This window comes from Amphiprion ocellaris, chromosome 11 (genome assembly GCF_022539595.1).
Source record: "Amphiprion ocellaris isolate individual 3 ecotype Okinawa chromosome 11, ASM2253959v1, whole genome shotgun sequence".
NCBI classification, from domain to species: Eukaryota; Metazoa; Chordata; class Actinopteri; family Pomacentridae; genus Amphiprion; species Amphiprion ocellaris.
The window spans coordinates 28,809,447-28,953,625 of NC_072776.1; the positions used below are offsets into that span (position 1 = coordinate 28,809,447).

At 38.3% G+C, this 144,179-nt stretch overlaps 3 protein-coding genes across 8 annotated transcripts in view; 1 reads left to right on the plus strand and 2 right to left on the minus strand.

Moving 5' to 3' along the window:
- Positions 1-18,869: 18,869 nt before the first annotated feature.
- Positions 18,870-99,817, minus strand: satb2 (SATB homeobox 2). Of its 6 annotated transcripts, none has more exons than XM_055015356.1 (15): positions 99,706-99,817; positions 89,330-89,461; positions 70,931-71,146; positions 64,656-64,841; positions 51,801-51,927; positions 49,167-49,290; positions 48,524-48,626; positions 46,418-46,468; positions 45,290-45,888; positions 42,120-42,332; positions 41,920-42,006; positions 40,974-41,126; positions 36,867-37,061; positions 21,500-21,706; positions 18,870-21,156 (listed from the first exon to the last, which is right to left on the minus strand). In XM_055015356.1, exons 1-15 carry the CDS (start codon positions 99,713-99,715, stop codon positions 20,662-20,664), a joined length of 2,898 nt encoding a protein of 965 aa, XP_054871331.1. In that variant the 5' UTR covers positions 99,716-99,817; the 3' UTR covers positions 18,870-20,661. The 6 variants fall into 6 exon arrangements, with proteins under 6 accessions (XP_054871331.1, XP_054871332.1, XP_054871334.1 ...); XM_055015357.1 differs by having other exon boundaries at positions 21,500-21,685; positions 99,706-99,816; XM_055015359.1 differs by lacking the exon at positions 99,706-99,817 and adding an exon at positions 92,727-92,861.
- Positions 99,818-124,112: 24,295 nt separating this feature from the next.
- Positions 124,113-133,356, minus strand: dnajb11 (DnaJ heat shock protein family (Hsp40) member B11). The gene is made up of 10 exons (XM_023281038.3): positions 133,175-133,356; positions 132,668-132,824; positions 130,687-130,784; positions 129,880-130,012; positions 129,578-129,720; positions 128,896-128,978; positions 128,757-128,814; positions 128,539-128,650; positions 127,459-127,618; positions 124,113-125,194 (listed from the first exon to the last, which is right to left on the minus strand). Exons 1-10 carry the CDS (start codon positions 133,246-133,248, stop codon positions 125,130-125,132), a joined length of 1,083 nt encoding a protein of 360 aa, XP_023136806.1. The 5' UTR covers positions 133,249-133,356; the 3' UTR covers positions 124,113-125,129.
- A 102-nt stretch (positions 133,357-133,458) lies between these two features.
- tbccd1 (TBCC domain containing 1) overlaps positions 133,459-144,179 on the plus strand; it is an 11,962-nt gene continuing 1,241 nt past the window's right edge. The window contains exons 1-9 of the mRNA XM_023281037.3: positions 133,459-133,756; positions 135,971-136,035; positions 136,125-136,391; positions 136,597-136,755; positions 137,757-137,873; positions 138,923-139,172; positions 139,264-139,450; positions 140,388-140,918; positions 142,561-144,179. The exon at positions 142,561-144,179 is cut by the window's right edge and continues 1,241 nt beyond it. Coding sequence (XP_023136805.2) covers positions 135,973-136,035; positions 136,125-136,391; positions 136,597-136,755; positions 137,757-137,873; positions 138,923-139,172; positions 139,264-139,450; positions 140,388-140,918; positions 142,561-142,774 — 1,788 coding nt within the window. The 5' untranslated portion in view covers positions 133,459-133,756; positions 135,971-135,972 and the 3' untranslated portion in view covers positions 142,775-144,179. The remainder of the gene's footprint in view (positions 133,757-135,970; positions 136,036-136,124; positions 136,392-136,596; positions 136,756-137,756; positions 137,874-138,922; positions 139,173-139,263; positions 139,451-140,387; positions 140,919-142,560) is intronic.

Below are 144,179 nucleotides of genomic sequence, written 5' to 3' on the forward strand. Positions count from 1 at the left end.
TTTCCTCACTAAAGTTTCTCAGCATATTTTCAGTGTCACCAAATATATACCTGTTTTTTTTTAACGTTTTGGTGCTTATAAAATGACTGTTTCTGTGGAAGTAAATTTTACATTAGAATGCATTATTTCTCACTTTTTAAACAGTTTTTTGGTCACACAGTTGTCTGAACTTCAGTAGCTGAGTGTAGACCAGAGGATTCTCTGTTCCTGTAAATTCTAGCATCTACCAATAGTCTGCATGTGAGGCATTAAGGGGACATCTGTAAATTGTAGCTTCAGAAAAACATCCTGCGTTATGCTCTTCCCCTCTTAGGCTCTGCATGAACATCTGTCTTGCTGCACCACCACAAGGAAGTTCTCAGCCATTGGGAAACACAAATGATATGACAAAATAGCTAACATTACTCATTTATTGCAAACAGTGTGACCAAAGCATGACTGTGAATGGTGTTTTTGCTGTTTGGAAATTTTCCATCCTCTGGTTCTAGGGTCGAGGAAACCTAGGATCACGGAGGGGCTGGAGACTATCCCAGCAGACTTAGGGTGAGGGTAGGGGGCACCCTGGACAGGTTGCCAGCCTATCGCAGAGCCACATAGCGACAGAGAACCAAGCACACTCATATTCATACCTACAGACAATTTAGAATCACCAGTTAACCTCAGCATGTCTTTGGACTGTGGGAGGAAGCTGAAGAACACAGTGAGAACTCACACAGGCACAGGGAGAACATGCAAACTCCACACAGAGAGATCCCAAGATGGGTCGCAAACCACAAATCTTCTAGTTGAGAGGCGTCAGTGCTAGCCCTTTGGAAATTAAATGCTATAAAAGCACAGTGTCTACAAGGAACTTGTCCTGTGACATAGCAACATGGTCCTCCAGCATTTCAGCACCAGGCAGCAGCAAAACAAAGCAATGAGAAACATGTGAAAAGCTAGTCTGAAGTCTAATGTTCATAGTCTGCAGGTAATGACCTGTCACAACTTTGGCAATCCCCCGAATTTCCATTCAGCACCATAAAGTTTTCATGTCAGAAATTTTCACACGACTAAATGTGTGTCAAACTGATGATAACAACTGCTATGCTTTATCAAGACACACTGTACCTGACCTGTTTTTCACTTGTATCTCAGCCTCTTCTTATTTAGTCATTTACACAGTTTTAGACACATTGTATATCTGTGTGCGTGTGTGTGTGTGTTAACTACTGCTCTGTCAGCTGTTTAACCATTTTAACGGAAGGAGCCCATTATGTGACAGCTTGTGGTGATGAATATTGAATAGATTGTGTGCCCATGCTAATGTCTGCAGGGGTGTTTGTAAAATAAGAATCACGGTTCAGGAAAGAAAATACATGTGCTGCAGAAGTCGCATCCTGATTTCAGTCTATTAGTCTCACACACACATTTACCACATACACATTTACCACACTTATTACTTATTTTCACAGTAGTAAATATTTGAATGATTCCTGTTTACCTTTGCTCCGAGTGGATAGCTAGAAACCAGAGGAGTCCGAACCAAACGTTCTGGCAATCTGCAGAATGCTCGTTTGGGAGTATTAAGATAAACAAACAGAGAGAATCAGTGACAGATGCCCATTCAACCAGGACATGCTGCTCAATACGCTACTGATGCAGTTAATGCCTAATGAGAATTCACCACCAACGTTTGCAAATGCTGAAAAGAGCAGTTACTGACTGACAGCATGCTGCAACCTGCTATAGACACTTAATGTGAAGACATGAGAAGAAAATGTACGTGACATTAAGTCCCTTAGAACTGTACTGTCAAAGTCCTTGAAAAAAAAATCCAGAAAAACAAGCAAACAAAAAAATTAACGGTGGAATACTGTATTGTTCAAAAACTGTAAAAACAATCAAAATAATGGCAAATGTCTGTTTTAAAAAAATATCTGTACCTGATTTAAATTCATTAACATGGTCATTTTATAGTCATTGTAAAACAAATTACTTTTTGAAAAAAGTACCTTTTTTGCATGTAAAATTAATATTTTTTTACTGTGATTTTATTAGATATTACCTGTAATTTAGCTGAACACGGAAAATCTGTAAAATAAGAGTTTGAAAACGGTTTCAGTTTTCCATCCCTAATGTACAGACTTGTTCTTTCAAACGTATGTAAAATACCATTTTCTTGCTGAATTAAATACAGTAAAAAAAAAAAAAAATACACTCAAACATGAAAGAAATTTCCCATTTGTTAAAATACAGATCTTTGATGTGACATTTTAGCCTGTTTTTATGATAAACGTACAAATTAATGTATTTTTTCTTACTATTTACTGTCTGTTCTTTAATAAAACAGTGAAATATGTAAAATAACAGTAAACTGATCAAAAATTTACATTAATTACTGTTAATCTATTTTTTTACAGCGTAAATAAATGTGCAGTAGATCAGATTCTCAAAAGCCTGAAAGATACTTAGAATGGATGAAATGTCTGATAACCACAGTGATAAATTATAACATATGCTTACTATCCTGTTGATATTTATTCAAGTGTTAATCTCTCTGATCAGTTTGTTATTGATCGGTTATATGATGCTGTATATGCTGTCATGATAGACAGCTGCTCTGAATAACGTTTTTTGTGGAGGCAGCTGCAGACCTAAGTTCAGGAATATATATAGGAATGTGGAAGGATTGTTCTTTTTTTAACCATGTGATTTATTGTCATCTGTTTCAAACCACTAAGTGAGTTGTTCTGCAGTAAACTGTACTATTTCATTTTATTTCATGTAAAACCTCAGAGAATATATTCAGGGACAACCTTGAGTTTCACTAGTGCAAGGGGACGTGCAAAAATATGTTCAGAGAGTGAAAGTCTGGCAGCAAGTGCAATTTTTTGCTGATTATTTAAAATTGATGTAATTTTACTGACAAACATTGGAAAAGAACAAATTACTATTTATAAAAATCCAGTTTTGTTTTTTTTATGTTGACGTTATTTACAGTCGTGGCCTTTTTTTTATAGTTAAAATGTAAATTGATATTTTTCCTCTGTGATCGCTAATAAATCTGATGGCACAGTGACATCCTGCATCTAAAAGTGTAAGAATAAACTGACTGTTGGCCCATAAATAGCATCCCTGTAGTCCAATGCTGCAAGGAAACCTGCCTCAATAATACCTTTTCTTGTAAATGGAAGTTAACAAGATTTGTTGCTTTCAAAGTGAGCCTTCTTATCCATCTAAGCTTATATTTAGAGTGATCTGAGTGACCACTGCACTAAGTTTGCATTTTGAAGCTTTCAAGGTAATGCTAATGTTATGCTAGCTAGCTAAAAGCACCACAACCTGTCTATAGAACAGTGTTTCTCAAATAGTGGGGCGCGCCCCCCTGGGGGGGCGCAGAGGTATGTCAAGGGGGGCGCAGGAGACTGGGAGGAAAAGGTCCTTCAACACGGAACTAATTAGCTGAACTATTGTTTTAACGTCGGCCTGTTTGTCGCGGTGTACAACAATACTGAAATTGTGCTGGACCCATAGACTGTATATGCCATAGATATAAAAAATATTAATAATAATGATCTTCTATATATATCTATGGTATATGCACTGGCCGTTCAGACTCCGAAGTACAGACTCCTGAGAACGGGAGAACGCATCGTTAATGTGCAGTCGGAACACCAGCGTACTTGATCACGTCACGTAATCGGCTCATCTCCTCCGATTATTTTTACCAGCAATGTCAAACATACGGCCTGTGGGCCAAAACCGGCCCACCAGACGGTCCATTTCGGCCCGCGGGATGACTTTACAAATGATAAAAATTACAACAACATTAACTGTAAATTTGTAAAGCTGTAAATTTAAAATAATTTCTAGAACTTGACAAGTTGTTCTGATCATGAAGTAAAATACTAGATTGTTCAGTTGCAGATACCTGTGACTGAATGTTTTGTGTTTTTGTAGATAAACTGTTATCTGGCAGTTACAGTGTATGTGTAAATGATGAACTGAGGCATAATAGGCTACTGTTGAAACTGAACTTGTTTTCCTTAAGAAATTTCAGGTTCCTAATATTTTGTAAAAAGATAGTTCATTAAATGTGAATATTTTCAGAATGTACTTTTTTGAACTAAAACAAAGGGGAAAAGTTGGAGCTGTGGTTATTTATAGGTTATTATGCTGTGATTTTACTGGTGGGGCCCACTGGAGATCAGATTGGATTTATGTGGTCCCTGGACTAAAATGAGTTTGACACCTCTGATCTTTACTGTGAAAAACAACAAAATGGAATCAGATAAAATAACACAGCCCTGCATATTCATGTTTTCACAGTTTTTTTAAATATATATATATATATATATATATATATATATATATATATATACACATATATATACACACACACACACACACACACAGACACAAAGTTATTGAGGGGGCACGAAAGTTTTTTGTCCTCCAAAGGGGGGCCCGACAGAAAAAAATTTGAGAACCACTGCTGTAGAATAAGAAGTGGTTGACGTATAGCTTGCCACCTATACAGCTAGCACTTACTAATTGCTATCTTAAAATTGACATGTGTACCGCAAGCATTCACAAAATCTCCTATAATAAGGTTAGACATTTAGATTTATTTTATTTAATTAGTTTATTATCATTATTATTATTGTTATTACATTGGCAGGTTTATGAATATTTTGTTATTCAATGTGTTTGTCTGTTTTCTAATGAAAAAATGGGACAAGGTGAAGAAATTGGGCTTGGTGATGAATTGGCAGACATACTGACACCACATAAGTAAAGTAATAATTTATTTTCATTATGAAATTAAATATGTTAAGCAAAGTATTACTACTAGTTTAGCTTTATGTCACATCAACATCATGGTGCAGCAGCTGAGTGTCAGGTTTAGTGCAGAACTGCATTTTCTTTTACACCGGAGCACTGTAAAGGAAAATTCACCTGAGAAATTCATAAATCTGATTATTTTAAAGCAGAACCAGAGCATAAAGATGACAATGGACAAAATACATCCAATCCAAAGGGAAGTTCAGACTGATGATGAATCTCTTAAAGTTTCCTCAGCTGCCGTAAACCTGCCGCTATTAACACACAAGTAGTTTTCCAGGACACATTTCCACCCTGTGAAGCCAGAAGGTCTCACAAACTCTCCTGTAAAATGTCAGTCTTCAGCTGTAGAAAAAGAACGAGGAGCCATGATTTCCACAAACTGATGGATGATCTAAACATAATTAATTTGCCTAGAGTCAGAACTATTTCAGTGGAAAAACTCCCACACAAAACACTGGAGGTCTGTCCTCAACAGTGCAGCTGTGTGCCGTTATTATTGATTACTGTGGTGACTAATTTGGGTTTGAAAGGTGAGAGGCCAGGGAATCAAGGTGCTTAATACTGTTTAAAAAATGGTTTTGAGGGTTAACACATACGCTATAAAAAGAAAATTGTAGGACCAACTTCAAGTTATTGCTTCAGTTGGTAAGAAACAATGGAAATACGTTCATCTTAATTAAGTTAACAAGGTATAATAAAGTTACTGGTTTAAGTTAGATCTTTTTAAACATTTAATCCTTCTGAAATGTGCACTGTGACAACTTCATTTTAAGGAAAATCAACTTTATTTTTTTTTAGTTTTCCAAATTAGGAAAATTGTAAAATATGATTTTGTCTTTATTTACCTTTTATTTACTCGAAGAAAACCGCGGTTGAGTTGCAGCAGGAAAAATATGAAGAAACATGGATGTCAGACGAACAGTGCTAGTGTAATAGTAAACCTATTTTTTTTGCATTTTTGCTGAAAAATTTGAATACCAATATAAAGGCATAAAACGTAATTTCAAGTTGATAGAATCCACTAAAGTAAACTGCCTTCATAAAAGCAGAAAGATGAGTAAAGCTTATTCCAAACATTGCTTTAGATATACCTTTTTACAGTAATTCTGTGACGTAGTCCATTTTGGCGACTATATGCACGGCAACTTTACTGTGCAGATGAAGTCAGCAGCCTCCGCTCACCAGGACAGTTGGCCAGCAGTTTCTCTGTCAGGAAGCATCAGCGGCGGCTGAGGTGGAAGCTGTCACCCGGGGACGGCCTCAGGCTTCGCTGTCCGACACACACCTGCCTCTGCTCGCCAACCGCCATCACAGCAGCCTGGGGGAGGCCGAGCTTCACCCGGGGGAGACGTCAAATCCTCATCTCATGTTTTCTTGTGGATCTTCTGCCTGAACAGAACAATCAGATCCGTGCTGCAGGACACACCTCCCAGCAGCCTTGCATTGCCTTCTCCATGTTGGATGTAGACCTAACATCAACAAAATGCACGGTTCTTCCAAGTTTAATCAAGATCTGACCAGTGTTACAACCATTATGACCTTTTAATGGTGGATTTTTCATCATAATTAGCATCCTAATTATGGCAGAACATGGTGTTCAGTTCCTCTCAACTCCAATCATTAGCTGATGTGCCTGGTTTGTGTCTTACATAAGAAACTATTTTGTTTGTGGCATAATTCTCACTTGTGGTGTAACCCCAGGCAGTTTCTGGGTGTTTTTTGCAGTGCTCTTGCCACATTTTTCTTCACTGTGGGCTCATTTTTTACTGCAATGTAAAGTCCTGCACCTCTAAAGAAACGGAGTGCAGTGTAACACAGTTATAATACCATGTTATTTTTTAGAAAAAGAACAAAAAATTGGAAAGACTTTTGTACAACAATTGTGGCTCCACATGCTATAGACATTTCACTATTTACATTTTTACACATGCTACAAACTTATTTTCCACATTGCACACTACAAAGTAGTTTTTTTTGACTGTTTTTAGGAAATTTCTGGAATAATTTACTGTCTTTTTGAATGGATTTTCTTAATTTTGTTCATATATAGATAACTAGAAAAACACAAAAAAGTTTAAATGTTATTGTACAGGGCTAAAACTGAATCTGTCTACATCAAAAATCTATATTTTTTAAAAATAAGAATCCGTCCTATTACGTTTAACAGTGATTTTATTATATTTTTTCTATAATTGTGTCTATTTTTACTGTATTTAAACCAGCAAAAATATTATGTTACAGATATTTAACATTGTTTAAAAGGCATATTATGTATAGTAAGGATTGAAAAATAGTAAATAATTTTTTAAGTGTTATTTTACACATTTTCCTTGTTTTGTTCATTCTAGATAATATTTAGTAATACAAAAACACGGCATCTTGGTTTCACCAGGAAATTCTTTATTTTCCATAGAATCTAATGCTTATGGGTTTTTGGGTGGGAATTTCTATATTAGATATCTAAAACAAAGGGATTTTGATTAAATATGACAATTCTGTGCTTAAATTTGGTAAATTTTTCTGGCTACTACTTTAAGGACCCTTGAAAAGTTGAAAATCAGACAATTATTTCTGTTTTTACAGTTTTTGCCTCTGATAAATGTTTTATTTTTTGTGATTTTTTTGTAAAGATAACGTGCATTTTAAATTCATTGGCAGGCTTCAGTGTTCAGAGGGTTAATAAAGGAATCTTCATGCAGCCAAATTTAAGATCTGATCCACTTAAAAAGGATTATTTATGCAGGTAAAGACCTTATAACCACAGATTAACACTGAGTAGCTTCTTCCCAGGTGACTCCTTAAACTAATATTATCTTCATTATTGCTTAGCTGCTGCTGTGCTGGAACAATCCTCTCTCAGTGTGTATCCAGGACTTTGGTTTAAAGTGTTTAAGTAAATCCTTTGATGGATGAAATCATTACATTTGCCCTCATGTATATTTCATGTCCCAGTCCAGATTAGTTATTCCAGGGTTTAGAGAAATGCTGAGTGTGATTTATTTTTAATCACAGCAGCTGTTTGCCTTCTCGTATTGAAGATCTCGCCTGACAAAGACCCAGATTGGATGAGACAAATCTGACCCTGTGCGACCCACTGCCATTTTTAATTCACACGTTTGCCGTTTTACAGATGAAACGGGCATGTTTCGGTTTTCTGCAGACTCCTTCTGTGCCTCATACCAAGTTAATTCGCCCTCTCAAACACACATGTCCAGTCAAACAAACACAAGTTTCCAGTCGCACTCGCTCCGTCTCCCAAAGCAACATCTGAAAGTATTCCGATCAACTCGAAATGTCACAAACCATATTCGCCGAGGATCCGATGAAAGGCTCAGTCCTGACAAGTGGTTGTTAATCTCGCCGTAACATTTGCCTAATTGAATGTCTGCTGTTGTTTACTGTTTGTTTCCATGTTGCCCCTCAAGTGACTAGCGCCGCTGCCTTCTGTTTCTTCGGTGCATTAACGTTGATGTACAGCGCTGCCATGCCACGAGCCCACCAGCTGCCCCGTCGCTCTGTGAGGCTCCCAGCGGAGACTGTTCCATGCAAAGTCGCATCTTTCCCCTTTAACACATCTGCACGTCCTGCCTCCGTCGCTTATTCCAGCCCGCATTACTGAGTTATGTACGGTGAGCTGTGATATGGATTAAAAGCATGATGACAACATTTAGCATCACAGAATTTACTGCAGTCCTGTGATTTATAGGCGTATTATAGGTGAGCTGAATATCAGGTAATATGTATGTTCTTTCATGGGCTGTATCCGCACGTCTCTCCTGACCACAGCAGGAGGCCACAGGTGTGTGAGCCCCCTCGGATGCTGCATTGTGGATAATAATAGTTACCAGCAACAGCTGTGCCCCCTCTCCCCCTTTTCACCTCTAATGTTCTCTAATCATCCCTCTATCAGGCCTAATACCCTGCAGTGGTGCCCTCACAGCTGTCTGAGGGGCCCTGGGCATCCAGACACCTGTCAATCTCCCCACTTCATATTCACACACAAACAAACAGAAACATGCGCCAGAAAAACTAAAAATCTGAGCTGTTCTGCGACAGCTGGATTATACTCGAAGAGAAGAAATCACGGATCGACCCACATGGTGTTTTCAGGGCCGATAGAGATTATTGGTAATAAAGAAACGCCAATAACTGGTATTTGGAACTAAGATACAAAATTTGTTTGTATTGTTGTTAGGACTTTCTATGTTGAACATGTACAATGGCAATAGAGGTGATGACTTCAGAGCATCACGTATTCCTCCGTTTACTGTGAGATTGAATGATTGAGATTGAACAGTTTGTCTTCTGCAATTCTGTCTGTTCTTCTCTATTTTGTTATTCTTCCACTGTTTTATCACTTTTATTTCCCACTAAGGTCCATATATTAAGCTTTAATATGCTATTGTTTTCTAGATATTGTTTCAGGGTAATCTGTGGCCACCTCCTAACTTAGCCGCTAGCTGTTAGCGTAGCCTTAGCTACAGGGAACAAAGCAAATTTCCTGATTTGTGTCGATGGTTGTGCTTCTTGTTCAGTTTTTACAGGTTGTGTCTCTGCTGGAAAGACGTGTCTGTCTATTAGAGCCGAGTGTTTGTTCATTTTACTTTAGAAAGATGTTACCCTTGGTTCAAATACCTCTTATTAATAGCCTTTGCCTGTTATCATAAGTATTTGTCCCCGTCTGTACACAAAAGGTTTCCGTGTTGGTTGGCAAGTGACAAGTAACCAATCAGATATAGCTGTGGGTCGGACATTGATTGGCACCATAAAGTCAGGCCTATAATTAGTTGATCCCTAGAAGAAACAATTGAAGCATTCCACTTTGATATCAAGTTGAGACTGTAATTTAAGGCAAACATCAGGGGTTGGATGGTCATCACATCGCTGTTTTCATATGGAAGACCTGGCTGTTTAAACTGCAGAGATATTAAACATCCTTTGTTGAGATGACAGATTCGCCTGGTTCCTTCCCAGATTACTTTAGACATAATTTCATTTCATTTAAAAATATCACAGCCTATCTTAACTCAAGCTTATGGTTTATGTCTCTTTGTACACTAATAAAAGCTAGTTTATTAATTGAAAATGTCTTTTTATTAAACTAAGAAGTTTAAACAGCAGAACAGTTTCTCATCTTTTTGCACTCGCTGTTGGCTTTTTCAGACTTCTCTAAGTCAACTCAGTCACAATCTGAACAATAAATGTGTATAAAATAAATGAATCAGTAATAAAATAGAAGAGAACCACATAAGCATACAGGTCCAGCTAGAAAAAACTTTTCACATGGCCACCAACAGGAAAGGAGTGGCTTTGGTAACACCAAAGCAGCAGCATCAAAAGTCAGAAAGAGTTTTCTTCACGATAAATATAATTAAAAATTAAATCTCACATAAGTAATTAGAAAAAAAGATTTCAAAAGCTCTCAAAAACAAAAAAACAAGTAATGACGTCGTGTAAATACTGAACAATAAATATATAATTAAAATAGAATAAAATAAATATGTACACACAAGCCCAGCTAGAAATCAAACCATTCACATGGTGGAAAAGAGAAAAATGTTGGCATGATTAGATGCTTTGAGCTCTGTATGTAAGAGAAGTACCACAGAGTGGGAGATACAGTGATGCTCTTCCTTTTAATAAAATCCAATATTTGATTTATCCAAAAAGCCTTAGTTCTTACTCAACCGGCTCTACTCTCTCAGAGCTTGGAGAGTGAAGCAAAATCGTGCAGCAGGAAAACAATGAGCTGAAACACGTTATGAAGCTCTAACAATCAGTCACTTCACAACCCGAACACATTTTGCAATAATTTGATCCATTGTCAGTACAGAAATATGGATTATCAATGTTCACCACAGCAGTGTCAGATCAGAAACCGGGTTTATTTGCTTAGTATTGATTTGTAACGGACAAATGGTGTCCTGTTTATAAGCGTTTGTTGTTTGGAGGGCGATGACAAGCAGCTTTGTTTAGTGCCGAGGACTGATTGTTGCATGAGTTACTGTACCAGTCACCAAGATTTGTCCCAATCAGTTCTAAACAGCGGTAAAACTTTATTTCCACATGCATTAAAGTTAAGATGGGTTTACGGTCTGCAACAATTCAATTACAGATATCACATCTGCTCGTGGACAACAAAGGCCTGTGAGCTTCATTTGCCATCAAAATACAAAATAATCCTTTCAAAGGGAGTTTAAATTAGCAGCTCTGGTTTCCCCAGTGACTTCCCAGAAGTTATCACCGATGCGGATGCATAGCTCACAACAGCCAAGCACTCCCAGACTGCAGCTAGCATCTCTGACAACCACAGACCTCTGGGTGGTCTTGCCGCGTGCATTACTGTCTGTCTGTCTGTCTGCACGTCTGCCCCGACCGAGCAGTGCTGACTCCCGTCCAACTCCTAATGGACCCGCTGTTTAACACGATGGGCTGATATAACTGCAGCGACACCCCGCAGGCGCTTTATGACGCTGCATGTGTACGAGGAGGAGAGTTCAGGCCTGCTACCCCCCTGCTCCGCTCCGTCACAAATCCTGTCTGCTAATGACTACCAGCTCTATAGGACCTGAGGCAGGAGGGGTTAAAGCCCACCAATTGAGCGAATAATGAGTTGAATTAGGAGATTTAGGGATGAGGTGGAAGGAGAAGGGGACGGGTGGTATTGAATGAAAACCAGAGGTGCTTACCGCAAAGCTGTGGAGCAGAGGGGTTGTGTGTTGGAGTGTAACGGTGCTGCAGCAGGGCAGCGGCACCGAGGACGAGCGCCTCCTTCCCATAATGCTGCACATTTATAGCTGTAATATGCACTTTAGTAACTGTCATGAGAAGAAAGAAGCAGCAGTGACAGGCCCACAAATATTATTACTGGAACAAATGTCATCACTGAAAGGAAATAACGTCTTAATCAGAACATTCAGCTCTGTTTGCTGCCAAGCTATTGTGCGACTGAGAACGACATTTCCATTCAGATTCAGTTGTTGCCCCTTTTAAAGCCTTACTTTGCATAATGTTGGCAGATGCTGATGATTCTGGACCATTAAAAGGAAAATGTGCGTCTCAGTGTTTATCAGTTTTGGGGAATGGCAGGCGACAGTTTGATGAAGTTTATTTTTTAATTCCCCGGAACGTCCATTGAGGCATCCTTTAGTAATGCAATTTGAAGTCCAGCTTTCTTGCAGAAGAACTGGGAGGTCTGAATATCATTACCATTCATATTGGCCACTTATTAGCTTTTTTCGTGCATAGTATGCAGTCTTATTTAGTTTGAGGCTGATTAGTTTGGGCCGTTTCAGCAGATTGACTGTTACAAGTTGGCCCAATGATGACTTGTCAAAGTTCAGTTTTTAATTTTTTGGACTCCTCTTTAGTAATAGTGCTTTTAAAAGCATGTTCTTTTTACTGTGTAAACACAGGAAGCTGCATTGTCATCCACAATTTCCAGTAAATTCCGCCCAAAACAGCCTCTCGGGTAGTATTTTTTCCATTCCTGGTTTTCTTTGATTGTGTACATGTACAAATGAAGCAATATTTGGTTCCTGTGGCCACGTAGTTGACTCGGCCCAGCCTGCACCCCCCCTCCTCCCTGAAGCCAAGCCCTCTTGAAGTTTATACACAATGCACAACATTGTTCAAAAGACAAGGCACTGCGAAATAGTCTGGAGGCCTTTGAACATCATCAAAAGAGTCATTCCAAGGTTAAATTGGACAGCCAAACATAAACTTTCAGAGAGGAGTGATTCATGCTGAAATGGATGACAGGTTTCTATTTGCTGGATAATGAAAATATCAACTGTACCAATAAAATAAAGAGAAGTTGAACAGCTGCTCTGCTTTCTCTTTTCTTTCAGATAGCTTCGTCAGCTCAGTTCCAGCCTCCAGCGCCATCCAGCAGGAGACAAGCTATTTTCAGAGACGGTGTGGAGAGACGTTGGTGTATCACAGCAGGTATAATTATTCCACAGAGGCAGAGTCACAGCATGAACTGATTGTCTTCAGTCAGAGAAGACAAGCTGAGTAGAAATGCTGCTGCAGAAAGACCTCATCCCCCCAGCTCATCACCAACACTTAGGCTCTATTGTTTACTGACGGACACACACAGATACACACTAAATGCTTGACCCAACCCCTAGTGGCAGGTTAAACACCATGATCGTTCTGCCCTGCCACACCTCATCAGACCTGAAACTCATTAGGGAGGCAATCTGAAGGAAGTGTTTGTGCAGCTGATTGTCCTGAGGCAGCCAGTCAGATGAGCTATTTTCTTTTACACGTTTATTCAAGGTGATTTTCAGGATGATTCCTGACTGACGAGCAGCTGGTTTGTGGATCTGTCTTGTGTAAAATTTGAAACTTGGCCCAATCTAACTTACTCAGTTCTACTTAGTTTTCTTAAAGGCACCAATGAAAAGAAAAAAAACTTTGTTACCAAAAATTGCGATCAATCACTCCGACACCTCTGAAGTCAAAAGGCTGTTTTCCACTGCAGAAACTTGTTATTTAACTTGTTACATTTTAGACTAACTTGAACCTAATGCTCAACTGTTTGGGTTTTTTTTTGCACCAAACCAAATCTCAGTAACACAAGTTTTTGTCCACAGTTGTGGGCACAACACTGACATATCATGAGGGTTGTTAACAGCAGTCAACTATTTTCACTGAAACAACATTATACTTTATTTGGTGCTATATTTTTGGCCACCTGATAACCACTGTTTAATTTTGGTTTTGAGCAGCTCTTTGGGAAGATCTGTCTCTCTACCCTCTTGTAGCTCCATTATGGTCGTCTTCTTGTAAGCGGCAATGACAAGCTGCTCAAGATTTGCCATTTTTTCTGTCTTCTTGTTGTTCATTAGCAGTCTCCTCCTCTGTAACATCAACAATGTGAAATTCACCACTTGTGTAACATCACAAACATGTTTTGTTTTATTTCCTTTGTGCTCATACAACTGGAATTATGTTCTGTACCAACTATTTGTTGTGGTTTTTCAGCACTCTGAGTGAACGTCACAGTCGAAGCTGTCGGATCCTACTCAGCAATGGAAACACAAACTAATTCCTTTAGTAGAAAGCCACCTAAAATTACTGTATGTTGAGTGACTAAACTAACTAAAACCAGTGCTGGAGCTAAAGCCATGTGGGATAAGTGGGAGTGTTGACAATGACAATAGACATCACATCTGGGAAATGAAAATGTGAGTGAAATGTACCAGCAATGGACTCTTCATCAGTAAAAGTCAGAAAGTTGATTGATAGCTTTATTTAAATGCATCAGATGCAAACCACCATGAAAGCACATAACGAAAAGTTTGGTTGCATGAACAAATTTGTACAGTGTTCCCTCCTGAGATCATAAACACCCAATCATACTGTGATAATGGAGCCTCTTTGGCTCCTGTGCACATCTCCTGAGGCAAGGTAGTCCACAGCCACATGAACCTCTTGTCCTGCAATGTAATAGAGTAAGAATGAAATACATAAAATATTCTAAAATAAAACAATAAGTCCTAATGTAAAAGTAAAAAATAAAAATAAAGCTTGCTTAAATGGGAAACAGAGCCCTTGGATTTGTTAGGGTTTTTGTGTATTTTTGTAGGGTCACAACTTTAGTTCAAAATTAGTAAAGTTAATCTCCATAATTAACAATGCTGTAGGATCCTAACCTCCTATTCTGATTAGCAAGGGTAACTTCCATAATTGATAATACCATGGGGTCTTTGCAATGTTACTACATTAGTAAAGTTAATCTCAATTAGGGCTGCAGCTATCAATGATTTTAGTAATCAAGTATTCTATCGATTATTCTGGCGATTAATCGAGTAATCGGATTTCGCACTAGGCATGCGTGTTACAGCATCAAAAGTGGAAGTGAGCATGCTGTGCAACAGAAATATCCGTCCAGGACACATATAGGCTATAGTATAGTATAGGGGCATTGCACATATATAGTACAGGTCTATTGTACATATGTAGTCGGAAATTACACGACTGAGAAGCCTTGGCGGAATACTACGCTCTCTATGTGCCGGTATGGACTCAAATGCAGCTGGATCTCAACTATTTTCTAAGAACCGCCCCAACTCTACATCCCATTAGCTAGTGATATTAGTTTGGTTGAGAGCAAAAGCTGCTTTCCCCTCATTCCATTGGTAGATGAGCTCGATTGGCAATGTAGTCCTATCTTTTTTTTTTTTTTTTTTTTTGAGCCAAACGCTGGCACCACACACCGGAATTCTGGCACAGTGCCTGAATACTTACAGAAAACATACAGTGAAGGCACGTGTCCACTAGATGCGTTTTTCCCACATGTAATCGTGCTCCATCTGAAAATTGCACGCATGGTGGGCGGTCACTGGCGGGACACAACATTGTCACAGGACAGCGCTTGAGCTTCAGCGGGCTACTACGTGGTCACGTGACCGAGCTTTCAGCAGATAGTCCGGCAGATGTGTCGGATAAATATACTGGCTCGGCTGCAAACTTTCTCTTTTATTTCAAAGCACTTCAGGGAAAAGTATTTCTGAAAGCATTTGAGGCAAGAAATAGTCTGTGCAGTAGCTGAATCTGTCCTTGTTTTAGTTCACCGACGGCTAGTTTAGATGACTGTTTAGACCGTGGACTGGTTGGGCACTCCTGCCATAAACAATAGCAACGCTGCGCTGGTTAAAATAATGTCCCGTCAAATTTAAGGACCCGGTTTGTATCGAATGAAGTCTAGGTCTGGCCTCGGTCATTTTGTGACCTGGGGTCTAACATGCAGTTCAGTAAACTAAGCCTCGATTCAGAGAATATCGCCTTGAGGAATTTTAGTAATCGAATTACTCGAATAACTCGAAGAATCGTTTCAGCCCTAATCTCAATCATTAGTAGCACTGTAGAGTCTCAGCCTTAATATGAGTTATAGTCAGATAAAGTACTATTTTATATAATTTCCACAGGATTTTAATCCCCAATCTGTAAATGACTCATAAACACATCATGGTAGAGACCTCTCTACCCCTCTACCATGATGTGATTATGAGGGGTAGAGGGGTGGAAAGGTAGAGGGGTGGAGAGGGGTAGGGATGGGAGAAGAGGAGGGTGGGGAACAAGGAACATATAACACACAATTGGATACATGTATGATAAGATAGATGATACGTACAAAGTACAAGCTGACATTGATTCATAGTTTACTGTTATGGTGTACGGCTCTGGCATTAAATATACTACATATATAGCTGGTATCAAAATTCCAACAGTATGTAGAATGAGCATATCGGATACAGTGAGGGTGATGCAAAGTCGACTGGTGGAAATGGGCAGCTGGAAGCAGTGGGCTGGAGGAAGGTTAGCAGCAGCATCCCACAGTGGACATGATGGAGATTAGGCCAGTTGGTGGGACAGCAACCACAGATCTGAAGCATCCAGCTCTGGGACCAGGGACACTCGGAGAAAGGACACAGGGAGAAACAGAATGAGTGTAATGCAATAATGGTACATATATTAAATATAAAGGTAGATAGAGAAGGGCTCAGTACATCCAGAGAGGTCCCCCAGCAGTCTAGGCCTATAGCAGCAGAACTAGGGGTAGAACTAAGGGATAAAGGGGAAGTCAGTTGTGCAATGAAGACACCAGCTGACCCCCTCAGGTCACCCGAGTCAGCCCTGACTATATGATTTGTCAAAAAGGAAGGTTTTAAGCCTGGTCTTAAAAGTAGAGAGGGCGTCCGCCTCCCGAACCCAAACTGGGAGCTGGTTCCACAGGAGAGGAGCTGATAACTGAAGGCTCTGCCTCCCATTCTACTTTTAGAGATTCTAGGAACAAGTAAGTTTGCAGTCTGAGAGCGAAGAGTTCTGCTAGGATAATACGGTACTATCAGGTCTTTAAGATATGATGGGGATTGGTTGTTAAGAGCTTTATATGTCAGAAGAAGGGTTTTGAATTCTATTCTAGATTTAACAGGAACCCAATGAAGAGAAACCAATATAGGAGAAATATGATCTCTCTTGCTAACTCCCATCAGTACTCTGGCTGCAGCGTTTTGGATCAGCTGTAGATGTTTGAGAGAGAGCTATATTTCCAGCAGATCCCATGGATGCTCAATCTGATTGGGATCTGGGGAGTTTGAAGGCCACTTCAACACCTTTGTCCGGAGCTGTTTTTGTGATGATGTGGGGCCCATTGTCCTGCTGAGGGAGTGTTGTTGCCACTGGAGTGGTGTGCTTGATCTGCAGCAGTATTTAGGTTGGATGGTACATCCATCCATCCATCCATTATCTATACACCGCTTAATCCTCACTAGGGTCACGGGGGGGGCTGGAGTCTATCCCAGCTGACTCAGGTGAAGGCAGGGGACACCCTAGACAGGTCGCCAGTCTGTCACAGGGCTACATACAAAGACAAACAAGCACTCTCACATTCACACCTACGGGCAATTTAGAATGATCAATTAACCTCAGCATATTTTTGGACTGTGGGAGGAAGCCGGAGTACCCGGAGAAAACCCACGCATGCACAGGGAGAACATGCAAACTCCATGCAGAAAGATCCCGGGAAAGCCGGGACGCGAACCAGGGACCTTCTTGCTGCAAGGCGAAAGTGCTAACCACCACGCCACTGTGCAGCCCTGGATGGTACATGTCAAAGTAAATTCCACATGAATGTAGGACCGAAGGTTTCCCGTCAGAACGTTGCATTGTGATGAGATGACGATGTGATTTACTTCACCTGTTAGTGGTTTGAATGTTGTGTCTGATTGATGAATATTTAACCTAGACAGACCTCAGTTTTTATCCAGAAATATATAAAAGCTGTACTGTTGTACATGCTCCTTCATTACCACCACCCCATGTAGCAAATTATGGTTTAATCCTATATAAATGAAGAAAACATGACTACAGTCCCCAGCTACATAGTTTACTCCTGTTTGAGAATTATTTGCTAAAACCTACAGTGCCCAGCTATTTTAGAAAACTAGCAGTATGTGTTCTGGAGCTGCAATGATTAAGCAATGAGTTGTCAACAATTTTTATAGCCGAGGAATCTGTTTCGGATTAAATTTTCTGTTTTCCTTCCTCCTCTGTGACAAAAAATGAATAGTTTTGGGTTGTGGACAAAACAAGATATTTGTCATGTGGGCTTTAGGAAACACCGATCAACATTATTCTCCGTTGAAATTTTGTAGACTGAACATTTAATCAAAATTTAAAGGGAGATGCACATTATGAAGACACTGTTGGTCTTTTCATGACATATAGAATATCTAAAGGACTGCAGTTTTTTTCCTGCTCAGATGATGCCTATCAGAGGTGACTACGTACAACAGTAAGCATAAGTGGTACTCTGTGGTAACTTGACAGAAATCTGTGCATTTTCCCTGTTTTTGCTGACCTTTTGATAAACCAGAACATGTACTATGCTTGAGTGAATGAAATGAACAATGAACAAAAGTGGGATTTTTTATTGTAAATTGAGAATCAAATAAAAAATCTGTATTCTCAAAGGTTTAGCATTAGTGATTTTCTTTGGCGCTCCCTAAAACCACCATGGAAGGAGCCAAAGGTTCCTCCATGCAGGAAAAAACCTTCATTATTGCTTAAAAATAGCCCTAATTTGCCCAAAATACATCAGAATTAGAAAGATTTGTGAAACCACGAAACTCAGCAATCTATCTGAAAACGATATACAAACATACACTGTGTAATATTCTATTTTTTGTTTTCAGATATTGTCTTTCGAAATATTGAGAGTAAATATTAGTGACAGTCAGTGGGAGTCATTCTCAAGACAGGCTCATTGTTTTCTGTGTCTGCTGGGTAAAGTGGGAATCCGCAGCTTCCAGTAGCTCTAATCTTGTGGGACAGGCGAAAGAAAAGACTTTGTGAGAGCGCTGGTGGTCTAAATTACTGTCACTCCCCATGCACTTATTAGAAACCCCAGGCCCTGTGGCTTTACACGGACCTTTAATTGATTGGCTTCGAGGAAGGCTTGGCCCTGTTGCAATATCAGCACGTGAGTGTGCAAGCAACTGTGAGGATCACGTTGAAAAAAAACAGACGAATTTCTGAATTCACAAATTTTAATTCACTTCAACACTGGTTGATTTCATTTAACTGCATTTGAGTCTAAACCCTGATTCCTGTCATACAGAAAAGCACAATATCATCATATAGAGTGAAATTAAAAAGGCAGGTCGTCCGTTTGAGTGTAGCAGCCGATCAGGATAGCAGAACAAAGCGCCATCCGTGCTCAGATATTGTTTCCAACATACTGTATAGTTACACAACTGCACCAGACATCGAACAAAAGAGTTTGAATTCTTTTTAAATAGTGATTGAATTTGCCCGGCACAATAAAATGAACTGATTTCACTCTCCAAACTGGCTCAAACACTTGAAGTCACTCAAAAATAAAAGTATATCAATAACAATTTATCCCATTTGGGTATTTACAGACATTTAAAGTGAAGAACAGAGTCAAACCTGCCACTTTTCTTTAATGGCTCAAAAAGTAGATTGTCATCAACTGCAGCAAAAAAAGCACATTTCTCTTCTCAACAAATCTTATTTACTGTTTTTGGGAAACAGAACTATAAAAAAATGGCATAATACAACATGAAAGGACATTTTTTTCTTTACCCAATAACACTCAGTAACTGCTTCTTTTTATTTTCTTCCACTCTCCTTTTCTTCCTCTTCTTCCTTTAGGGCAGAGCACTTTTATTTTAACATCTCTTGTTATCCAAACAACCGCCCTGCTCTGAAAACCAATATTTAAAAACCATGGAAATAAAAACTAAAAATAGCACGCGATGACAGCAATTCTAACCATAATAACAACAATAATAACAATAATGATAATAATAATCATGGATAAAGATAGCAATAAATAGGGTTGGTGAAGTTTAAGTGCGGGTAGGTGTGGTGAAACACAAGACTGTGGGCACCAATTAGAGAGAGGAAAGGGTGATGGAGAGGAAGAGTGGAAGGGGTGGACTACCGCACATAAAGTGACTGATTGTTTGGTTGCTGAATCTCCACTCTGTCTTTGCTTTCTTGACTTTTTTTTTTTTTTCTCGGGTGGTGCCAGGACGGCCCGAGTGTCCCTCCACGCCACATCCTCTTGATCCTGCCAGACTGTCCACCTCACAGTTTTTAAAAGCCTCGAGAGGAGAGGCAGGCAGGCAGGCAGAGAACAAGGGAGGCAAGAGTACAGCACATCCACAAAGTATCAGTGTCTTAAGTGCTAGATAGGGCTGGTAGTGATTCTGGATGGTGAGGCGGGTGCAGGAGATGCACGGCGAGTCCCATCTACCCCCATTGTCAGGCAGGTAAAAGCATTAGCAACGTCAGTGTGTGTCCTGAGGGTTTGTAGGATTGCAGAGGTCTCTGAATGTCCCAGGGTCCAGTCAATATTTAGGGCAAATTCAGCCCGGCATGTAGGGAGTTATGTCCCGTGTGGCTGTGCTCAGAGTTTAGAGAGGAGGAGCATCTTTTCTGGCTGATTAGAGGAAAGTTGTGTGATTGTTTCAGTCGGCAGCAAGAGTCTAATGAGAATCTGAATTATTTAAACATTTCTGGGGAAACTTTCTTTCACATTTATACAACTACTGCTGTAACCTGCTGTCTTTTTACTGAGGTAATTTCACTCCACAAATCTGAGATTGTCACTGTGTCACAGTCTCGGCGATGTGCAGTATTTCAGCCTAATGGTTTCTTGGTTAATGTGCCTGCATAGACCTCTCACACAGTTTTCTATGCTGCCATCCTCATCAGTTCCTCGTTTCACGGACCATTTCCAGTTTCTTCTCCCTCTCTCTTTATCTCTGTCCTCTCCTCTCTGCTTGTCAGTCTCTACCTCTGGTAGTCGGCCTGCTCTCTGGGACTGGATGAGGAGCTCCCGGGGGCCAGAGGGCCACCGAGGCGGCCATGCCCCTTGTCCTTGCCCTCCTCCTGAGCCACGCTGGTCCCTGAGGACGACTGGCTGGAATTGGAGCTGGAGGAGGCTGGGGGCTGGCTCAGCCCCCCTGTGCTCCCACTGTTCCCCTCTGTGGTCTGGTAGATCTCCTCGGCTCCATCTTCACTCGACTCTGGGTCTTCTGAGCCTGAAAGAAGCTCCTCTTCTCTGTATTCGCTGACGTCGACGCCCCCACTGGCAGTGGCCCCCTCGCCCAGCTCCTTGAGGCGGCCGTGGTGCTTGACGTGGTAGCGCTGGTTCTGGAAGAACTTGATGATGGTGTGTTTGGGGAGGTCGAGCTGCGCTGATAAGGTGTGGATGGCCTCCTGGTCAGGGTACAGACCAACATCCTGGATGAAACTCTGTAGGATTCCCAAGGCCTCCAGTGAAATCTGGAATACACATAGTTAGGATTCAGGAAGGAAACATAGATGAAAATGTGAATAAACCCTTTATTTGCTCTTGTCACATTTTTCCTCATTGTGGGCTCATTTTACTCTGGAATATAAAATCCTATAGCTCTTTGCAAAAAGTACAACTATGGCCAGGAGAGAGAACTCAGACATCTCTTCTGTGTCGTATCATAGAATTGAATGTCACACAAAAAGTTTAATTTCATAGATTTTTTTTTTTTTTCAATTCAAAAATCTCCAACATTTTCCCACAGATATTACCAGCACTGGTAAAAATGGGGGCTCCACAGGCTTCCCACCTTATACATCATACAAACTCTACCTTAGTTCGAGATCGTGGCTTCTTGTTGCTCCCGGCACTGCCAACTGTACTGGGTGGACATCCACCTGGAGCTCCTGCTCCAACAGTCTGGGACCTCTCCTCATTCACTGGGGCAGATAACGGCTCCTCACGCATCGGGGACAGGTGGTGCTCCTTCATTGGGGCTGGGGGTGGCCTGTGAAGTGCCTGACGAGAAAGACAAAAGAGCTAATTAATGGGGCACAGTGACCCCTCATCAAGACTGTAGCTACGAATCCATTTATATACAACCTACATCGTGTGTAATGTCGCCATCTGAGTGGATCTGTGTTAAAATATGATGCTCTGTATATAATTTGCAGCTGACATTCACTTTGTGTGACGCAACACATCTAATAAAACAACCAGTACACAGTAGCCAGGGCTGCAGGGTGAACAGAGGGTGAGAACAAGTGTTTCTCAGTGTCACGGTCTATTAACCAGCTCCAAAGCTGGCACTTAAGCTGCTATGTGTCCAGTATACCTTTGCCCTAATGTGTGTAAGATTAGCTCTAGTAAAACGCCAACCACCTGTCTGCCAGGAAGTGTCTTATTTACAAACTTATGACACCCCAATCACTATTTAACCAGCCCATTCAAAACCCAACAGGGACAGAATGTAGACGGGAAAACGGGACAGAGAAATTGTCATTTGGGAGTAAATATGGTTCATAACACCTGTTGTAGAGAAATAAAATGCAAAATATAGATGAAAACTTCCACGGGTAAATCAAACCTATGTAAATCTAACAAGTGAACACTGTTGCAGGAGTTTCAGAAGTCCAAGTGCACACAAAGAAATGGGGCATGTCTATTTTTATATATAGTCTTCAAGAAAAGCAAAAGACAATAATGTTTATAAAAACATCTTAATGCTTATCTTACTGCGCAACTTTGTTTTAACTTCCTCTTAATCACTGATTTGTTTCCATATTTTGCTTGTCTCTGTGTGTCATAATAGAATAGGTTAAATTAAGTGGACTAAGTTATTAAAAAAACAGTAGCAGAAACATTGTCAGTGGATGGATTTAGAAGTATACGTCCAATCTGCACTTAATTTAGGAAAATCATGTCGCTCTGTTTGTCCTATAGTTAATGAGTATTGTCTGAATATTTATTAAGAAATACATTTAAATTTGAACAGAAAGAGCTCCAGGGTCGTTCTTTGGGGTACTTCACTTTCTGTTTTTACTTGGTTCTTATTGTATGTATTGTTATATACATTGTAAAACTATGAGTCATGAGTGCTGCCTTTGTCCTGCACATTTAAAGCAGATTCATCTTTGTAATAGTTACTTGCCTGAAGAAGCAAGACTCCTGACTGTCTGCCTGGCTATTGATTTCTCTTTAAATTCAATCTTTTTGACTGATCTTTCAGGTAAAGCAAAGGAGTGACTTATATGCAGCTTAAAGAATCAAACTTAGGGCAAAAATCACCAATTTTTTAGAACAATTTCTGCTCCACCATCTCTTATTTATCTGAAAATTTGTGATGAACATAACTTTCTTTTCATTTTTGTAATCAAGTATTTCACATTGAAACATCATCTATAGTTTTTGTTTGTATTTTTGTGACATGCCGCTACATATGGGTCAGAAAATATCGCTAAGAGACTTCTGCGTTGTAATTGTTTATGTGAATGGTAAAGTGGGATTTTTCATGATGACATTATTTGTTCTACTTGTCTGATATTGCAGATTTGGAATCACTGTCATGATGCGAAATAACTATCAATTTCATGCTTGTATTTTTAATTGCTTTTGAGATATTGACATTCAAACACTGTCAAATTTCAATGTGCAAAAAACAACAACATTAAATATCCATAGTTTAACATTACAAAAAGTTTCAAACAAGTCAGAGATGGTTGAGCAGAAGCTGTCTGACAATTTAATGTGAAGTAACCCTAGAGCTTGCGCTGTTTCTGCTGAAACGATTGGTACAAGTGTCTCCTGGTTTTATCAACTCAGATTATTCAGTAATCCAGGTTATGACACAAGGAGCTCAATGTTTAGCAGGTTTTCCATAAGATATATTCATGGGACCTCTTGGAACGTACGTGTAAAGAAGGGCTGGGAAGGTGTAAAGAGTAGAAATGTGTTGACGGAGGGATCCTCTGGCTCTGACAGCAGCGAGGACGACCGGACGAAGTGTTGGAAGGCAGAGTGGGGACTCTGGTTGTTTGTCAGAAGGTAGTGGCTGTTGTGAGAGCGTTGTGGTCGTGTCCCGCCCGCTCGCTTTAAGAGCTGGGAGGGGCCTCCCCACTGGAATGCCCAGCTATAAATCTGTGGCGCATTAAAATTAAAGGACCCACATAAAGATAATAGTCATTCGCTTTTCTCTCGCTCTCTTCAATAATAACAGGGTATTACTTAAATAATATTGAGGGCAGGCCAGACCATGAAATTGCTCCAGTTTCATTCGCAGGGGCTTTACTTTCAGGAGGGGGAATTTACAGGAATTCAGTAGGCGTTTCCTTTTTTGTTGTAATTTTTCTCTCAAATCATGTTTCTTTCACACAAAGTTTCAGATACTGGATGTAAGAGTGCAGAAAAACCAACAATGGAGAGAGAAAAAAAGACAAGTCTCTTCACAAATGAGGACCACACAGCCACAAACATCCCCCATACTAACGTACTGAGACACTTAATAGCTAAATTGAGGGTAAATCATGGAGGGATTGTGAAACCTACCGACTCCCCCTGACAGCCAGGGCTCTTGGATCAATGGCGCATGCATTAATGGTGAGGCCTGGTCTCCCTCATGCACTAATGATGATGTTGGAGAGCAGAGCCAAGCAAACTGGGCTGTTTGGTTCCTTCAGAGTTTATCTCTGAACACTTCTTGTCCTTTCCTTCATCCTTTCTCTTTTGTGCTCATACCATGAAGATCTTATATAGTGAAAATATGTTTTTATTGTGTTTCGTATGTTTTAGAAACTTGGAGATGTAACATAGAAGCTACCTTAGCCTCTACCCTCTCAACTAGATGGCCTCCCAGCTTTACAAGGTGGTAAAAATTTCAAGCTACGTATTAGCATACCTCCGCCTCCTTCACTGCGTCCAGGTGAACTATTCAGACTGAACAATTGTCTCACAGTCCACCAGGTTTTTTTTACTTCCTAGACATGCTTCTGCTAACTCTAAAATACTTTAGCCATTAGCAAAGCTCACCAAATGTTCTGCTGTTGGCTGCAAGAGTGAAAGCAAGAGTCTTAACGCTCTCCCAGCATCTGAGGAACTGACCATCCACTCAGTTACTTTAATTTGTTTTAACAATGTCCTCTGAAAATCCTTGTTGCTATTATTAACGTTAGCATAAACTCTAGCTCTCAGGGACATTTTGAGATGGTTCAAGCTTTAATTTAAACAAATGAAAAAGGACTGGGTGGGTTACTGTGTTCACATGCTGCCTGTTGTTCAGTTCAACCTAAACTCAGCTGCTGTTTTCATCTGTTATCTTCTCTCCTGCCCTCTGTGCTCACTTAAATACACTTTAATACAGCTGAATTCACAGTAAAGCTGTTCTCATTTACATTTTGTCTGTTTCTATTGTCAGACAGCAGAACAAGTATGAAATAACTGAAACGCAGTACATTCAAAATACAGGTTAACAAAAAGTCACTTCCGAGCAGCTCCTCTGCAACCAAAATACTGATTTTAAAACAGCAACGTTGTCTGACAAACTCACCAAACACGCAGCTTAAAAACAGCAGCTGTGCTGAGAATTCAGAGATATTTTCGTGTAAAATGATTAGTCAGAGAGAAAGTAACAAGAAAAGTCCTGGTCTCTCACACTTGTTCATATTTGTTAACTGATGTGGTCAGCTACAGCCACTGAAACAGCCTGAACAGAACTAAAACCTGGAGTTATACAGTCATGGTGGCATGAACCATCTTTGTGGTGTTTCAAGCTAAAAAAAAAAAAATTGAGACATGTTGTTGAAGCAGTGCACAGTATGGGACCTGTAAGTTTTCCTCCCTTCAGTGTCTTTTCTTTCTCTCCCACTACCAAACTACATTTCTCTCCCCTCTCACCTCCCCCACCGCCGTCTCTACTCACTTCTAATACATCAGGACACTAACGAAGTGGTCCGCTGCCAAGCCAACATGACTCCACGTCCAAATCAGCCCAGAAGTCGTAGATGCCAGCAGCCCCAACCTCCACCTCCCTCCGTCCATCCTCTTCTTCCTCCCCTCACCTCCAGGCCTACTCACTCCTGTCCCTCCCTATTTACACCGTTACTGTCGCATTTTGTTAAACGGTCAACTTCTACACAGCAGATTATCTTTGTTTTCAGTTAGAAAAACTCACAAGATTTAGTGAAAGTCTATTTGTAAGCGTCAACAATACACAATGTGGTAACTCTGGCACAATTTCTCTCTTCACTCTCTTTTACTGGAAGCATTTTCCGAGCGCTCGGCATTGTGAGATGACTGGTGTCTTCTTACGAAAGGCAACTTGAGGGTGTGTGAGAGCATAAAATCCAGGTGAAAATCATTAAAACCAATCTGCGGGTTTGGGTGAATATAATTAAAAACTGAAAAGCAGCGGTCATGTGTCATAGAGAGTTGACTTACACTTCTTTCTACCTAGAAATGTGGCCAAGTGTGGGGGTTGGAGGAGCAAACAAAACCTCCAGAAATGGTGGCCTTTCAAAGCTACCATTTTCTGATCCTATTGTCCCCATCAATTTATAATGCATTCAAAGGTGGCCTGCTGCTTCCATGGCGAATGTTTGGTTAAGTTTAGGGAGAGAAACTATTCTGTCAAGGTTTGGGAAAGGTCACAGTTTAAAATCCCACATAGTTAAAGGCAGGGAAAAAAATCACGGTCATGGCTCAAAAAGGAACTATATTCCTCAGTTAAGGTCAGGGAAAGATCGTGGTCATGACATTAAGAAAGAACATGGATGGTTCATTCTTTCTTTCCTGCTCGCTCCACACACACCCAATACCAGCTTTAATGCATTTAATAACTCACACAACCAGGAAGTTCTTCTATTGTAAAAATAGCCTACACAAATTATTCTTTTTTAATTTTTCTGCAGTGCAAGTTCGTATTTTAAGTAGAACTGCTGCAATAAGTCAACATAAATGATGATGCTGAAAATGACTTGATATCAATATTTGCAATTTGATAATTTGCAGTTAATGTGGCAATATATTTCTTTAATTCAAAGCTACTACCTAAGTCAAAGACCAGTTAAACAATAAGGAGAAAAACTGTTGCTTTACTTGCTCTTTGCTGTAAAATATTCGCCATATTGCATTTTGTTTATTATTCAGACTGAACTTTTCCACTTTGTTAATGGCTTTAGAACTTGGATTTCTTTTGGAGATGCACTACTGATTTAAATAGTAAACCTACTTTAAAAATGTCTGTATTATCATGTTGCTAGTTGAACTCCTCAGTTTTGCACTTTAAAGGACCCTTATTTTGCCTCTTTTTGGCAAATTAATCAAAGTCTCTACAGCACGTCTTTCGGTTTTTCAGTTCCAAATACTGCAAAGATGGTTAATTTCACCACAGCTTTGAAAGTCTTGGTTTCAAGGCTGTTTTAAACACACTGTTTTTGCTCTGAAAACCCTTGAGCTGCTGCTGTACCTGCCTCCTTCAGGAAGAAAACTTCTCTGATTGCTGAGCCGATTATTGGTTAGCTAGCTGTTAAAGCACTTGAGTCGAATTATTACTGGCTTGTAAACCTGGGATGATAATTGGAATTGCAAAAATAAACGTCTTCATATCTTAACCACTTTTATTTCACACTTCTAAGTTTATAACAACCACAACACACAGTAAAAATTGATTTTTTTTTTACTGTATAAGACCTTTAATGTGCAAACCTTTCCATTTTGTAATAAACTGTTTTATACAAAGACAGAACGTCAATTAAATGGTCTTTTTTTTCCTGAGATTTATCGGTAGAATAGTCAATACGTTAATTGAGGGAAAAAATGTTATTTGTCTTCACAGAAATAATCCCTGTCTGATGAGCTCTTGCATTGCCAGACGGTTTATTTTCCGTACAAGTATCTAATGTTATTTTCTCCAGTTTCACCTTCATCCCTCCTCTGCCTGCAGCTCTGACCATTACACTCAGGACGAGACTGCATGTCACTTCAGAGCAACACAGTACAACGCTGCTCTCCCAAAACCACAAACTCTGGAGCCCCTCGGCCAGATCGGCTCTTCTCGTGGCATGATTCAATGTTCCTAACCACCCCCACCCCCCACCCCCTCTCTCCCTTTCTCTCCTGGCAGCATCGCGAGTGTACTGCAGTAAAATGAAAAAGTTTTCTTTAAAACGTAAATCAAGGCAAATTACGACGCAGAACTATGAAAGAATTATAGAACATGAAATATTCATCTTCTCCTTAATGAGCTCTGGTCCTCCAGGACCCCTAACTCTCTCTCCCTGTTTCTTTCTGTGTGTTTTGGTTGTTGGGGAGGGGGAGTGTGTGACCACCAGAGACACCATTAACACAGAGATAAATATGTAATGAAGGAAAAATCACTTTTCTGTTAGTTTTTTGCATGACTTCACCTTTCCTGTTAATCAGTGTTTTTCTTCCTATTTTCTCTCTTTTCCTTCCATCCGTCTGTCTCTGTCCGTCTGTCTCTTCCACTCTTGTCTTTGAATAAGTGTGTGCGGTTGCGATTCATGAGGACTGGATGCAGGCTAATGGAGTCGATGAGTCACTGCACATTTGTAAAATAATGCTTCTTTGATGAAAAACTGTAATGTTATTGAGTGTGTGCTGTGGTCACGTGTGTGTGTGTTCGCATGCACGCACTCACATTGTTGAATCTTTTTTTTTTCATTCGAACTGTGTGTGGTATTCATTCCATTTATCTGCAATTAAACAATTAACTTAATTGTGGTTTGCCAAAAAGCCCAAACTCCACCCTGCGACAGTGAATAAGAGGCCACCAGGACGCAGAGAGACAGACACAGAGAGAATGAATAAAGACTGCACAGCTTTGACAATCTCTCTCTCAAATGTAAAAAACATACATGTTTGGAGAAACTGCACCAGTTCAGCTTTAATTAACCTTTTTCTAATGATAACTAATATGGCAGTTGAACCATTTGATGCAGCTAAAAACACCAACGGGTAAATAACTTTAGTTTTAATTTTTCATTTTAGGAAGAAAAAACATTAAATTTAAATGTAGTAAAATTGACTTGCAAGCAATTATAAGTACATTACAGCATTGTACTCATGTAAAATACGACTTTGAAGGAGAAAACAAATACTGTCATATATTAATAAATACAGTTTAATGAGTAAATTAATACACACTTCAAAATGTCCTCATAGCTGCTTGAAGTAGCATTGTAGTGTCCCATTATTAAATGTTTACAGAGTGCTTATATATGCAAATTGGTGTTGTTAAAATAAAATGTTGTTGTTCATTTGCTTTTAACAGTCATTTTTTATTTCCTCGTGTGTCTGATATATTCTATTTTCATTAGCAGTTGTATGAGAAATGATGTTAATATATGTTTTGGGTGATTCTTAATTGAATTGCCTTTAACATCTGACAGTGTTCTTTATTTTTCAAAAAATATGACCCATTGGCAAACAAACAAAAATTTGCTTGTCCATCTCAGTAAGTCTTCCCTATCCTGTCTGTGCCACTTATCCTAAGCTCATTGGTTCCTACTAAAGGTATAACTCTCCAGTACTGTTATTTTGCAGGTTGTGGGCAGAAAGGTTTGTGAACTTTTACCTTAATATACTTGGGCACTGTAGTTTCCAGTAAATGTTCCAAACTCAAATAATAAGCATGTTTGTTTGGTACTATTTTCAGCTACAGACTAGTACACATTAGTTTTTTTCTAATAGTTGAGGCAACAAGACGGTGTACGTTGGATTGATCTACAGGGCACGTGTTCTTTCTAATGAAATAATTGGCTCATTTATGTGTTTTTAATGGTTTCTGGGGAACAGATGTTTATTGGATGATATATCAGGCTTTTGAAATGCTGGCAAAACCTTCATCTTTCCAGGAGGTTTGAGGACATGTAAGGTGATTATAGAGTAAAATTAAGCGTTCTAGATATGAATTAGACTCTGGATCTACCCTGAAAGTGTGAAAGATGTTATGCTGGGGTCTTTGACAGGCAATTTTTGTTCTATTTTATGACTCAGGGACTGGTTTGAATCACTTGAACAATGAACAAATGGACCCTAACACATGCTAAAGCTAAGAGGCCTGTCATATAGCAGATATTTTGACTTGTCAGAGTTGGAAATATTACCGGTGGGTCTGTTCTCATTTCAGTAAGCTATAAAAATGAACCAACGTGCCTTGTCTCACCTCCTAAAACTAAGGCAAGGAAATTAGTCCCTTTATTATTTAGACCTGTGCTTTGCTAAAGATACAACTTCTACGAGGTGAGAGACTTTTACAGTCCGGAGTGGCGTTCTACTGTTTTTACTCATCATGGGAAGTGCTGCTCAGCTGGTGAAAACAGTTGTGTAATGGCTCTGGTGAGAACTTTCCTAGCTCTGAGAAAATAATGCCTGGTGATGTCATCTGGCTGTCGTTGGCGTTGGTTTGACCTTGTAGACTTTCCTACCAGAGAGCTTACAAATTAGGGTGTGGAGTTCAGAAGACATTTACCAGGCAGGGAGAGTCTAATGAAGATCGGCGTTTCATTAAAGAAAACGTAGGCTCCAATGTTTTTCAAATTTGACACAGTTGTTGAACCTGTTGTCAGTTTACATTTTCCTCTGCTGCATTAATTTTAACCACGGCTGTTATACATCTCATCTCAGGACCCCCAGTTTTATGGAAGTGTGGTAATAAATCACACCCTTTGGTGCCAACTAGGGAATGTATTCTATGTTTTTGTATAAATATATATTTTTTTAATAAATTCAAACGATGTCACAAAAATTTTTCATCAAAGAACATTAGCTACAGTTAGGAATAAGATATTAGTCACTGTCTTCACTTAGCACAGTCCAGTCTTTCAAAGAAATTTGGAATAGCTATGTTAGTCTACAGTGCAACATGTGTTGTTTGACTTTCAGGGTGTATTCGTGGAGCAGAATTTGGAGAAAACATTGTGTATTTTACTCGAAATCACAATCTTTTCCTACACTTAATCGTGTAATTTTGGTGTCTAAACTCATCCAAGTAGTTTTGTAGCATGAACAAAAGTAAATGCCGATGGAAAAACTACATAAAACAGTAACATAAATCAGCACAAACACAAGTAAACAACCAGAGACTGAAAAACACCGAGAAAATGACCAAAGATAAAAGCAAGCAGTCCCTGCTATTGTTTGAAAACAGCAACACATCATAGAAACCAAAAACAGCAACCTCTTCCTAAATGTAATGAAGTAGTTTTGTGGCGTAAACAAAAGCAAACAGCAACTAAAAACGACATAACACAATGACAAAACAACACCCGAAAACAAAAGCTAACAGCAGCTGAAAATGACTAATACAACTGCAGCATGAAATGACGAAAAACAAGGACACAGTGAAGGAAAATGACTACAACAACAAAACAGCGACTAAAAACAAAAGTGGGCAGTGACTGAAAACAACATAAATCAGTGTCTGAAAACAAAAGTAAACTGTGAAGGGAAAAGTCATGAAAACAGACAAGAAAACACCTACTGAAGAAGAAATCGAAAAGCATTTGAACATGTGGATTTTAAACCAATTATGTTTTTCCAAATGTAAGTAGTGTTAGTGTCCAAACCTAACAAAATAACACTGACTAAAACAATGGCTGGAAACAGATATGAATAGTGAAGAAAAATGACATAAGACAGCCACAAAGCAGTAGCTAAAAACAACAGAAGCAGAATAAAAGCTGCAAAATAGCTGCTGAAATTAACTGATGATAGTCACGTAAAACAGCAACTGGAAATGATGGAAAACAGCAACGACAAAGCTCTTGAAAATGACTTCTGATAGTGACATAAAACAGCAACTGAAAACGCAGAAAAGAGTGACAAAATAGCTATTGAAAATGACTTCTGATAATGACATTATACAGTGACTAAAAACGACTGATGGAGACAAAAAACATCAACTGAAAACAAAAATAAACGGCAAATGAAAAGCGTCTTTTCCAAAATGTAACAAAGCAGTTTTTACTTAATGAAGTAGGTTTATAGTGTAAGCAAAAGAAAACAGTAAAGAAAAGTAAACAGCGATATTAACATCACACGGGAATCAAACCTCAGTCTCCTCCAATCAAGCCTGTGTCTGAGTTATCTTAACTGACAAAAGTCTATGCATTTTTCTGTCATCTTTGACCATTTCATGAACAAAAATGCCTGTTATGCTTCAGTAAATGACACCCCGATTAACACATAATTATTCCTTTTATTCTACATTGTTATCATCAAACCCGGTGTTAGTACCATTTTGCAGATGTATAGAAGGCAGCCCTGTGTGACTCTAAAACAGACATATGAGTGTTTCGGTGTCGCGACTGGAACTATTTGTTGTTGGTTTGGCGATAAGTGCCTTCGATTGCGATGCCGGTGCAGCACCTTTGGCTTGAAGCGGGACATGAAAACGGGGTGGAGGAAGGGCGCGGCGGTTGTTACTTCATGTTCTAGTCCACCACTCCTGGGGTCTCAGCCACGGCGAGCGGTCACACGCACGCACAAACACCCCCAGACTCGCAGCAGAAATCAATTTAGCAAAAACAATAAAGAAATTATTTATAAGGGCAGACTCTGCCAAATTAGCTGTGGGACGCACTTAACTGCTCGAGCCGTATGAGCTGTGGAGCGAACACCGGGGCCATGTCAGTCATGAAGAAATGTGATGCTGCCGAGGTTACCAACGCACACGCACACGCACACGCACACACACACACAAACACAAACATGCATGCAGCACCTGCCGACTTAATAGACAAACTGTGACACAGTTTCCCAGAGCCCCCAACATGCAGACGTGGCTCACGCTACTGTACATACAGTCCGGTCCACTGTACTGCTCTGCCTCGGAGGGCATCCATTTTTCATGCTACGGTCGGTTGTTGCAGTTTTTTAGAGACCCTCTTATTGTCCAGACACAAAAGAGCGCTCACGACTATCAGTGTGAGATTTTGTGTATGTGTGGCAGATGGGACACATGTGTGGTCTGTGGTGGCAGGCTGGCTGGAGCCTGAGGTTGGAGAGGGGGTGGTGGTGGTGGGGGGGGGGGGGGGTCTGAAGACAGCAACATGAACACACACGTATTTATACCTCATTTCCCATTAATAAATCACCAGCGTTTCACCACAGTTCGTCTCCCTGTGTCTCTCGAGGTGGTGGGGGGGCTACAGCGTTATGAGGGTAAACTTTTATTTTTAGCCGGGAGGAGCAGAGGAATGTGTTAATGGTGCCACCACAGCTTCCTCCCCGTCTTCCCATCAGCCTTTAATACAGAGCTCTGAGGTGGGTGGAGCCGCCAAACAACCGGTACGAAAAGGGAAGTTGGAGCATTGGACTGTTTTTGATTTATGGCATATGGTATATACTATATGTGGGATATAACAGCTTTGCAGTAGGGGGGTGGGGGGTGGGATGGTGGTTAGACGAGTATCTTTACCCCAAGGAGCTGGGCTCGAGCCACACAGTGAGTTCAGTTTGTGTGCTGGATTGTCACCTTTAACCTTTTAGAGGTGTCAGAAGAGGTGACACTACTACTACTTTACTGTTGTTGTTGTTGTTGTTGTTGCTTTGGCCTCCAGCTGATTGATTTCAAGTGGTTTGAGTACAAAAGAGGGGACACTGGTAATCCATCTTTTTTTAAAAGACAACAAAACCTGCCTACAAGCACCTCTAAAGTTCACTAGTTAACACATTATATTTTGTTTATTTTGTCTTGTAATTTTTCATTTAGCTTTTTTGGCATTTATCAGTTACTTTTAGCTTTGTTTCAGCCATCACAGCTGTCATTTTTAGCTTTTTTAACATTTAATTTTAAGCTTTATCTCCATTTTAGGAGTTACATTCAGAACTTTTAACTTCAGATCACCTGTTACGTCGATAAATATCGGCTTTTCAGTATTTATCAGTAACTGCTAGCTGAGTTTTAGAAATCTGAGTCAGAAATACTTTATTGATTAAAGTAAAGTCATAACTTTTATCTTTTTAAACTTTGTCAGTTACTTTAAGCTTCTGTTACATCCCAAACTTTTAGCTTTTCCAGCATTCATTAATAATTGTTAGCTGCATTCAAGCTGTTACATCCATGATTTTTTGGGGGGGGGGTTTTACTTTTTCAGCATTTTATACTTGATTGTTAGCTGTGTTTCAGCTATTATAGCCATAATTTTTGGCTTTTTTAAAATTAATATTTATCAGTTACTTTTAGCTTCATTTTTAGCTGTTACATCCATAGCTTTTAGCTTTTTTCTTAGCATTTGTCAAAGGCTTTTAGCTTCATTTCAGCAGTTGCATCCATATGTCTTAGCTTTATCAACTTTAATCAGTTAATCAACTTTGTTTCAGCTGTTTCATCCATAACTAATAGCTTTGTAGCCAGTTTTCTGTTACTTATAGCTGTTTTTCAGCTTCTACATCCATAATTTTTTTAACTTTTTCATCATTTTATACATGACTGTTAGCTGTGTTTCAGCTACTATAGCCATCATTTTGAGCTTGTTTAACATTTATCAGTTACTTTAAGCTGTGTTTCAGCTGTTACATCCAGAACTTTGACCGTTTTCAATTTTTTTGTTGCATTTAGGTTAATTTCAACTGTTACATATATTTTTTAAAAATGTTTTTAGTTACTTTTTAGCTCCATTTTAGCTGTTGTATCTATAAGTTTTATAGCATTTTCCAATGGCTTTTATCTTCATTTTAGCAGTTACATCAGTTTTTCATAGCTTGTTCAACATTCATCAGTTACTTTTAGCTTTGTTTCAGCCATTACATTTACAACTCATAGCTTTGTAGCCATTTTCTGTTACTTAATGCTGTGTTTCAGCTGTTACATCTATTATTTTGAGCTTTTTCAACATTTTTCTTTTACTTCTAGCATCATTTCAGCTGTTGTATCAACAACTTTTAACTTTTTCACTATGTATCAGTTTCTTTTGACACTATTTCCACTGTTATACCGAGCTTCTAGCTCTTTCAGCACTTTTTAACCTTTACTTTTGGCCGTCTGTTTTCATTACTTCCCCTTAATTCATACTTTTAGATCCTAATTGAACCGTTTATCCGTGACATTTGCCTAAATATTTGAGAATGCATTACGATGAACTATACAAACACAGAGAGACGGGCAGAAAGATAGGCGGGCTGGCTCGGTTGTGTATCGGTGAGTGGGAGGGTTACAGTAATGAGAAGAGCCAGCACATCGCTGTGTTTCCTGCATCGATCTCTCTCAGCCCTCCTTCGGCCTCCCTCCTCAGAAACTAATGGGGCATTTCCTCCAGTGCCACACCACCCAGCAACAGTGTTTACTCTTCGTTCCACTGGGGCACGCAGGGACACACAAACACATGTGCACGCACAACCAGATCAAACGGCACTGTACATACTTAGACGAAATAGATATAATGAGTAAATAATAATGACAGATGCGGTCTCTGAGGGAAGACACGTTCAGTTCCGTCCTTTTTAGACGTATAAAGTGTGTGTTCACGCATGACACAGTGTGTTCAAGTAATAAAACTATCGTTTCTATTGCTGGTTTTAGTCTTTTGCATGTCCTTCTGTCTTGTGTGGGATTGCATTCATAAACAATGGGTATATTTGAAATGGGAAACACAATTATTCGCTTTTTAGCTCAGATTTACATGAGAAATCAATACCACTTTTGCTTCTGTGCTTTCAATGTAAATACAGACAACAGAGGGTTCACTTAGTTTATCAGAATGACTTAAAACAGTTGGAAGCAGCTAATCTGGCTCAGAATTAACTAAATCCACCTAAGGCTCATTAATCAGCCGTCTTGGCCTCAGAGAGTTTCTAGATGTTATTTTGCTCCTGTCACATTTTTAGTCACTATGGGCCCAGTTTTGACTGCTCTGTGAAGTCTTGCATCTCTATGGAAACGGTACAAACATGACTGGAAGGAGAGAGAACTAAAAAAAACAAAAGCCTTTTATGCTGGATAACATATTTATGATGCCATAAATCGTTGAAAAGGCAAAGGGAACTTTTTTTGATCAATAATTTTACCAAAATTGCAAATCAGTGTAACTCATGTACAACATGTTCCCAGGTGCCCACAGGTGCTATCAACACTGTAAAAAATGATTATTTACTATTTCCATTTTTGCATTCTTGCAAACTTTTTCATGCTACTCTGTACATCAACTCTAAAGAGGTAAAAAGATGTTTCACCATGCTGAATGTATCGTTTAACAACTTGCACATAACTTGCTCCTCTGTATACCGTTTTTTGAGTAATGCAGCATTTATTTTATCAATCCAGTATGTTTAATTTTCCTGTCAGTCTCTTGTGTCATCTCTTCTCTGCTCTGTGGAAACACTGCCTGCAGTTCAGCCAAATAGTTGCTGAATATTTGTCATGTGACTGTTGGTTGCAGCTGACTGAATCATAGCTGCTTGGTTGTACAGAAGAGTGCAGAATTTTTTGATTTTTATGTGATCTCTTTTGCTCAAACTATCTTTCTTTTAACCATCTACTTTTGGCTATTTTTTTAATGAAACATGTGGAGCATGTAGTTGGGATTGTCAGTTTTTCAGATGGAACCACATGTCATATATCGTTACTTCAACATCTCAAAGTTGAACATTCAATATTTACTTCTCCTTTTGCAGTTTCTGACTAAAAAATGGTGTAATTTGGATGCTTAGGGGCTCAGAAGATGTAGATTAAAATGCTGTATGTTGTTTGTTTTATTCCTAGAAATCCAATAGTGTAAAAGATGTCAAGCTTTGCTTTCACTTGGGGCTATGTGCTTGAGGAGACAGCAGCCAAGAAATATTGTGGCTTTCTTATAAGACATGCAGGTTTGATCATATGCATCATGGGAGGTGATCTGGAGACGCTTCTGACATCAACAAGACGGCAGCAAAATGTAAATAAAGCATATTGAAATGAAATATGTTTCACGTATGTCAGTGAAAATAAGCTTTCTTTACGCGCTTTGAAAATCCGGAGGTCAGGAAGATCGCGTGAAAATATCCTAATCATATCTAACATATATTTTCAGGATGCATGTTTGTTGTGAAGAGGAAGACAATGTGTTTACTGCCCATTTTAGCAGATGTAAATATTATGAGATGAGGTGATGTGCAGGAAATCTGTTCAGTGTGTTTCCCAGAGATGCCTTTGCGATGCCAGGCGTAAATAAAATCCACATCTGGACGTGCAGCTGCAAACACTTACCTGTGTGTCCTGTGGCAGGTGGAGGACGGTGTGCAGCCTCTCGGTGTGGTGGTGTCTGGACTCCTCCTCGTACGCCAGGTCTCTGTCGGCCTGCGGCAGCATCAGGAACCTCCGGATGGTGCACAGGTTCTCCCACAGCGTGCGGTTCTCCGGGCTTGGGTTCTCCTTCCACCGAAGCAGCTCACACAGCCATCCCTGGACAGGAAAAAAGTTAGTTCCGCTGGTGAAATAAACTTGTTTATAAGTTTGATACCTCATTTCTATCAGGCTGTTAGCTTAGTTTAGCATAAGAGTTGAACACCCAGCTCTCCCTAAAGGTCAATTAAAAAACAACTCACTTTTTACCATTCCCAGTCCTCCCTAATAAACATGTTATTTAACTCATTTCACTCCAAGCATTTTTTGGGCGATGTTTGCGTCTGTCACATTTTGTGCTTCTGTCACAAAAACAATTTTTTTCTCACTCTTGGCTCCAATTGTCCACTGCAGTATGAAGTCGTACACCTTCATAGAAACAGCACAATCATGACTAGATTAAGAAAGAACTCAGCAATGTTTTTTGTGCAGTATGACACAGTTTTAATGTGAGTTGTATTCTTTGATAGTTTTACAAAAAAAAATGGAAAAAACACTGGAATCAACTTGTGCTATATTTCTCCAGTTCTCCACAGATGTTACCAACACTGGAAAAGATACAGCGACTGCATATACTATAGATTTATCGGTATATATTTTTACAACCTCTACAAATGAGGCTCTTTAAGACAGAATTTCTCGTGTTTTACGTACTCTAAAAAGTAATTCAACTGACTTATTCCTACCACATAATTAAATTCATAGACTGCAGAATGAAAGAAACTAACTCACTGAGTTATATAAAACTTTTAAGTTGCAGACAATATTTAATCAATAGTCATGAAAAAACTAAAATATTAAAGTTGAATTTCTCAGATTATTTATTTTATAATACCTAGAAAAAAATCAAATCAGCATTTAAACATTTCATTGTCTTCAAGTGATACCAATACTGAAAAAAATGGAGGCTTTACATACTAAATAGACATTGATCTACTTACATTTTCTGCAAACTCTGTGTTTACTACACACAATGCACATCAACTCTAGAAAGATGTTTCACCATGTTGAATGTATCTTCCATCTTGCTGCTCTGTGTACTGTTTTTGAATCATGCTGCATTTATTTTATTCATCACGATTGTTTTATTTTTCTCCCAGTCATGTTTCCATATCGTCTTTTATCTGCTCTGTGTAAACACAGCCTGCAGTTCAGTCGAGAAGTCCCTGAATTTTGGTCACAGCTGAGTCACTCATGGCCTCTTGCTGGTGCCGAGGAGCATGTAGTTTTTTGTTTTTGAATCTGGTGCAAATGGTGCATTTTTGGAGAATCTTTAAGTGAGACATGTATTAGATAGATAGATAGATAGATAGATAGATAGATAGATAGATAGATAGATAGATAGATAGATAGATAGATAGACAGATAGATAGATAGATAGATAGATGATAGATAGATAGATAGATAGATAGATAGATAGATAGATTAAACCTTTATTGATAATGCAGCAGGAAGATTTACAGTGTAACAGCAGCAAATAGAAGAACAGTGCATATATATCAATATGTTAATAAAATATCAAGATTTTCAGCTTACACTTGGTTGAACTGCATGTCACACATGATTAGTTGAGTGGCTGTTCTGATGATTGTTTCTGTTTTTACAGTTTCTTGCTCTGATAAATGTTGTAATTTTGAAGCAATTTTAAATGATACATTGATTTTATGAAATAACCTGATCTTTAGCTTAGATTTGGTTGAACTACATATCACACATGATCAGTTGAGTAGCTGTTGTAAATTGAAAATTTGACGATTGTTTCTGTTTTTACAGTTTCTTGCTATGATTAATGGTGTAATTTCAGCAATTTTTTTTTTTTTAAAGTTGTAACATCTTGACAGGATGTGGTAGTCAGACTGGGTGAAGGAGATAAAAAGGGGGGGAAGTATGCAGGAGAATGAATAGAAAGACAATTAACAGCAGGGTTAAATACAGACAAAAAGTTGTCAAAGTTGGAAGTGTGCAGGATGTGCGAGGTAAACGCAGGAAAGGGAGCTGGGGGGAAGGAGAAACGAGAAGATTCAATTATACGTGCTAGACTGGTTCGGTTTGTGACACCAGCTGTTGTGTTCAACCAGCCACCTCGGGCAGCATGCGCCGCTAATAGCCTGATCATCTCGCTCTCCCTTGCTCGCTGTCCTTGTGGCCAGCTGCAGCAGATGGGTGCACTGAGCCGTGACCCTCCGCCACCCCCAGACCCACCGACCTGGGGGACCACGCTCACCACACACAAACACACAAAGGCAATGCGGTGCACATACTATGTTCATGCTCTGCACGGTACCTTTCTCACGCTTCCACCTGGTAACTCAGCCACATGCTACTGTCCAGAGACGCATGCTAAATGAACTATATCTTTAAATGAAGCGATTTAGATCCATGTGAAGCTACTGTCTGATTCACTGGAGCCTGTATAGATACTACCACTCTGTCCTCTGATTAGTATACCTACAGTCACTGTTGGGGCAGCAAACAGACTGCATGCATGTCTTTTATCAGTTACTTTTACTTTATTTCAGCTGTTATATTCATAATTTTTAGCTTTTTCAACATTTTCAGTGGTTGTTAGCTGTATTTTAGCAGTTACATCCATGATTTCCAGCTTTTTCAACATGTTTCAGTTCTTTTTAGCTTCATCTCAGCTGTTACATCCTTCATTTTTAGCTTTTTCAACATTTCCCAGTGACCGTTGACTTCATTACAGCTGTTACATCCATGATTTTTAGCTTTTTCAACATTTTTCAGTGACTATTGGCTTCATTACAGCAGTTACATCTATGAATTTTTTTGAGCTTTTTCCACATTGATCAGCTATTTTATCTTGACCTCAGCTGTTTACATCCATGATTTTTTTTTTTGCTTTTTCCACATTAATAAGTTACTTTTAGCTCTGTTTCTTCTGTTACATCAATAACCTTTAGCTTTTTCAGCATTTATGAATGACTGTGAGCTATGTTTTAGCTGATATGACCACAATTTTCGGATTTTTCTCCATTTTTCAGTTATTTTAGCTTCATTTCAGCAGTTACACGTATGTTTCTTAGCTTTTCCGACATTGATCAGCTACTGTTAGCTCTTTTTTCTAGCAGTTACATCCGTAACCTTTAGCTTTTCAACACTGATCAGTTACTTTTAGCTTTTTTAGCAGTTACATCCATATTCTATTGGTTTTTCAGCATGTATCAATGACTGTGGGCTACGTTTTAGTTGTTACGAGCATGATTTTCAGATTTTTCTACATTCAGTTCATTTTAACTTCATGTCAGCAGTTGCATGCATAACGTTTAGCTTTAAAAAAAATTCCAGCTGCTAAATTGATAAGTTTTAGTTTTTTCAGCGTTTAACAGTGACTGTATTTTAGCTGTGACATCCACAATTTGTAGCCTTTTCAGCATTTATCAGTTACTTTTAGCTTTCTTTTAGCATTTTCATGCATGCCTTTAAGCTTTTTAACCAATTATCAATTGCTTTTGCTTTACTCTAGTTATTTAGCCTTGTAACCATTTGTGTAACGACTCTGTCCACTTATTTGTGTACCAGCAGTTAGTACTCAGGACAGCAAACGCCTCTATATGTTTTCCTATTGAAAATATAATTGTATGTTTGTATATTGAAATTTAAAGATCACACTGAAGACCACTTAAAATAAGGAACTCCAAATGATGCTCTGTATATTACAGCTACAATGATCTATCAATTAATTGATGAGGGTTTTGGCTCTGCATCTCTGTCAATACCACAAATTTAATGTTTTTTTATGAGCTTCTTAAAGCTTTAAAACCATTTTGTGACATTTCTCTTCTTATGGACCCCTGTATAACTTTTTGAAATTGGTATACTTGTTAATTATGTCTTTATCAAGCAGAGAATAAGTGATTGTCTTGACTTAGGATGAAAAATAAACTACTAATCTAAAAGCCATTATCACTTTAAAGTGACTGTGACCTCCTTTTTCCGCAGTGATTTCCTCACCTGGCTCTTGTTGGCTGCCACCTTTGCGAACAGAGCCTGGGACACCTTGGCTCTCTTCATCTCCTGCTGGATTTCGTCATAGATGCCTGACGTAATGTTGACCAGCGACTCCAGCTTCAGTGAGAGGTCGGGGGCCGGGCCAGACGGCTTTGGCTGCAAGAAAGAATCAACACATGACGTCAGTAAGTACAAATACAAAAAACAAGGGAGCTTTATGTTGTTTAATGTTCTGAGAGGCCAAGATATCAGATAAACCACCATAGAGACATACCCTCTATTTTGTAGGAATTGTCATTTACTGTACAAAACTACTCCCATAAAAGCAAATGTGATGTTTACATATGAGAAAAGGTTATCAGCTGATGATCAGGCCAAGCGACTGAGAACAGACATGCAGTGTTGGCTGTGCGAGCATCAGCTGCACATCTGCAGCGCACGTCTCCACATGAATTTTGTTTACAGATCAAAGTCATTAAGTCCTTCTCTTTTGTCTTTCTTTGTTGTTTCTGTTTGAGTGAACATGTATTGGCTCTCAGAGTGCTTGTATACACAGCGTTTGAAGTAGTCCACAAGACATGTACAGACCAGCTCGCTTACATTCCCTCAGTGTAAACGATGCTGAGATAATTTTACATAGCCATAATAAGAATAGCACACAAATTCACCCACAGCCATGAATGGGCATTTGCCCTGACATCAGAGGGAACTTCTTATCACTGACATTGCTAAATTGTTATGTGCAGATGGAAGGAAATTTCCAAATACTGTATAATGTCCTTTATGTTTACAGTCTGCTCCTATGATAGCTTTGAAGCTGTTTCTTTCATTATATTAAAATGGAATTTGTTAAGATAAAACCTTTCATAACCTGACACAGATTTTAGCAGTACATGACATGCTGCAGCCTATTTCTGTGAGGGCAAGTTAAAGATTGCAGATAACTCACAGAGTTGGAGATCTTAGTCTTGTTCTTCCAGATGGAGGCCCAGGTATCAGGGGTTATCTGGTCATCCAAGCTCCTCTCCCACACTTTCTATGCGCACACAAACACACAACATGGCATGTTACATTATGATTAAATCTGTGTTCCTGCTTCTCATTGGACTGCTGTGGCAACCATTTTACAACGTGAGCGTAGACAGACACCTGTGAGAGTCGTGGAGCTCCAGGGCTGGAGGAGTTGGAGGCAGGAAGGCCCACTGTGGGGTTCATGGTTCGCTCTCTCTCCTCCTGGTAGATCCGGTCTCTCTCGCTCTCGGGCAGGTTCAGAAAGTTCTGCATGGCTTTCAGATTTACCAGCAGAGACTGTGAGGCTGTGCGTGGATCCTCCTCCTTCCTCAGGATTTCTGACAGCAAGCCCTGACCAACACAAACACACACATTTACACTGTGAACTTTATCTTTTTTTTTTGTTTAACTTTTATTTAAGCATTGGAACCCCAAGAAGTTTCTTTTGCTCCTGTCACACTTTTCCTCACTGTGGGCTCATTTTTCACTGCGGTATAAAGTCCTGCACCTCTGTTGAAACAGTTCAACCATGACTAGAAGGAAGGAGAACTCAGAAAGGTCTTCTGTGCAGTATGGCTTAGCTATACTTCCATAAATCATAAAAAGAAAGTTGAAACGATGTGTACAAAATTTTTTCAAGTCACCAAGTGCTGTTGCCAACACTGGGGAAAAATGGGCTGTGCATGTTATAGATTTTTTACTATTTACATTTTTACAACCTCCAAAAACTCGCCATTTTTCACTCTACTCTGCACATTAATTCTAGAAATATGTTGAATGTATCTTCCAACAACTTGCTCCTCTGTATGCAGTTTTTGCACCATGCTACATTTACTTTGTAGACCCAGCATGTTTTATTTTCCTCTCTGTGTTTCTTGTTGTCTCCTCTATGCTCTGTGGAAACTCTGCCAGCAGTTCACCTGAAAACTCTGCATTTTTATGTTACAGTCGATCACAGCTGAGTCAGTCATGGCTTCTCAGTTCCTCTGAGGAGCACGGAATGATTATTTTGGACAAATGTTTAATTAAGACATAAAGAATAAAGTGCTTTTTGATAAAATATTACAATATTAAGGTTAGATTTGGTCAATTTCACCCCCAAAAAGCACAATATAACTGTTTACACACATGAATACATATAACAATTTGAAAATAAGGCTTCCATGAAGATCCAGAGTGCATTATAATATCATAAAGTTGAAAAAAACATATATAACCTAAGCCTGATATGAAGTTTTATGAAATGCAAGTATTACTATGATATTGTACAAATAGTTTATTACAAGTAAAAGTTACTTTTCTATTTTTATTTTCAGTTATCTTACTTATATTTTAATTAATATGTTATGTGACTTTGTTTTGTTGTAAAGTTTTATCTTATCTTCTTCTATCCTATCTTCAGATTATGGTACAGTACAATATTATCTGATACTTACATGTTAATATGTAACCATGCTGTTTGACTTACTATTTACGATTTTGGGTAAAGGTGGAACTTGCGGTCATTTTCAATATGCATTAGTAACCATCAAATATGCTAAACTGATTGATTATTTTCTTCAACATGTAGGCGGAAAAACACCGTTCAAGTCCTTTTTTGTGAAATAATAGACTACACTTCGACTTTATTATTATATTTTAAGTAATTGAAGGGAAACCCAGCTAACTGTCACATTTAAGGAGCTGAAACAATGACATGTCATACGAAAAATTATTGATGTTGTTAAAAGAAAGCATGATAGTTTTTGCTGAAACTTAGTAAAACTGTGAAGCTTTATCTTTACAGTATTTGCATATAGATCGGATGCTTTTGTAAATGCACATCCTTGTACATAAATGTCAGCAACACACACCTGGCCTCTGGACCGCTGGATGCACGAGCCACCTCCCATTACATTGATCTAATGGGGCGTGCAGTGAGCGCTTCAGCTCAGCCTGAATGCATCAGGTGTTTGTGCTGCTGCGGGGGCGGGAATGGAGGCTCAATGACCCGGCAAGCAACCCCGCCACGCTTCTGCTAGTCCCACTGAAAATACCAGGCGGGTGACCACCAAATTAGCCGAACCCGGTGTGAAAAATGATCATCTATCAGTGACATCAAACTGGCATTTATTTCTATCAAGTGCAGCAATTATCTCCTCTCACCTGATAGTTTGTGGATGATCTGTTTATTTCTGGGGAAATGTAAATCAGCGAGCAGCAGGGTGATATTTGAGTCTTACCTGACGCAATGTCGCCATAAAATGCAGTGTTTTAGTTTTCAGATTTTCTATCTTCGGCTTATTGCTCATGCTGTCAGAAACTAAACTGTCCTGTACTTAACCCTCTGAACTCCAAACGATTTTTGCTCCTGTCACATTTTTACTCACTGTTGGTTTATTTTTCGCTGCAATTTAAAGTCCTGCACCTCTGTGGAAACAGAACAACCATGGCTAAAATCAGAGAAAATCCTGAAATGTCTTTTGTGCAAGATGACACAGCTATAATGCCATTAAACTTTAGAAAGTTCTCAGAAGTGACATTTTTTATTTTCAATTTTTGTCAAACATGACAAATAATTTTGGGGTGCAGATTGTTAGGTGAGGCATCTCCCTGAACCTGAGGAACTGATTTTTTTGTATTTCTTGGACTTTTTATTGACAGAACAGGCAATTTATTCATTAAGAAAGGCATACAACATTATTTACCTATTTTACCCGAAGTCGAATTTCATTGATTATTTGTTTCGAGCTGCTGGTCGCAAAAACTGGAGTCAACATGTGCAACATATTCCTAGCTTCCAAGGATGTTACTGATATCGGGGAAGAATGTAGACTCTAAACAATTTAGATATTTCACAGCTTAGATCTTAGTTTGTTTCCTTATTTATGTCGTATATCTGGTTTGTGTAAACACAGCCGGCAGTTCAGTCAGAAAGTTCTGAACTTTTGTCATGTGACTGTTAGTCACAGCTGAGTCACTCATGGTCATGGAGCCGAATTTTTTGTTTTCTACAGAATCTGTTTATTCATTTTTGGTGTATTTTTAAATGAGACATAGAATGAAGTGATTCTGATGAAGTATCACTATTTTAAGCTTATGTTTGGTGGAGTTTTCCAACAGAAGAGCACATCACAGACATTTAGTTCAAGGACTCTCAGTGTTAAAAATCTTATGATTCGTTTCGATGAATTATGTAATTTTGGCAGTTTCTTTAAAAATGGAACATGTAATAACAAGGTTAATGCATCTCCTTGCTCCTCCTCTAATCCTGATTTTACCACGTTCCCTCCTCACCCTCCTGACCGCCGTGTGTTTTGTGTTCGTACCTGTGTGCGGTTGAAAGCCACTCTGGCAAACACAGCCTGGGAGACGCTTGCTCTCTTCAGCTCGTCTCTGACCTGCTGGTAGATTTCGGAGGAGACCTCAGCGGCCGAGGGGTTGCTCCCAGGATGGTCAGCGCCGGCTTTGGACGAACCTCGAGGGATGGGCGGGTGGTTGAGGAACTGCTGGTTGATGGCCTGGGGGTGCTGGTGGGCCAGCAGGCGGCTGACGGCGAGCTGCTGGTTGATGAGGTGGGCCATGGCGAGCTGCTGGCGAACCAGCTGCGGAGATAGCTGAGGGGAGAGTAGCCCGCCTGGACCCAGCAGGGGCTGCAGGGCTCCAGGAGGAGGTGGCGGCGGAGGAGGAGGCACCTGCCCCGTACGGAGAGGAGGGCTGTGGTGGAGGGGGCCGTGAGGTGAGGGCTGCTGCTGGGGAGGAGGAGGAGGCTGCTGGGGTGGCTGGGAGGGAGCCTGTGGATCTCCAGAGCCTGCTTTGAGGAGAGGGCTGCCGGCCCCCAGGTGGCTGAGCTGAGCCAGGCTGGCCAGGTGAGGAGGAGGAGGCCTCTGACCCAGCACACAGAAGTCCGAAATGTTGTCTCTCTCAACTGGTGAGACGAAGACAGGAGTGGTCAAACAAACACCTTTGCCTAATGGGTCAGTCTGCAGCTTTTCAGATAGCAGAAGTTTACTAATTTGTTACTTGGGCCCGAAACAAAGTTCTGTAAAATACTTTTGCCTGATAATTTCAAATTTTATACATCTATTTTAAGTTTTCCAAAGAAATTCTCAAACGGGAAACAATCTTTAAGATTCAGTATATGCAGGAATATAGGTTCCACAGCCATGAAATATGGTGAGGATACTGACAAAGTTGTTCCCAGCAAATCTGAATGATTAAGTAGTTCCAGCAGAGACCAAATGTTTAATTACTGGCACTTGAAAATGGACAAAACCTTTTCAAACAGGAGTAAAATTGGGGCACCAGAAAGTGTATGGCTGCATCCACATATGAAAACAAACCCTGGAGAATGTATGAAAACTTGGAAGTCTGGATTTCTGTTGTTGAGACTCATAAGTGTACTAAAGTTTCACAGTTTTCAGCACAGTGTCACAAAGATCGATAACATTTCTTACTTTTGATGTCAGCAGCATCTCGTCCAGACCACATCTTCTCCAGGTAATCTACTGCTTGACAAAACAAAAAAACAGTCAGAAAGGACGACGCTTTGAGTTAAAGATTTCAAGTCTCCTCCCTTATTTTTACATGCCTGGACAAATTCAGATGGTTAAAACTAGGAATCAGAAATAAATTTAACCGTATAGGAAAAAATAATTCCTAGTTTATTTGTTGATCATAATTTCACTTAAAGTTTTTGTTAAAAAAATTGCTTCAGACCATCTAGTTATAGAATCAAGTGTAGATTCTTATGCATATGATTTATTTTTTCTATTTTTTTGATGAGACATGTAGAATAAAGTGACTTGTATGAGTAATCACAATTTTGAGATTTATTTGATCATGTTTCCTGACAGACCTGTCTATCAAATGATGCATTCACAGACTGCTGGAAAATTGATATACCGAGGATTCTTTCTGTTTTTAATTCTGATAAATATTATATTTTTATTAAATATTGCAATATTTTTGGGTCTGACATCCTCCTTGAACTGTAACAGATTTTTCACTATTTCTTGGGCTTTATATTGACAAAACATTTAATTGGTAAGCTAAGAAACATATGTTTGACCTTGATAAACATTACAGTTAACTGTGTCCACCTTCCCTTGTTAGACTCAGAGTGACAGAGCTTCAGATGTAAAGGCTTCATCTTGAATGAAGACTTGCCATCGCCATGTTGTGTGGGTTTATTCCCAGTGACAGTGAGCGGACTGATGGCAGCGGTGGATGTTTTCCACCCTCCCAGCGCTGTTTTCACTCTCAACAGTCTCCACCTCAGGAACTTGTAGGAGAAAACACCAGCAGGCCGAGCTGACCAGTCACAGTTTTTGTGGTCATGTGGTGTCTCGGTGGTTGCCGTAGCGATGTGTAGCTGCATTTTTGAGGAGGTGCATGTCATCTATAGCGCAGAAGTGTGGCTTCGTGCATGTGCTCTGAAGCCCGCTTGAACGGACCAGTTTTTACACATTTAGATCTTTTTCTGGGTGTTTCAAAGTAGTTGTTTAAAGATGTTTGTGTTTCCAGAGTTGCATTGTGGGTCATGTAGGCTGCAGGTTTTGACAAGATGGAGGATGAAAAAAATATGTCTGTTTTCTGCTTCTAGGAGTGTAGTACTAAATCAGTGGAGCTCTCATTTAATGCTTTTATTCTGTTCAATCAATCTGTTTCCCTCAGACTATTTTTTTTTTAGCAAAAGAGGTTGAAATGTACAGTATGTCACAAGAAAAATGAACTTTTTAGGGAAAGAAAATGGACCAAATTTTATGTGATGAGTTTTGTTTATTATTTACTGCTCGGGATTAACCGAATACCAATTTGGCTGATAATTGTGTCCAATATTCAGCATTTTTCATTTAGTTTTTTTTTTTATAATGATATCAGATAGATGTCTACTATTAAATGAGGCAACAACTAATTTGATTATTTGGTTTGAGTAAGAAAAAAAATCCTCAGAGGCTACAGGCTTCTTATTCCCATACATCTGCAATAATTAGTTGATTAATGGATTTGTTGTCAACAATTACATTAATCAGCAATTATTAGTTAAATATTTATACTAAAAACAGGCTAAATTCTGTGATTGCAGCTTCTTAAATGTGAATATTTTCTGGTTTCTTTCCTCCTTTATCACAGTAAGCTGAATATCTTTGGATTGTGGACAAAACAAGACATTTGTCATCTTGTATTTTGAGAAAAACTGATTTTTCTAGCATTTTAAAGACCAGTCAGCTAATCAATTATTCAACAAAATTATGAACACATGAAATCGACAATGAAAATAATTGCTCTTGTCTTGTCTAGCCTATTAGCACTGAAGAATAAATGCTTTCTTTTATTAAAATTCAAAACATATTCTGAACAAAGGCGTTCCAATGAGGTTTTCAGTTGGAGTTTGTATTATTCTGAATTTTGACACCAACATTTTCATTTTTACTGCAAAAGTTTAGCAATTTTTGGTCTTCTTCATCACTAAAAATCATATCAGCCTTGGAAAAGAAAACTCTTTTCTACCCCAGATATCATCATCATATTGTTGTTGTGTCCCTGTCTACCATCCTCACCTTTTATTTTCTTATACTTCTTGTACCAGCGACCAAACTCTTGACATTTGGCAGTGGAGACGTTGGCATAGTAGGAGCTATTCACTATGGAGGAAATCATACTCTGACAGAAAAAGAGAGAGAGAGAGAGAGAGGGGGGAAAGATAATTAATAACCAACATAATATGAAATGCTTAGACTCACGCAACAGCCACATGGCATGCACACACAAACACACACAATAGAAATAGACAAACATTAATCATGACTGGAAGCCACCCATGGAAACTCGAGCCAGCACGGTGCAGAAAGGGAATCTCCAGCCGCACACACATATGCTTGCAATTGATGCAGCGATCAACACCCCCACCAGAGATCCATTTAAACACAGTACGCAAACACATCTCACACACAAGTGATTATGGGACCAGGATCGAGGGCTAAACATGCAGCTGGGGAGTTTAACGCTTAATTTGTGGGGTGGAGTTTGATAAAAGTGTCAGTAAAGGATAGTTTCTGGATTTTGTAATTGCCCAAATGGGAGCTGACTTCAGGCGTTAGCTGGAGAGTTTCAGGGTCTGATGTGAACAAGTTGGATGCTTAAAGAATCACGGCATTGCTAAGTGGTCTCCTGATGGGGATTGTGTGATTTTGATGCTGTTACCTGTGATAGAGGACACTCTTTGGCCAGAGTACTTTGGTTCATCTCCTTCAGCAGCTCTTTGAGAGCGTTCCTGACAGTCGCATGGTTCCACTGTTCGCAGGGCAGATCCTCCAGCTTTGAAAAACTACACCAAACCAAAGAACCAAACATCAATTTTTTTTTATTTTTTTTTGTAAGGTGACCTTAATGCGTTGAGACATGAAAGGACTAACCATAAAAACCCCTTGAAACTGTAGCATTACATGGGATGTTTTGTGGATAACCGCTCGGCCATATTCATTAAGTAGTTTGACATTTGGGAACGCTTTTGTTGTCGAGTTTGATGATAAGAAGCTGATCATCTTAGCTTAGCATAAAGGCTGGAATCAAAGGAAAAAGCAGCAACAAAATCTACGCCACAGTGTGAACCAACCAGGTGTACACGAGAAATATTTCTGAGATGCTTTTTGCGTCTCAAAAATTGAATTTGCATGCAACATTTTCTGTCTAATGATGCTGCAGCACAACGTTTCGCCAAAGCTAAATGTAGAAAACCACATTAGTCAGGTTTCAAAGGCTCTCAGTTGGCTTCCCATTCAATTTAGAATGGATTTTTTAGATTTTGCGTTAAGTCTTTAAATGTCTGTATGTACTAGCTCTTGAAATTTATCTGATATAGTGGTTAAAAATGCCTCTAAGATCATCTACTGATGTCATAAATATTGACAGAGTAGAGCTAATATCTACAGAGATGCTGTATTTTGTGTTTTCAGCCCTCGAGCAACTGATTCATTAGATATCTACAACAAAATTTTTAAAAGTGCAATTTTTATGCTTGCGTTTATGTACTTTTTGCGTAGTTTCATGTAGTTTATTGGTATCAAACCTATTTATTACTCTTATCATGTAGTTGTGTATTTACTGTATTTACAATAATGTTTAATTTCATTTTCTTTGAGTTGCACTTGTGAAGAAGAAGAAGAATGATCATGAATGCTCATTTTTGGATGACAGCAACCCTGGAAAAACCAAAAGTAGGCTAAACAAGGTAATACAAGCTTTATGCTAAGCTAACTGGCTGTTGTCTGTAGCTTCACATTCACTGATTAGTAGAGCGGTATCAGTCTTTTCATCCAAGTTTCAACAAGGAAAGTAATTTAAACCTTAATGAACACCCACTGATCATGCAAATGTATCAACCACAAACCACTGCTTCCTGTTGATGGACTATCTTCCTGCAATCTCCCTGTTTTTATTTAATTTCAACCTCAAATAAATCATTTCAGCTCCGAGCTCAAAGTGCGCCAAAGCTCTGCCATGGATACGCTCATAAACACGTAAACAAACCTGGCTGGTATGTGCCAAGACAATAACAATAATAACCCTTCTCATCTGGAGTTTATCTGTTTTTATCTGTCCATCAGGATCCTGCTTCACTTTTTCTAGAGAACTTGGAGTTCCTGGCACACCGGCGCTTCTCGACAGAGACAGATAATAGATAAATCCCCACCGGGTTGTTCAACTGTGGCCTTTAGTGTTTCAATACTGCCGCTTTCAAATTTGATAGATATGCTAAATTCTTCCATTGCAATCAGCCACAATGACATCAGCCACCCAGTGGACCGAGTGTCTGATTCAGTGCAGCAGTGGATCCACAAAACATCACAGAGTCCTACACTTTGATGTGAAATCTAACGAATGAACTCAGATCCAGATACACTGTAAAATAAAGAAATAAAAATAAATAAATAAATAAATAAAAACTGAACATCTGGCAGGAAGGGTGCCAGAAAAAATATGCTAAACAGTGGAATACTGTCATTGTCTTTAAAAAAAGAAAAAGAAAGGTAAAAATAATGGCAAATATATGTAAAATAATAATAGTTATTATAGTTATATTTTACCAGATTTAAATACAGTTTGTACAGTCCACATGTAAAATGATACTGTTGTTTAACAAAACTAAAAACAAAAAAATAACCAAAAAAATTATAACAATGTAAATCTGTAAAATAACAGTATTAAACTAGCTTTCACTTATACACGACCATAAATAACGATATTAGATTAACTTTTCTTTTCAGTAACAGTAAATATTTATAAAATAATGATATTTGTACTGATTTAAATACAGTAAAATGTGTTATTTTACAGTCAAACATTGACACAGACTGAATTACTGCTTATAAAAAGCTGATTTTTTTATGTGAGCAGTATTCATAATTTGGGCCTTTTTTGCAGTCAGCACATGAATTAATGCTTTTTTTCTCCTGTCTTTTTTGCAAAATATTATCTTTATACTATACTGTGTTGTACTTTTATTACAACCAGTAATAACAAATGTGTAAAATAATCATATTTTTGCTGATTTAAGGACAGTGGAAAAACTGTGTAATTTTATTCCGTGTTAGTCATACACTGTAATGGAATGAATCACCATTTATAAAAATACAGATTATTGATCTGGACATTTTTGACAGTTTTGACCTGTTTTTTTCCCATAGATCACATGTAAAGAGATTATTTTTCTGTGATTTTACTACATATTATCTGTAATTTAACTTAACCGAAAATAGCAGTGAATTGTTTGAAAAATTACAGTCAAGCAGTTCCTTTTTTTCCCAGCGTATGTAGTGAAACTGTAAATCTTTTTACCTTTGTAGCTGAATACGTAGCGTGACCATGTGGTAAACCTCCATCAACATGTCGGCGACTGTAGCTTCTGGAGCGTCGGTCAGAAAGTGGATGGGCAGAGGGTTCCACCTTCCCACCTTGATGATACCTGGACATAGACACAGATTCTCTCAGTTTTTGTACACATTTAATGATAATAATTGATGATAACACAATACAGATGTAGTACTACAAATGTGGTAAGGTTGCACAATGGCAAGCTGGAATGAAAAGAAAAAAAAATCTGACTTTCTCACACCCATAGTCCTGCATGTTAAGTTTTAGGTGACAAAACCACTATGGTTAAAAGTTTGGGAAAGTCAATTAAACATGTTTCTAGTAAGAACCAATACCAGCATGACTGGCTAACATTAGGAAAGAGCTGCGAGAAATCAGAATAGAGTCATAAAAAATGCTTATTCGTGCTTCAGTTGGACAGTGAGCGGATTCTGCAGAAAAACAAACGGAAAACAGTTTCAGTGAGCATTTTGCAGATACATTTCACATTTTACGACTTTGCAGATGCAACACATTCATTAAAACGTTTAAGTGTAAATAAAAATGTCTCCCAAACAAGTTGCTGCTGCAAATCGGTTTGTTATCAAAGCAAGGTTCTTATTATGCGGAACTATGCATATTTGACATTATTTTAAACTATTTTTTAAAGATGAATGCTGTGTCTTTCAGGCAGCTGCAGACTCAGTGAACTGCTGATTTTCTCTGTTCTGTAAATGAGATATTATCTAGTTTAATCACAGAATAAAAGGATTCATTTACATGTTGACTTAAAAAAGGCCAAAACTGTAAATAATGTTAATATCACGTATTGTTTCTTACATGTGACTGTAGAATTACAATGTTTCACTGTATTAAGACCTGCTAAACATATCATTATAATACAGATATTTACCATTATTATTATTTTTTTTTTTTTTTTAACAATTTTTACAGATTTTTAATGTATTTTTTCCAGCCTCCTTGCCTTTTTTGTTTTTACAGTGCAGACTACACTAGGCAACTGTGCACAAAGAAACCTCAAGTCTTCACTCAATTACTGAAGCATAAAAAAATAGTTTAAAAAGAGCAAAGTACAGTGTTTTGTTGTCAGATGTACCTCAGCTGAAACAGAGTTATGTTATCTTCCTGGTGGGCTGCCCCAAGACAAACCTGATAAATGTGCAACTCACTTTCATTGGCAGCAAATACAGATTATTTTTATTGTCTTTTCAGCTGTTTGAATATTAGCTGGACTAGTTTGTTAATTATAAAACGTCAGAAAATGGTATAGAAGATGTTTCAGGGTTTGCTACAGCCCCACATGACGTCCTTAAATGTTACACAAACTTAACGTTGAATATCAAAATAGTTGCTGATTAATTGAACAGTTGACAACTAATTGATTCTACTTCTATATGTAATGCTCAAAGTGCTCAAAAATGAACATTTTAAAAATCTCAGCAGCAGTTTTCCTTTACTGAAACCGTCTCTATTGATACAGAGAATTGTTGACCATGTATTTGGTAGTTTAGAATAGAGCAAATACTCTGCGAAGTGGGTTAAATTGTGTTTTCGCTGTGTGATATTTTGTGTGGTCTGTGTCGGCACAGCAGCAGCCACCAAAAGTCATCCAAACTCAGAAACAGAAAAAGAGCTTTTTGTTTGTGAATTAGCATACGTTTGTGTTTCTGCAGGCCTGCACCGTCATCGTCTTTAGGAAGAATATAAGCATGCAAATACACAACATAACACACACATGTGCATTTCACCTTTACTCGCCAGAACACACAAACAGACACACACTCGCAGAGGTTGTTCTTTTTTTCATGGGGACTGGCTGGAGCTGTGAAAACTAAACAAAGCTAATCGCATTACTATCCTCTAAATGGGATCCAGACGGGTCCTGAGGAGTCTCTCTCTCTCTCTCTCTCTCTCTCTCTCATTCTGTCCCCCTTCTGCCTCCCACCTTCCCTCCCCCATATCTCCCTCCTCTGATCGCCGCCGTTCGCTGTGTTTACAGTCACTTATATCTTTGATTCCACTCAGGCTGGCCTGTGTTCTTAATTATTTGACCATACAGAGGGAGCATCATTAAAACACTATGTGGAAAATGGACTGAAAACCCTTCAGAGTGGAGGAGAACCCCAGAGAACCTAAGACCACCATGGAGACGTTCAGGAACCCAAACAGAACCAGATATAGTTATTTTATAGTGGTCAGTCTTTGTTCATCTGGACCACATGAAAACGTCCTTTTTCTATATGAAAGCTTCAGTTTTCTGTCTGTACACAGTTTGCAACAACAAATAAGAAAAATATTTTCAAAAATGACCCGTAGAACATTTGCTTTTTATACATTTTCTTGCGTTTTCTTGCTTGTTTGCTCCGTATCTCAATTTTCACTGCAACATAAAGTCCTACACTTCTGTGGAAACAACAGAATCATGACTAGATGTAGAGAAAAGTCTGAAATATCTTATGAGCAGTATGACACAGTTACAGTATCATAAATCATTAAAAGATGGGAACAAAAGGAGATTGGAATCAACAAATGCCCACTTGTGTTGCCAATCCTGGAAAAAAAAATACTTCTACATGCTAGAGATTTTTAATTATTTACAATTTTACCGCCTCTTTCACCCTGAACATCACCGGAAGATATTTCACCATGCTGGTTGTATCTCGTAGCAACTTGCTGATAACTTGCTCCTCTGTATAGGATATATATTTATCTTTATATATTTTCCTCTCAGTCTCACCTGTGATCTCCTCTCTGCTCTGTTAAGACACTGCCTGCAGTTCAACCGCAACTCAAATTTTTGCCACCTGGCTATAGGTTCCATTCAGGTCAGTCATAGCTTGCCATAAAGAGTGCAGAATGTTTCCTTTTTTAACATCTATTTATTATTGGCAAGTTTTCTAAATGAGACATGATAAATGAAGTAATTTTGATAAAATATCACAATTTAGATGATTAAATTTCATTAATTTTTCCAAAGGAACCACATGTTGCACATCATAGTTTAAAGGGCTGTCAAAACTGTTTTTACAGTTTCTGGCTCTGATAAATGGCATAATTTTGACAACTTTATCAACAATCACCCTCCAGAATCAGAGACTCCTCCTTTAAAATGGTATTCAGACAGATACTTCACATAGTAAATGTAGGATATTGCATATAGAAACATCATCTTTTTGCGTTCATTGAGATGTGACATGCTACCTCCCATTGTTTGAAATCACCAAGTGCTACTGTGAAATGACGTGGTTTTCTCTGGTCTTTTTCTTTGTTTTTGCAGCTGTGACATATAAAAATAAACACTGCACACGTGACAACATGAATTTAACATGCACCAGAGTTTTTGTGTTTCTATAAAACCCTAAACCCACCCAGCCTATCTTGTGCTGCTGTTGTTTTCCTTATTTTTTTCCTGTCTTTGTCTCCACCTCACACACAGAGCTTCTGTCGGCCGTCTTCGACATGCAGCATCTGAAAATAAGCCAACTATTTCTCTAATGCCAAGTTGGGTGGAAACAAACGGGTGAATAAGCAAACACAAACTCGCAGCGGACACATGACAGCCCACAGAGAAATGGACATTTACATGTACCAGCTCGCATGCAAACACACACCCACCCACACAAACACTCACACGCTCACAGTGTGATGGTGAATGCATTAATAATTGATCCATGATTTTTGGTCTGCTGTTCAATGGGCTCTGCTTCTTGTCCACATTTAAAAGTAGAAATCATTGTTCCCATATTCAGATTAAAATTCCACCTCCCAGAGACATTGCTTTTATGTGGCCGGCTGGTGGCTTGGCTCATGTCTGAGTGTGCCCATCCGCACAAATCCATACACAAACGCACACTGATGTCTGCGACTCCTCGTCGGCACTCGCACAGGCCTGCACATACGCATGCCTGCGTGCACACTCAAACACACGTGCACACACAGTAATCCCATTGTCTCATGATGGTCGCATCGGTCTGCATTCGAATACCGAGCTTCTTCCAAAATGGTTCCAGGTTCCACCCCTGGCACTCACGGAGGGAAACCCCATTCACCTGATTCCTCCCCATCAGACATTGCTGCATCCTTCTAATGAAAATTTGTCATACAGTCATTTCAGCGAGGGCTCTTCTCTGCTGAAACGCCTCTAAATTGCTCATCTTCAGTGTAATGTCTGCTCAGGGACTAACAGCTTAAAAACTGGCAGCGGTGAGTCTTGTTACAGTGCCACTCACGTCATCCAAAAACTGCTCTGCTTATTTCTAACCAGACATACTTTAGAGAAGGTGTAACTAAAAACAAGACCTAGTTTTGAGTTTTCTTGTTGTTAAAATATATTTTGCGAGTACTTAATCCTTGGTTTGATCTTTTCTAGCACCCTGTGATCTGCTCTTTGGGTTTTTCTTTTAGTATGCATGTTTAATATCTGCAAAGGCTGAGGAGAGTTGTTTCTCTTACAGAAATCACTGCTCCTTACCTTCTTGAAATGCCTCATTTGATGTTCAGCTTGTCTCTTATCTACATCAACATGTTAGCATCGTGCTCACCTAGTAGCTAGTTTGGTCCTTGAAGCAAACAACTGAGCAGCTGCCTCTCAGTCCAACATTACAGCTACTTCCCTATACTCAAAGATCGAGGGTTAGAGGTCTAACCAATCCTACCTAGCATTATTCAGGCAGCAATTTACAGTATACGAAAAATGCTGTGTTTTCTGAACATCTCTTGGTTGTTGGTTAGAGAGTTTGCACACTTTTAGACTCATTTAATTCTCTTTAAAAGGCGACATTTCAATTGAAAAGATCTTCCTTGTTACCTTAAAAAGTTTTGGTTGGATGTGCGTACATCTTCATTTACTCCTTAAAAATTCTTAAAATGTCTGGATGGTGATTGTTAGGGTGGATGGTGGGTGTACAAAGCACCAAATTTGTTCTATAGAAACATAATTTCTGAAAGACAGGCTTGATAAAAGACATAGCAGACCTGGAAACCAAAAGATATTCTTATTCATGGCTTTTCCCACATTAAGATATATAAACAAGAAGTCACTAGGAGGTTGTTGGGGTCGATGTTGGGCGTACAAAGCACAGGACTGCCACACAAGACATTGCAGTTCACAGAGTATGGATTCCATCTGTGGTTTAAGCAACACAAATACATTGCCTGAGAACATTTCACTGATGCAGTCCTTCATATGTTTGCAACTTCACAGATATGTATTAATAATGACATCTTCTCACTACATTAATAGAAAGATTCAAGATAGAAAATGGCAAAAATTGCAGTTGTGTTTCTTTTAAAAGCTTGACATTTTTTTGCTTATAAGTATAATTTCTTGGAGACAGGGTTGAAAAATGATATGACAGACCTGTAAATCGAAGATTTTCTTAATAGTGCTTTATCCTAGATTAACATGTTTTACCAAAGAGTTGCTAGGAGGTTGTTGGGGTGGATGGTGGGCATACAAAGCATTGCAACTGGGACCAGGGTTTGTGTACAGTATGAACTCACATCTGTTTATTGGGCAACAGAAATACTTTGCCTGTGAGCATTTAACTGATGCATTTCAGATCAACATATTTGCAGATTTAGAAATTTCAAAAGCTTGAAATGTGATTATACACTACTGTTCAAGAGTTTGGGGTCACTTAGAAATTTCCTTATTTTTGAAAGAAAAGCAGTTTTTTTTAAATGAATATAACATCAAATTAAACAGAAATACAGTCTAGACGTTGTTAATGTGGTAAATGACTATTCTAGATGGAAACGGCTGATTTTTAATGGAATATCTCCATAGAGGTACAGAGGAACATTTCCAGCAACCATCACTCCTGTCTTCTAATGCTACATTGTGTTAGCTAATGGTGTTGAAAGGCTAATTGATGATTAGAAAACCCTTGTGCAATTATGTTAGCACATGAATAAAAGTGTGAGTTTTCATGGAAAACGTGGAATTGCCTGGATGACCCCAAACTTTTGAACAGTAGTGTGTATAAACATAATTTCTAGGCAACAAATTGAAAAAGAACATGACAGACCAGGACACCAAAAGATGTTCTTATTCATGACTTATCCCAGATTTGCAAGGCATTTTTAAGTTATTTATTAAGAGATAATGTTTAGTTTGAATAGATATGATTGCCGTATACCAAAGGGGTGTACAAAATGTAACAGCATCCAGTCTGAGCCGAGGCTGCTCTTGACAAACTGAGCTGTCCAGTAAACTGCTGATCTGCAGCGGTGACCCTTTGTGGCCTGTCAGACGTGGCACTGCAACAATACCGTCTCTCACTGACCACCGTTAACTGTTCGCTGACTAAAGCCGTAAAGTACAGGTCTGCTCCCATCCATTCTATAAAAGCCTTCAAACCCTTATAATTGAAATAAACAATATCTCCCAGTTAATTACTGGGCTAAGCTAATTAAAGAAAGGCCGTGGGACTTTAAATACACCGCTGGGACACAAGAATGCAGGACACAATTCAAACAGGGAGAAAATAGCTGGGACTCTGTGTAATTTTGGTCGTGGACCGCAGAGGAAAAAATGTATAATTTAAGCCAGAAATTATTCATTTAACATAAACGCTTGTTTTAAAAAACAAAAAGTATTCATTTGAGAGAAGCTGGGGGAAGTGTGTGTCTGTGTGTGTATGTGAGTCACTATTTTGTCTGCGATACTACATGACTACACGGTATTCCACAGCAAGCGTACGCCAGATCAGAGTGTGCAAATGCATCCTTGCAACGGGTTAAACAGAGTGTGTGCGCGCCTCTGAGTGAACATTGCTCAAGTTTTGTTTGTGTCGAGTTGTGATGTCCCGTTCACTGTTGCCTTTGAAGCCCCTGGTGTGGTGTTTTTTGTGTGGAGTGCATTGATGTGGACAGGGGGACCATTGTGGCTCGCCGTTTTCCATACACACTGATGAAACAGACAGACAGACAGACAGACAGAGACCTCCCCTGAAACTTGGCAAAAACACTGAGGCTAAACGTGCTACTAATGGCCTTCATGTGCAGACCGTGGCCAACGCTCGCCATGCCATTTTTGGACGGCTATTTTGGGCCGTCGCTGTAGGATAATGTGCATCTGAGTGCTGTTTGTTTTTTTAACTCGCTTTAACAGGCTGTCAATTGCAGCTCTGAATTTTACAACCAAGTTAATAAATATTTTGTTTACACTTTAAAGACAAAGAGACTAATAATAGAGATACAGATTGCATTTGCGTAACATCTGAGAGGAGGAACACGCTGCTCTCTCACTTAGAAGATATTCCTCATGTTATTATCCTCCAGAAGAGACTTTTTGTGCCACTAATATATTCTGCAGTCATCTATATTTTAGGGATTTTGCATGTGATTCTATTTTATGCTTCTCCTGCTTGTTGCATCACATCCCCAATTCCAGTGTCCTGATAACAGTAGCACTGTGTGGAATCTCATTTTTGTTGTTTTGGTAGCAATTTCTACTCGACAAAGCACCTGCTAAGGTATTTCGACCCATCACTGCCACTTTATTAGGAAAGAAATCCTTATTGCACTGCATCTGAAGTCAATTTGTAACTGCTCATGCATGTTTCAACAGACAATTTTTGTAATAATTTTATTATTTAACTTCTTTTTCTTTCCAAAAAAGGGTTTTGGTAGCCTGCGACTTTATTAAATGCTGTCCTATTGTCTGGATGCTCGTGTATCTCACCCTGTTGCACTAGTTTTTTAATGGTATTATATCTCAAGATCTCAGCTTTTTACTTGGTTTTCCTTATAGAAATAAAGGAAAACTACCAAACACGGCCAATGTAGTTATAGGTATGATGATATGAATCATTCTCTTTTACATGACATCTGTGTTTAGGTCTTTATGTTGTTTGATTGCAGGACTGTGTTATATTTTTGTAATATTTTGCAGCACGAATGAGAAAGAAGCTGCTATCGTTGCAGCACTTTATCCTAATTACAGGTGGTGGATGAATGTGTGAACAATCCTCACCTTGAAGAGCAAAAAATAGAAGAATTTGATAGTGAAAATGCATTCTGTTTACATTTGACGAGATGAATTGTGTGCTATGTAATCCTATAGAAGGTGGTAGCCCAGTCTCACCAAAAATGTGCAATAGCTATTTTGGTTCACCCCTCAAATGTATTTTTGACACAATAAAATACTAAAAAAAAGAGTAATCCTTGCGTTCTTTAGGAGCTATTCATGAGGTGACACTCGTCACCCCAGCAACGTAGAAAACAACCAGAACTTTGTGTTTAGCGTTTGTTCAAGGGTATTTTAACCCAAACCATGATGTTCCCCTAAACCTGACCAAGTAGGTTTGGTGCCTAAACTTAACAAAGTATTTTTTTAATAGTATACACACAAAGAAACTGCAACAGGAAACCTAAGTATACAGTGAGCGAAGACGCCAGAAAACAAGGGACCACATGAAATTGAACTCTTGTGTCCTGAGTAAAAGTCCTGTGAGTTTTTGTGAGGGTTGGGTGGACAAACAGCCGTGAATCCGATATGATTTACAGAAGGTGACAGTGTAAAGTTAGATATGAAATATTTTAAGGTCGGAAGGTAATGTTTTCATTGAAAAACATTGTTGTTAAACTGACATTCCTGTAACCATCAGTTTGTTGGACTGGTGACCCACTGTAAGTGTAGAGCTCTTGTAATCTGTCTGCTATAGATTAGAACAGGTTAGCATTTCCATTCTTTTTTCAGTTTAAATGTATATTTAAATACTGTCACTGGTAAAAATCAAGTTATTTTTTTAATTTTAGTAGCACTTTATATTTGCAAGGAGACGTAAATGAGTGAAATAACACCATTGCTGACACTTCTACCATGAAACTACAGTGCTTTTTAAAGCAAGTAGGGATCATTTTCATTGAAAAAACTCATAAATATGTTATTTTGATGAACAGAGATGAGTTTCTAGGTTGTAAATCAAAAAACAGCAGCTTACTTTACGTGATTAAATGCTGTTCTGCTAAAGATGAGTTGGCATTATTAAGAGAAGATGGAGGTTTGCTTCATTTGGACTGAAAAGCTGGACTGACTCACTAGATAAAGGTTGCAGGTGTGAGCTTGTGATTGGCTGCTGATTTCAGTTAACTTTCTTGTCTCCTTTGTTGTCTGCATGCCGCCGTTTTTAAAATCAACAACAATCTCAGAGCAGCAACCTAACACAAGTTTTGGAATTTTAATCACAGTGGCCGTCTCATGCGTGCAAGGTGCATGTTCCAACAAAACAATCTTTACCCCTCAAGCTGAAAGATAATCAAGCACTGCCAGACTACTGGCTAAGTGAAGCAATGAAGGGACTACCTGTGGGGTGGTCGCAACCTTTATGCATAATCTGACCACAAGAACCTTTATCAATGTCAGTTTCAGGGTGAGCATCACTGAGAAGACTAATCCTGGCTCATCCAATTCTGAGAGGACATCAAACTAAATTTTATTCCTCTCGATGTCCTTGTCAAGTAGCAGTCTCCTCTGAAATATTGTCATCAACAACTCCAGACACAAAGTAAACATTTGCGCCTGCCCCAAGTTTCTACAGTGAAAACCATCTGTACATAAGGCACATTTACATAGACAATGTAGGGTCCTGTTTATGATCTGTACATGGAAACATTAGCTCTCACTTTCAGGACCCTGAATAATGATTCTCCTGGTTTTGAAAAACCTGAGTATCCTACTGTAGCTCAGAGTACTCCATATGTATACATATTATCCAGGTTTCTGAATGCTAGCGATTTAAATGCACAAATGGCAGCAACAAAATCCCCTCTTTGGGAATTGATTAAACCCCTTCAAAGCTCATCTTTGTGTATTACAGTCATAAAGTTATGAGTTCTTTCCATGAAAATAATCTTTCCCTGCCTTGAAACGCTGCAGTTTCAAGGTGGAAAATGCTCATCCATGGTGTTTACTGCATATTGTACCCTTCATGTGTCTTCTGGCTAATAAAACACACCATATGGGCATGCTAACAAGGTAATAAACTTGATTTTCACAAGAGGGGGGTTTTAAAATATGCATTTTAGACTGAGAAAGCACAGAAATTCTGGCCTATCCAAGTCTGTAGTCGACAGGTTTCAAGATGCCAGTTTCCCAACACATTCAGTGGAACAAATTGGGTCACCAAACTAATTTATGGTTAACTGTTAGAGGAATGTGAGATTAACAATTATTCTTCCATGCACTGACGAGGATACTAATAAGTATCAAGTATAAGGTGATATACACGGTTAGATTTCTGGGTGTCTCTAATAGCGGGACGCTCATGTAAACACACCGATGCAAACTCCTGCAACATGTCCACAAACTCCCGGGTCTGCAGACTCAACTCAAACAGTTCCTTATGGGAGATGACACAAACACACACACAAACGCTGGAGTGAGATTTCAAACAGATGGGGATCTCCCACCATTTTCAGTCTCTTGCAATAGCCATGTTGCTCAGTGCCGCTCTGTTGTTACCATTTTATATCGATGTGAGGCAACATCCCCAGATGGAATATTCTGCATAGTTGAGAAAAGACAGCAGTAAATGACACTGTCCTGTTGCAGATCACTACCATGTGTGCAACAATAAATTACACAGTTTTTCTTTTTCTCTGCTTCATAAACATTCTCACACGTACTGTACACACACGCACACACACGCACACACACCCACACACACAGTGTATTTTTGTCTTGCGGAGACATTCCTGTCCGGCTCTTTGTTGTGTCTTTAATGAGTTTTACAGGCTCTGTCTGTGTCTCAGTTGTGTTTTTGAAGCATTCTTGTGCTTATTGCCGCTGTGACAGTGCAGTGTCTGCCCTAAATAGACGACCTCACATCCAGTTTTCTTCTCAGACCGCTGATTAGAGGGAGCGTCTCCTTTCAAAGACCATTCCCGTCTTGACCCCTGAGCTGCAGGGTATTTAATTCTGACTCAGGATCGTAGTTTACACTGAAAGAGACACTTGGTGGTTGGAAAGTCATGACTATTAATAACGGCCTCGGTGAAATTCTTGTCATGCTAACAAAAAGAGGCAGCTTGACCTCAGATATTTAGATAATAGTATAGTACCAGCATTTGAACTGTATTTCTCTATGCCAGGCATAATGTTTTACTGATTTTGGCAGTGTCATTGTTACTAAGTGCTCTACTTGGGTGTCTTTTAACCTTTTGACACGGACTTTCTGTCTGAAATTTGACTTTATTGTTGGTCTAGGAGTTTTTTTTCTTCTCTCTCCTACCATTATTACTCTAGATTATGTTTGATTCTTCTGTTTGACGGCACACGTTCTACTCTTTTGAGCATTTCTAGATAAAACAGCTGCTTTCATGGAGTAGATTTCAGCATTTTATTAATTACAAAGCATGAAAACAATGGTAAGAACTCCTGGATACTTTAGAAATACTGAAAGTTGGACGGACCAAAATGTTAACACACTCCAACACACTTAACAGATGTGCAGAGATTGTTTTCAGATACACGACAAAGCTAAAAGCGAGCACAAAAAAGTTTATCAAGTCCAACACCTTAAGATTCTTTTGTGGGGAAGGATACATTTAAATGAGTAGTTTGACATTTTGGCAAATATGTTCGGTCTGTTTTTGCTCAGAGTTAGATGATAAGATCAATACCCCTTATACTGATGGTAAATATGTAGCTGGAGTTAGCAGCCCTTTAGCTGAGCATCCACACGTCCAATTTCTTTGACCTAAGTGCAGTTGGTTCACGGTGGCAGAAATCTAAGCAGGACATTCACTGATGCTGCTCCAATCCATCTGACCATCTCTCACTACTTTATCCCATCACTTGTGAGCAAAATCTTGGTTATACTTACACTTCTTGGCTCCAGCATAAAGGCTAGAACAGCTTGCTGGACTAAACAAAGCAGCTGTTTTGTTAATAATTAGACATACAGGTACTGGTTGGTGGATTTTCTTACTTTGAGACAGAGCCTGTCTAGCTGTTCCCCTCCCGTTTCCAGCCTTTTGCTAAGCTAAGCTGACAGCAGTCTGGTTGTAACTTAGCATATTTAGCATACAGACAAGAAACAGGTGGAAGTGTTTGAGCCAAACTAGGCCTGTAGCCTGTTAATGTTTTAGGGACACAGATCCTGTTGTGTTTTCAAACTTCTTAAAGCATGATATTGTCAGTGTTTACCACCAAAACTTTGCACTTCTTTTCTACCATATTATATATTATTTGAGAAAAAACATTTAGTCTGTCCCAATACATGCTACGTCAAATCCAATATGCTACAAATAGCAGGATGTCCTTCTACATCCAGTTGAATTTTGCAGTATGCAAGCCTGGGTGCTTTTCTCGACGTTTTTACCCACAATCCTCTGCACTCTTACGTCACATACACATGGTGTTAAACAAAAGTGTAAACAAGTTTGAGTGCATGAACAGATTCTTTTGCACTACAGTATGTAATGGTCAACACAAGCAAACGTAATCAAACAGAATGTAGTTTGTGAGGGCAATTGTAGTTTGTACATAAGTAAAGGGAAAAAATGTGTCTGACGCTTTAAAATTTAGATTCACATAAAAACATCCGCTTGGTTTGTACTTGCTCTGCAGTTTTGAGAGCACAGTTGCAGCATTAGCATGGTAACTTTTATTTGTGTGAGAGCAGATGGTAGCAATACTTTACAAATAATTCACTTTAAGGAATTTTAAATTACACTTCAACTTACAAAATAGCTAAGGGCTGTTACCAGAGCTCATTTTGAAAACCTAAAAAGACGAATTCGCATTGTCTTTCCAAGGATGGAAAGAATAAAAAGAGCGGCGGCGTAATTGTGTTTGTCTCTGCGACTGACCGTGGGCTTGTGCGGCCGAGCTGTGGGAGTAGCCGAGGTTCAGCAGAGCCGTCTCCACCAGCTGAGAGAAGAGAATGTCCTTCCTGACCAGGACAAACTCTGCATGCTCCTCTCTTCCCTCACATCCGTCTGTCGGCATCCCACCGTCTGACTGCTCCACCACACAGAAGACCGGAATCATCAGACCTGTCGAGCGGGACACAAAAGGAAGAGCAGAAGACAGCGAGGAGATGTTTTTTTAATGCCTGGGTTTAATTTCTATCCCTCGTGGGCAGCAAACATGTGGCTCGCATTCTTTGTGGGTGAAGCCTGTAATCATTTCATCCTTTTTGTTTTACACTGTTGAATATTGCAACACCTGAAATTCTCAATACACTGCAATCAACCAGGAATGTAAAATAAATGATACACAGTCCTAAATAGACTCTAACAGTACTGCTCGCTGTACGCTGCACAGCCCCATGAATTTAATCTAACGGCCTATTAGATAGGCAGTCATAATAACGACTCCATTATCAGACATGCAAACCCAGTATTCAAAGTTCTGCATGGTAACAACAGCTTATTTCATTAGTTTATAAACCTAAACCAGCTGGCAGATTTGAAAGACGTAATTTTGAAAACAATCACCGTAAAATAATAAATCCTCAGATTTTCAACGGTCCTTTAACGTATCATGAGTGAAAATTAGCCTTTGTTGAGCAGAGGAGCACCAATTATTTTTTATTTTTTTATTTTTACAGGATCTTGTGCAAACGGTTTATTTTGGGCACATTTCTAAATGAGACATGTCGAATAAAGTGGTTTCGATGAAATATGACAATTTTGAGCTAATTGGCAATTTTTTTTGGGCATTATCACACATGATGCAGTCAAGGAAAGCTGAAAATTCTTTGTTTTTATAGTTTCTGACTCTGGTTATTTTGGCTATTTTTTAAAGTAATATGCCTTTCAAACCCTACAGCGTGTTTTGGGGTTCAGATGTATGAACGTTGTAATTAAAGTGCGGCGAGGGATTCGTACAGATCTACTACAGTTCACCACATTGCTTTTTTGTCACGTGATTTTTGGTCACATCTAAGTCAGTCATGGCTTCTTTTTTTTCTTTCATTTTGAAAGGATCTTGTGCAAACAGTTTATTATAGGGAAATTTCTAAAGTGGTCTAGAATGGAGATTTTGCTGAAATTTGACACTTCTGAGCTTAGGGTTTGTTAATTTTCTGCATATCACACATGGTACGTTCGAGGAAAACCGAAAATCCGACAATTCTTTCTGCTTTTGCTATTTCAGGCTATGATAAATAGTGTCATTATGGCATTTTTAAAAAAAAAAAAAAGCATGCTATGGGATAAAATTTGCAGTTCATTTGGGGGTTACCTGTATGCTAAATCATGATTAGGAAGCCATACTGATCAACTCAGGTCCATTAGATCACAAGAAAAGCTGAAAATCTGATAGTTTTTACCATTTTATGCTCTGATAAATTATGTTATTTTGACTATTTCTTTTAAAGAAAGCATGACTTTTGTGGTAAAATATGTCCTGTGCATCACTACCATGCATGTTTTTTTTCAAGTTTTTAGAATTATTTTTATATTTGTAATCACTTTTTATATTTGTCTATGTTCAATCCCATACTAGTTCTGTAAACACTGGTATTTTTTTCCCTTTGAAACCTTGATCTGCTTTTCAGTTTTATTTTATTTGCGTCCCTGATGTTGTGTTGTCCTGTCTGACCTTTGCAATTTAGCCATCTTGTTGCTAACCTCAGTGGTTGAATAAAGTCCAAATAAAAATGGACACAAGCACTTATTCCTCCTCCTCCTTCTCAGTATTTTCAGTATCAGCTTACACTAAGAATCTAATTCCAAAAATTCCTTCCTCTTGGCTCCCTGTGCTAATATCAATCCTTCCCCTCCAATATCAACCTTTTTCCTAAAAGGCTTTTGGTTTTGGGCCACCTGTCAACGGGCAATTAATTAAAGCCCTCTGAAGAAGTGATGGACTGAGAGCATTAGGCAGCGTCCCAGCACTAATAATACAGGGCACGGCAGTGTGCTTTACTGCACGGCTACGACACAATACCAGCCACACACACACACACACACACACACACACACACACGCACACAGAGTCCTTTTCCCGGCACACATCCATACAAACACTTGGAGGTGCATGCAGCATCAGCTCCCCCTCTACCCCGATCCACCCCAGCCGTTGTTTTAATCAGTCAATTCCTATATTTCTATTTCCTCCTCATTAATCACTCTGCTCCCAGTCCTCCAGGCTCTCATGGAGTGAATTACACACTGGAGCACCGTGCCAATTCAAGTAAGTGAATTTCCCCCAATAGGGAAATATAACTGTCAACACAGAGCGGCTCCCTCCGACCAACACTCCTCTCTCTCTCGATCCTCCGTCTCCACCTCAGTCTGTCTTCTCTCATATCCAGTGTCCTGTGATTTGCCCGCTGACTGTGTGATCTGGTTTGGATGATGTGATGTTGCCTCAAACCTCTAATCCCTCTAATATGTATGGGGATGAGTGAACGGGGATATTAAAATAAGATATGTGTGTGTGTGTGTGTGTGTGTGTGTGTGTGTGTGTGCAGGGAGTGTAAGTGGGTGTGTGTTTTTTGGCAGGCTCTCTTGGGTGTGAGTGTGGAAGTTAGCTGGTGGATGTATGGTGTGTGTGTTAATGTGTGTGTGTGGCCCCCTCCTCGTGGCAGCAGTGTGGTTTGGAGGAGACACGTTGAGTTTCCTGTCTTCAAAGACAACCCGTCATTATTACAGGCCAACCATCCATTCAGCACAGGAAACCCCGTCCTCCTTCCTCCCTGCAGCCCTCGTCCCTGTTCTCACCCTGAAACAGGCTTCCCTCGTCTTCACATTTTAGCATTTCTTCACTCTTTAATGCTTCTTCTCTTCTTACTGTGGTCAAATTTGTAAGAAACTCAAACTGGCTCTTTGAAACAAGCACTGCAGAAATATATTTTTCTTATTTGAATAATGAGTGCTGCAGAAATCTTCCTGCCAAATTTGCACAAATGTATCTAGTTGTGTATCACTGTGTCATGCTTTTACAAAATTCCCACCCAGCTTAGTAGGAATGCACTGGACCTAAGCTGATCAGTATGGATCCATAACCACAGTTTAGCATGTAAATCCATTGCAAAGTTTATCCCATGGCATGTTTTCTTAATAAAAAACAGCCAAAATGACAACATTTCTCAGTACCAGAAACTCTAAAAAGAATTGTCAGATTTTCAGCTAAATGTATCATGTGTGACATGCAGTAAAATTAGCCAAACCTAAGCTTAAAGTTGTCAGATTACTTCAAAATCATTTTTATTCAACATGTCTCATTTAGAAATCAACCCAGAACAAGCTGCTTGCACAAGATCCTGTCAAGATTTTATTTTTTTTTTTTAAACTTCTGCAACCAAAAAGCCATGACTGACCAACAGTCACATGATAAAAACAGTGATGTACTGGGCTGTAGTTGGTCTGTAAGGATCGCTAATCACAGTTAAGCAGGCATGTGAACCACAGATTAATCGCAAAGTTCATCCCTCTGAACCCCAAAACCTGCTGTTGGGTTTAAAAGGCATGTTTTCTTTAAAAAATAGCCAAAATAACTCTATTTATCAAACTGTAAGAACAGAAAGAATTGCCGGATTTACAGTTTTATGTGTGACATATAGGAAAATTATAATATTTCATGAAGACCACTTTATTCTAAATGTGTCATTTAGAAATTTGCACAATAAATCATCAGTACAAGATCCTGTTAAAAAAAAAAAGATAAAAACATTTGTTCTCCTAAGTGCAATCAAAAAGCCCTGAGTGACTCGGGTGTGGTCAACAGTCGCATGACATAACTTCAGTTATGTTTTGGTTGAACTGCAGGCAGTGTTTTCACAGCAGAGAGGAGATAAGCATGGAAACAACAACAAAACATACGGGATCAATAAAATAAAACCTGAATGGCTTGAAAACAGTATTTAAGTAGTACAATATCTGTAGCATGTAGAGCAGTATTACCTGTTATAGTATTAATAGCACCTGTGGGTACTTAAAAATATTATACATGTTGATTCCTTGTTTTTTTTCCCTTATTTATGCCATTACAACTGTGTTAAACTGCACAAAAGACATTTTGCTCAAGATTCAGATGCTTAATATTGATGTCCTTAAATCATCATTACGGAGGTTGAAGAAAAGAAAATCTGATTAATTCTCAACTTTTTCATAAACCTGAACACTTCCAGAGGGAGGGAACCCGGCGTCAGCGGGAGAAATAAACATCTCTTGACTCCTTGACAAATACATGTTTAACATTGTTTCTTTAAACCTGCTGCTTTCTAATCACGTTAATGTTGTAACTTTAGATTATTTCTCTGAACATATTGTAACACTGATTCCAGCGCTGCAATACAAGGAGAACTGTGTGATGTGCTCCAGAAAAAAGCACTTTTAGTTAACCTGTCATCTATCATATCAGCCAAACCATTTCACAGTTTCCACTGACAAACAACACGCCTGAGAAAACATCACACAACTCTGTTCAGATTAAAATTCCAGCCTTCACTTCTTTGCATCTTATTTTTAAATTTGCTTTTAGTATAAACTATAGAAGCAGTGTCTTAGAATGAGAACAGAAGGTAAACAGTGTAGAAAATCTGCAAATATATGGCAACACCCTGACACAGAGGGATAACTGCTCACACATATGCGCACACATAAACAACTTTCACAATGAATGCAGGGATCGATAACCCAGAGTGACTTGTATAAATCTTGTTTATATGGAGCAATCTCCTTTATTTGGTGAGCCCTTATTATACGGTTCCCCCCAGACTTCTAGATTAACGGTGCAGAAGCAGCGCTGCCACACTACAACATGGCACACTGGGCCAAACTCAGCTCATGGCTAGGATGTGTCTCGCTGCTGGGCCAAAAGCTGTCTTTGGGGTTGGTACATAAGAGCTCAGAAACCTCTGACACCCAGAGGAGGTGGAAAGAGCTGCTCTGAAAATCATCCAGCTTTGTCTATTTTAAAAAAAAAAAAAAAAAAAAAAAGGCAAGAACCCATGATCCCGAAGATGTCTGCAATTTAAATTATTGCTTTGTTGTTAATGTTTTTTGCCATCACACACACTTTAAAGAGTCGGAATCAACTGGCTTTAAAAAGTTTTAACCCAAAATTAAATGCGGGTTTCAAGCAAATTACCAGAAAATTATCAGGTTAATGCATTTTTCCACCCACTTCTGTGAATATTAGACATTGGTTACATTAAGGAAAACAGCTGTTAGAAAGTATTCATCCGGCTTCAAAGTATTCCTCTTTTATTGCTTTTCAACATTGAACAATGGTCAACATAATTTGGCTTTTTTGATGAGAATTTACACAAAAAACGGTCCCTCGTTTGCCTTCCATATGCCTCCTGGTTTTCCTTACATCAATGCGAAATCATTTCTTTTTCTTACATATTTTTATACTTGTGCAAATTTATTAATTTGTTTATGTTAGCAGTAAATTAAATACCTGTGTACCCTAACAACCAGGCTAAAATGGTTAAATTAAAGTTAAACCATTTTCTGCTTTCCTTTATTAAAATAGATTTTAAAAATGAGCAATAATTAACTGTAACAATAGAAATAAAGCAGTTTATTATGTTTAAATTTTTAGGCGTTATCGCTCAACCCTGCTGTGATAATAACACGATGGCATCCATATATATACTACCATTCAAAAGTTTGGGGTCACTTAGAAATTTACTTATTTTTGAAAGAAAAGCTATTTTTTTCCATGAAGACAACATTAAATTAATCAGAAACATAGTCTAGACATTGTTAATGTGGTAAATGACTATTCTATCTGGAAATGGCTGATTTTTAATGGAATATCTCCATAGAGGTACAGAGGAACATTTCCAGCAACCATCACTCCTGTGTTCTAATGCTACATTGTGTTAGCTAATGGTGTTGAAAGGCTAATTGATGATTAGAAAACCCTTGTGCAGTTATGTTAGCACATGAATAAAAGTGTGAGTTTTCATGGAAAACATGAAATTGCCCGGGTGACCCCAAACTTTTGAACAGTAGTGTATGCCATAACTAATTTTCTGAATCTGTCTCCATTAAAATTGATATTTATATTTCAAAATTGTTTCTACATGTAGTGAGTCTGTCACTTTAAAATGAGTCTCGTCCTACATGAAATGCACCACGAGGAAACTTTGCTCGGTTTACATCTCTAACACCATCCTTACCTCCGAGGGGTCTTGGTGGGGCTCCGTTGTGGCGAATACGTGGCCCGGTGGGGCTTCCGTTGAGCTCCAACCGGCCCTTCTTCCCCGGCGGTGGGAGGCCGCTGAGGTCTGGGCTGCCTCCCCTCCGCTCAGGACTGTCCTGGGTGATGGGACTCTCCCCTCCTCGCTCCATCCTCCTCCAGACCCCCAGAGGAGCTCCAGCCAGAGAGAATGAGTCTGGAATTGGAAACAGAGAGGAGACAGGGATGCAAATTATCAAGTTATGCTTTACAATAGGATAAAGAGATTGTCAAATTCTCAAATGATACCCAGAATCTGTTTATCCTCCTGCGAGTATTGTCTGTGTGGTCAAAGCCTGATATTTATTTTTCCCTGCCAAAGAGCTCCATTTTGAGTCAGTTCAAAATATGCCATCCTGCAGCTGTAAACACTCACTTTTACACCGAATGTGTATTAATATGTAGCTGAAAATAGTCCTCCACAAATGCGCTGTTGCTGCTGTTTGAGTCATGTTTGCTAAAAACAAGGGTGTCAAATATTTGCAAAGCATTTTAAAAGATTTATGTCATTCAGACTTCCCTCCGTGCCACAGAGGGAAGTCTGAATGTACTGACAGACTGACAACACATTTTTTGTTTTGGTCTTTAAGAGGGGATCAGTAGACTGTGAAGAAAAACTAGAATCACTTTTCCCTCAAAGGTTACTGCGCAGAGACCTTAGTCCTTAATGCAGCAGATGGTCAAGGTTGGACTGAAAGTACAAGCAACACTCTTGCACGCTCTTTTATACTACAATCGGGTATGTGGAACTGTTCCACTCACGAGCAAACAAGATGGCAACCTCCTGACAGCAAGAAGAAGAGCTGCTTTGTTTATTGTGTTTGGATGGACAAGAAGAAAAAGACAAAACAGTGTGTGAAACCACTTAGCAGGAACAGGAGGATGTGGAATATAGTATAAACATTATGACATATGTGCAGAGCACGACACCAGAGTCCAGTTTGTTCTGACACATTAAAAGTAAAGGTGGATTTGTAGTTGTGTGTTGGTGTTTGTTACGTACTTTTCTGTGGATGCAAAACAAAAGATTAGGTGAGTTTAACTAATGTAGAAGCTACAGAGACTCCGACAAGCCAACAATGATGACTCCATGCATAGGTTGAATCCTGATTGGTTGAAAAGTTCTCTCAGACTGGAAAAAATAAAGAGTCTTTTCAGTAAGATGAACAATGCACGTGTTTAGAAGCACTGCTTCTGACTGCTGGTGCAACAGGATTTTACTATTACTTCAGTTTTTTCCGCAACAAGGACAATAGAAAATGCACCAACACCGGCACAAACACCAACAGGTGATGCCTGTATTTTCATTGCTCCTCTTATTATTGGCAGTTGCATCAGCAAAGCTCTAGTAGCGTTTTTAATCGACATGGTTGCTGTGCAGACAGTTTAAATTCTGGGCTGGATGTAGAGGGATCCATGCAGATCCAGAAGGACGGTGTGCAGAAATTTATATCATGTTGGCTCATAAATTGTTGTGAAGACTCCCTCAGTCACAACATCATAGAGTCACTGTTGGATTATATGAAGAGACAGATTTTTTGGTAATTCTTTTGCACATTTTTAAAATTTTGGATTAGAAAAAGTTAATGGCATCTGCAAAAATTTTGCACTCGATTTTGGTGGCTTTTGACTTTTTCTAAAAGGAGTTAATGAGCTTGATAGACGACGTAAAGTTCTAATGTAGCAAACATTTAACCCCTTGACGTCTGAATTTATTTAGAATTAAACAAAAAGCATTTTTTGTGTGTTTTTGCTTTCCAGCTGATGCTAAAATAAGCAGAAATTGTTCATTTATTACACATAGAGCAGATATATAATAATTAGGTCCCACTCCGACTGGTCCTACGAGAAACCAGTGCTTGCAAAAGGTTCCGAGGTACGTATTGAATATGAATAAACCGGCATTGGGGGAATGGATGCGCTATCTCGGCTGCAGTCTGAATGAAAGTGGTATGTTGTGAATTCACGACAATAGGCGTCAAGGGGTTAACCCATATGACTTATCAGCTGTTTCTCTCTCTTTCTTTGTCTCTGGACGACATGAAACATAACTGATACCAGCTGACATGAAAGAATAATTACAACTTTCCTGACAACTGCCATAGATGAGCAAAGTTTTGTTAGTTTCTTCTCCTTCTTTGAGTTTTTTTTTTTTAAGCATTTGGCTAACAACTAGTTTAGTTTCTGGCTTCTTCTGCTCTGTTTAATACCACTACGTAGTGTATACCCCTACCTTCTAAGAACACTATGCAGCCTAGTTTATTTACTCCAAAGCAGTTTCCTAATTATAATTTATTTTAAATATTTTATAACCTTTCAAAACCTTGCTTCAAGCTTTCTTGACAATAGTTGACCTTCCACTGTAGGAACTTAGTACAAACTTTTACAAGAACAACCCCGTAATCGGTCATTTCCACCTTTTTGTTATCTTTGTGGTGTAAGATCTAGTGAAAGCACCAAAACAACAACACTTAGTTGCCAGACAGAACACCAGCTGAATGACAGCTTTGTAAATAGAACAACGGAGGTTTGTTCTGTTTGCCTTTATGATGAATTTAACATTGTAGATGGTGATATTAGGAAGGACAGTGAGACAAAATGATGCTCCGAGTTTGACAAATTAGCGTAGAGACGATAGAAGCACTTTTTCAAAGCCATTCAGAAGTACCTATACAGGCACAGGTACTTTTTTCTGCCCCAAAAACAACCATGAAAGAGGTTCTAGAGGGGCAGTTCTTGCAGTCAGAACATACTCAAATGCCTTCACGTTCCTGCATTGGAAAATAGCTTAATTATATGTAAACATGGCTACAGACAGACTGTATTACTAGAAGAACTGTGACACATTCTCTAAGATATACCTCAGAGAAACTATGCTGTTTTAAAGCCAAACATTTGACACACCAGATACACTTGAAGTGCTTTGAACTTTTGCTAAGGGCTGTAAACATCTAAAAAGAGACGTGGTTTATCAGTGTTTGTGGGGTCTGTTCAGAGGTGCTGACTTACTATATACACCATAACAGAGTGTGATTCTCGTGGGTCGGCTGATGTAGGAGCCTCAGCCAAATGTCTAATATGGGCTAATGCCATTAGTGACGCTGCCAGCCAGCGCTCTCAGGCCAAATGGAGGCTTTTATTTACATACGAGCCCCTGGACAATATCTGCCAGCATGTGTGACCCTCAGAGAGCAGCGAGAGATTAGAAAGTGTCTGTGGAAAATCAGCAAAGGGAGTAAACATGGGATTTTTTTTTTGTTTTTTGTTTATTAGAGTATGGAAATCAAGTTAGAGAGCAGATTTGGGAGTGGAAAAAACAGAGGGGGTCTCTGCACTGAGTGACACTGGGCAGCAACTCAGCAGAACGAATGAGGGGGAATCCATGGTTATTGTTTGAGTGTGAAATATTTCACAGCGCTTGATTAATATTTCTGCAGCTTTTACAGCTCCAGCTGTCGTAACTCCAAAACAAAAGACGCTGTTTTTTTGTGGTGTTGTCTGTCCGTCCTCCTCCTCCTCCTCTACCTTCTTCCATACAGACTCTTACACAACAACAGAGCTGCAAAAAAACACCATGCACCACAAAAACGTAAATAAACTCACAATCTGAGAAGTATAAAGGGGCTTGGGTGAAATTTCAAAATGAATAATAAATTAAAAACATTAGCTTTGGCGTGATTAAAAAGTGTGGGAGGCAAACAGTCCAAAAATGCAGTTGGCAGAGTTTAATAAAAGTGGTTTTAAAGAAAAGAAAAAGAAAGGAAAACAAGTTCAAAGAGTTGTGCTGAGTGGAAAGCAGTGGGTTTAAATGTGAGTACAGTGGTAGCTGTAATTCACAATGTGAGGCTTGCTGAGAAAAAGCATTTATTTTGCAAATAAATCCAACCACTAACAATGTTGTAGCTACAATAAAGAACAACCGAATATAATAGAACATTGAAGGAAATTCACAGGCTGTTGCTGGCTGTGATTTACAACCAGTGCTGCTCTTTAGTGATGATATATGTGACTCTACCTGTCAGGAAAGGGACAGACTGATGAATAGAAATATTACTTTCTCTGTTTGTCACCACTTATTTGACAATAATCCTCTAAAGAATGTGTGTTTATCAGCAGCAGGTCTCGTCCTGCTTCAGCTCTGATCCCTATCAACTCCTACCCTCGCCGACATCTCACCATCTAACCCGACACACACCTGCACACACACTATAACAGATACACACAGCTTCCCAGCGTCGCCTTAATCTGTCGACACATCCCGCCGCAATTTCACTTCATTTGGTATTTCGGCCGGGGCTGCACAGTGGCGTAGTGGTTAGCACTTTCGCCTTGCAGCTAGAAGATCCCTGGTTCGCGTCCCGGCTTTCCCGGGATCTTTCTGCATGGAGTTTGCATGTTCTCCCTGTGCATGCGTGGGTTTTCTCCGGGTACTCCGGCTTCCTCCCACAGTCCAAAAATATGCTGAGGTTAATTGATTACTCTAAATTGCCCGTAGGTGTGAATGTGTGAGTGATTGTTTGTCTATATATGTAGCCCTGCGACAGACTGGCGACCTGTCCAGGGTGTCCCCTGCCTTCGCCCGAGTCAGCTGGGATAGGCTCCAGCACCCCCCGCGACCCTAGTGAGGAATAAGCGGTGTATAGATAATGGATGGATGGATGGTATTTCGGCCCACAGATAAAGAATGTTATCGAGCATTTTCCCTTTCTTGGTGCCATCCCTGAGATCAGATGTCCCACTTGAACAAATGTCAGCAGATCAAGTGTGGTCAGACGAAGCAGATTTTTCTTTTTAAATTTTTGGGAAAGAATGTATTTTCAATTCATGAAAGTTGCTAAATCTCTCGATCGACATGTACAAGCATGCATATTTCCTCCACTTAATTAAATGCATGGTTGCAAAATAAAAAAGGAAATCAAATGTACTGATTTAGGTAAGACTTTTAATTAGTTGTTTTGACTTCATGGTGTTGGTAATTGCATCAACTTAATATGTATATCACTATATTACTCAAATGTCTGTTAGTTATTTCAAAATTAAATTCAAGTTGAGTGAAATTAATAAAAAAAAAATTGGCCTCAAGATGGGAGTGTATTTTCACATGTAGCTGTAAGTGCACTTGAAAAAGTAATTCAATGCACATTTTTCTACAACATAATTAAATCCATGGTTGGAAGAGAAAAAATAATCTATTTTACTAATGAGACAAACCTTTTAAGTTGCAAATAATATTGATAACTGCGTCAGCTTTACAATGTGTGTAACTTCAACTCCAATTTCTGTGTTGAAACCTAAATTAAAGCTGAGGTAACTTCTTCAAATTAGCTGGAAAACTTGATTTTCCTTCACCTTGAGGTCAGCATTTCAAGTCTCCTCCCCAAATTTCTTAACCTTGAAGCAACTTAATTTTTTTACTTTGTAAACTGATGTGTTATTTTTAAACTAAAATGAAATTGAGGTAGTTTAATCAAGACTGGCCATGAGAAAGAGTGTGTTTTCACTTTTTAAAAGTTGATAATGTAGTTGTAAGTGCATTTTAGTAAATAATTCAGTGCACCTATTCCCACCATATAATTAAATTCATGGTTGCAAGATAAAACAAATTTAATTTCCTGATTTCCAGATAAACTTTTTAAGTTAACTTTATTTTGAGTAGTTGTGTTCACACAATCATATTTAATTGCTGCATCAACTTAATAGTGAGTGTAATTTAAACTCAAATTTCTGTCTAAACCTAAATTCAAGTTTATGTAGCTTAATAAAATTGGCTGGATAACTTTTATTCACCTTGAGGTCAAGATTTCAAGCCTCCTCCCCAAACATTTTAACTTGGAACAACTTAATGTTTTTAAATTTGTCAACTTATTGATATTATGATTGGTGTCATTATTCTGATAATTCAGTAGCAACCATGTAAAAATATTTTTAAATAATGTGGAAATACTAATTGAAACAACTTAATCTTCTGAGGATTTCAACCAAACCTTTGTGCTTATACTAACAATTGTTAAGTGTAATTAAAACAAAAAAAAAACATTGCCTGTTTAGGAAAAGTTCAACTACTTAATGTAATGTGTTGGTTAAAAGTTGTAGCTCAAAAAGTTGATGCAAACTGTTGTATTACTTACTCATTTATTTGATACCACAATGAAAAGTAAACCAGTGAAATGAATGTATTGAACATTCTTTGCTTCAAAAAACTTAGCGGCTTGGAATTTTCAGGTGTTAAAACAAAATTACTATTAAACAAAACAAAGCAATAATGTGCTTTGTTATGACGGCACGGCTTTTCTACTGCAGCTGCCTGATACTTGGAGAGAAACGAATCGAAATAGCAAATGTATGAAAAAAGTATCAGCATTGCCATAAACAGTGGAATGCAGCCTTGTTACTGGGTGTTATAAAAACTCACTCATCACGAGTTTGTGTCATATTTTCTGAGCCTCCTGAAGCTTCAGATGTTTTCGGCTGGAGTTAACCTTTGTTCGCGCTTTGTGTGCAGCTCTCAGTTCGCACAACATTTCCGGATGCGTATGTTGTGTTGACATGTTGTTCATCTGAGATAACAGCTGAAAGTCTCTCAGCTTGAATCCTGTGTTCACATCTGGATGTGTGTGTTTGAGCTCCTTACATCAAATTAAGCTGTTTCCTCCTTTAACTGCAGTCTGGATTTTAACTCGTCCTCGATCATGCCACTTTTATGATGTTTTATTCCTGTTGCACCTGTTGATCCAATTAAAAATCTCCAGTAGGCTTCTTTTAACAGCTGCTGTACTTTCCTTGCCTTTAGTACCGTGAAAAATAAGTACTTCAAAACATGGTTTCAACCTGTTACATCTGCAGTTGTAAGCAAGTATAAGTATTTATGACCAACCATAAGCGCTCTTGTGAGGATCATGTGGCTGGTCTGTCTGCAGGACGAATGAGCAGCCAGTTACACAAAAACAAGACAGAACATTTGAGATCAAGAGTTTAGGGGGACGTTTTTTTCATTTCTTTTCCACGAAAACAAATATAAAAATGAAATCAATACTCAATAAGCATGTTTCTGTACATCTGGTGAGTTTGATTTGTAGGCAGGAGCATCTCTGTAGCACCACAATTTCCTCATCTATAATGGTTATTTTGTGACTAGAACTGCAATAATTCACTGAATAATCGATTAGTCAAGTGATTAACGCACAAAAAAACGTGAGGAAAGTCACATTATTCCATTAAAGAAATAGCATAAGGCTGCAGCCAGCAGTTATTTTCTGCTTGTGGACTGATTCGGTCTCAGGATTTAACTTTAGGACTGTAACTATTGGTTGGTTTTTTTTGTTTGTTTGTTTTTTTTTATGAAACTGCCTCTGTTTTTTCTGTATATCAACTAGAGCTGCAGTGAGTAATTAATCAGTTGTTGCCTGTGACACTAATTGCCAACTCTTTTGAAAATTGATAATTGGTTTGAATCATTTTAAAAATAACAACAGGGCAAATTATTTGATTGCATCTGGTTAAATGTGAACATTTCCTGGTTTCTTTCCTTCTCTATGAGTATCTTTGGGACCAAACAAGACAATCGTCATCTCCTGTAATCTGGATAATGCACTCGGCCTCGTTGCTATTTTAATAGTATTTCATTTAATTGTTCAGCTCTGCAAAGACGAATCTGTGTGCTGACAGCTGCACTTACCCATGACCAGTTTGTGTGTAATATTTCCTCAAATAGTGACCAGGCCTTTATTTAGCTCACCTGCAGGATGCCTGTATTTGAAGCAGGCTTGTATTAGAGACAGGAACCTAATGTCTAATTCCCTCTGTAGCAGCCACAAAGTGCATTTATTTATCTGTTTACTTTGGGATTTAGATGAAGAGGATGAGCAGGGCTTCAATGTTATCTGCTGACCGTCACGTTTTCTCTTAAATATTCCAACCTAACTTTTTGCTTGCCAGTCTTTTCATTATAATTAACAGTCTCTGAACTACAGTATGGATTTCTTTCAAACATGTACAGAGTCTATTTAGCTTCTTCACTGCTTTTTTCATTGATAGTAGTCGCCAGTTGTAGGTACGATTTGTCAAACTCTATAAGGAATGTTTTGTATTTAATATAATCAGGGTTGGACTCAGTACAACTCCACCACATACAAACACAGCAGCCTTTAGTACCATCACTTATAATGGAAGGATCCTCTCAGAGCTATTTTCAGAGTCGACAGCCCACCGCTGTGAGGATACCTCGATAGATCCCCTGTTTCTTGATGAATATCTTTATGTAAAGAGGCTGTATTATCTATTTCAACACAGGTAATCAATCAGAATTTAATCACTTTAACCTTAAAACTTGAAGGACTGACTCTTCTGGATTACTGTCCTAAGCACTGCAAAGCTATAAAAAATGAATAATTACAAACATCAGGCACTGACTGCACACATGCATGCTCTGACGGCAACCGATGATTACTTTCTTGATCATTAGATTTGGTTTTTGCTCTATAAAATTTCAGAAAATGGTGAAAAGTATTGGTCAGTGTTTCCCAAAATGCAAGATTATTCATGTCGTATTATTCAGTTTGCTGTCATACAGGACAGAAAGCAGGAAATATTCACATTTAGGGAAGTGCACTGAGAGAATTTAGACTTTTTAAACATAAATTGCTTTATTACTAACCAATCAATCGACTGACCATTGCAGCTGTATGTGAGGATGCAGCCTAAAGTCCAGAAAGTATTCTACATCACTGAATGCATTACTGCTACTGTATAAAAATACTCCATTACAAGTAAAAGTGATGCATTTAACATACTTTACTTGATTTAGAAGTATTGTCAGCTAAATGTGCTTAAGTCTGCTAAATCAGATCTTAGAATTGTAGAGTTAAGCCCCTGAACCCCAAATCAACTGACAGCTTTGAACAGTGTGTTCTCTTTTGAAAAAAAATGCAAAAATTGCGCCATTTATCATCCAGAAACTGTAAGAATTGTTTCCCTTTTCGACGGTCCGTGAGCCTATTGCATATGAATTGCAGCTCCATTGGGAAAAATAACCAAAGCTTCGCTAACAATTGTGAAATTTCACCAGAATCCCTTTGTTTCACGTCTAATTCAAAATTCTGTTGTTATTAATTCAATTTATTCAAAACTAAGAATGAATTGTTGACACAATATCCTGTAAAAATGAATAATTAAAAAAATATATATCCTTTGTTACACAGTGCAACCAAGAAGCTACCAACAGCCAAAAATTTAGATTTTTGGTTGAACTGCAGGCAAGTTTCCATAGAGCAGAACGGACGAAACAAGAGAAACTGAGAGGAAAATTAAACCTACTGGGGCAATAACATAAATGCAGCATGGCTCACAAACAGTAAACAGAGGAGCAAGCTGTTGAAATATACATTCAGCACGGTGAAACATCTGTGTGGAGTTGATGTGCAGAGTAGAGTGAAACAACTGAGTTTGTAGATTGGAAAAATTTAAAAAGTTAACATTCTATAGTATGTAGATGTAACTGCATCATGCTGCACAGCATGGCTCAAAAACAGTATTCAGAGGTTGCTGGAAGATACATTCAGCATGGTGAAACATCTTTCTAGAGTTGAGTTGGAGTGTAAAAAAGTTGATTTCTAAGTTTTAGTGGCAAAGTGTTCTCACCCACAAGCCAAGTATAGCGTTACAGTGGCGCTTCGAATGTCAGACCATTCTTGAAAACAGAAAACTTTGAACCCATTTTTCTCAAAAACTACAGAAAATGGGTTAAACCACTCTGCTTTCAATCCCTTCAAATGTTATACATGTTGATTGCAAGTTTCTTAAAGTTTCCTTAAATATATGATCAAAGAATTTAAACTTTTTCCTGAGTTCTCTCTACTTCTATCCACTGATTGTTCTGTTTCCACAGAGGTGCAGGACTTTATATTGCAGTGAAAAATGAGATCTCAGTGAGTTAAAATGTTATGGAGCAAATAAAATCACAGTGAGGTCAGCGGAAGCACCAAAAGTAAAGCTACTCCTCCTGCCTACATTTCTGTTATTTACTCAGATTTTCTTTTACTTCTTTCTGTTTTCATCCTGAGTATCTATTCAATGTGTAAAAAATAACGGGTGTGGACTTGCGATTGTGAATGTCACATAAACATTCACTGATAAATGCTAATCTATTTTATGCAATTATTATGGCCGTGTTGAGCAATAGCCTTTTGTTCTGAGGACCGTCTTTAAACAAATCTCTTGAAAACCGGACGTCGGTATACATTGCATCGCATGTTCATGGCTCTGAATGCCATTAAAATCTGGGGTTTAGCAACATGGATATCAGGTCTTCGGACAATGGGATTGTTATCGTCTAAATCCTAAATTTATTGTCATGTTTGATAAGTCAGAGCAGTTAATAAAGACTTGATAAGAGGATGTTACGTATTTGCCATGAGTACCAAAGTAATGTCTTTTTGATAAGGACTGGGTCATGACACATTTCACAGTTTATTGCTTGTATGGGCAACTGGCACACCTCTCAGGGTCGACTAGCGTATTAAAGAGTTTCTTTTAAGACTGCTCAATATTATGCAACATATACTTTCTAATGAAAAGAGTGATAACACACTGTCAGATATGAAGAGAGAGAAAAAAGTCACTGTGTTCTGTTTGTCCCGCATGCAGTTTGATACCGGGTCGTGTTTTGATGATAAGCCACTATCAAATTCCACATTATTACACGTTCCAGACATAACAAATACATGCTGAGGGGCCAAAGACAAGATTGCAGAGCAAAAATGTGGACACACCTAAAGAAATAGGAGAGTAGGACACAACAACAAACACACCTATAAACAATGTGTCCAGCTCAAAGACGTAAACACACACAAACATGTAATTCAAAGCCAGCCTAAACTCTACAAATCAGACAGCTGACAAACACTGATTGGTATTCCCATCCATTGGAAAGACATAATGACTGGTGGAGAGAAACTGGGAGCTGCAGGAGAGGAGCGGCTCTCCACGTTTTAATCCCTTGTGTCACCATTTAATTCTAGTTTTTAAAGTTTATTTTCAGCTTCATCGCTCTCTTTTGCGGTTTCATTCCCATTTCACCTGCATGAGGGTTTTTAAAAACACTTTCAGCTGCATCCAGCTGCTTTAATGTTGTGCACAAAATGTAAAAATTTAGGGGTAGAGCAAAAAACGCTCCCCAGTCGGTGCAGGTTTTTAAAAAAGAAACCTGTTTTTAAGTCGCCTCCTGCCTCCACACACATATACAGAGCGACAGTGTGACAGGTTTTAAGGAAACGGAGGCAGTAAACACTGCAGCTCACTGTGAGACTCAACACAAAGAGACGTATAACTGGGATAATAGTGGGTGAAAAGTTAACAGCAATCAGCCGAGCAGCAGGAGAAGCAGCCGTCTTTACACGCACGAAGCCAATGGATGTTAGTAAGAAATACAACTGACCTCTAACACCGCAGAGCTGAAGACGCCTAAAGAAGAAGAGGCAGCTTCACCTGCCCTAACTGCCTCTCCCGCAGTATCTCTCTTACCGTTATGATACGAGTTGGCTAATGAAAGCTGCTGCCTTCGACATGCAAACCACAGAGAGAGAGAGAGAGAGAGAGAGAGAGTGACCTGTGAGGGCAATATTAGCCATGATAGCAGGGGGAATGGGAGAGGCGTTACCTATATGGAAATATCAGGAGATACGTCTGTTCTTCCCGTTAGAGATCCACTTTTATAGCAGGGTTATCAAGCTATTGGATAATGCTTGGCTCTGCAGCACAGATAAAAGTCGGGGGGAGGAGGGGAAAGCGTTATTAAAAGCCCTGCTGTCATGAAACAGAATGTACACATGCTTGTATGCACAGGGCCATAATGGAGATGGGATGTGCTGAGACGCCTGCTGTAACCCAAAGCTGGAAGGCAAAGTGGGCGAGGGGCCCCCAAAGCTCAGATTTAGGCCATGTTGAGTGGGTCCACATAATTTGATTATTTCAGACTGTTGGGGAACTCAGTGTCCGAATCGAGCTACAAGACCACAACTGTTTCACTCTATGTACTGCACAGGTTGTGTTTTAGGTTCTATTTTTCTTTTTTGTCAAGTTATTAAAGTATTAAAAAAAAAAAAAAAAAAAAACTCAAGCAAAGTCATATTTCACCATCATAGAAGTAATTTAAGGCTTCAGCCAGCAGTTTTCTTCCTCTTGGTGGGGAACTCTGTGTCAAAATCTAGCTTTAAAACTGTAACTGTTCACTCTATATCATAGTCCAAGTTGTGTTCTGCAAACTGCATCTATTTTTTTCAATTTGTCAAGTAATCAACACACAAAAAACATCAATCTAAGTAGTTTTATTCCGTATGAGAAGTAACATAAAGACAGCAGACAGAAGTTGTTTTATTTAGTAGAAGGATCCTGTCAATATCTACCTTTAAGACTGTAAATGTTTCACTTTATGCCGCGGTTCGGGTTATGTTTTAGCAAACTGCCCATTTTTTTTCTTAAGTAATTGACACACCAAACACTTCAAGCAAAGTTGTATTATTTCATCATAGAAGTGGCATAAAGCTGCAGCTGTTTTCATCTTGTAAAGAGACTCTGTGTCAAAATGTAGTTTTAAGATGGTATCATGGCCCAGTTTGTGTTTTATCAACCGGCTTCTATTGTTCTCTTTGTCAAGTAATTAACACTCAAAATACCTCAAGCAAAGTTGTAATCATCCAAAACAGTTTTCTGCCAGATTATAGTTTTAAGACTGTAGCTGTCTGACTTTATCGTGATCCAGGTTGTGTTTTATGAAACTGCATCTATTGCTTTTGTTTGGCAAAAGCAGCTGTAACTATAAACTGACTAGTTGTCAACTATTAAATTCATTCTCAGCTATTTTGATAATAATTAGTCAAAATTCCCTGATTCCAGCTTGCTACATTTAAATATTATCTGTGTTCTTACCTCTGTTCTGACATAAACTGAAACGAAGCATTTCAGATCATTATCTTGGATTTAGGAAAACACAGATCAACATTTTTGACCGTTTTCTAAGTTTTTGTTGGTCAAACAACCAATAATTAACATAATTATTGCATAATTGTGCAGCGTCAGTGTCAGTCATAAACACGCAAAAAAATGGCGAAATTCTATCCATTATCTACACCTCACCTCACAGCTTTTCCTTTAATAGTTGATTGACTGACAAAAAGACCGTCAGTCCCCCTCTAAAGCCATGTTGACGTATTCAGTTTGTTGTTTTTGCTTTTGGTCTGAGCAGCAGTTAGAAATATGTCGACTGCAGCATCTGAGAAAACTGTGAAACCAACAAATATTCACATTTGAGACGCTACTATAGAGTTTTTGTGTTGTTATTTTTCTATAATGGATTCCTGAGAAACACTAAATTCAAAAATGATGCTTCTCTCTGTCTGTAGTCAGTCTGGTCTCAGCGACATCCCGCCCACACCGCTATCTGATTGGTCAGAGGTCATGAGTAACAGCCAATCAGCACCGATGGATGAATGCTTAAAAGGGTCTCTTCTAATTAAACAGATGTCAACATTTCAGTAAAGCTGTGTTAGAAGTTGTGTTTTTCTAAAATTTGAAACCAAGATTTTTTCAACTGCAAACAAATATCGCTTCCAAATCTCAGTTATTGATCACCTTGATGATTCATAATCAGTATCAGTCAACTCCAAGTCCAAACAGACAAATATTAGTACAAGGAGGAAAAATACAAATGCTCAGGCAATCAGTCAGTCAGTTGCTGTCTGTGCTCATAGTTGGACTAAATAAAAGGAATTCTATGTTTATTCTGTTTTGGAAAATTGTTTTTGTCCTTTAAAAAGTAACTTAAAGTAGTGCCATCTCATTAAAACAACAAGGATTACTGTATTAGCTGAGTGCCAACTATTAAATCTACTATTTGGATAATATCTTTATCGGTTTCAGGGATTTCTCAGGAAAATAAAGTCTAAATTCTCTCACTTGCATTTTCTAAAATGTGAATATTTTCTGGTTTCTTTCCTCTTCTGTGACAGTAAATTGAACATCTTTGGGTTGTGGACAAAAGAAGGCATATTAGGATTTCTTCTTTGGCTTTAATCAGCATTTTTTTCACCATTTTCTGATTTTTTTTTACCACCATTTCCTCTCTATCAAATCTTAATATTTCATTAATAGTTGCACATTTACCCTCTATGTGTTATTCATACGTCTGTGTTGCACTGTGCTTTGCTGTTGATATTTTTTATATCGTAAATCAACAAATAGATTGAAAATGTCAAATATAAAACAATGATTACAAAAAGCAACTGTGCTAAAATTATCATGTTTTTTAGAATTACTTTTGCACCACAAGTATGAGAATGATAATGTGTTTTTTGCACCAAACAGTCACCTTCTTCCACATCTGGAGAGTCTCCAAAGCATCATAATCCTTTAATTCTAATGGTACGTTGTGACTGCTGTGTCAACTGTTAAAATAATCAACTATTTTGATAATTGATTAATCAGTTTCAGTACGTTTCTAAGAAAAACTGCCTTATTGATGTGATTGCAGCTTCTTAAATGTGAATATTTTCTGGTTTCTTTTCTCTTCTATGACACTAAACTGGACAAAACAACACATTATAAGACATCAGCTTGGACTTTGATCAACATTTTTCACTATTTTTTGACAAGTTTTAGCCTCAACAACTAGACGATTAATGAAGAAATGAAGCGATAATGGAATAATTGTTAGCTGCATCCTATTGCTTCTATCATATCTTAATATTTCATAAACAAGAGCACATTCACATTCCAGTCACAAGTCTGTGTTGCAGGTTAAATTCAAGTTTTCTGATCATTAAACCAATACCTAAATTGAAAATATAGAGCATAAAACACAAACTACAACAATATACTGTGCGAAAATTGTCATATTTTCCTCCTCTGTGACAGTGAAGTGAATATCTTGGACCAAACAAGACATATTTGGACGCCACTTTGAGCTCCGATTGACCTTTTTCGCCACTTTCTGACATTTTTAAGACCAAACAACTGATCGATTAACCAAGAAAATGACCGACAACTATGAAAACAACAAGCAGAAACATTCTCGGTGTCTGACTTTGTTAAAAGTCTGAAAACAACACGCAGCTTTTCTAATGTGGCTGATTATGAGGAATTATTGCTCTTAGGGAAGGTTACATTATTGAGGAATTTGCTGTTTATGGCCCTCAGATGTGCTGCTGTGATGTGGGGAGATGTTTGGTGTGAGGGGACCTTGAAGGCGTTGGAGAGGGTCCACGGACTCAGAAATAAAGAAAGAAAACAACACACACAAACTGAGGAAATGGAGCAGGGGCGAGGGGGCGAGTCGAGGGGCCTTCTGGCAAACATGTTTGGCTTCTCTCGTAAACATCTCATTTGATAACGCGAGCATTTACTGCCTCGCCCTTTGCAGCCTGGAGGATGCAACACGCGTGCTCGAAACACACTCATCTGCACGGAGTCGCACACAGACAGACACTAAGCCGCACAAACCACAGCCAGCATGCTACACAGACTCTCTGCTTTAACACTTCCAGGGACCACACACTGACTCACAGAGCAGGAACTCAGCAGCACAGGCTGGACCCAGTCATGCAACATGCTGCAGCCTTCGTGAGTCCTCTTGTTTTATACACCAGTAGACTCACACCTGGGGTGGGTGGGTGAGTGGGGGGGCTTCTCGCTCACATTAACAGCTAAATCTGTATTAAGGAACATGCAACATTAAGAGCGATCTGAGCAGCAGTGACGCCCACAGCCGAGCAGAGGAGCATCATTAGTGCCCACAGAGCTTCTGCACTATCTAATCTGCACTTTAATAGCTGCAGACACACCCATATTACAGTGAGCAGATAGTCAGGAAGGCAGGCAGAGCTGGTGAAATATTCAAATGGTTAGGAGTTCAAGCTGAATGCTTGTGGTTGTGTTTGAGTATTTGTGAGAAAATCAGATATAAAGTGGCTTTAACCTTTGAAAAAGTGCAATAAATGAGGATGTTTTAGCCTAAAATGTGCCAAGTTGTCTCCATAATAAATAATCTGCACATCATCTTCAGATCTTCTGTCAAAAAAAACAGACTTGCTTCAGTGAAAGCCAAAGGAAATACGAGTTTCCCACTATTTTTGTTTCCCCACGTTAACTTTTTCAACTTGTGAGCAAACTTTGAGCAGACCAGGCCAGAGGAACCTGGAGCGGCTGCTCAAAGTCTCCCCATCACACCGACTGAAACGAATCCGTTTCTCCTCGCGGTTGGCTCCAGAGAAATTCCTGGACTTATTTATTTTTTTAATATATAATATTTTTAAAGCTGTTCTGCTGGATCCATGGGGGGAGAAAATAGTTGACATGGAGGCGCGCAGTGTTGACTGATTACGCGCAGACATTAGTTGTAATTACTTCAGCTGATTAAAGTCTTAAATTTACCTGCTCAGGTGAGAGCCCTCCTCATTATTTTTTTAAACAGTGGTATTTCTGTGAAAGGAATCTCGCATTTCACACGTGTTTAAGTTCACGAGAAAAACGCAGCAAACAGAAACGCTGCTTGGATACCTGGTGGTTTGGACGAGAAGAAGGAACTGAGTCAGCCTGCAGTTCTTCAAAGGTCAGAGAGGACGAAAGACTCCAGTGTGTCAGTGTGAGGAGCTGCTTTAACGCAGAAAGCAACAGAAAAACGGAGTAAAATGTATTTAAAATTAAACTAAAGTTTTAAAAACGAGCCTAATTTACTCCTGTTCGCGCAACGGATCCTGCCTGACCTGTGAGTAAACTTCTATTTAAAAAAAAAAAAACGCACATAACTGTAAAATTAAAAAGGATGCAGGTCTGATTTCTTGGCAAAAAATAAGGTTTATGTTTAGCAGGATTGTTCCTGACATGACGGTCTGCGGCAGGACTGCTTCTCATTTGTGCCAAACGCATTTGGCTTGAGTTTCTTCCGATTACGCACAGAACACATGGAGGCCTTTTACTCCTCCAAACTTCTCCCCCGACCTGAGCTTTGCTGCCTTTATTTTCGTGTGTTTTTAATATTGTAAAGCATCCGCTAAAGTTTCCTCAGTGTGTGTTTCAGAGGTTAAAAGGCGCTTGTAGCAGCTGACAGCATTTGGACGCTGTTCTACACCGCTCTGCTCCCTCCGTATGTTTTATTCATCGCTCGTCCCCCGTTAACCGGCGAATCTGCACGTGTCTGCGAAGAAAACGGTGTGAAGCTAATGAGGGGGTGCTTTTATTTAAACTCTACAGCGTTAATAAGTAACGTCTCTCACAGTAATGTTGGTCAGTTATTATTTTTGGGGGGTTAAAACGTTACAAATTGCCGAAGTGACGCATTTTGGAAATATTTACTTGGAGTTTATCTCTTTGAATCTACACACACACACACACACACACAGATATGTTGCAGTGTAAATTATTCTCAACCTGTGCAATAAATTAGAACATGGTGTTATTTTTAAAATTTGTGTTTTTGCCAATTTAAAAAAAAAAGCTGGAAAAAAATCAGCAAAACGTAAGCTGAAATATTATCTCACATTATTTTAAATAGCAATAATTAATTTACACGTGTACAGCTTGCGCAGTATTTAAAAACTTAAAAATAGAGAAATCTTTCATTAAAATCAGCTGTAATTAAATTAAATAATATATATTTGACTTAAAGCACATTACAATAGGCTGAGTTTAATTCTTAATAAGGAAACGTGAAAAATCTGCGTAAATATGCGAAACAATTCTGTGAAAAATCTGTTTTTTTCCAGCTAATTATAATAAAAATACCAACCCTAATTATAAGTACATTAGTAGATATGTAGATTGTATTATTACACTAATAATCAGCATTATTAACAAGACTAATAATGTAAATCCGAGTAAAGGCTTCCTCTCAGTACGATGCTGTTCGTCTCTAACGCTGCTTTCAATTAATTTATTTTAGGATTTATAGTTTTCTGTGCTTCGTAATGATTCACAGCCACTTTAAAGCTCTTATGTGATCATACAGGGGTGTAAATTTAGTGTGAAATTTGTGGGTGGGTTGGGGGGGTGCACATTAAGCAGGGGCCTGGCTGTGCTAACCCTGGAAATCTGGAGCATCAAACACTGTCAGACAATTTCTGGTAAACTTTTACGCACCACATCTGTGCCTTTTCTGCATGAATTTATGGTGTAAATGTGTTCATTTGCACCAAATAGAACGAGTTACAGTGTTTTTAAAAATAAATTAGAGTCATTTGATTCTTCGTGGCTGTACTAAGTGTGTGTAACGTTGTAAATATTGAGGGTGCTGTGGCCCCTGCGTCCCCTGTGAACCCCACGCTGCAGCTCAATGTGTATGTGCGACTGTACTCACTGTTTACGGCGTGTCTGTAGCGCTGCTGGCCGCTGAGGAGGCTCTGTCCATTGATCAGGAGTATTGAATCCAGGGCTGGGCTGTGGTTCGGCTCCTGGAGACGCGGCGGATCACGCTGGTGTTGTGTTGAATCTGAGCCGGACCGGAGATCCACAGAGGAAAAACAAAAAAGTTAGTGACTGCAGGAGGCGGCGGTGAGTGTGTGTGTTTGGTGTGTGCGGATTGCGCGCAAAGCAGCGGAGTGGGCGCAGATGGTGGGCGGACGGAGGATGAGAGTTTGTCAGCACCAGAAGCAGCGGTGAGTCCCGGAGAGGTGGACCGAGTTACCGGTCGCACAGATTTGATGTGTTCGTGCGTTTTTGTTCCCTGCTTCTTTGCGCGTTTCTCTGTCAGCTCTGCTCTGAACTCATCCTCGAAGGAAAAGCGCAACTCCAAAACCAAAAAGTAACGCGACGCAGCCCGAGGAACAAAACAATACAGTCCGGGAGAAATGAAACAAAGCGCAAACCTGAACCCAAAAGCGAACACCGGAGTTTCCCAGCGGCGCAGAGGACCGGGTTCTAATCACTGTGTGTCACTTTCAATCTTTCCTGTGCCAACGGGCTCACTGACTGATAGAGGGAGGAGAGAAGGGAGGAGAGACAAATACGGAGGGGAGGGAGGGAGCAGAGGGGGCGTCAAAAAAAACTAATCTGACCCATGAAAGCGTCCTGTGGGCCGGATCTCCCTCAGAGGATGGAGCACAGGCAGAACTCTTCAGAGCTGATCCGGATTCTGGGCCCGAAAACCCCGATATCTGTTTTGACTTTCCGTTGTCTCCCTGCAACATAAACAGCTATAATTTTCCAAATCGTATCTCCGAGCCGTAATTCGCTATCAGAGGGACCTTGACATCAGAGAATGAGACCAGATAGAGCTCTCCTGTTGCTTTTAGAATCTTTCTGCTTCACGCAGCACTAACTTATCAGCGCCGCAGCTTCCCTCCAACACTTCCACGCATGTCGGTATCAATCCAGCAGATAATCAAGCTGAAGTCCATGTCCTGATACATGTTAATAAGTAGCCTAATAATAAGCCGAGGATGAGCTCCCCCTCCTCTCTTTGTCGCTATTAGATGCCCTGAGTCAATACAAGGCTCGGTGCGCAGAGCTGTGGGATCCTGTTGGTTAATCATAAACCTGTGACTTGATAGACAGATGTCACTGCGCGTTGTCTAATAGATAAGGAAGCCAGCTAAGGTGACACAGGGGAGGTTTTCTAAAGGCAAAATAACCTTTTTTCCCACGCAAAAAACGTTAAAAAGTGATTTTTTTTGTTGTTTTTTGAAATGAATGTGGATTTGCTGCACTGTTTAAACAGAAAACTTTTGACAGTTATATGATAAAATAATTTTTTGACTATTTTTTGGCAACTTTGCTCTTAATTTCCTTCTTTTTTAGTCAAACCACCAACGCTTTATTCAACAGAGCTTCGGTCTTACACTGGAAACTGCAACAAGAGAGTCTTTCATGCACATTTTAACAAGAGCATGCGAAATGAGCAACACGAACGGAGCCACAGGTTTTACAAGAACATCAGCGACTAAACACCGTGACCGTGCGTAAAAACGCATCTGCCGGAGCTCACCACGCTGGCATGACACCGAACCGCGGTGGAGAGGGACGCGCATGGCCTCTGGGTGCTCTAACCTATGGCGGAAGTGCACGTCAGGGCCGTGCACGTAGCTCCCCAGGACAGGCCTGCGTGTTTTGCCCAGCACTGGTAGAAAATTTTCTATCACGTAAACGTTAAAGTGAAGTAAAACGACTGGAAATAAACCAAGCATGACGCTGTTTCTTAATTAGAACCTGACCAGATTTGGAGACATTTTTCGAGATTCCTCAAGCTGAACTCTTCATTACTTTACGTACCACTTCAGGAGTGAAAATCCTTTTAAATGCACCACAAAATGCCTCGTATTTTACTCACCTTTCCACTGAATCCTCGCTATCAACGGCAAGACACCTGGCGGCTCTGCAGCTCCCACAGATGCGGAGAGAGAATTAAGTGGGAGCAGAGAGTGGCGGAGAGCCAGCGCGCTCCTCGCTGCTCATTCGTCAATATTATTAAATATGATAATGACGGTGATGGTGCTGTGGATGCGCAGGGGGGTACTGATGGCCGCTGCAGAGCTACAAACGCAGGCCTCTGTGCGCTGCGAGCTGCATGTCTGTGCCATAAGAGCTTATTAAACAATTTCTAAAACCGTCTGGTGAATTTTACAGACTGGGTTTTTATCGAGCTGAGGCTGCCCGCTGTGCAGAATTCTTGCAGTTATTTTAATTTCATCGTAAAGCGCTCATTAGAGGTTGAAATTAAAATCCATTTAAAGCTCCATTTCTCACCATCCAGGCTGGTAAACCCAAAGTGTCTGCGGCTTTTGGAAACGACTCCAAACTGCACAGAGAGGCATGCGTCCTGGAACACTTTCACATTTCTTATTTCTTAGATTAATTGCACTGTTGGATTCTCTTAATCTCTTAATATTTCGTTTTCTGTTCACTTTTATGAGCTACTATAAAAAAAGTCCTGCACGCTGTTAATTTTTAACAGAAATTCAGTGTATTCAAGGAAAAAAGCTTATTTTGGATCAAATAATTAAAGAGCGCAGCTCTGGTGACTGATTGGACCTTTGTGCACATGTGAAGCAAATAAAAATCAAATCAACGACATATTTCCTTTTCTACCTGCGTTTAAATATGATCCACATTTCTCTGAGATGTAACAGAAGCTGATTTTGTTGAGTTTAATTGAGTCTGCGTCCCGGAGAGCAGCGTGTTGTATTTATTCAGAGAAATGTTCCGCTAACTAACTGCATCATGCAAAGACGCTCGGCTGCAGCAGGCGCAGTGAATTATTGAAGGCCGGCAGGGGAGCCTCACACAGCAGCTCCTTCCCTCTGTCTATTTTCCATTTCTTGGGGAAGTGGGAATCTAGGAACGAGCCCAAACAAGCGTGAAAAGCTGCACGATGCGGTGAAGTAAGGATGAAATATTGATCCCCGAAATAGCCCCGATGGAAACAAATCCAGAGGAAAGAGTGAATAATTGATTCAGCTCAAATGTGATAGTGATCGCAGCGCGCAGGTGAAGGCCTCACCATGACACCTCCCACTCCAAAAGTAGAAAGAAAAAAGAAATGCTGTTATTTATTTCACATCCGAGGAGCAGAACAATTTACAGAAAGTGATCCTGTGATTTTAAACAGAGCAGACCTCCGGCGCATTTAAAATTCAAGAAGTCAGCGGAATCATTTAGAGAAGAATGCGTCTGGTTTGGATCAAGCAAAATGAAACATTAATAAATAAGCACGGTTAAGTTTTTAGTCACAATAACGAGCTGAAGCACCGTAAACTCACTTTTTGAATGACTTTCCTTCAGTGAAACTCCTGTTTATTGGTGTGTTTTCTGCTGTTTGACAACCAGACTTTTACGCAGCTCCTCGGCCATGTTGCGCCATGTCGTGCGTGTATTTGCCATCTTGCTCCGTTGGGTTTTTCAGACGCCTGTTGTCACCTCGTTAAGTGGGACTGTCTGAGAAAACCAGAGGCATCGCTTGTGCAAACAGCGCGGCTGTGTGGTGGAAAAAAAAACACAAGAGGCCGAACCGGAGCGACTGCTGGATCATCTGAAGAGACTCCCGTCGCTTTATTTCACTCAGAGCGAGAAAAACCTCCACGTTTGTTGGCGTTTTGTTCTCAGACTGTGACTGGATTCAAATTGTTGTAGTGAAAAATGCTCGTGTGTCCACTTGGGACTTGAATTTGTGAGATAAATTGAAAGCAAGAGGAGATTGTAGCTTCTAAAATAAAGCAAATCTGCACAAAAATCACATTTTAAATCACAAAATTTCTAATTTGTCATTTTTAAAGGTGCATTTTTAATCGTAAACATCAATATGCACACTGACAGGAAGCTAATTTCTAATAAAGATCTCTATAAATAGCTATTTTAAATAAGAAAGTGATCATCAAACGTCGTCAGTGAAGCCTCTGCGTTTTTCTACTTCCTCTTATGGACACAGAAATCATCATTTATTCATGTGGACGAGTTTCCCCGCTGGTTGTGTTTGTGAGCTCTGAGAGGAATCCCCTCAGATGAGTGAGACGAGGAGGGAAAATAAATGCAGACAAAAAAACAAACAAACAAAAAAAACATAAGTCCTGAGGGGCGAAAATATGAAGGGGATTTTACGCAGACACAAAATCTGATTCATTTGAGAAAGGGAAAATTCATTTGCAATAAAAATCGAATATAAATTATACAGGCAAGAGGACAGAGAATATATTGTGTAATTTGTCATACAATAATTTATTTATTTAATGACTGTTTAATTTAGATGCTAGATATGACTTATGTTGTGAATTGGCGCAAAGGAAATATAACAGTTTCACAGAAAATGACTGAAATATGAGGAAGAAGCAATAATGCTTAATTTCCAATTAGCTTGACATTTTTCTAATTAATTTGACATTTATTATCAATAATAATAATAATAATAATGGTAATAATTGTAAATAAAATAGTGGGATGATACGTATTATTTGTCTACTTGACCTAATTTTTTTTATTATTATTATTATTATTATTATTATTATTATTATTATTATTATTATTATTATTATTATTATTATTATTATTATTATTATTATTTCATGGCTGAGTCAAGCGTTTTTTAATTCCTTGTTTCTCCAATTTTCTGCCAAAGGAAGCGTCCATGTTTAGAATCAGCTCTAATTGAAAACGAAAGTAACGAAGTCGTAACGAACAACAGACGTGTGACACACAGAGAAAAAAAAAATGAAGTCACTGAATTCAGATTTTAGTTTGTCGTTTGTTTCATTGGAAAAAAAAGAGAAAATTAAATCTTCTGAAGGCGATGAACTTACAGTATTGTTACACTTATTTTTTATACTTTTTTATCCGTTAATACACAATTAAATGCCCTTTTGGGTTTTCTCCTCGCCACTAAATCTCTGATCCACCTGCGTGTTGTTTTGCGCCATTTGCGCTGCTCTAATACTGTTTTTGCGCACTGAGATTCCAGAGTGAGTGACGGGCCAAAGCGGCCTAAATGGCTTGTTTTTAAAGGATGTATCTCGTTTCCGTGCGGGATTAATTCGTCTTTTAGCGCACTTTCAGCTCTTTTCCAAATTGCTTCCATACTGAGGTCACGACTCTCGGTCCATTATTGCTGCTTCACACCATTTTTCACCGCTTCGCTGTTTTCACTCTGAAAAAAACCCAAAAGAGCTTCAAAGAATGGAAATTAATACGAGATTTAATTAGTGTGAGGATAATTAATAGTTATTAACTCTGTAAAGAAAACGAAATATTGTTATTAACAGTAATAATATGACTGATATTAATATTATTTGAATAGACATTAATAGGCTATAATTTGATCAATATCCCGATCAATTATTTTTGAAGAAATGTGTATTTAAGAGCCGTTATTGTAGATTATTTATCTATCAATCTAGATACCAAAACAATAATTTATAAAAGCTTTAGAAGTTGCAACTACAGGCTTTATTAATAATCAAGAAATGATTCACTATCAATAATAAAGCCTTAATCAGAAGCGTCTACTTTTAGGTTGCCAGGTTTGCAATAATCCCACAACGTGATAGCTTACCTGTTGGGGGAAATGCTGCAGTTTTAAGAAACTAATGAAAAAAATCATTTTATTTTAAATCTATTAAGCATTTGTCAATGATTCACAATTAGACTTTTCATCAAGATTGATTAGAGGGATTATTCCAAACCTGGCAACCTCATATTTGTCCATATTTGATGCCTTACAGCTGACTTTGAAATAATCAGAAAAGGATTTATTAGGCATTACAAACCTTTTGTGAAGAGGTTCTAATTAGATATTTAATCCTTATCCAGCTTATTAAGCATATATTAATGACTCTTAATGATACTTTTTACCAACACTGCCCACAGGGATTGTTCACAACCTGGCAACCTCAGATTTGTCCTTACTGGTGATTTGTAACATTAGAAAGTGATTTATTAAACATTATAAACCCTCTCTGAGACATTTCCAATTGGATATTTCATCCTCATCCAACTTATTAAACACTGACATTGACATTTGCTACTATAATTTTGTGAAACTGGCCACAAGTGTCATTCACAACCTGGCAACCACTTATTTGCCCATATTGAAGATTTGTAACTGACCTTTAAACTATTAGAAAATGATTGATTAAACTATAAAACCCTTTTGTTAGGAGTTTTCTATTAGATAATTTATCTTTATCCCACTTATTGAGCATTTATTTATGATTTTAGACATCTTCAACCACAATTTTTAGTTACAGGATTATTCACAACTTGGCAACCTCATTTTTGTCCATTTCAGTGGCCTATAACTGATCTATGAAGTATTAGAAAGCGATTTTTTTTTTGTGAAAGGTGTATCATTAGATATTTCATCCTTATCCAACTTATTAAACACTGACATTGACATTTGCTACTATAATTTTTGCGAAACTGGCCACAAGTGTCATTCACAACCTGGCAACCACTTATTTGCCCAAATTGAAGATTTGTAACTGACCTTTAAACTATTAGAAAATGATTGATTAAACTATAAAACCCTTTTGTTAGGAGTTTTCTAATAGATAATTTATCTTTATCCCACTTATTGAGCATTTATTTATGATTTTAAGACATCTTCAACCACAATTTTTAGTTACAGGATTATTCACAACTTGGCAACCTCATTTTTGTCCATTTCAGTGGCCTATAACTGATCTATGAAGTATTAGAAAGCGATTTTTTTTGTGAAAGGTGTATCATTAGATATTTCATCCTTATCCAGCTTATAATGAATGAAACATTTAAAACTACAATTATTGCAGATAACGGCCGAAGCTGGTCAAAAAATGTTGCAACAAAATCCCCTTTATATCAACTTATTAGGCATTTATTAGTGATTTACAATTACAAAAGTGGGCAGAAAGATTATTCACAACCCGGCAACCTTTGATTTATCTACATTGATGGTTTAAAATTGACCTTTAAAGTGTTAAGAAAGTGATTTATTAAACATTATACCCCCCTTTGTGAGGAGTGTCTTATTAGATATTTTATCTTTTCCAGTTAAGCTAAATATATTAAGAAATATAGACTGACTCAAGTTTTTTTTCCCCCTTTGAACTGTACAAATGTAAAGAAAGTGGAGCCAGAGGCATTTAGTAGACTCAGCAGTGACAGTCTGACCTATAAAGTCGACAACAAACTGCACAAGTTTCATTTAGAGGCAGCAGCTTTAACGTCTTCATGCCTGCATCGGAGCTTCTCGGTGTCTCAGAGCTCCGATATGCAACCCAGAGGATTGTTTTGCTCTGGGTAAAAAGCCCTCGCTGGCTGCCCCCGAAGCCTCTTTTCCTCCCAATAAGTTCTTACCTGAAATCAAATCCGCCTGCTTAACGAGGAGGCGGCGGGGTTGGAGGGAGAAGGCGGTTTGTGAGCGTCAGCACTCTGCACTATGTCATCGGGCGCAAGTATTTGACAGTTGGAATTATCTGTAAATACTTCATTAAACTGTGTATGAGTTCCCCTCTTGTGCCTCATGGTCCACTTCTGGTAAGATTTACAAATGATAACATAAACAAAAAAAAAGAAAAAGAAATTCAATTCTCATTTGAAAAGAATTGTGGAGGAGGCGGAGGGGGGAGGTTTGATTGGGGCCCACGAGCAACAAAACAGCGGAGGTCTCTGTAATGAGGTTTGGAAAGTGTGTTCAGTGTTTGGGGGCCAAGCGTTTACTTGACCTGCCAGGGGGATTGTCTTCCAGCGGACCCAGTGCCAGACGCTGAGCCGAGCTGTCCAGGCTTCACTACCGGCTACCCACACTGTAAAACTGAAAAAATAAGCCTTAATTTGACTCAAATATCACTTTTCATTCTACTGATTCTTTTCTGTGTCTCTGGAATACACACAAATATCAATAAAAAAAGAAAAAATTGACTGTATTTACACATCTGATGTTAAAAAAAAAAAACAAAAAAAAACTTGGGGAATTACTGTGTTTTTAGGACCCCAGTTGCTGTTTTTGCTTTTGTTTTGTGTTTATTTTACTTTTTTTAACAGGTCATCATGATTTCTTTTTCTCATTTTTATTATTACAGTGGTGCATTTTGCATGCATTACCTTGTTGGGAACAAAACACGGGTTGCATTTGTTTGTTGTCTAATGTAAAACAACATTAAAGACCTTTGTCTGTGAATAACTGAAAAAATTCTTTCTTTTAAAGAAAAATACAATTTTTGACCTAAAATAATGTGTAAATATATTTTCAAAATTTTATGCAATTACTGAAAATTAACAGAAAATGATGTTTTGGTTCAATATCTTGTATAATTACAGAAGTTTTCCCAACAAATATATTACTTTTGTGTGTTTTCATCAATGTAAAGCATCTGTTGAAATACAATTTTTATCATTATAGATATGTTAATCATTAAACTTGCACTGTAAATATTGTATTTAATATGTAATATAATATTTCAGCAGTAGAGATGCCCAAAATACTGTACAATAACAGAAAACAACCAACTCACAAAATCACAGTAATTTTTCAGAATTTAACTATGTATTATAGCCTTAATTGCACATGAGATCATGTCCATATTTTGGGCTATTTACATGTGCAAAAACTATAAAATTATTAGCATGTATTTAATTATTTAGTTAGAAATGGAGTGGAAATTTTATAGTTATATAGTGTTTTTTCACATTAGACAATTCACAGTTTATATTTGCCATTTTAGGCACATTTTTGTTTATTTTTATTTGTAATTATGATTAAAAAAAAGAATATTCCATCTGTCTAGCTATCTTTTGTATAGTTTTTTTTTTTTTTTACAGTGTATGTTGTAATAAATCTGTGAGGAAGCAGGAAAAACAAAAGACCTCTCATCCTGCAGCTTGGCCCTTAATACTGACCCTCTTTCGCTGCCATTCATCTGCTTTTTACCATTAAATTCATCCTTATCCTAAAAATACAGCGTCTAAATTCAGCAGCCTAAGAGACGGGAAAATAAAATGCTCTGGAGCTCTAAGGTCATTTATTCTTACACTCACTCTGACATGCCGTAAACTCGATCCAAATTCAACTCGGTTCCACTCTGAGGCTGACACAATCACCTGGCAAACACTCTGCATGTCAAGCTGTCTGCACTAATAAGCCGGCCGCTCGTACCTGAGAGCCTCACGTCAGGACCCGGCTAATGTTTGGGGGAAATGGATACGCTTTGAAAGTGTCTGCTGGGGCAGGAGGTAGGAGGTAGAAAAAATGGAGATATAAGGGAGCGCACTGTAAAAAACGGCAAAATATCGGGCAGAAAAAGTTGCAAAACAGATCTCATAAAATTACATTTAGATAATTCAGCAATGATATGTATTTTCTGTGTGAATTCATGGCCAAGTTTGAGTAAAAATACAAACTTATCTTAAATATACTATAGTATTTGTTTTTTTTCTTTGCACACTGCATATCCTCTATACTATGTACTTTGCACATTACATAATGACAAATATTTTTATTACCTTGCTCAAAGCTGTCAGTACTTCTGTGAGTGGTTTGTGCCAACTCCATATCTACCTATCAATCGATCTTGATTTATCAAATAAAAACCACTTAGATACAAAATTATACAACTGCAATGCTATCTTTTAAATAACTGCATAATTATGTTATTTCATGGAGTTATGTAATCAGTCTACTATATATATGGCTGTCAGTGTGCAAATTCCTAAAAGTAAATAAAGTTTTAATAAACTTTTAATTTAGTCGATGTAAAACATCATATATGTGATAGTTTTATAGATTTTTCTTGTTTTTACATTTTGAGGTCCCCAGAAATTGCTACATGCTGTGTTTTAGGCACATACATTAACTTAATTTTGTAGTTTTTTATTCTACCTTTTTTTCTCACATACTTGCTGACAGATTTACAAGTATTTTTTGAAAAAAAATTTCAAATTTTAAAACAATGTTATTGGTGTGTTTTTTTTACACTAATAACTACTCAACTGTCACTCTAAAGTGTTTAAAATGTGTATAATTTGTCATTAAATGTTAGATTTTTTTTAAATGGAATGCCAACATATATTGCACTTTTACAACAGATTTGTTGGAAAAAGGTCGTTTTCCTGTATTTTACATACATATTCTCTTCATTTGAGCAACACAAGAAAAAAATGTCTACATATTTGTGGTAGATGTGTGCAGAAATAAAGCAGTTTTCACAGTGTGGAGAAAGGTTTGCACAGACGGAGGGTCACAGGTCAGCTGAAGCTACTAGAATCAGGTCCTACAATGAAGCATGCTGGTCCTCGAAGCCTCCTGCTCTCAAACATCTCCAGCTTCTTCACCCCCAGACAAGCAAACAGCCTTGTGGGTAAACAAGGGGCGGTGGATGGTTTCACTTTGCTGAAACCCCCTCTGGGTGGGCGGGGCCTTCGAAGTGAATGTCAATCATTTACACCAATGAGGAAGCCTTTGTCTGTCTGAGTAAATCCCTTTGATTTTTCTGAAGGCAGTCAATGATTGAAAACATGCGCTGAGGGACACCCGTCTCGGCTCGTGGAGTATTTAGTGCGTCTTCCTGAGTGACTGTCGCAGCGATACCGATCTGCCGGCTGTGAGGAGGCTGCGAGGTCAGAGGTGACGTCGGCGCTGTGATCTTGTGTTTGTTATTGCTATGCTGCCCTTGGACGGGTTAACATAGCACACAGTGCATCGGCAGGCCCATGCACTTCCTCTCACACGCTGCTCAGCCTTAGGGCCCTGAGAGAGGCGTCTGAGGGCCACTTCCACATGTGTTGATGGGCCCTGAGTGAACTCATGTAAACTGGTGAAATGTTAAACCGCTGCAGGGAGGACAGGAGTGTGAAAAAAAACTCCCACTGCTGCACTCTTTAGTCACTGATATTTAATGTCTTCATTCACTGTATGTTTTTATATTTAGCATTTGACACTTTACGGTGGATTTTTCACTTTAGTGCTTTTATAACCACAGTATGTTTTACACTTTATTATGCATTTTGTACTGAAATATATTATTTCTTATTTATTTTTTATTGTGGTGACGGTCACTTTACTCTTTCTGCTTGTCACTGCAACAGCACAAGTTCCCCTTGGGGATCAATAAAATGTTTCTGTTCTGTGTGTAGAAGAACATGGGGAAATCGAAACCCACAAAATAACGTTTGTACACAACTAAACTGCATTCTCCAAAGGTAATGCATATTTCCTCTTCATTTTACAGCTTCACTGTGGCTGCTTTTCAGCCAACCAGTCTTAAATTAGATTGACTTGTCACCCTGTTAACCAAGAAAATGGAAGAAAAGCTTCAAACATGTAGTGAAAGGCTCATATTTTAAGCCCAGCCATGATATTTTCCTGAACTCTAATCAAGTAATTTTGGTGCCTAAGCTTAACCAAGTTTCTAAGATATAAAAGTGTCGACCAAAGCGTGATATTTTCCTAAACCGAACAAAAAACTGAGTAAAAACCAAAAGTAAGCTTATGCTGAAGACTAATGATCCCTTGTTCCTCACAGGACATGAGCTCTGGGCTCCTGAATGAAAGCTATTTGGACCTTGTGTCTCTAAAAAATTGGATGCCTTTTGCACAGTGTCACAGGTGATAAAATACATTGAAGAAACATTTTGCGGGGGCAAAGTTCTAAATCGAAATAGTCGGATGCAGTCGCCTCTCTCTATCTGTAGTCACCCCTCAATATAAAGTCGTGCACCTCGATGGAAATGTTTCTGTGTGGTATGACACAGTTAGAATGACATAAATAATTCTTCCTGTCATGCTCTCTTGTTGCTCTGCTAAGTGGAAACACTGCCTGCAGTTCAACTGAGTGGAGCTGCATTTTTGTCTTGTGACTGTTGTTGCTATTGGTTGCAGCTGAGTCATTCATGGCCTCTCAGTTGTACAGACTAATACAGAATTTTTAGTTTTTCATGGAATCAGTTGCAAATTACGTTTAGCATATTTTGACATGAAAAATGTAGAATCTAATAATTTTGAGGAAATATCATGATTTTAAGCTCATATTTGGTTATTTTTTTTCTCGATGTCACACAAGGTGAATTAATTCACTGTCAGACAGACAAGTTGAAAACATGACAATACTTACAGATTTTATGGTTTGTGACTCTAGTAAACGGTGCCATTTTGGCGATATTTAGCATTAAACAAGTGAAATATCAAAATCACAAATGCTGTTTTTTTGTTTTTTTTTTTAAGTCAAATGAAATTAAATTCATTCTGTCACTATTGTTTAACCCTCAGGAAACCAAAACGTAATAGTGGTTCTGAACGGCATGTTATTGCTTAAATGAGGGAGTTGGAAACAGAGTGGTCTAACCCACAAAAAAATTCAAGCTGAATTTTACATACTTTCTTTAATATTTTACGATCTAGATTTTAGTGGCAAAGTGGTCTAACCCACAACCCAAATACAGTGTTACAATGAGACCATTTTTTTCTCAAAAACTACATATAGTGGATTTGACCACTCTGCTTCGAAACCCTTCAAATAACACCATTTATCAGCCTCAAAATGTAAAAACTGGGAAAAAAATTGTCCGATTTTTGACTTTTCAGCAGCCCTTGAACCGATAATGACTTATGATGTGCATTTAAGTCAGATAAATTAACTAAATTGGTACTTTAAATCATGATATTTAATCAAAGTCACTTTATTCTACGTGTCTCATGTAAAACAAATTGCCAAAAATAAAATATTTGCTGTAATCTAATGCTATAAAAAAATGCACTGAGAAACAATTGTTGACTCAACTGCGACCAACAAACACCTGACAAAAATTCAGTAAAAAATTGACAGAAGAAAATAAAACATTCTGGACCAATAAAATAAATGCAGCATGACTGGAAGACTGTGTAGAAAGAAGCAAGTTGCTGGAAGATAAATTCAGCATGGTGAAACATCTTCATGGAGTTGATAGTGTGGAAAAGTTTGGGGAGATAGTAAAAATGTCAATATTTAAATATCTAAGCATGCAGAATCTCTATTATTTCCAGTTTTGATAACGTCTGTGGGGACTTGGAAGAATGTTATGCATGCTGATTCCAGTTTTTCCTCAAAACTCTTGTAAAATAAATGATCAAAGAAATGTAACTTTTTCATTATTTATAGTATTATAACTGTGCTATATTGCACAGAAGATATTTGAAAGTTCTCTCTGTCTAGTCGTGGTTGTTCTGTTTCCATAGAGGTGCTGGACTCTATATTGCAGTGAAAAAATGAGGAAAAATGTGACAGCAGAAAAAAACGTCCAGTAGTTCAGGGGTTAAATGGCATAACAATACTACACCTTTAATATTTAAAATTAAATTTAACATTACAGACATTTTAAATGTGAGCACAGCCACAGATCTTGCAGGAGCTGATGTATCTAAGTGACATCTCCAGCCTCCAGATGCGGTTTTCTGTGGTGAAGCCTCCATGCAGATATAATCACAGCCACATAAGAGGGCTGTGGAGGCAGCTGTGCCGACTGTAGCGGTGCCAGCAGAGGTATGCTAATGGAGTCAGAGGATAGTTCTGTGTGCGTCACAGGTCTCCTCTGAGGACGGTGGTCTGCTGCCCTCCCACCTCCTTAATTTTCATACTTCAAACAGAGACCCACTAATACAGAACATATTTGGGGGGAGGGCACAGTGCTGGACACGTAAGACAGAAAGAACAAGAGAATATCCACTTAATTAGTCATTATTTATAGTCCAGGGAGGGTTAAGATCAACACGTTCAGGAACCAGAGCCTGGCCTTATGGCTTTATAACTGCTGTTCAAATAATCACAGCACAGATACCAGATATGGTTCACTCCTCCTTCATCTCCCTCCATTCTGCCCTCCATCGCAGCCCTCAGCTTCTTGTCTCTGATCCTATTTTACTGCTGCTGTTGTGATGATACTGAAATTATGGTACCTGCCTCAATATATTAATACCGATACTGAAAGTACATCACGGCAAGAACCTAAAACATCAGGACAAATCATGGACTAATATGACAGAACGTGGAACTTATCTAACCCTCTGATTGTTTTATTTACTCCTGTCACATTTTTATTCACTGTGGGCTCATTTTTCACTACAATATAAAGTCCTGCTCCTCTATGGAAACAGAAAAACATGACTAGAAATAGAGACAACTCTGGAAGAACTCAGAATGGCAGAAATCATAAAAAAAAAATTTGAATTTCATTATTTATTTATTTTACAAACATTGAAAAATCCTGGAATCAACATGGACAATGTTTTCCCAGGCACCCACAGGTGTTTCATTATATATTTTTAAAAATTAGGATGCCGCATACTATAGATATTCTACAATATACATTTTGATTTTGTTTTCATTCTTGTCTCCTGTCTGCTCTGTGGAAACACTGCCTGCAGTTCAGCTGAAAACTCAAAACTTTTGTCGTATAATTCAGTTGTGGCTTTGTGGCGGAGCTGAGATATGCATATATTTTAGGTTTTTTACACAATATAGTTAACACAAATTGTTTATTTTGGACAAATTTCTAAAATTTCTACACATGTAAATTAATGTAAATTTGATGAAATACCATGAAGCTTTCCGATGGCGTGGCACTTCATGGACAAGTAGTTCAAGACCTGTTGTAAAATCCTATGATTTTTTTCAGTTCTTTTTCTGATAAATGATGTAATTTTGTTGATTTTTACAGAGAACATGCTGCTAAAACTTCACAGCAGGTTTTGGGGTTCAGCAGGTTTATTAAATAATACTGACAGCATCAGTACAAGGCAGTGGTTGTGAAAAAAAAAGCCATAAAACAACACAAGTGAACTACTTCACCACAGTGTGTTTATGCTTGTTATATCCAACAAGAACTTAAGGAATTCTTCATTAGGATCAGCTCTTCACACTGCTGCTCAGAGAACATACATCATTGCGGGAATATGCTCAGCAGCAATCCAGTGCACATTTTTATCAGCCCTTTTCTTTTATGACTGCTGCTGTTAATCTGCATATTTGCCATTTTTAACAGGTTATACTAATGTGAGTTAATGCTGCCAAAGTGAACGCTGTGTTTGCATATAGAGATGTTTGCCACATTGGTAAGTTAACTAAGACATTAAAGCCAAATTGCAAAGTTGTCATTGCTCTTTACAACAAAATAAATCAAACTCGTTTGACTTACATTTTTCATTCAACCTTCATTTAAATACATACACTGAAATGTGGAAGTCTCATTTACAATGTTGCTGAGTAAGAAAATCAAACACACCAATAAGAAACTTGGATAACAAAAATAAATTAATCTTGAAATGCAAAGTTTGTAAAATGCTCATCATGCTGAATGCAAAACTGAATGATGTCCACATCAAAAATCTGTATTTTTATAAACTGTAATTCATTCATTTAGTTTGGACAGTAAAATTACACTATTTTTAATGAGCAGAAAATGTTATTTTACAGATATTTGCAAAGATTTGAAAAATGGTGAATGATACTTTGACTGTTATTTCCTGGATTTTCCCAGTTTTGTCACATTAAAGATATATCTGTAAAAATCACAGAAAAAAATATTTTTGACTGTAAAAGCAAAAAAGATGCCAAAACTGTAAATTATGTCCACGTGACAAATCAGTTTTTTCAAATAGTAATTGGCTCGTTTTACAATGTTTAACTGCAAAATTGCACTAAAAATATGATGATTTTGCAGATATTTACTGTTTCCCCACCTTGCAACATTCCACAATTTTAAACTATTTTTTCTTTCCCTGCTACAAGATTTTTGCAATTTTTTACAGGACTTTTTTTTACAGTGTATGTCAGCAGAAAGTGAAGACAGAGTGCTACAAACACACACTTTCCTGCTGTCACTATTAAAACACATTCTAAAAATTCAAAACGACTGTCTAACTTGCCAAAAGCCACTTAAGCACTTGACTTTCATCTTTGTGAATTGGACACCGGCGGGAGTCTGCACCTGCCTCATGAAACAGATGTGTGGAAAGTTCCTTATGCTATTAACAGTTACATTCTTAAGGCTTGTTCAAATAATGTTGTTTTTAACAGCAGAGTATTGGACAATTTTCATAGTATCGATACACTTTTCTGCACTATTTACAACAACTGCTTTTCTGAGGTCATGCAGCACCTGCATGATTTCCCATCGCCTTTTCTTTGCTGCTTCTTTTGCATATGACCGACTTTCTACCTTATCAGCTCACATAAGCAATGGGTTTGTGTGCCTAAATGTCTGAACGCACATGCAGATATTTGTCTGCGTGCGTGTGGTGTTTTGCGAACACTGCGAAACGAAAACAAATGGGAATCATGAGCGAGGTGAACGTGAGTGATGGAGCTGCTTGGGGGGAACAGAAGCATTAGTGTGTACGGCGAGTGGTCTGGTTTGGCACATGGCCTTTGTGTGTGTGTGTGTGTGTGTGTGTGTGTGTGTGTGTGTGTGTGTGTGTGTGTGTGTGTGTGTGTGTGTGTGTGTGTGTGTGTGTGTGTGTGTCTGTGTGGTAATAGAGGAATGGGAATGACAAGGCAGATGAGGGGAATGGTGGGTCTGACATTGCCAGAACCTGCCATGTGTCATTGATTAACCGGTTAGAGTTGCAATGATTTAGTTGACAAAGCATCACATTAGTGCTATGGATCCAAGTGTGTGTGTGCCTGCCTGTGTGTACGTGTGCGTGCGTGTGTGTGTGTGTGTGTGTGTGCGTGCAGATTAATGATCCAGGGAAAAGCCAGATACTTGTTGACATAAACTGAAGTGCCAAAGTGGTATCGTGACATTGTTTTATTTCTCACGGTGCTATTTTTCTTCTATTACCAGCAGATTATTGAGTATGGCTGCAATGCTTTCTTGGAACTGGCGCTCGAAAAAATGATTCATGCAAAACACTTTGCAGAAACAGTAAATATTAAAACAGCTGTCATTACATGGAATTATGGGAATTATAATAGAGATGCGGTACGTTTCAGTTGATGAGTTGCAAATGAAATCCAATCGGGTTAAACCAATGTGTTTCACTGTCAGAAATACAAACAGAAGAATATGCCCTCTGGCTTAACAGACATGCCTTTGTGGAATTATACAACGGATTTGGAAGTAGTTTCATGCATTTCAACCTTCTGAGCCCCAAAAACTCCGAAATGGCACAATTTATCAGAGTCATAAACTGAAAAAGCTGAAGGAATCGTTAGATTATCAACTTTACAATGTTCCTTGAACTACTTGTGTCTGGAAAGTTAAGGTTAAAGTTTCATCAAAATGACTTTATTCTATACATCTCATAGTAAACTTTAAAAACCAGAAAATTCTAAGCAATCAAGACACCATGACTCACTCAGTCATGTGACAAAAATCCTGCAGCTCTTCTCCTGAACTGCAGGCAGTGTTTCCACAGAGCAGAGAGGAGAAACATAAAAAAAATAAAGGAAAGGAAAATTAAACTTGCCTAATCAAAATTAATCAAAATCCATGTAAGTTGTTGGAAGATACTTTGAGCATGGTGAAACATCTTTCTAGAGTTTAGAAGTTGCAAAATAATAAATGGTACAGTATCTATAGCATCTAGAGACACTATTCTTTGCAGTATTGGTGACAACTGTGGACACTTCTTCATTATTTATGTCATTCTATCTGTGTCATGCTGCACAGGAGACATCTTTCAGTTCTCTCTACTTCCTGTCATGGATGTTCTGTTTCCATAGAGGTGCAAGACTTTATATTGCTGTGAAAAATGAGCCCGCAGTGAAGAAAAATGTGACAGAAGAAAAAAACACTAAGAAAAACTGCTTACAGGGTTAAGTTTATGGATCTCACTCAACTCTTAATAGAGCCGTTTAAGTCAGGAATAAATGTACAAAATAAGCAGCAGCGATGAGGATTTAGCTGAGATCATGTTTCTGGGTCTATTTTCTGGATCAAATATGCTAAAAAAAAAAAAAAACTAAAAAAAAAACTGCTGACATTAAACAGAATAAAATGACATCTAGTACTTGCAGTTTGTCTGCATATGTGTGTGAAGAGAGGAAAAAGAGTGTGTGTGTGCAGGAGGTGAAAGGGCCACATAGACTAGACAAGAGGAGTGGATAAGTGCAGGACAGGAACAGCCGGCACTTTTCTTAAACTGGACCTGTTTTCTCTCAGCGAGAGGGGAGAAACAGGGAGAGGGGTCTCTGCAGGGACAAGGCCAGGCCTGGAGCTGCACGCTGTAAAAAATAAACGCTTTTGACTGTCATTTATTTGAGTGATTTACCGGTATTTTGCAGATTTGTCCTGTTTGATTAATACAGATAATAACTGGTAAAGTGACAGATAAAATGATGAATTTACATGTTATATGTAAAAAACAAAAATAAAAACAGGAATAATCTGCATTTTTATATAAATTTTGAACCAGAATTATAAATGGTAGTACTACAGCAGTCTTTTACAGGGTTTGGCCATGATATATCAATCTTTAAAGTGTATTTAAATCAGCAAAAAATATAGTTGTTTTATAGGTATTTGCCAGTTTTTGAAATAAAAAGAATATGCACATGAAGAATTTAAAAATGATAAATACTGTCTTAAATTTGTATTATATAGATTTTTCCTGTATTGTTAAATTACAATTAATATGTAGAAAAGTCACAAAAATGGACAAAATCTCCAAAAAATATTTATGCATTGAAAAACAAAACAAAAATGAGTAAAAACTATAAATAATGTCCACATCAAAAATCTGTATTTTTATACATTTTTATAAATACATTTTTTGCTGTATTTAAATCAGCAACAGTATCATTATTTTATAGATATTTGCTGTTTGAAAGCAAAATTATAATATTTTTTCAATTAATATTTTATGAAATAGCTCAATTATAAATAGTTTTCAACAATTTTTATTTACATTTTCCTGATTTTATTTTTTAAATTACCAGTAATATCCAGTAAAAACCTGAACAAATATTTGATTTACATGTTGATTGTAGTAAATAGTATCATCCATATGAAAAATCTGTATTTTCACAAATACAACTAATTCTTTTACAATGTTTGACCATAAAAGCGCACTCTTTTTTGCTGTTTCTACATCAGCAAAAAATACAATTATTTTACAGATATTTGCCATCATTTGCTACAATAAGGAAAAATGAAAAACTGAAAAGTCACTTTTCCATATTTTCATTCTGTTGTTAATTTACAAATAAGTGAAATCACAGAAAGATTTTTTTTACATTTAATCTGCTGTAAATATTTGCAGATATTTGCTTCTATTTGAAAAACAAATGACGTATTTTAAGATTTTATCATGTTTTATAGATTTTCCGTCTTTTTATTTAATTTAAAATATGTTGTAAAATCACAGAAACACTATTAATTTACACATTGACTGTAAAAAAATGGCAATGAAAATTATTGTACAGATATTTTCTGTTATTTGAAAGACAAATTAGGTATATCGGAAAAATGTTTTACACATTTTCCCTCTTTTGGTAAATTACAGATATCTAGTATAATTAAAAAAAACAGTTTTCATTTAATTCACTGTTACAAAATAAACAACAAAAAAAAACTGGGCATCGTGTCTACATTTAAACAAATAAAAAATCTGTATTTTTACAAATAAGAATTGTTTTTCTTTTACAATGTGTTTAAATGATCTAAAAATGTAATTATTTAAAAAAACATTTGCCTTTTCTTTCTTCTTTACATTCATTTTGCACCATTTTTAATGTATTTTTTGTGGCACCCTTGCTGCCAACTTTTTTTTTATTACATTTTTTTTACAGGAATGTTTTTTACAGTGTGTGGTTGGTCGAGGAGGAGGAGGGTAAGATGAAGCTGCTGTAGGCCTGGAAGTCCATCTGTCTGTCTGTCTGTCTGTCTGGCTGTGGAAGGCCTGCTCTCGGGGTTAACTGATTATAATTTGAGGGGTGTCTTGGGGGAGCAGTAGGTGCAATAGGACCCAGAGCGTATCAACACACACACACACATGGTTATGAAATGAAATGATGGATAAGCAGACGTGGGGATTGAGAGCAGGAAGTGATGATTGAAACAGAGACGCCAGCAACAGAACAGCTCAGCCTCCTTCTTCTTTCTCTCTCACGCTGAAAGTAACAGTGGAAGGAACCGGTCGCCAGTGCAGAGTATCGCAGTCCATCAGCAGTGCATCTCATTAGAGCTGCAGATATTGGAACAAAACTGACAGTGCGATATGAAAAATTACAGGAATTTCACCAGATGACTTGAATAACTGTATTTGGAAAGAATTATTCACTCTAGAATGATTAGGGGGGCTTTATATGAGAGTTCACCCAAGTCGGAAATACAAAATAGCTTAAAAATAGCGTTTGGAGCGTTTATCAAATGGTGTCAAATACCTCTAAAATCGCTTTGGATGGCCTTCAGATTGCACCTATCACCCAGAGCTTTGTGTTGCTGATGTAAATGGTCGAACAAATTAGTTGTGTTGCCTCGTGTAGTGGCAACATTACAAGACGCTGCTGACAGTCCTTGTTTTTGATCAACATCATCCTTATCCATCTGTAGCCCAAATATTTCCAGAAAACTGATGTATTTTTGCAACCAAATCTTCCTTTTCATTGTATTTTCTGTTCAATCAGACAGAATTCTCCTTTAGATTAGTCATGAGCTGCTCCTTGTCTGTTCAGATAGAGGTGTTGTTGCTACCTTTTGTTCAAAGTTTGCTTATTTGTTACGTGGGACCAAAAAATAAATTCTGTTAAATAATCATCTTATCTAGGACGCCATTTTAAAGTTCCAATAATTTAAAAAATGACTGGAAACTACTTTGTCTCTGTCCTCACCAAATTTCATGGCTGTGGGAGTTTTATTTCTGGAGATACTGAACCCTAAAAAAATTATCATTAAAAGTGGAAACATAAAAACAATGAACACAAAAATAGAAAAAATGTGACAATAAACATTGGAATACATACAAGAATAAATAAATAAATGTGGAATTAGAAATATAATAAATAAATTTGGAAATATAAATAAAATAAATACATGTGGAAATATAAATAAAAATAAGAATAAATAAAATAATGATAATTGTCGTGATTTCCATTTATTTCTACATTAATTTCTGTCCAAATTTATTGAAATATTTTTTGAAATGATAAATAAAATTGGAAACATAAAAAATAATTAACACAAGAATAGAAAAAAATGTGGAAATATAAATTGGAATAAACATGAGAATAAATAAATGTGGAAACATAAATAGAATAAATACAAATTTAAATTAATGTGGAAATATAAATAAAAATAAGAAAAATAAAACAATAATAATTGTAGTGATTTTCATTTATTTGTACATTAATTTCTGTCCATATTTATTGACATTTTTTTTTAAATTTTGCACATAATTTGCCCATTTTTTTCTGTATTTATTTTTTATTTGCTTGTTTTTATATAATGCGATCTATTTATTTCCAACCCTTTGTTTTTCTTTATACCTTTCTTCTGCTTTTGCTTCTTGCTTTTGACCTTCTTTAGTTCTCTTGCTCATTTTATTAGAGATTTATTTGTTTTTGTGGCACTCCTATCAGTTCATGAGTCAGATACGCTGCATAATATGTATCCTAAATTGTAACTTTTGTGATTGACTATTTCCATTTTTTGAAATTACAATTCTGATTTGAAATTGATTCATAATTATGATAATGAAGGCCAACTTTTGATTTTATTCATATTGTTTTCAGTCTGGAAACCAGGTTCAACTATTCCTTTAAAACAACTTGTTTCCACTGAGAACAACTGGAAAGTAAACAAACAGGAAACACAGCCGTAGTAATCATTTTATATTTATGTGGCTTCGGAAATTGTTGAATAATCAATTACGTATCCTAATTAAAGAATGTTGCTCTTATGTAATCAGTACATGACTACAGATAGTAAAGATAACAGCCCCCTGCAGTGGAGCCTCCATGAATCCGTCACAGTTCAAGCAGACAATATAACAGCTATAATTAAGGCTGCATATAATATTTATTGCAGCCGGTTTTGGGCAAAGCAGCTGATATTTATCCAGTAATTACAGGTACTAAAGCTCGGCCCTGCTTTGTGTCCCTGTGTTGTTTGGATATTGCCATGACGCTGTGTGGATCTGCATTGTCAACAAGCAGCCTGCAATCTCCCATTAGATCAGATGCTATTAGGGCGGAGAGGAGTCACTGAGCAAACAGCGTCCCTGCCTTTAAAACCAGGTTATCTAATCTAGCCAGCGGGGATGAGCTGGACTTTGGAGTTCACAGGCAGACAGACAGGGCAGTTGTCCACAAGCATTGTTTGAAATGCCACTCAAGACCAGACGGGTTTTGATTGGAGGATCTCCGTGACGGTCCTCGTTTGGAGTTTACGAGCGGATCAGATAAGAGGTTCTTTGTCAAAGGTCAGATAACGTCTGGTGGAGATGACCGGAGACAAAGCTGTGGTCCCAGTCAGGTTACTGGTTTTATAGATTAACCAACCAGCTGTTTTAGTAGACGTTCTTCTTCCTTATTTAAAGGACAAGTTCGCAGTTTTTAACCCTCTGAATTATAAGCAATTTCTGGACGTTTTATTTACTACTGTCACCTTTTTTCCTCACTGTTTGTTCATTTTTCACTGCAACATAAAGTCCTGCACCTCTATGGAAACAGCTCAATCATAGAAGTAGAGAGAACTCAGAAATGTCCTCTGTGCATTATGACACAGTTAGAATGACATAAATCATGAAAAGTTTAATTTCTTTAATTACTTATTTTATGAAAACACAAACAACTTGGAATCCACATTTCCAATATTTTTCCCAGTATCCACAGGTACTATCAGTACTGGAACAAAAATAGTGGCTCTACATACCATAGATGGCTTATTATTTACCTTTTTACAAATTTTACAACTATTCTTGAAGGATATTTCACCATGCTGAATGTATCCTTCCACAACTTACTCCTCCCCTGTTTACTGTTTTTGAGCAATGCTGCATATATTTTATTAATTTCTTTAATTATTTATTTTACTAAACCTGGAATTAACATGTACACAAAGTTCCCACAGGTGTTACCAATACTGGAAAAATAGTGAATCTATATTCTAGAGATTTTTTTTAACTATTCACATCTTTACAACCTCTACAGACTTTTTGACATGACTCTACATCATTTCTAGAAAGATGTTTCACCATGCTAAATATGTCTTCTAGCAACTTTCTCTTCTGTTTCCTGTTTTTGAGCCATGCTGCATCTATTTTATTGATCCAGTAGGTTTTATTTTCCTCTCTGTTCTCTGGAAACACTGCCTGCAGTTCAGCCGAAAACCGAATTTTGGTCACATGACTGTTGGTCGAAGCCGAGTCAAACGTGACTTCTCAGTTGCACCAAGGAGCGCAGATTTTTAAGTTCTTTGCAGAATATATTCAGTGCAAATAATTTTTTATAGGCATTTTTAAAAAAGACATTAAATATTGCAATGTTAATCTTAGATTTGATTATTTTTCCCAACAGAACTACATTGGTGCCTCTGCAAAGGTAAAAATCAGATGATTCTTTCTGCCTCTGCTGTTTCTTGTTCTGATCAATGCTGTAATTTGGGTTTTTTTTTTTAAAAAGAGGAGGATTTTCAACCCATCAGATGGTTTTTGGGTTCAGGGGACTGAGGAACATGAGTATAATTCCATTGTATAATTTCAAAAAGGCAGGTCTGTTGGCTGGAAATTGTTTTGTTTTATGTCTGACAGTGAAATGTATCACCTGGTTGGATTATGTTTTATTTTTTGCAACTTATGAACTGCACTGTACTACTTTTCTTCTATAATTTCCATAATTCCATATAACAACGGATGCTTTAACATTTACTGCAATGTATTTTGCACAAATTGTTTTGCTGGTCATGCTTCATTTATTTTATTGACCCAGTATGTTTGATTTTCAGTCAGTATCTCTAACTTGCTTCCATACTCGTCTCCTGTCTGCTCTGTGTAAACACTGCCTGTAGTTCACCTGAGAACTGATTTGATCAATTGATTTGTTTGTCACGTGATTGTTGGTCACAGCTGAGTCATAGAGTAGAATCATAGAGTCATAGCTTCTACATTGTGCTGAGGAGAGAGGATTTTTTTTTCTTTTTTATAGAATATGTTTAGTTTATTTTTGGCAGATTTTTTTAATAAGACGTAGAATAAAGCAGTTTTGATGAAATTTCACTGTGTTACGCTTAGATTTGGTTAATTTTCCCAATAAACCCTCACGTCATGTATGATTAGTTCTGGTTGAGAGTTGAAAATCTGTCGATTCTTTCTGTCTTTCCAGTGTCTGGTTCTGATAAATACTGTAATTTGGATGATTTTTTCTTCAACATAAACATGCTTCTCAAACCTACCAGGGAGTTTTGAAGGTTAAAGTGCATGAATGACTGTAAATCTATTCTTGCTTGTATTTCTGACAGTAAAACGTTTCACCTGATTGGATTTTATTTGCAGCTCATGAACTGAACTTTTCTATTATAATCCCCATAATTCTAATACTTTCTACTGTTTCTGCAATGTGTTTTGTGCAGATTGTTTTACAAGTCATGCTGCATTTATTTTATTGAGCTAATATGTTTGATTTTCATTTAGTATCTCTAACTTGCTCTGTGCTCTCTACCTCTGTATAAACACTGCCTGTAGTTCACCTGAAAACTCTCAGATTTTTTTGTCACGTATCTGTTGGTCACAGCTGAGTCAGCTTTAGGTTGTTAGTTGTGCTGAAGAAAGCAGAATTTTTTGGCTTATTACAGAGTCTGTTTAGTGCAAATCGCTTATTTTTGTAAGTTTTTTTTTTTAATAAGACATGTAGAATAAAGTGGTTTTGATGAAATAACACTGTGTTACGCTTAGATTTAGTTAATTTTCACGATGGAACCGCACGTCATGCATCATTAGTTCTGCTGCAAAGTTGAAAATCTGACAATTCTTTCTGTCGTCATAGTTTCTGGATCTGATAAATGCTGTAATTTGGCCGTTTTTTTAGAGATAAAATGTTGGGTTTTGGGGTTCAGGGAAAATTGTGGAGCGTCCCTTTAAGCTTGATCTCTGGCTGAGCTCTCCTGCTGCTTTAAGGCTGCTATAGAATTCTTCAGGGAGCTCAATGTGGTGAACTTATCCCAGTTATTTAACCTCTTCATGCCTATTAGACGCTGAAAAAGGATCCACACACAGCGACTGTTCTCTAGTCTCATTCATGTTCTCATCTTCCAGCCTCTATAAGTGCCCAGCTCCTCTCCTCTCCTTCTGTCTCTGCTCCTTCATGGCTCAGTGCTCCGGCTCAGGCTCAGGCTCAGGCGGTTGTGTATGCGGCCCGGCCTGGCCCAGCCCGGCCCGGCCTGCCCAGCGTCACGCTAAGTGCCTCTGACAGCCCACCGCACAGTTATTAACTGTGATCCGCCACCACAGGGCCTGGGCAGCCCAGTGCCGAGGGGAGGGTCCACCAGAGGGCTCTGCTCTAAACACAAAGACTGCTTTCACTTCCATCAGAGTCTCCTCAGCGCTCCGCAGTTTGCCCTCCCGACTCCCCCGCTCTCGCTAATACATATTTACATCACTTCATATACTGTGCATGCTCTTTTTCTAATATGTGGTGCCGCTGGGAAGCTGCTCTGCCAACTGTCCAAACCCTGATGGGCTGAATAAAACTGCTTTTGTGGAGGGACGTGTGAAGGTGGCACTCTTATGAAAGATTACTGGAGGGCACTGTACACTGTAAAAAATTAACCCGTTTTTTGCATTCTTTAACTGTAAACCGTTTTTGTCTGTTTTGTGAAATTACAGACAACAACTACATGTTACTAAATGTTAACTGCCAATAAAAAAAAGGCTAAAACTGTAAATGATGACCACATTAAAAATCTGTATTTTGATGAATGGAAATTAGGCTTAGATAAGATGAAACTATTAATACTGAAGGAAATTCTTATGTCAGATAAATTCATTCTGTTACAGTTTAAAAGTAAAATTATGCAATTTTTTTTGCTGAATTTAAACAATCAAAAAACATTAGTATTTTACAGATATTTGCAGAAATTTTATATATTAGCAATTGAAAATTGTAAATATATTTTTAACTGCTATACTGTATATAATATATACAGATTTTCCTTGTTTTGTTAAATTGCACAAAACGTGATAAAATTCACAAAACTGTAAATTCTGTTCATATCAAAAATCTATTTCTGTAAATAGAAATTTATTGTTTTCCAACATTTGACTGTAAAATTGCACAATTTTTAAAATGTTTTTAAATCAGCTGAATATATCATTATTTTACAGATGTACACTGTTATTTTATAGGATAAAATTTCTATATTAAGTTTTGAAAAATGGTAAATATTTTTAGCTATTATTTTACAGATTTCTACAGTTTTGTTAAACTGCAGAAAATATTAGGTAAAATCACTGAAAATATTAATTGGAGTATTAATTTTCCTGTTAATCGTAAAAACCAGACCAAAGCTGTAAATAATGTCACATAAAAAATCTACATTTTTTTTTTTTTTTTTTTTTTTTACAAATTGTAATTCATTAGTACTATATTACATGATTTTTTTCTGTATTTAAATCAGTGAAGGATCTACTTATTTTTCAAATATTTGCAGGTTTTTTCAAAGGAAAATGTGTAAAATATCAAGAATTTAAAAATGGAAAAAAATTTTAACAGTAATTTTACAATTTTTTCCTTGTTTTCTTAAATTACAGATAACATCGAGTAAAACTACAGAAAAAAAGGTAGTCATTTACGTATTGACTGTTGAAATGTTTCTTTTTATAAATGGTAGTTCATTCTTTTACAATGTTTCACCATGAAATTACACTATTTTACTGTATTTAAATCACGTAAAATATTATTTTATAGATATTTGCCACTTTTTGAAAGGAAAAACTGAATATTAATAATTGAAAATGGTTAGTCATATTTTGAATTTCTTTTACATTATCTTTCCCTGTTTGTTTGTTTGTTTCAAATTACAGGTACTACATAGTAAAATCACAGGAAAAGAAGTATTAATTCACATGTTGGGTGAAATAACTAAATAAACAACAAAAGAAAAACAGACCAAAACTGTAAATAATGTCCACATCAAATAGTCTACATATAGTAATTTGTTCTTTTACAGTCTGTAACTATAAAATTACATCATTTTACAGATGTTTTCATTTGTTCCGTTATTTCTGAACATATTTTCTTGACACCCTTGCTGGCAGATTTATTTATTTTTTTACAGTGCGTCATACAGCCACAGCTTGGTTTATGTCGCCTATAGACTTTCATCCATATAGGTGGTCTGCTAGCGTTGTTTGTCCGGCGCTCACCCCCCTGCGTCCTCACCGCCCCGTCTCTTCCTCCCAGGATGTGGGAGCCAGAGAGCCATCGGCCCTTTCAAACAACAACACAACACGGATCATTAGAAGACAAAATTGGGAGAGAAATAAATAAATGTTCGCGAGGGGGAGGAGAGAGAGTGAGATCCATAATGACAGCTGACTATGTTTAGCCCCCAGAAAGGCATTGGGATAAACAGCAGCTCGTCCCTGCTAACAGGAGGGCTTTAAGTCGCTGCATTGAAAACCCCCAAAGCCACTTTTTCCTGCCCACACCGGCCATAATGAGAGCCCCGCCAGTCAATTGTTGAATACTTGAGGCTTTTCCCTTTGAGGTGACTGGCTTTAATATAGAAACACGACATACACAGTGGAGCAGTGGACGTCCCCAGCGGTGTTCAAAGCTGTGGCGGGATAAGGATACGGCTGACATGCATTATTCCTTACAAAAGCTGCCCTTTGTTTGCTTTATGCTCAGATCCCACAAATTGTAGGCTTTGTCCGTCAACATTTCTTATTTCAGGCTGAGGCCTTTTTCCCCTCCTCCTCCTCCCCTACCTCCTGCTGTCCTCCCCGGCTTTGGCATGTGTTGGAGCCTCACGACAACGATAACTACACTCTGTGAACGGTCTACTGACTTTTTGTTGTTGCCTCTTCTCCCCTCTGTGGGGGCTTAAAGGGAAGGAGGTAACTCGGTAATTACGTTCAGCTCATAGACACAAAATTCAACCCAGATTTCGTCAGAGCTTCATGTAGATGATGTATCTCCCTCTTAATGGTCTCTGTCTTTATGAAAATGTTTTCTGTCTCGGGTTTTTTTTGGAGAAATTAAAAGATGATTTAGTTTTTGCTGCTTATCAGGGGTCCTCAAATCACTGCTTTGTGCTGGTTAACCCTCAGACCTGACAGATGCACTTTGAGTCTAGTTTTACATCCTTTCTTCTTGACTGAGTAGCTCTCCATGTATTTCTTAAATCAGAGAACAGTATTATCAGGTAAAATTGATATCGATGTATATGTTGTCTGATATGAAAACTTTCTGTTACATAAAAAGATGCTTTCAGTAACTTAGAAACTGTCTTCATATAATTTATCTTGCAGAGCGGCACCTTTGTTTACATGCAACACATGTAGCTGAGCTGATGATGGTGCGGAGTCAGGCGTATATGTTATGATATGAACATGTTCTGTTACATAAAAAGATGCTTTTAGTAATTTAGAAACTGTGTCTTCACCCAGTTTATCTTGCAGAATGGGTCCTTTGTTTACATGCAGCACATGTAGCTGAGCTGATGATGGTGCAGAGTCAAACGGTGTTTTCACATTTCGTTGTTAACTAGTTAATAAAACACTTTGTTGCAAACTTACTACTACTAAACGATGATTCCCTTTTTAAAATAACACTAACATACTGCATGTATATGTTTGTAAACTGTAGATTTAAGAAGTACTAACCAATATATTGATGAAAATCGGTATTGCCCCAAAAGTCCAGTATCGGTCGACTCCAGTATTTACTGCATTGAGGACTGCAGACTTGTCTGTGCGGTAGGGTTGATGATTTTTTTTAAAAAGGAATTTTGAATTTACATCAAATTTAATCATAGTTGGGTCCATCTCTACACCTTATCACTCAGGTTTGAATTACTCATGAACTCGCCACTGCACAGTGATATGCTAATGTCTAGATACGTTTGTATCTGTGCAATGATGCAATGCGAGTATATCTAATCTAATGAGAGCGGAAATGGAGCTTTGTAAACAGGTGTGTTACATATTTGCCCATACTGAAGTAATAATGTTATGACAACAGTTGAAACTTCGGCAAATTAATACTTTTAGTAATTTCTTTACCTATTTCCACACACTTGTTTCTTGAATAAGTCAAGAAGTCGGTCTACGGCATATCAAAACAAACAGCAGAACTCACCCTTTCTAATGACACTAGTAGTTTCTCTCTGTTTCAAACAGTAATCCAGTTTGAAATTGTCTCTGCATAGTTCTGACGTTACATCCAACATTCTATAAAGAATATACACAAAATAATGGATTTGCTTTTTGCTAAGTTATGGACAAAAGATGAGTGCAGGTCATTTGTGCACAAGAAAATAGTCACAGTCCTTGACATTTGCCTGGTTTGCCACTTCTGCAAATATGCTTCTGTTTCAGTAAATAAAATAATGGCAGTTCTTGTAATTTGCCAGTGAGTCATACAGTTTCCCACCATCATGGTTCTGGTAGTCACAGATTCAAGACAGTCTCCTCTACTCAGTTACAAAAAGGTATCTTTACTGCCAAATTCTTATGGTGAGACACATGTAAAAACATAACAATTTCATAATTGTTAATTCATTTTTTCCTGGATATAAAGACTAAAACTAAATATCTGCAAGTACTTTCATAGAAAATTATGGAAAATGTGAATAATCTGGCTTATTCTGACAAAAGCAAGATACAGCACGTATGTCTGGACATTATAATAACCAAGATAAGAGCTTAAAAATGAAGATAATGACATTATTCAAGATTCAGTAGTTCTAATTTGTCAATGCTCATACAGTGAAATGCAAAATGACTGTTCTCAAGAATGTGCAATAACAATAAAAAATCAAAAAAAGGACAAATCTCGAAAAATAAACATCACAATGTCATACATACTGAGGTAGAGATCTTAAACTAACTTTCATGATGATGAAAATGGCCTCTTCTAACTCAAAGGGAGTCCTTTTGAGTATTTTCTTGCTGCTAAAGCAAACTTCTGTTAATACGCATTTAGAGAAAGATGTTTATCAACGTTTGTTTTCAGCTTTTGCAGTCTAAAGGAAGAATGCAAAATGAGAAGAAGGCCCAGCGGTTTGTGTGTTTTTACGATTAAAAGCCATGAAACAGCAAAGACCTAAATCACAGCTAGGTGTTAATACTTAGATATGCTCTCATGCTCAGAAGTTTTCGTCGTAAAAGTTGTATAATTTTTGGAAAACGGTTTTACATTTCTGCTCCGAGCGACGCCTCGGTGTCGATTCGGGGCTGCAGTCTTTGCAAACCCTTCGTCTGACAGGTCAGGCACCATTAACCGAGCACAGAGCAGGTCAAAACACCCGCTGGCGCCACCACACACACACACACCCACACACACACACACACACACTGAACAGATTGCTCAATTAGCCTCCTTCAGCCTCTCTTAACCCTGCAGCTCCTCTCAGCAGTCATTACTCTCAGGGTCAAGTGTGATCCTGGTGCTTATCTGCATCAACAACTGGCAAGTGCAGGCGTGCCCTCGCGCGCACACACACACACACACACACACACACACACACACACACACACACACACACACACACACACACAGGCACACACCCACACATTTCACACACAAACCTCACAGACCTCTGCCGAGCATCGTAGAGTAATAAAAAGTGATTTAGGGACAGACGTGATTGAAGAGGCAATGCTGCCCTCATGTGCTCTACAATTTGTAATTACAAGCGGTTAAAAGGACATTATTTGTGGATTCGACTGGTAAATCCCCAACATAACTCACTCAGCCTTCCCAGAACCACATCTCATAGAGCAGCACACCAAAACTTACCTCATACTCTGGTTCTTGCAGCATGCACCGCTTAAATCCTCATTGCTACTAATAGGAGCTGAACAGATCATGTTGAAGCTCTTGGTTGACCGGAGTCAGACCTGTTCTTAAACCAATCGATTAGTCGGAGAGCAAAAATGTAAAATGCACTCTGCCAGCTAACCTTATTAGCTTAAATGAGTTATAAATCTACATAAAAAGCTAGTATTAGCAGCATATGAAATCATTGCAACCTGTTTATTTTCTACTGAAATGCTAAGAACAGACGGGGAGCAGACCAGCTGCACATATTCATATTATTTCTGAAAATAATATTACAATATTACAATATTACAACGGCCCATTGTGCAGCGTGGAGTAATTTTACAGTGTTTGAATAGAGTTGTAGGTAAGCTGGTGTGCTTGAGCAGTGAGTGTGGAGAGGTGGGTGGAGATGGATGCCTTCATAGATTTACAAATTCTAGAGGAAACAACAGTTAAGTTACATCTAAGAGATTCCAAGGCAAGAGGATTATTTTGATGGAAAAAACAAAGTGTAAATATGTAATTTGGACACAAAGTGATGCATTTTTAGAGGTTTACTCAACAGCTGGAGAAAAACTTCAAAAAAAAAAAATGCAGCCACATCAATGATTTCTTTATCAGATAATTTGAAACCACTCTCTCCGTTACGTTAGGCTGATTCAAAGCTGATAAAGCGTAGGGTTGATCGCAGGTAGTCTGTTCTTCCTGCCACCAAAATAATGGATTACTCCTGAAGGGATGTTGATTTAGAGCCTTCCTGCTGATTAAAGTAACACCAGAGTTTGTCCAACCAATGAGAATTGGGTAGAATGAGGACGTATCGACCAACTAACCAACCAGTTGACCTGGTGCCTGTTTCAGAAAGCAAATTTACCGGATAAGTCAGGCTTATTTTAGTTGGTCTTGTTTTTCTTCAGGTTATTTTGGTTCCATAAAGCAAATTCAACATGGTTTAAGATGGAAATGCATGCTGGCAAAGTAACCTGGTTCAGGGCAGGATAACCATCAGGATGACTGTCAGGCTAAGTCTATGTTTCTATAACACTGAACTGATGGTAAAACCAAGAGTGTACCACTGACTTCCTTGAATGCTACTGTATTATTTGACTTTTTAAAACCAGTATATGTCCAAAAAAGTTTACAGAAGATCAGCTTGATCTGATCCTCTCTGGCTGTTGAAGAAAAGCATGCACATGCGATTATCTCAATTACTTGAACCTGTATTAAATCAGCCTTTTGCTTGGGCTTGAACTGACCTTTATGGAACCATTTTATTGATTTGTTACTTTTTTAGGGAGCTTTATGGAACAGATCCCTGGATAGTAAAGCCATACAGTCCACAAACTTTGTGATCAAAAAAGATGCCTTTCAACTGCAGAATTTGAAAGGTTTTAAAAAATTTTCAGTTTCAAAGTAATTTATTGACATTTGTTAGTATGTCTACTTAATTTCCTAAAACATAATGGTTAAAAAGAGCCCAAATGACTGCCTTTTGTCCCTGAAGATCTGTCTGGTGAATATAATGGTGCTATTAGCTGTGAAAAGGCAAATATTTCCCCTTTGAATTGGTAGAGACCAAAAATGGAGTAAATATTGGATTTGATATACAGTAGTTCAATATATCAAGTTGAAAAGATAGTTTATCATTTTGGAAATTTCTTTGACATGGTATTAATTAGTTTGCAGCCAGTAAATGTATATTTTAAATTAAATAAGTTGGAGCTACCAATTTGCATTAGGTTGGGCTGGTTCCAAGTCGTAAAAACGCGGGAGTGTCTGTTCCTCCCACTGCCAAAAATAATGGTCCAATCAATTAAAGGTTGTTGATGTAGTAGAGCTTTAATCCTCATCAAAGAACCACCAGCGGTTCTTTCCCCCTTGTTGGTAGAGACCAAAAATGGAGCTAAAAGACAGTAAATATTGGATTTGATATACAACAGTTCAATATATCAACCTGAAGGGATAGTGTATCCTTTTGGGAAATTGTTTGACATGGTATTAATTAGTTTGGAAATGACTAAATGTACATTAAATGATAAATACATATAACTTAGCGGTCTATTGGCTTAATGTATTAATCCTTTAAAGGTTGCTGATGTAGAGCTTTTCTACTTATTAAAGAAACAGTGGTTGTTGTCTGACGAATGAGAATTGGAAGCATCTTAACTAGTTGACCAGGACACGACAGTCCTATTTGAAATACATTGACTTCTTGTCCAGGTGCTGAGGGATTTTTCACTTTGTAGACGCAGTAAATATCATCCGTCTTGTTAGAGATCCGGTTCACACGCAGGCTTTGTGTAGCTTTGGTGGCCTTAAACCGTCTGAGTCTCAGCGGTGCTATTAGGATGTAATAGCCGGAGAGGTGAAACCGTGAGATGTTTTATCTGAGCTCCATCACAAAGCGTCTCTTCTCCTCTACGGAGCCTCTTCAGTCTGAAAATGACTAAGGGATGTGCGGTGGGCTGAGTAGGAAACTCCCTTTACCACAGCCCTGCTATCTCTGTGGGAGTTCATTATACACACAGACTGGCCACACACACACAATAATACACTCACTCACGAGTATCCACTGTGGGAGATTATTACACACATCCAGTGTGACATGAACACTGGTGGGCAGATGTGTGCGCCCCTCACCACACCATAAACCAGCCATCATGAATGTGTTTCTGTGGACATCCCCTGCTCCACCCATGCAGACAGACTCCTTTCCACCCACGAGGTGTGGGTGAGCATGTCGGGGGCAGATTGAGGGGTGCGACTGATGTCTGTGACACTTCACATGGCAGCCATTACAGTTAAACAGCGATGTGAAGCCACAGGGGTCGCGACATGTTGCCCGACTGGTTACACTGGTCTTCAAGCACAATGTTGCAGGAGTATAAGTAGGGAAACTTTAGCTAATCTGAGTTACTCATAAAGAAATCTTAAGTTTTCAGGTTGCAGGATTGAAATTCTGTGCAAATTATTGAGAGAACAGGTATTAATCAAAAAGGACGTGTTGGTCTCTGAGCAACCAGTTCTACCTGTTGTTTTTTCCCACTACAAATTCTTAATTGCACTCAGTGGAAGGATACAAAAAAACTGACCCTGTGTACCAAGGAGGTAACATGGTCACTGCCACTGATTTGCTCTTTTGGACTTTCGGATCCAAATCTATATTTTCTGATTATTAAACAACATCAAATTGAAAATTTTGTTTTCCATATCTCTTGTAAAGCCTGTGTTTAGTTTGATTAGAAAATCAATTGACAAATTAATTCCCCAGAAATCAACCAACCCATTGGAAAATCCACCAACCGTTAATCTTACAGATTAGTTGCTAAATTAGAAACCAAACTAATCAATGAGTTTCTGTTTACACGTCCTATCTAACAATATCTAGCTGCTAAATACTGACTTGAAGAGGGCGAATATTAGTTAAATTTCTAATTTTATAAAATATATATTTTAACAAATTGACATTACTGTGTTAAATCTATTTTCATTTTGACATTAAAGAGTCTTTTTTGGTATTTTTTGGTCAATAAAGTCCACTTAAATTGACCATGATTTATTGTTGAAAAGCAGTAAAAGTGGAAAACTAACTACTTTTTAAAGACACTGTAGGAAACACCTGATGTGTCAACTGTGAGTCTTTTCCCTTCTTCACTCGCAGCAGCTTTAAAACCATGACCTGGACTCTGTTGTCATTTACTGGTGAATTTAAGGTAGCACATCTCATCAGAATTTGTAGAAATTCTTTAATTATAATGTCAGTCAAAAGTACATTATCCCCTAGAACACGTAAAAACGGCCAAATAATTCACATTTAAGGCCACGACACTCTTAAAACTGGGAGGCAGCACTGTGGTCAAAGGTTGAGGGAAATCCTAAAAACCACATTATAAACCAAAACAGACAGCAGAACCCAGTGGGGATGCTGATACCTCATGGTGTGAGTTATAGAGTGTCAGAAGTGTGTGGAAGTTAACTTTTCTATAGTGGCACTGGAGGACGTGCAAAGCGTTGCTCCTCCGGAAATTAAAAACAAAAAGTGTCACTGGTGAATTTAAGAGGTCAACTCTGGTCACAGTGAACCTGGGGGCTGTGCAACGCCAACGCTCTCCAACCACAAACAGACGAGAAAGAGCCGACATAAATTAGGAAAACTAAAACACAACAAACAAATGAGCTTTGTTCTTCCCCTATTTACAAAAAGCAGTATTGAATGGGAGTCTGACCAGAGCAAAAATCACCCAACAGGCTGTTTACATTCATAAAACAAATTCAAAAAGAAACCAACACAAAAACAAGCAAATGGGGGACGTTGTGGGGTTGCACAGGTGTTGCTCAAAAGTAGGAGATGTTTTTCTTCAGGTGTCCAGTTTGTCAGTAGCTCATCATTCAGCAGATATAGTGGGCTTTAACTGTATCTTCTCCAGAACACATTGCTCCGATAGAAATAAGTGAATCTGATTTCAAAAATGGACTAAAGGCCTTACAGTTACGCTATAATGTGGGGGACAGAAAGAGCTCAGCAGAGACGTGGTGTTCCTTCCATTTCCTGACTTCAAATGATGCAGTCGTGCCGCCGTAGACAAAAGGAGCATTAAAAAGTAAAAACAAATTGGATTCAAGCCACCCTGAGAACAATCTGAAAATAATAAATACACCCTGGCCAGAATAACGGAGCACGCTCCTGCTGATTTGTGTGTGTCTGTGTGGCGTATAAATCAGTCCAGGCTGTCGCTGGGTGTGCTAGTATCCTTGTAGTCCATTGTACACCTTCTGTACAGAGCCCTGCTTCAGGAGACTCCGAATACCTGCAACAACAGAGACAACTGCCGTTACAACATAGTTTATTTATAACAAGAATAAACTTTATTTCTGTAGCACCTTTCAAAACAGGGCTTACAAAGTGCCTCACAAAGCAATAAAAAATATACAAAACATTTGATAAAACAGTAAAAGAAGGAAAACATCAGTAGGAAAAGACCAATAACCAAGCGCAGAATATATAAAAATGCTTGTCTGTGCAAATGTGTTCACTCAGAAATACAAATTATTATTCAATTATTGCATGCAAAACTAGAGTATGATTTTATCTACTAATGTGACCATTTATTCCAGTATATGTGTGAAGAAAGAGTTAACTAAACTAGAGCTGCAACAATTATTCATCTAGTTGTCGACCTAATTAATAACTTAGAGTGACATTTTGGGAAAAAAAAATGTCTAAATCCTCTGTTTCCAGCTTCTTAAATGTGAATATTTTCTGCTTTCTTTCCTTCCGTGACAGTAAACTGAATCTGTGGACAAAACAAGACATTTGTTATCTTAAGCTTTAGAGAATGCTGCCTTTTGTCACTGTTTTCTGACATTTCATAGACCAAACAACTAATTCATTAATTGAGAAAATAATCAACAGATTGATCAATAATGAAAATACTTCTTAGTTTCAACCTTAAAATAAAGCAAACTGTCATAATGCGGGAACTTTGTATTGTTGCATTACAGCATTATAAACTTCTTTGAGATATTAGTCAGAAAAGGTCAAACTAGTATTAAATTTAGCCAACAATTATTTTTATCATCATTTACTCACAAATTGATCCTCTTTTTTTAATCAATCGAACCAGTATTCAGCCCCTAAAATGTAGGTTTATCTTCATATACTGACATGAGTTACAGAAAAGCTGCAGATCCACATATTGAAGAGGCTGGAATTCTATTATTTTTTTGGGCATTTCTCTCTGGGAAATTCCTTTAACCCTTAACATCCTTACCCCCCTCTTTTTTTTTAAACCTAAAAACACTAAAAGCTTGGAAGCGTTTTGCTGGTTGGACTGCAGTGCATCAATTATAGACTGTATGTAAAGGTGGAAAATGACTCACGTCTTCCTTTTAACGTACAAAAGTAAAGCCAAAATATCTTGGAAATGACTGCTGGAGCGAGACATCGATACCACGTCTCCACCTCGAGTCACTGCTGCGCTGTTAATGACGTCAGCAGCTAAAGATGGCAGAGCTTCTTTCCAGGATGTTTTGGCTTAAATCCCAGGGAGCTGTCATGATGTCCATCTTTATATACACTCCATTAAGTCCAACAAGTTCATGCCTCTAGACAAACTACTGCTTTGTTGTGCTGTTGCTCTTTTTACAGAATTATTTGCAGGTTCATAATCATATTTTTGGGAGTCTGCTAGAATATGTTTGCAGGATTTAATGTTAAAAACGTTAAGTAACGTTGATTAGTAACTCCAGATCTCTGAGTATAGAGATGTAGCTTTAGTAGAAACAGCACTAGGGAGGAAATAATGCCAGACTGTGAGGCAGCTGCTCATTCTTTGTTTCAGGACCGAACTTGCTGTGGGGCAAGAGTTATGAAAATGAGCAATGTGTTGATGCAGATAAGTAACAGAAGAAATGCCTGGACTTCAAATCTGGTGTTTTAGGCAGGAAAGGAGCAGAGTTTTCCCTTTGAAGTGGATTTGGGGCTTTCTCAGTTTGCAGAGTTTTTACACACACAAAAAAGCAACAACAAAAATACACATAAGGAAAAGAAGAGCCAAAAGCAGGACATGAGCTTTTTAAAATGCTTCAAGAGTTTAAATCGTGACACTTTGTGCTTTGAATTGATGTATAGTTCATCAAACTGGATGCAGAATTGGCCGATGGTATTAAAAATGAAACAATGAATGAATATTAATTGATTCACCGGGATTTTTCCTACATAGCACCTTTTTTTTAGCCAGATTTGTTTATTGGACTTTCACTTACTTTAGTATAACAGACATTATTTTAGGAAATGGACAGAAATATCAGGAAAATACACAGATTTCTGTCAGCTAGGTTAACACAGACTCATTGCCTTGACAGAACATGAGTCGATTTGATGATGGTTCCTTAAAAAAGGTCAAATTGAGAGCCAGAAGAGACATTGTCCACCTTTAAACTTTCACTTAAAATCAGCACCTTTCTTGGTCCTTAATCTTTAAAACACTTAGTCTCACCAAAGCACAGTACTTTAAAATTATTGCTGCAGTTTTTGTCTTTGGGTTTTATTTTAAGATTGCTTCATTCTCACCATCTCTCTGCTGGTCGTCAAGCTGCGTCTGAGGAAACTCCACGTCGAAGGTGATGATGAGGGAACCTCGGATGTTGATGTTGTCAAAGTTGGGCAGACCTTCTCCCTTCTTCCACATTCGAGCGCCGGGTTTAGTGATCTTATCTCTCACGATATGCACCTGTCAGGTAAAGGCAGATTCAGTTTAACACCCTCATTAAATCACACGTTTTTTAACCATCTAAGCCCCATTTTTACTTATTGTGGGCTCAGTTTTTAGGGCAATATAAGGCCCTATGTCACTTCAGAAACACACAATCAGGGCTAGAAATAGAGAGAACTCCGAAATGTCTTTTGTGCAGAATAACAAAGTTAAAATGCCATGGATGAAGGTATCTTTGGTATTTGTTTTTAGAAAAATTGACAAACTTGCGCCATTGTTCCAAGTGTTCACAGGTTTAACAATACTGGAAACAAAATTAGCTCCTCATGCAATAGTTAACTCCTTACAACCTATATAAACTCGTTTTTTCACACTACTCTGCACATCAGCTCTAAAAAGACATCTCACTGTGCTGAATGGATCTTACAGCAACTTGCACCTTTGTATAATGTTTTTCGCCATTCTGCATTTATTTTATGGACCCAGTATGTTTTATTTCCCTCTGCTCTGTGGAAACACTGCCTGCAGTTCAGCAAGAAATTTTAGATTTTTGTGACTATTAATCAAAGCAGAGTCAAACATGACCTCTCAGGTGCACATTGAAGCCCAGAATTTTATGTTTTTCGTCGGATCTGTTTTGTGCAAATAGTATATTTTTGGCAGATGTTGAATGAAACTTAGATAATAAAGTGATTCTGATAAAATATCATGATTTTAAGCTTTGGTTTGGTTGTTTTTCCAGATTAAAACTGCAAATTGGGAAGGTAAAAATCCCATAATTCTTCCCATTCTTACAGTTTTTTTTATGTAAATAGTGGAATTTTGACAAACAATTGACTTTCGGGGTTCAGAGGGTTAAAAAATATTAAACTTTAAATGTAGTGTTTTACGTCATTATAGTTACAGCTCTGTAAAAATAAGAGAAGTGTATATAGAACCTTGTGTCCGTCCAGATGTACGATGTCCATCTCAAAGCCCACCAGTGCCTCCACCAGGGAGATGGTGACGTTGGTGTACAGGTCGTCTCCTCTGCGCTCAAACACTGGATGTCTGAAACAGAAAATCATTTCAGTATCACCTTACTGTGTGTCACTAATCTATTACCAAATGTTCTGTTGCAAACCACAGTTACAAAAGAAGAAGAGCTTATTCTTACTTCAGCACTTTGATGCGGAATCGTAGATCTCCAGGTTCTCCATCGATGTGAGGTTCTCCTGAGGTCACAGGTGAAGCATTATGACCAAAAAAAAAAAATATCCAGTAACTTTATTCAGATTAAACTGTAGAAAGTTTACCTTCTCCGATGAAGGGGTACTCCATCTCATCTCTCACTCCTTGTTCGATCTCCACCTCCAAGGTTCTCTCTTCATTCACCAGCCTGTGGTTCAGACAACACGCTCGATATCAGCTATACATGTTGCCAGTTCGGTGGCCAGTTTATTAGGTACAGCTCACTAATGTAGTCGAACAATCCTGCAGTAAATGCATCAGTAAAAAAATTGTGATAGTAAGAGGATTAATGAAAGACTGTTGTATCAGATCATAGTAGTTTCAGCAAGATTCACCTAAAAAATTATCCAAGTTGCAAAAGCTCATCACAGTAAATGAAATGATTCACTGTAATTATGTATTTTTTTGCTTGCAGAACCTGTTCTCTGCATTTAAGGCGCTAATACCACTAATCTAAAACAGACACATGAAGTGAACAAAAAAAGACAAATCAATTATCTGCATGACAATTATTCATGAAGTAGAATTTCATGATCGTGATAGTCCTACCAAATAGTAGGCAGAGGTGTTGAGATGTACAGCAATAGAAGGAAGCTTCCATGCCTAATTAGACAGTATAATCTGGGTCTGCCTTGACTCAGATTGTGTTAAAAATCAAGTGGAAGCATCGTGTAGATTCTCAGCAAACTGTTTCCTCCTGTGTTATAATCTGATTTAAATGTGAAAGTGTTCCCTTCTTTGACTTACTTTACATTGGGACACTCGTCACACACCATCTCCTGAGTCATCTGGAAGCGTCCCGGTCCGAGCTGCGTTGTCCTCATTTCCTGTCTGCAGTTACACTTCCTTTTACCAGGAGCTTCTTTGGCTACGGGTTTGTTACGTACGACCTGAAGCAGATTCACAAAACACAATCAAAAACAAGTCAACTGGCGGGGAGCAAATCAGATGACACATCAGCAGGCTTTGCAGTTTGACGTTCTAAAGTAAATCGCTCATATTTGATGCTTTTTCTGCTGTCAGTTTAGAAATCATGAGTTTCTACGCACCTCCACAAAGTTCCCAGAATACACCTCTTCAAGCGTGACCTCCAGGTCGAGTATTATGTCGTTTCCTCTGGGGATGTTCCTGTCCTGCTGCTGTCGGTTGCCTCCAAACATGAATCCAAAGTCACCAAAGAAGCTGCAGAGTGTATTGAGTGAGAAAAACGGTAGCATCAGTGGACATTTTTAGATGTTAAATAACATTTTAGGATTTTTAGATCTAATTGCACATCCACACACTCCTAATGGGAGGAGTTGTGAAATCTTTTTTCTGATTTTGTTGTGTTTATCTCAGATTTGTCTCATAAAAGTTGTGTTCGTTTCTTCTTCTTTGAGCTTTAAGCGGTTGGCAAACAGCTGTTTTTGTTTCTCTGTTTATTACAGTCAAGTACACTACACAACCAAGTTTGATTTGCTCGTAAATCCTGGTTCACTTTTTCATGTTTTGAAAGATTTCAAAGGTTTCCTTCAAATTGACTTTACAGTTGGAAACACACCTACGTGATCCATCTCTTTTAACGACCCGCAGAGCTCCGTCAACAGTTTTGTTGTTTTTAATATGGTAAAAAGTAGCTTCAGTGAAAACTGTTCAGTGACGTTTCTGGATTCTTCAGGTTAATCTTGACATGATGCTGTTGAATTTTTGCAAATCAAATATACATATTTCTCTCAAATCATCTGGATGATTAGACAGGATCAAGTGACATTTCCTTGTCTTTTGGGTGAACCAGGCCTTTAAGCTGACTTGTCATTATTTTTAGCTGTATTCATTCCCATTGCCTTTTAGTCCATTATTAAAACCATGAAACCGACCTGGAGAAGATATCGTTGTGAGAGCTGTGGTGACCTTCTTTAAGTCCATCTTCTCCGTATGCATCGTACTGTTTCCTTTTTTCTTCATCTGAGAGAACCTACCATTAAACAAACAACCTGTCAGTCACAAAACAACTAAATTCTACTGTTCTTATTTACAGTTCATAGTCAGTGGAACCACGCAAAGCACAACCTCATAAACCAGAACCACATCTTTTACACAGTCAGCTGCAACAGTTAGCTGACTGACAAAAATGCTGGCATACTGTAAAATATCTGCTGTCTCTGGCTTCTCGGATTTGATGCTTTTCTTTGTCACATATAATAGTAAACTACATATTTTCTGGATTGAACTGTAGAAACAAAACATTTGAACAAGTCAACTTGGTGTGTGAGAAAATCTGCCCTTCAAGATACAGTAATTTAGAAGAACAATCGGCAGATTAATAATGAGCATGAATGTTAGCTGCAGCCCCAATTATCATACTGAATTGCAGATTATTGTTGAGGTGTTATGTGATGTTGTGTCCACTCCCTGTATATTAAATCATAAGGCTAATCACTGCATTTTTTTTTGTTTAACCCCTCTTATTTAGCATTTATTAGCAGTACAAAAATATTTGCAAAAATCGATTGAAATAAATTTGACAACGATTAGGAATTCTGCTATGAAGATACTCTATATATCTGTGTTTTTATGCTTTGGTATTGATTTTCTGTTTATACACCAGCCTTCACTCCAGATACATTACAAACACATTAATAAAATGCGGTTACTACATCCTCATGAACTGAAGCGTATTGATGCTAACCCATAAAAAATATTTTATGGCATAATTCTGAAGCCCCTTTCAAACATGCACTCCTTTCCATTTATCTGACATGTTGCCATATGTCTAAATGAACATCGTGCTCATGTTTCAGTAAAAGTCATGATGGCAAAACTACCAGGTCAAACTGAAAAATATTTCTCCATTACTTTCAGCAAGTCTAAACTGTACCCAGTCATGGCACAGTAATGATCATAGAGTTGTGTGAAGTGATTTTCCATGAGACTTTTCGCATTTCAGCACCACTATTGGTCCAAAAACATCACAGAGAGGAAAAGCTACAGTTTACAGTTTAAAATCACAAAACCTTTAAGCTCTTATCTAAATCCACTGTAAATACATGGATAAAATCCGATTACTACATTCTAGTGTGATAAAACATTTATTAAAAGTTTAAAAACATCTGGCATTTTTACAGTGCTACAAAGGCTTGACACAGAAACACCAGTATCTCCTAGTGGAATCCACTCTGAATACACTGATAAACTTGGATTTCTACATTATAATGCTGTAATTTTGTATTTATTATTTATAAACTGTCTATAAATGTTAAAGACGTAGTGACGTGTCATTTTTTTACAGTAATATGATTAACAAAAAACACTTCCATCTCGTATCTAAACTCACTCAAAATATACTGATGAAGTCTGAATATTGCATCCTGTTGTTATAAATGTGTCATAGTAGAATCCACTCAAAATACACTGATAAAATCTGATAACTACATTCTAATGTGATAAGCGTGTATTTAGTATTTACTAACTGCGTATCCTTGTCAAAAAAGTCGTGACATCAGTAATTATTTAACAGTAATGTGAGTGTTTGACAGGAAACACCTGCAGCTCTTATCTGAATCCACTCCCTCTCATCCACGTCTGAGTTTTCGGGAGGCCAGCTGTACCAAGTAACGACCAATCAGAAGCAGCCACACGGTCTAACAGACCAATCACAGCGGCCGTAGCGTTTCCAACAACAACCAAGTAGCAGCCGCATATAAGACTTTTGTATCGTAGCCTCAGGCTCTTCCGCACACAAACACACTCACATACAATATCTGCGTATGATTTTATGTACATAAAAGCACACTTTGAGCTGTAATAAGTTTATTAAGCTTCTTTTCATTCATCACCGGCATCAACCACGCAACCAACCTCATAAGCGGCCCCCAAGTCCGCGAATTTGTCCTGAGCTTTGGGATCGTCCTGGTTCCTGTCGGGGTGTAGCTGCAGAGCCAGCTTTCTGTAGGCCTTCTTAATGTCCCTGATGGAGGCACTCTTAGTCACCCCCAGGATCTTATAGAAATCCCGCCTGCAGGACAAGACACAGTGACACAAGTTAGGTACAAGACAAGTGTAGCTAGACAGCAGAAGTGTCCTGCTAGTCAAACACCAGGGGAAGCTAGTTTAGCTTCACTGCTAGCTCCGAGCTAACTGCGCTAGCTTCAGCCAAATCTCGGCCGTTGCACTCCTGAGCGTTGGTTAGCAGATGTGAACAGTTAGTTATACGGCAGCAGGGCACTTCCTAGCCGGTTAGCTCGGTGTGCGAGCCTGCTGCGGTCCTCTCCACACATGGAGGGCAGCTTTAGACCAATCACAGAGGAACATGTGTACCAGCTGGAGATGCTGTTTCACCGCCGTGTCGCTGCTCTCACAACTTACCCCGCCAGCACCGCCGTGATCACGTACAGCAGCAGGCAGCACACATGGCACAGATTCATCCCTTTAGCAGCCATAGATTGGATTCTTGGAAAGGAGGTAGCGAAAAGAGAAACAGCCGGCTTTTGAAGCTCGGATCCCGCTGCCCGTCAGCAGCCGTCTTCCTCCTGTCAGGCAGAGCCCTCCCACTGGATGTCGGCAAATCCGCCTCCCCGGCTAAACTCCGCCCCGCCTTAAAGAAACACCTCATCGGGCATTTGAACGCAGCATCTGTCCCTGTTTAACGTGATTTCTCCAAACTGGACCGATTTAATGTCTACAGACAGCAGAAATAGCACGATTAGCGCGGTTAATGTGTGAAAACTGGTAGCGGTAACAGGTGCATGCTAACGCGCGCTCCCGTGAGATGCGCGCAACAGATGTAGGTGTTATCGCAGAGGAGCGCGCCAAATAGGAAGCAGGGCAGCTGTGAGTGTGACAACAAACCGCTTGAACCTCCGGACTAATCTTTATCAACACCTATGACTCCTTGACCCAGCCGTGCTATCCGGACCGAACACCGAACAGCCCGGACACAGTTTGCCGGTAAGAGCCGTGTTAGCTTAGATAGCTAACGGGAGCTAAGTTAGCTGTCGAGATGGTGAAGTTAACTTTAAGAAGCAACAACAGTTAGCTCGCTAGTCCGGTTATTAAGCTGCAAGTCTCATTCTGACACAACAGCAAGTGAGTTTAGAGCTCGTTTAGTGGCTGTTTGGCTGGTTTTGTTTGGTTAGCTTGTCAAACTTGATGTTGTGATGACAAGTCAGGTGTTGCTAGTTGTCATGGGAGCATTTGCAGGAGGAGATTTCGGCTTCATTGCCATTGTGCAGAGGACAAGAACAAATAGAGCTAATGAAGTACACTTAACTAACCAGAACTGTATAGAAGTAGCCTTATATTAGCTACAAATATGAGCAAGTGCAGAATACAGTCATGTACAATATCACCTAAAAGTCAAATTATTAAAAAAAAAAAAAGAAGTGACGCACCTGTCAATGATTGCATTATTTGAGTTGCACTGTCGAGTGTTTTCTCTTCAAAATTTTTATATTGTTGCCAATACAGGCCCAAAAGTTGAAACTCAATGCAACAGAAGTGAATCCACTCGTAGCCACTGAAGCTAAACCGAGTTGTAAACACCAGAGTCAGTTTTGGACCTGTAAAGATTATTTGCATCATGGCTCCACATGGAAAATAACTGCCAGAACAAGTGGAAATTCTGACTCTCAGACTTTATGGAGATGGAAATGAAGACAAGAAGTTTAGTGGACATCTACACATCAGTGGAAACACAGCTGCAGCAGTAATCAGGAGGTAGAGAAGTAACCACAGTACTACTCATCGGAGCTGCAGTGTTTGTTCTACTAAAATGACCCCAAGGACAGTGAACTACTTTCACAGTCTAGCAATGAAAAACAGACGACAGATGCTTAAGGTTTGGCAGAGGGATTATCAGTGGAAATCAGAGTTTCTGTGACAGCTCAGACTGTGTGAAAAACATCTCACAACATCAACTTCTACGGATACCGTGCAAAAAAAAAAAAAGCCAAAGTAAACTTTGCTAAAGATTATGAAAAGACATCTGCTGGATATTTGGAGCACATTCTTTGGCCGGATGAGATCAAGATAAATTTGTTCTGCTCAGATGTGTCCAGCATGTTGAGTGGGAACCTGAGCAGGACTGCCACAGTGATTGCATGATCCTAACAGTGAAGCACAGAAGTCGAAGTATGAAGCTATTGGGCTGCATGAGTGTAAGAAGTGTTAGGGAGATAACCATCCGAAGCCCAAAATCACACAAAAAAGAACAAAAAAAAGTGAAAACTGTGACTTGCATGAATTTGTGTCCTGACTTGAATCCAATAGAGCAGCTTTGGGGTATTTTAATGAGAAATGTAGAGCAACAGAAACTCTCCAGCAAAGAGCAGCTTCCTATTGCAGGTATTTTTACTGTAGTAAATTGGTAGTTTTCAATTTTACCTAAGGGTAAATCCTGCTTTTCAAATTATGAATAGTACAGTCACTGTAAAGTGGTACAATTTAGAATTATCTCACTTTCTTTATTTTGTTTTCAAAGATTAGATACGATTTCAACAGTTTTGTCATTGTGCAGACAACAGGAACATATCAAGCTAATTAAATATGGTTGTAATTTAACCAGAATTGTGAAGAAAGTGTATTATTTTTACAGTTGTGCAATAAGTCCAATTCTTTGTGTACAGAGATGAAGTGGCTGGAATATGGGTCATGTTCAGGTTCAAAAGCAATGACCTGAACAGCGCAGATAGTGGTTGAGCCTGCGTGAATTTATAAAGCATAATAAGTTGTTATAGTTTTCCACTTGTGTTATCAGTTTAACTACAGCTATTTCTCAGCTTTCACATCATTTTATAACTGTATCTAGTGTAAACAGTACGGTACCTGCTCTGTCATGGGCTTAACAAGCTTGACTTTGAGTAAATAAAGCGTATATCGATGAATGAATATGACAACTGAGTTCAATTATTTTGATATTTAATTCAGTTGCACTCTTGAACACTATGATTGCTGCCTGGTGTATTTAAGTCAAGTACTTTATTTAACTCTAAAGAAGCCTGATATGCCTCTTTGTGTTTTGTAAAGAGGTCATTTTTGTATTCAAACATATCTGTATGTGTGCAAGGAATGTATTTTTATATGTATCGTATGATTTCTGCATTTTGTCTATTACGCATCATGTGTCCGATTCCTACATAATTATTTTATTTCCTTTCACTTCAGTCATGGAGGCAGACAGTGTGAGCATATGGCCACGTATGGAGCCCTTCTTACTGGGCGCCTTGCAGGTGAATAATCTCCTAACCACTATTCAGTATAAAGATGTTGTCATGTACAAGCAAATATTTTAAAATAACCAGAGTTTACTCCATCACAGGTGGCTCCCTCCTCCAAACTCAGCCTGCACTACCTTCGTAAGATGGCAACATATGTCCGAACACGGGACGGCTGCTTCCCCATCCTGGGCTGGCCCATGTGGAGGCATATCGCCTGTGGAAAGCTGCAGCTTCCAGAAGACCTTGCATGGCTTTACTTTGAAACTTTTGACCTTCTTATAGGCCACACACCAGAGGAGAGGCTGGAGTGGGCAGAGTGTCTTTCCCAGTGTTCTTCCAAAAGCGAGCTTGACCAACAAAGGAGCAAGGTGAAGACAAAAGCGGGTGGAGTGCAGTTTAGTTACAGATTACATGTGCAAATAGCTCAGCTTACCTCAGGATGTAATACTATCTGATCTTATTTCTTGCATGTGCCCTGCTAGTTGTGTTGTTGTGTTTTGTAACCTGCTAGTTGTGTTTTGTAACCTTGTTGTCAGATTGAAGAGTTCCCGTTTCTTTTCCTTTGTTTTCCAGCTGTCTGTGGACACGCTGCAGTTCCTCCTCTTCCTCTACATCCAGCAGCTGAACCGAGTGTCTCTGCGAACCTCCCTGATCGGGGAAGAGTGGCCGAGCCATCGCACTCGATCCCCAGGTCCATCAGACCGGGAGGCCAAGACCAGCTCTCAGAATAAGGTCCTCTTTACTGGATTATTGCATGTCGAATCATTTAAGGCTTTCTGCTCCACCATTTCTGATTCACTTGAAAGTTTTTTTTGTTGAAAACTATGGATATTTAAAATTGTATTTGTGAATTTTTAGCTTAATATGTAAAGCATATTCTAAGGTATGTTTTTTTTTCTTTTTTAAAGATGCCTGTCGACCCACTTTCAGGCTATTCGCCCATTGAAATTTGAGAAAGTTTGAAAGACAATATCTCATAAAATTTCAGAGATAAAAGCTTGAAATTTTCACTGTTAGTTTTCATCATGTCATTGATTCAAATTTTTCAATGTTGAACAAGTAGATAAAATAATCTGTGATTATGGGAGAGTTCAAATATCTAAAAAACTGAAGCCTCATGAAAAATCCCATCCTTGAGCTCACTTTAACAAATGAACTGATAATGCAAGTCAACTAGTGACATTTTCTAAGCAATATGTAGTTACATATAACAATAACACAACAAAACAAATAGAATGCTTTTAATATGAAAAACCTGGTCTTGAACTTTCATAACTGATTGAGCAGGTATGAAAAGCTGCCACAAAAATCCTAAAAATTGGGAGATGTCTCCAAGTAGATGAGAGTTCAGTAGCTAAAATGATTTCTTTTAATATGGGCTTTTTCAGGCTTTTATATTTCATAGTTCCTAAGATATTGTCATTCAAACAGCCAACAAATGTGCTTAAAAAGCAACTTTGTAAAAATAATATTTCTTGGAAAATATTTTATATATCAATCTAAAATTTCACCAATATTTTTGTGAATTTCCATATTTTCTGCTAAAAAAATTCAGACAAATCAGAGGTGGTTGAACAGAAATTGGATGATTTGAGATGTAGTGACCTGACTGACGGACAAAAGACAAACTGATAACATTAAAGCATCAAATTTCAAGCACAAATTATGTCATTGTCATACTTCAGTTCATGTTGATGTATCACTTACACTTCATTTCTGTTTTTGATCTGCAGAACTGGGATGATCAGGCCCACCTGTCATTTGTTCAAAGCCATCTGGCGGAAATTTTGGAGCTGCTAGTGGAGCCCAGCCAGCTGTCTCAGTCTGGACAGGCCTTAAGAGACTGCCAGGTCTGTGGACAGATATCATGCATCCTCTTTTAGGCTACAGCAACCGTCCATGTATTTTTATAACAATACTAGCTGTGTTTTCATATAATTGTCGAGCAAATTTGAAGCAATATTTTTAAATGTCACAAATTAGACAAATCAAAATTCAAATTCCATAAACCAGGCTGTGTAATGTCCTTGTGATGTAGTTATATATATAAAATGTTACACACACTATAGCTATATTAAACAAAGTAGAAGAAGTATGAAGCAGAACCAGTTGTTTGCGAATTGCTTAAAAAAGTACTCAAACAAAAGAAAATAACAAAACTCTGACCATTTTCTCGAGCAAAATGGAGAAAACTTCCGGAATTAGTAATAAAAGCAACATGTATTACTTTGACAGGTTTTCTTGCAGAGTAGATCTTGTATGTCCTGCATATACAGTCATCTTTGCTATTTAAAACTTTACTCAAATGAGCCCTTAATATGTAACTTATGAGAGATGCACATTTTAAACTATTTACTGTATTGATACTCAGTCTGGTTATTAAATGTGGAAAACGAGCTGCCAGTCTTTTACAGTAAATAACCTGTAACTCTATTAATCTCTTCACAGTTGTTGGATATAAGAATAATCCTCACAGCTGATCTACATGATGGAGTGACTTGTTCACTGTAGTTAATCCAGCTGCTGGAAACATCTGCTTAGACTTCCACAAATACTGTCACTGCAACTGTGTCAATCCAAGAAATCTGTCGGTTTTTACTGCCACCTTTAAAATGAATTTATATTCAGAGCATTGCTGAGATACTTCATCACTTAGATTGAATGTTGTTAGAAACTATTAAACCAGACAGCAGGCAGAAGCATTTTTCACAACTTGATCCTGCAGCTTCTCAGCACAACTGTCACAGTGAAATCTATTTCCTGACTGTGTCTGTCTTATCGGTTTATATAGTTTTAATTGATTCAAATGTTTATGGAAAGTAATTAAATATTAATGTATCATTAACATCCCCACATCTTACAGAGAACTGCAGCTGATCTTCAAGTTGTGTTTTGTCAGATATCCCTGGATGCTGTGCGGAGTTTGGGGATGCTCCTGGAGGGCTCAGCTTGTCCCAGTAGACCCGTCTATCCCGTCCACCGGCTGCTGACCAAAGGTCCACTCCAGACACAAGCCAGTTACTCCTCATTGACCCGCTCCTTCCCTCTGCACAAACTCCTCTCCTGCCTCCAGCACAGCCTCACGGTCAACCCCTTCGGCATAACAGCCTGCCTCCGCTCAGGAAAGAAACTCGCCTGGGCTCAACAAGGTGTCCGAAAATATCCTGGCATCGCTGCTTCTTCACCGTCTTTGTCGACATGTCTTTGACCTTCTGCTTGTTCTGTGTGTTTGACTTCTAGTTGAAGGAGCCATGAAGAGAGCCAGGATAGCCAGGAACACCCACACAGCTCCGCCCGGCAGCAAGATGGTGCTGATGTCCCAGGTCTTCAAACAAACGCTGGCGAAAACATCAGACAAGCTGACTGGTGCCAACATCAAAATTCACAGATGCTCTGACGCCTTCATTTACCTGCTCTCACCTCTCAGGTAAGGTTTACTTCCATTAGCACAGAGCTCCAGACTGCTACCAAGTGTGCATCGAGTCTGTGAGTTAAAATTTAAGTGATTACATTCTCATTCTGATTTGGTGCCCTTCTATTCGTCACATGCAGCTACTGTACTAGTTGTTGTAGGTCATACTTTCTCTTCTTCACTGGCTCAGTGAGTCTCCACATGAGGAATGAAATAATCCATTTAGCTGTTAAGATCAAACATTGTGTAGCTGATATTTTAAAGGGCAAAATTAATAGAAAGAGGAGGAACATGAGAGTGCAGGTGCAGTCAGGGACGTACTGAAATAATACTGCATTCAGTCATAGTAACTAATGCAGTTTTGGGGCTGTAAATTTATGTGAATATTAATCACGATTGGGGTTTTGGCTTTCTACATATAAATGATGGACTGTGTTATTAAAATTTAAAATACATTTCACCTGTAGAAAACTGTATGTAGATAAAGTTGTGTGGTTTTGACTAAATCTGACATTAAAATACCTCATTTTAATCTTTTCAAAGTGATTTTTACTGAAATGAACTGCAGCAACCCAGCAGTATCTAACTTGAAACATTTAGGGAACAACAGTAAATTGTAGTATCTATTGATGAGTAAATGTTTAGATAGATGGATAGATGTGTAGATAGGGCACAAAGGAGAGATCTCAAGCAGCTTCCAGCAAAAGCTTGGTGACAAAATTGACTTTCTTATATATCAAGTCAGTGACAGTCTTTACATCTCTGCAAAACTGGGTTAAACAACTATTCACCAGCATGCAAGGTTAATTATTATCAAGTTGTAACAGAAAAATAAAGAGGTGTTTTGGTCAAAGTCAAATTGTGTGCAGGTTCAACCAGTAAAAAAGTTAGTCTGGAGCCCTGCAGTAAAATTTCAAGTTGAGTTGTCATTTGTTTCTTGTTGCTCCTTTAGATCCGTCAGTGTGGACAAATGCCGGGACAGCACCGTGTTTCTGGGTCCTGTTGAGACCAGCGTCCACATCCACGGCTGCCACAACTTGCGGGTGGTGTGCGTTGCCGGAAGAATCGCCATCGGAGCCTCCTCTCGCTGCACCATCCACGCCCTGACACCCACCCGCCCGCTGCTCCTGCCCGGAAACACAGACATCACCCTGGGTCCCTTCCACACCTTCTACCCCTCCCTGGAGGACCACATGGCCAGTGTGGGGCTGGCCGTGGTCCCCAACGCCTGGGATCAGCCCCTGCTCCTGGGGACCGAGGGCCTCGCCAGCCCCCCTCCCAACACGTCGTCCAGCCCGGACCACGCCTGCTTCCGCCTGCTGCCTCCGTCTGAGTTCCACACCATAGTCGTGCCTTTCGAGATGGAGGGCGACACATGCGAGGTGCCCGGCGGGTTTCCTCCTCTGTACCAGGCAGCGCTCGATGAAAAGGACAAGAGGATACAGAACTGGCAGAAGACGGTGATGGAGGCTCGGCTCAACAAGTCAGTGCACATCAGGACTTCATCACACTATTTTTAATTTAAATAATGTCATAGGAAACACACCACAATACATCCACATCTACATACATCTCTAATATATATGAATTTTATGTTAATATTTAAGTTAGTCACCTAAATTTGTATTTGATATAAAATTGTAGGGTTTTAATTTTAATATTTAAATATGTTAGGTGCATTTGTGTTGTGAATTAAAACTAAATATTTAAATTAATCCAGTAAATATGTATTTAGTATAATATTGTGCTGTATTTTTATTTTGTCAGGTAAATGTACATAGTAAATGTAATTGTAAATTCTTAACCGTAAATTTGTCTTAGATCTTTTTTCAGCAAAATTTTCATTATATGTTTTTATCATATGTTCTTAATCTTAATATTTTCATTGTCAGGTAAATCTAATGTATGAATATTTACATTAATCAGGTAAATGTGCTAAATAAATTATATTGTAAATTATTAATCTTAATAATTGCATTGCTCAGGTAAATTTGTTCAGTATTATAGGGGCTTGACCTAAATATTTACATTAGTCAAATGTAGTAATTGTGTATAATAAAAAATATTGTAGGGGCTTAACCCCAGTAACAAGTTTGTCAGATAAATTTCCACAATTAACAATATAGCAGGTCTTTAACTTTAATATCTATATTAGTCTGGTAAATTGAATAACTATAATTGCAATTATAATTAATCTTAATTTTTCAGTTAGTCAGTAAATTTACATAATACTCTTTTGGGATCTTACTATTAATATTCAATTTAATCAGATACATTTATTTAAGTAGTAATGTATCTGATTTCAGTAATGTTCATGGTTTACATGTCAAAAAGCTTTATTAATGTAACTTAAATGGGCCTGTAGCATTTTGATTAGTCAGGTCAATTAATAGGTCAATTTTTTTGTCATATTGTGGAGTATTAACCTTAACTTTTGCATTAGTCAAATACATTTATATAATAAATACAATATTCAGGACTTTAAAGTTTAATTTAATCAGGCAAACTTGTAGAATACTGAAGTGGTTTAGAGTTTCGTTTTTTTTTTTTTTTTTTTTAATTTAATATTGTTTTATATAATATTGTAGGGTCTTCACCTCAATTTTTGAATTACTAGTTCAATAACTTGATGTAAACTTGCATAATAATATTGTTGGATTTTAATATTTAAATTAGTGAAGTAAACTTGTGTAATAAACAATATTGTAGGGTTTTAATCGTGATATTTAAACTTTATAGATAAATTCATATCTTCAATCTTCTTTCTGTTTTGGAAAACACATTGACTGAACTTGTGTTGTTTAAAATGTCTAGTATCAATAATGGTGACATGACTTGACTCTTATATTATTCCATTGTCCAGTTCGCTCTTCTAATCAGTGGAAAGTTGTAAACGGAAAAGCCATTCCAAAAGATCAATATGAATGTGAGTTAGCTGTTATGCAGCTGAGACATTATGGAGTTCACTGGTGTCAGAAAACTTGCTTCAGGGCTCTGCAGCACAAAGGATGTAACCTAATGGGGGCAAAATCCTTTGATCGATTTCTGCATTACAACATTTTATCAGTAATTCCTCCCAGATGTTCTGCCTCTGTTGCTGCTGATTTCTCTGATCGTGTCTTTAGGGAGCAGAGGAGACAGTTCCAGGAGCTGGTGGAGGTCAAGTTCCACAAGTGGCTTCTGGAAACGGGGCACCGGCAGGAGCTGGACAGCCTCATCCCACCTACGATGGCTTCTGTACAGGACTCCAACGGGCCGGCAGCAGACACCACCCGGGTTAACGACAGCAAACACATCAGGACTGGACGGGGGGAGGGACGCTCACCTATGGCTTGTTGAATTACTGGGTTAATTGCACCTGTAGATTAGGACAGCGTCGCTCAGGCACGTCTGGAGCTGCTCATCCAGCCTGCAGAGCGACTAACCGGTATGTCCAACTTCACGTCTTAAGAAAAGGCAGCTAATTCATCACCAGGCCGAGCAGGGAGTGGCTCGGCATGCTGTAAAACAACAGCACAAGCATTACTCCTCTGAGGGGAAACACAGGTGGAGCATGTCTCAAGTCACTGCAGGCATTTAAAGGGGTGTTTTGGAGCAACTTCTCTTTGGATTTAATGCTGAACATCGTGTTTAGAGGACAGAAAATCTAAATTTGGTCCAAAAAAAGTCTAAGGAACCACCATGATTTACTGTCAGCTAAGCAGAAATCCCCTAAAATGTGTTCTCTGATGCAGTAATAGCTCTTATATCTCTACTAGAACACAATTTTAAGTGTTATATTAACTAGCGGTACAGTGTTCGTGTGCAAAAAGGAGAATTTGAGACTTATTGTGTCAACTAACAACACTTGCGACTCGCTTCATCAGTTTTCAGTGGCGGTTGCAGCCTTACAAAAAGTATAGTGAGGCCAAGATCCTGGAGGACTCTGACTGCTACCTTTCCTTCTTCCATACAGTCTGGAATTATTGTTCTTCTCCCCATAAACTACATCTGTAAAGAAATAACAAAGGGAAATTCATGTGCATTCAAAGATGCAGAATGTAGATGTTAAATTAATTTAGCACTATGGGTATAAAGGACATTTAAGTAGCTATTAGCTCAGGTCATGATATTTTTTTGCTATTGAAATATTAAAAAATAATAATCAAGTAATTTCCATTATCAGGGGAAAAAAAGAAGGATTATTAAAAGAATTTATTTTAGATGTGTGACTTATCCCTTAATTTATTCAAAACCACAAAAGAAGCTGATTGGTCAGAATTTACAAATCCTAAAAATATTTTTCTATTAATTCACCTTTATGAATATGTATATTTTAGCTGTGTAGAAAAATTATTCATGAGTATACCTTGAACCAGATTTAGGATTTAATACCTCCAAGTGTACTTCAGGCATTTAGATTCTGTTTTGTGTGTTCATAGAATAAAACAAACATTAGATTCATTATGACATCTTTTAAGGCAGCATTGTTTTTGTTACAGGAAGTGAAAGAAGCAAGTGCTGGAAAACGTTACTGTGAAAGATGAAAGATTTTACACTGTAAAATTCCTTACTGCTGTTTTTTTTTTTTTTTTTTTACTTTAAAAACACTCCCGCTGGTTTGAACACGAGTGTAGTTATGAATTGAAGAGCACAAAGCAGATTTTGATTGTTAATAAAGAAAAAAAACAAATATTTTCACTGAAGCCAGCTCACCTCCTGCTTATTGTTTTAGCACAGTAAGGCAATAAAGCACAAAATTATT

Coding starts and splice junctions, on each gene's coding strand:
- dnajb11 (XM_023281038.3), bottom strand. CDS start 133,248: ATGGCTGCTAAAGGGATGAATCTGTGCCATGTGTGCTGCCTGCTGCTG. Junction 130,785..132,667: donor ACTTGGGGGCCGCTTATGAG/GTTGGTTGCGTG, acceptor GTTTAATGGTAG/GTTCTCTCAGATGAAGAAAA. Junction 129,721..129,879: donor ATTCTGGGAACTTTGTGGAG/GTGCGTAGAAAC, acceptor AATCTGCTTCAG/GTCGTACGTAACAAACCCGT.
- satb2 (XM_055015356.1), bottom strand. Junction 37,062..40,973: donor TGGCAGCCAACAAGAGCCAG/GTGAGGAAATCA, acceptor TTTCCTGTCCAG/GGATGGCTGTGTGAGCTGCT. Junction 21,157..21,499: donor AGCCACGATCTCGAACTAAG/GTAGAGTTTGTA, acceptor TGTGTATTCCAG/ATTTCACTGGAGGCCTTGGG.